This window comes from Arvicanthis niloticus, chromosome 2, assembly GCF_011762505.2.
Source record: "Arvicanthis niloticus isolate mArvNil1 chromosome 2, mArvNil1.pat.X, whole genome shotgun sequence".
NCBI lineage: Eukaryota > Metazoa > Chordata > Mammalia > Rodentia > Muridae > Arvicanthis > Arvicanthis niloticus.
The window spans coordinates 59,307,648-59,429,095 of record NC_047659.1 but is presented as its reverse complement, the minus strand read 5'-3'; the positions used below and the strand labels follow the sequence as shown (position 1 = coordinate 59,429,095).

The window sequence follows — 121,448 nt, the reverse complement described above, 5'->3', positions numbered from 1 at the left end:
GATGATTTCATATCTAATTTCCTTGAGATAGTCCATTACCTTTGTGTGTGTGTGTGTGTGTGTGTGTGTGTGTATGTATGTATGTATATATGTATGCGCGCGCGCGTGCTCTGTCTGCACATATGTCTAAATTCAAGAAGAGGGCATCAGAGCATCAGATCCCATTTCCCTTACTTCAGTAAGTATACAATAAATTTAACCTTTTCTTCATCCCACAACTCTCATACTCATCAGAAACTGTTCTCCCAATGTGAAACAACATTTTATGAAGCTTGCAGCAAAAGAATAAAAAAATGCAAGTAGTATACAGAAGCTTAAATTTGGGGATATGGGACAGTCAGGGATGATACTTTCTGAGTATATCGCAAGACCTGGAAAAATTAAGCAGTAAAAACTTTCAGGTAGAGGAAACTGCAGAATCCTAGAAAGAAAAGCTTTGAGTTTAGTGAAGGAAAAAGCATAGTAGTTGGGTGTAATGAACCAAACAAAAGTAACAGGCTGCAGAGAGCTGGAAAGATCAGATAAAGCATGTTTCATAAATTGGAGTGAAGTCGATTTTGTCCATAGCAATGGGAGAGATCATAGGACTAACTGGCCATGAAGCAGAGGAATGGCAGAATGCATTTTCCTTCTGGCATTTTCATGCATACTTAGTTTTAGTTAAATTCTCCTACCGTTCTCCCTATTTCCCTGTGCTGTGCCTGTGTACCCATCTTGCCTCCAGTGCTGCCCATCTCACATCATGTTTTATTGACCCACTCTGTTTTGAAGAGATCATTGCTATGTGGATAACTAATTACAGAGGGCAAGCCTCTGGAGAAGCCAGGGAACAAATGGGATATTCATGTGTTGGTATCAGGGTATGAATTGGTGGAAAAGAATAAGGGCTATAGAGAAGGGGCTGGGGAGAGCTACTGTCCCTATCTTTGATATTTTGAAAGTAACATGGGTAGGACTGGCTGATGAGAGTGATACGGAAGAAAAATTGGGATCAAGGATGATTATGAGGGATTTTGTGTGCATGAATTTTATGTGTGTGAATATTTTGCCTGTGTGTATGATATACACCACATAGATGCATGGTGTCTAGGAAGGCCAGGAAAGGGCATCAGATCCCTGGAGCTAGAGTTTGGCCTGTGAATTGCTATGTGGATGGGTGCTGGGAACCAAATTCTGTCCTTTTGAAAAGTAACAAGTGCTTTTTTTTCTGTTTTTTGATTTTTTTTTTTTTTTTTTTTTAAATCTGCTTGCTTCTGTCTCTCATTAAAGGCCACAACACCAGGCCATTTTTTTTCCCAAACAATTGTTCTTGACTGCTGAGCCATCTCTCTAGTGAGAAAGTATATGTGCACAGGTTTTGTTTATTTGTTTGTTTTTGATTTTACTTATTTTAAGTACATTGTAGTTGTCCTCAGACACACCAGAAGAGGGCATCGGATCCCATTATAAATGGTTGTGAACTATCATGTGGTTGCTAGGAATTGAACTCTCAGGACCTCTGGAAGAGCACAATTTTAAGACACAGTTTACACTCAAACTCAGTACACAGCTAGCAGTCTTCCTTCCTCTACCACACAAGTGTTGGGATTACTACATGTGCCATCATCATACCTGCCTCATATAAACAAGTGTTTTAAAGGTTTTTAAAAACATCTTTTTAAAGATTTAGTTTCTCTTATTTTATGTACATTGGTGTTTTGCCTGCATGCATGTCTATGTACAGGTGTACATTGGATCGCCTAGAACTGGAGTTACAGACACTTGTGAACTGTCATATGGGTTCTGGGAATTGAACCTGGGTCCTCTAGAAGGGCAGCCAGTGCTCTTAACTGTGCAACCATCTCTCCAGCCCCTAAAATTTTTGTTACCTTTTTTTTTTTTTGTGATCATCTATGTGCATGATGTATAATGTGGAATGCTTGCCACAGCACATGTGTGGAGGTTAAAGGACAACCTTATGTAGTGGTGTCCATCCACCTTTATATGGGTTTGGGGATGGGATTCAGGTCACCAGGCTTAGAGAGGTAATCAACTTTGTTTACCCACCAACTTGAGCTATCTCACCATTATTATTCATAAATATGTGTGTATATGAAGTACATTATATATATATGCATACATATATAATGAGCTATCTCACCATTACTATTCATACATATATATGTATGTGTGTGTAATTTTTTTTTTTTTTTGGACAGATCTCATTGTAACCCCAGCTGGTCTCCAATTTGAGACTCTCCTACATTAGCTGTCCTAAGTGCTGGGATTGCAGGTACCCAGGTGCAGGGAAACAACAGGAGGGAGTAAGAGACTAGCAAGTGAGTTTGGTATTGTTGAAGTCTGAGTCATTACTCATCCAACTAGAAGTACAGCATAGACAGCATCTGGAGCCTTAGAACAGGTTCGGGTTGAAAGTTCGTGACAGCCACTAATCTTTAAATATAGAAAGGTTTTAAGCAGTGTAATTTAGTAATTTAGGTACTGTGAAAGTGGAAACAAGGAAACAGGATGGGATTAAAAGACCAAATGGGTTTGGGATGCAATTCTAGTGGTACAGGCATAAGACATTGGATTCCATTCTCAGTGCTGCATAAAACAGAACAAAACAAAACAGCAGGGGTGGGTGGTGGGGGGCAGAATGTGAAGCATATTGGGGACTAACAAAGAAGACTTCACTATGAATCCCAAAGCATTAGTATCATTATCAAAACTTTGGAAAGTGTAGGCTTGGAATGGTGGGGATATAAGCCCCACTGAAATAGACTGTAGAGATATTATAAACTGAGAAGGTAAGATGCAGACTTTTCTTTCAAGAAGCTTTTGTTAAGAAACAGTGTGGAGGGCTGGCAAGATGGCTTAGCAGGTAGTCACTTGTTGCCAAACCTGACAAGTCTGGAGAAAACTCACTCCCCCAGTTATCCTCTGACCTCTGTACATGTTCTGTGGTATGTGTGTGTACCACTATTACCTCACAAAATTAAAACAACCCAAAAATCCACCTAGGGGGAAAATGTGGTAAAGGGATAGGATCCCAAGAACAAAGGGGAAAACTGTCTTTTAGCAGACTCTTATCTTGGCAGGTTATGCCAAGGATTCAGGCCATGCTAAGTCAAACTCCATCATTGAACTTCATCTCCAGCTCCAGAGAGATTTCATGAGGACAGGGAGTAAAGATACTATTTTAATGTGAAGAGGTTAAAATAATGCATTTATTGTTACACTGTTGAAAGAAGGTATTCTTTTTGCTAAGTTGAACTGTGACACTGGTTTGCAATTTATAAGCATTGGAAACGGAAGAGGATATAAAAAAGCATAGTGACACTAGAGAAAAAGCCTCAGGCATTATCTGATTGTCAGGTATTGTCAAAGTAATGTATTTCAAGTATGATGATCTGGGTAACAGACTGTTTTAATCTTCATTTTATTCTGGATTATTTTTCAGAAGTTTTTGAGTTACATCCTATTAAACATGCCTAAGAAAAGAAAAATGGAATCCTTGTTACCCCTTGGTGTAGCTGGTCTTTGCTCCTTTGTGGGTTCTTTTCTCACCCTTTATCCCCCCCCAGTTTCACCTCCTATCACTAGATAGGATAGAAAGAAGGAGAAAAAGATCCTGAATCTTAACTTCTTTTTTGTTTTTTCTTTGAACACTACTACTAACAAACCACAACCAACCCCTCTGAATGACCAACTATCACCAATATCAGGGCTCTAGCATTTATATACCCTCTGAAAAGTTCCTAGAATTCCAAACATCACACAATCACAGAAACTGTATGGAGCTGGCAAAACCATGCCTCTGCTAATGCCATAGGCAAACAGCCGCTGGGGAGAGTCAGAAGCAGCCTTATATTCCTACATCTAGAATTAAAATAAAAACACATTTTTATACTTTTTTATGATTTATTTATTTTATGTATATAAGTACACCATTGCTGTCTTCAGACACACCAGAAGAGGGCATCAGACCCCCATTACAAATGGTTGTGACCCACCATGTGGTTGCTGGGAGTTGAACTCAGGACCTCTGGAAGAGCAGTCAGTGCTCTTAATCGCTGAGCCATCTCTCCAGGCCCCACTTTTGTGGGGTTTTTTTTTTTTTTTTTTTTCTGAGACAAGGTTTCTCTGTGTAGTCCTGGCTGTCCTGGAACTCACTCTGTAGACCAGGCTGGCCTCGAACTCAGAAATCCGCCTGCCTCTGCCTCCCAAGTGCTGGGATGAAAGGCGTGCGCCACCACTGCTGTGTTTTTTAAAGAAACCAAAATCCCCAAATTGTCACTACATCTTGGGACAGTGATTATGCTTCTGCTAGTGCTCATCCAGCTAAAATTAGGTTTGACAATCCAGTAGTCTAATGTCCCTAGTGACCCTGAGGTATTCAGTACCTCTGGTTGGATGATGGAATGCTTTTTCCGTTTGGTACAGGCTGGCCAAGAGTCATGATGATTCACACAGGTTCTCAGTAGAAAAACTGGGCTGGAGGATGGGTCAGTGGGTGAAAGGACTTGCTGGGTGTGACTGACAACTTGAGCTCCATATATGTAAGCCAAGAAAGAACCAACACCTGAAAGTTGCCTGACTTGTCTGCCTTCCCCTTCCACCTTTCTCTCTCACTCTCAACACACGATAATAGTTTTCCTATTTAAGAAGGTAGGAAAAGTAAGAATGCTTAACTTGTGAAGTAGAGAAAATAAAGCTTTAAAATCTTAGAGAAATAAATGAAATTTGACTCATCTTAAGGAAACCTTATTTTATAGGTACAATATAGGGTAAAAATACCTCCAACTAATACCTTAAAATTATTCATATAGCTGAAGATTTTTTTAAAACCCTCTCCTTAGACTGCTCTATTGGCCATGCCTCCTCCTTCCTCCATGTGTGAGCCATAGCCCAGGCCATACCACTACTCAGGCATTCTGCCATGGTCTTGAGAATTTACTCCATTGACGCTTTCGCCAACGGATTGTTTTAAATAAAGTTTCACTCCTTAAAAAAATTTATACTCGAAACGGTTGCAATAAATGCCGCACTGAAGCCAGTAGTAAAAATGATCATATATGCTATGTCAGAGAAGGGATAAGACTAGATTCTAAAGAACAAAGGGTAGATTTTTGCTTTAACTAGCTGCCCAAGGCTAAAGTGTCAAAGTTAAATTAGTAACATTTGAAGTCAAGTCAAGGAAACAATGACAGGACTTGGAAATCACCCTGAACCAGAGACCTTCGCTTCAGGGAAGTGGCTCGTGGGATATCTTTTTGAAGGGCTCTTATGTAACAGAGCTGCTTTACAAATGAGAGATGGCCTGAAGCTGTAAGAGGAGAGCCCTATGGCAAAGCTACTGGGTCCACAGCTGTCTCAGCCTAATTAGGGCAAAATGTAGTGCCGTGATCTACGGAGAGTTGGCCAGCAGCTCGCCAGGGACAGGAGCTATTCTAGAAAGACTTTTCAGCCTGTTTTCTCAAATTGGGTGAGGTCAGGGCGCCCATCCCTTGTGTAGTCGTGGAGGTGCCTACGCCTCTCACCGCGGACACTCCCGGTGCTTGACTCCAATGGCGAGCACTATAAATCTAGGGATAGCAACCGCGCTCCTTCATCTACCGCAGCCCGTGACAGAACCCTCTCCTTAGGCTGCTCTACTGGCCGTGCCGCCTCCTTCCTCCATGTGTGAGCCATAGCCCAGGCCATACCACCACTCAGGCATTCTGCCATGGTCTGAGAATTTACTCCATTGACGCTTTCGCCAACGGATTGTTTTAAATAAAGTTTCATTCCTTAAAGGAAAAAAAAAAAAAATTGGGGGCTGCCCTACCTAATCCTCACACCAATGAATGAAGAGGCAAGGAAGGAAGCCGGAAAGGCCTACCGGTGATTGGCTATCGTAGACGCTTGTCAGGACTGTACCAGGCTAACTCGGAGGAGGCTGGTGAACTAAGAAAGGGCATCAGCTTGTTTTTTGAGCACTTCCGGTACATACGTAGAATTTTTTTTTTTTCTTAAAAGTTTCTCTTGGCTACACTACAAATTGGAAAGCGGACAAAGGAAGAGAAAGACCTCGCCTGCTCATTTCCTCGTTCCCAATCCTGCGCAGTTCGCCATACCCATCTCCCGACCATCAGCCAGACACGACGGCCAAACGAGCTCGCCCTCGTATCACTACGTGTTTGCGGCGCCGTGCCCCTGCAGCCAATCAGAAGACGAGGTCGCCGCGGTCGCTCGCGGTCGCGCGCACGTCCCAGAGCGGCGTGGGGGCGGGGGTTAGGGGGTGAATGGAAGAGTGAACGGGGGCGGGCTCGGAGGCGCGAGCCGCATGAATGAGAAGAACGTGCCCCGCGAGGGACGTCGCACGCGCCCGTGCCTGGGAGCCAATGGGAACGCCGTGAGGGCTACAGACCCTAGGCCGAGGGCAACGGCCGCGCGCCGGCACGGAGGCGAGCGTCGGCCGTCGGGAGCGCGCGGCGGCGGGGCGGGCGTGGAGCGTGCGGGGGCCGCGCGCTGCCTCTCAGAGGCCAGACGGCACTGCTGGGAGGCGGCGGCGACAACGACAGCGGTGACAACGACAGCGGCGGTGACGGGCGCCGCGCCGGGGGTGAGTACCGGGGACGCTGGCCCCTGCGGAACCGGAAGTGCCTGACTAGTGAGGTGGGAGGGGAGAGTGACCTCTAGGGAAGGGGGACTGCGGAGGGGAGGAGGTTAAGGCCCTACCCCTCCTCGGGCTGTATGGGCCCCGAAACGGACGGCCGCAGAGTCTAGAGAGCCACGGTCGCCAGGGCTTGGAACCGGTTGGTGCCGGGCTGCCCAGTTGCAGAGCCGCCGCCCCTCCGTCCCCGGCCCGCGGTTCTCTCAGCTCCGGCCGGCCCTGCGCTCCGTGGATTCCGTGTTTTCTGGGCCAGGGGTGGTCAGTTCTGCCCCCCGGTGATGACTTTCTTCGCTCCAGCTGGGAACTGTACTCCTTTCACCGCTCCGCGGTTCAGGCCCCTTACACTCCACTCCCCTGGTACTTATTTTGGCTAGAGCTTCGTCCTGTGGCTACCTGTTCTTTCTCCCATCCTTCTGCTGCTTCTCCCTACCCCCCCACTAGCCAGGTGCTCCATGCTTTTAGTACTTTGTACTTTTTACAAGTAGGACTTGAATGTATTTGACAATATTTTATCTAGAACCGTCTGTTCTTAGGGAGGTTTAAAGTTCCTTAACCAGTTGGCCAAATGAAACCACTAAAATGAGAAACAAGAAAGTGACTAAAGTTATTAGAAGTAGTCGTATAATCAGATACATGTTACATTGCAGACCATTTTTGCCCTCTTGGGTTTACTTCCTGGTTAATGGCATCTTGTCCAGGATAATCTTAGGTTAGATCTCCATCCTTTTATCCCAGTGTGAGTCTGCTTTGTATCAGACTGATCTCTCCCGGTGCTCATGAGCACACACAAATTCACCTAATGTTTGTAAGAATTCTATCATTAGGTACTTGAGCACCTATATTGATCTGTGATGATAATACTTTTTAAACTATTACTTGGATCTTTCCTTAATAGCATTATGCATTCTTCTATATGACATCTCTGTTTCTATATATTCAAGTTTACTGTTCTGGGCTATAAAGCTTGGTTATTGTAACAAATAATACATGTGCTGTCCATGGCACTGCTCCAAAGGACCTACTTATATCAAACCTTATGAAAGTCTTCAAACTACATATCTTGAATTGTTGGTTGTTTTGAGACAGGATCTCTGTACATAACCGTTGCTGTCCTGGAACTCACTTTGTAGACCAAGCTGGCCTCTAACTCAGATTTCTGTATGCCTATGCCTCCCAAATGCTGGGATTGAAGTCGAGGATCCCCACACCTGGTTCTGTATTGTTTGTTTTATACATACATATTTTCACTCCCAAGATTTTTCCCCCTCCGTCAGCATGTGTCATGCACATTCTTGTCCACTTTAGTGATACTGTTGTGGATACACCAGAGTGTGACTGATGAACCACACTCACCTTTCCGGTTTCGTCCCTTCTCTTTCTGCACCACATTCCTTTGATAAGAGTTGGTGTGTTGTTACTTATACCCAATAAATTGTCTTGTCCCTTCTGATATATATGCCAACATTTCAGATGATGGTCTCATGTATATTTCAATATGTGGGTCTATAATTGCATGGACTGCTGTCCCATGGCAGAATTAGGCTGTGTGGCGTTTATTCTGTGGTAAATGTGATCTGCAATAGTATAGGATTCACTTTACATAATATTGCCTTTTATCTTTGGAGCTTTGAGGGAAACATTTCCTTTAATAGTACTGTCTACAAACCAAGCAGTTTACTTGTTCCAATTGGTAAAGATATTTAGGCTTAAAGTCAGGAAACAGAAATAAGCATAAAATCAGGACTAAATAGGATCTGGTTTTTAGGACCATAAAAACTTAGTGCAGTCTTTGGACCTTCATTCTAATGTTGCTTACCTCCCTCCCTCCCAGCCTCCCATCCTTTTTTTTTTTTTTTTTTAAATTTTTAAAAATTTTTTTTCTTTTGAGACAAAGTCTCACTATGTAGCCCAGGTTGGCCTGGAAGCTGTGCATACCAGGGTGGCTTGGAGAGATCCACCTGCCTCTGCTTCTTGAGTGTGGAGATTAAAGGCGTTCACCACCATGACTGAGTGGTGACAGTAACAGGCTCCTTTGCCTTCTAAGTCTTAGGTAAGAAAAGAAGTGAAAAGTTCCAGAACACATTTGTATTTCATTGTCTGGATCTTTCGATGTTTTTGTTTTTTTGTTTTTTGTTTTTGTTTTTTTGTTTTTTGTTTTTTTGGTTTTTCGAGACAGGGTTTCTCTGTGTAGCTCCGGCTGTCTTGGAACTCACTCTGTAGACCAGGCTGGCCTCGAACTCAGAAATTCACCTACCTCTGCCTCCCAAGTGCTGGGACTAAAGGCGTGCGTCACCACCTCCCGGCTCTCTCGATGTTTTAATAGCTGCTATTGGTATCAACTAGTAGACAACTTGTGGGGAATAGCACTGCTTTCATTTGAAATTCTAACTTAAGCAGAAACCTTGGTCTGTAGATTCCAAGATATCATTAGGCATGTGGTGTGGTAGAAAGGGTCTATGTCAGCAATTATACTCTTGGGTTCAGAACCTGGCTACCCAAGTGATTCAGTGCAATGGCCCCAGGCATTCTCTAGCCTCCAATTTTATAAAATAGGATAAGGGACTTTGTCACCAGATAATGTGAGTAAAGTGCTTTGAGATCACCAGATGAAAAGCATCCTGTAAAATTAAGGTGCTCGTGTTGTTTTGTTACTGTGATCAACAGAAATAATTGCTACTCTAATCATATTGAATTAGGAGGAGTTTAGGTTACCTCTGAATAGGCCAGTGTTAGGAATGAAAAACTATTGAATTTGGAGGAAAAGGACCAACAATCCCTTTGTTGAACCTAGTTTCTCCTGAAATAGAGAATATTTCACCTTTTGGTGCAGGACAATTTTTTTTGCCTTGGATCCTTAGTAGATGATCCCAAAAGTCCAAAAATTGAATTTCTGCCTCTTTGGTGTTGTAGCTAAAAGCCGTAGGCATAGAAAGAGGCACACAAAAAAGGAAATGATAGTTACTGTCCTATTTTTAAGCTTCCTTGCTTTATTATAGGAATAAATAACCTCCTTGTCCAAAGAGAAAAATCTGTTTTAGCAGTGCCCTTTACTCCTGTGCCCTTGTTTGTTTTTAGATTTTTATATTCTTGCTATGTGTTGTTACTGTACTTCTGTCAAGAGAGATGGGTTTATAAGAGCTAGTTCTTGGATGACCTTAGGTCACATTAGACTAGGTTCTCCTTCTAAACAGAGTAGCCCTTAAAAAGGTGGAGGATTCTGAATGCCTTTCCACTCCATTTACAGTTCATTCTTACATGCATAGAAGTGATGTGGAAAATAGTCTTTCTTTCAAAAGACACTTTGTAGCAGTAGCCTGTGGGGTTTTAGCTTTGTCGTTCTTAAGAAATACCATGAAAGAATTTTTTTTGATAAACGTAATTTGGTTTTCTCCAGGTAAAGCACCATATCCCACTTGAACTTTGCATCCAGGAAGCCCAAGATTGAAGACAAAAGATCGGAGACATTGACTAACCTGGAAACAGGGACATCTTTGGAACTTTATCTACAGTAATCTTTGAAACTTTCATCAGGTGAAACCAACTTCATCTTACTCTGCTTATTGAAAAGGACATGGCTTCAAGGATTTTAAATTTCCTTTTAGTTTTTAATGAACTTTATGGGAAACAGAGCCCTTAAAAGGCTTGGGAATAACAAGAAGAGATTGAAAACAGGCAATACTGCTGTCTGTTTTTCTTCTCATTCAAGGAAAAGGATTTACAACTGAACCTGTAACAGCTGTTGTCCAACTTTGGCCATCAAGAGAGAACTAAATAAAATTAAATCACCATTGCCAGACGACCAGCCCTGGTGAAGTCAAGGTGTGAAAGTGGTGGCATTGAGAAGACTGCTGGAAAGGGACAAGGACTGCACTTAAGAAAATCAGCTTCTCTTTAAGCTGGAAGAGACCAAGTTCCTTCTTGGATTAAAATAGAAACCCAGGGCACACCTTTTAGGTGCTGCTCATATTTTTGTGGAAGTGTGGTGTTGTGGAAGGGCTCTTGTATTTCCTCAGAAGAGTTAAAGCTTCCTGCCCTCCCCACCCCCTAATACTTTATTCCTCCCTTTTGAAGACCTGCCTCCATCCATGAGCTATACCTTGATCTGCCTGACTCTGCATGTTTTCCACCTGCGACTGTTTGCATGCGTACAGCCTACTGTTTGTCTTCATGTTTTAAACTGTACAAGTTGTGTTTCTTAATCTCCTTTTCTGCTGTATTCTGGGGAGGTGGTTTTTAATCAGTTGAAATCACCTTTCCCCCTCCCATGTGCTTTCCTTCATTTGAGATCTTTTGACCTTCATTTTTATTTGGGAGGGGGAAGGGTGATAATTTTACATTTTCTGTTTTCCCCAGTTTCTTTCCTCTCTGTCTCCCTCATCCCATTTTCTTGTCTGTTCTGCCGCTGTGTGGGCCTGGGCTATGCGGCAGGGCACATCTTTCATCAGAGCTCCAACATGCCCGCAGAGTCTGGAAAGAGGTTCAAACCCAGCAAGTATGTACCGGTCTCAGCAGCCGCCATATTTCTAGTGGGAGCTACAACACTCTTCTTTGCCTTTACGTGAGTTTTCTCCAAAGTGGCATTTGACAGTGGTGGGGCCGGTCACACCATGGAAAGTGAAGATTATTTCTTCAGTTTCATTAGTTATTTGGAAGGTCAACTAGTTGCCTGGCCTTATTCTGTTGGTTTCCTCTACTCTACTTTGGAATCATAGATGTCTTCATGTTTTCCTATCTAGTTCCATCATAGGTGATACAAAACTAGGAAGGAAGTAGGAACACACAGAGAGGCTTCAAGAAATTGAAATGAAAAAGAGAACTAGAATTGACTTAAAATTTTTTTTGTTGTTGGGTTGGTTTTTTTTTTTTTTTTTTTTTTTTTTTTTAATTGATTGATTGGTGGGTTTTTCTTCTTGAGACAGGATCTCTTCAGAGCCCTGGCTGTCCTAGAACTTGCTATGTAGAACAGGCTGTCCATGAACTCACATGCCTCTGCCTCTCAAGTGCTGAGATCAAAGGCTTGCACCACCAGGCTGTTCTGACTTAAGTCTTTCAAATAGCAAACACATCTGGCATGTCTGAGACATAGGCTGGAATTGTGAAAGTTCAGTACCTCAGAGAGGAGGTGTTGTTGATAATGTTGTTATTGCCCCTGGTCTTTTTTGTTTTTGAGACACAGTATCACTATGTTACCGATGCTGACCTGGCATTCTATAAGTAGACCAGTTTGGCCTTAAGTTTGTGTTACTCTTCCCTCTGCCTTCTGAATTCTTGGATTGTATACATATTTTTACCTTTCTCTGCCAGAATTGGTTTTGAGAGTTGAGGATTTTGAGACAGAATGTTGCTATGTAGCCCAGGCTGGCCTTAAACTCATGATCCTCCTGCCTTAGCCTTCCAAACGCTGTGGGAATTAAGATATACTAATGAGACAGTGTTTGTTTTTAATGTTACCTGCATGCTTTTTCTATACTTGTAAGAGCTAAGGTCTGGAGAAGTAAATGCTCCTAGGAAAGAACAAGTTTTATTTGGGAAGAAAATACTAGGAGAGTCATTTGCATTAGTTCCCACTAAAAGGAGTGGGAGTTCTTGTACTCATTAATTCTAATGGGAGAAGTAGTCGGCATTCAAAGATACCTCACTTAGAGTCTAGGATCTTCAGCCTTCCTAGTTAGGAGCTTAAGACTTTGTTCATATTTTTTTTTTTTTTAAAGATTTATTTTATGTATATGAGTACACCATAGCTGTCTTCAGACATGGAAGAAGAGGGCATCAGATCCCATTACAGATGGTTGTGAGCCACCATGTGGTTGCTGGGAACTAAACTCAGGACCTCTGGAAGAGTAGTCAGTGCTCTTAACTTCTGAGCCATCTCTCCAGCCCCCCATGTTTGTTTTACTGAAGGAGATTGATTTTTTTTTCCTTCTGTTCCCAGTGTGGCCATCTAATTTTTTTCTATTAGTTTAAAATGAATCTATACCATCCTTCTGAGCTGTATACGGTTGAGTCATTGAATTAGTATTCCAGTTGCACCTCTTGGAGTGATCAGGGAACTAAGATCTTCATTCTTCATTCTCTTGTCACCTGTGTAACTCATATTCTGCCCTTGATATGTTAAATAGCAAAGGGAGGAGTGCTTCAGTGTCAACATGTTTTGATTTTTGCTATTTATATGTAAGCAAAATAAAAAACGTAAGAGGTATTTATCTCTTTTTGTATAGTAGTGTTGTGCTGGGTCAAGAGAGATGTATAACTGGATCAGGGTAATACCTTTAGATCTACCTGCTGGGAAAGTCTGTTTTCCTTTGGGAGTCAAGCTCTTGTAGTAGCTAAAGTATTCAGGCAGTAAGTGGTTTTTCTCTTCCAAACTGTTGTTGAGATTGAGCATGCAGAATCTGTATTTTAACTTGTTAATCTGGAACCACTGAAGTGCGTGGCTTGTTACACCAGTTTGCCCACAAAAGAATTGTCCTGACAGGCATTGTCTTACCGATAGTTGAAGCTGTTTCTACTACTTTTTCATTCTTTGCTTCCCTCCTGTGTCAGCTGCAGCAAAAAGTTTGTTTTTTGTTTTCGTGGTGCAGGGGATTGATTCTGGAGTTTTGTGCATGCTAGGTGACTATTTTTAACATAAAACTACATCCCTAGCCTAGGGAAAAAATGGACTATTTGTTTCTAATTCAAATTTAGGAGAGCCTAAAATCATAGGTGAAATTCTTCCATCGTTAGTTTCCACAGGATCAATGTCTGGGCTCCCTTTTCTTACCAAAGCCTCACGTGTCCAACTTGTAGAGCCAGTCATAAGCACTTTGTTGTTTTTACTTTATTGCTTTTTTTTTTTTTTTTTTGGTGCCCTCAGTGGACACCAAAAAAAAAAAAAAAAAAAAAAAGGTATTGGTATTGGATATCTTGACTGAAGTGTCTCCAAAATAAGCATCCTTCTGGGTTGAGGTACAAGGCTTTCAAGAATGGTTCTTCTGTGCGTTCCTCTCCTTTTGAGATGCAGTTCCTTGGAAAACACTGTTTAAATCTATACCATGGGAAAGAATTCATGGTTTCAAATGAAGAGATGAAGAAGGCTCTTTTTGAACCCACTTCTATGTGGGGCCATAAATCTGTAACTACTCTGTCACCCTCCTGTTCTTTTCACTAGGTTACGAGTCTTACATCAGTCTAGGTCCCAGGTGATAATTTCTTTGGGGCCTGGAGGACTGGGAGCACGAGGAAGAGTCTTTTCGGCTGGCAGACGTAATTAGTGGAGGCATGTAGGCTTCAACTAATTAGGAGCAATTTACCCTCCATGCTTCTTTGTTAAGTATGGAAAGCTATGAACAGAAATTACCAGTTAGGTCTGGTCATCAAAGAAATAATGATTCTGTTCTGCCCCAGAGAAGTCTGCTAAGAGTAGTTGAGGTTCTCCCTAGAGTTGGTCCTCCTTCTCATTGACTTCATTTATTCAGTACTAAAGCCAGGCAGGAGCTGCGAGCAACTTGTCTTAATTCATTTCTGTCTTCACTGTTAGGGTAGGAGAATATCTGCTTAAGTAAACCTGCATCTTCCTGGTTACATAATAGAATTTGCATCTGGGTTCTATCTGTGGTAGTTTAATACTTTTTTATTTGCTTTTTTGAGACGGGGGTTTCTCTGTGTAGTAGCACTGAGCAAGTCATGGAACTCACTGTATAGACTAGCCTGGCCTTGAACTCAGAGATCCACCTGCCTCTGCCTCCCAAGGGCCAGAATTAAAGATGTGCCACCATCTCTGGCTGCATCTTGTTGTTTTAAGATAGTCTCACTATGTAGCTTTGGTTAGCCTGGAACTCAGTATGTATACCAGGCTGACCTCAGATTCATAGAGATCTGCCTGCCTTTGGCTCATAAGTATTGGCATTAAAGTTGAGTGTCACTATGCTTGGCTTTTGAGGTCAGGAGACTGAGTTTGGTACTTTGTTAATGTTTTGGACCTCAGTTCTTTCTTTTTATCTATAAAGAAGTTAAACTGGAACACTTTATTTCAGCTGTGTGAACTTTTCTAGATGGCATCTTACATGGAATCTCAGTACATAAAACAAAAATCACAAATGCTAGGGTTCAAGTGAGATTTATACAAGTCCAGCTTTCCAGAGTGCCTAAGACCTTAGAGTTCCTGGCAGCATTATTGGGAATCACTAAATTGATCTCCTCTATAGTGTTCCCAAGTACTAAGTCTCAATTTTCCGTTTCTGAAGTTGAGGAGAAGAGGTAGGGAGATCTGTGTTTTCGGTAGAATAAAAGCAGGTGGTTTCTCCAGTGTCCAGTTTGTGGCCTAACTTGCTTCCTTTCAGATTCTGCCTTAGGTCTCTTCCAGTCTTTCTGTCTATAGAACTGGACAGCTTCTGTGGGTTTTCCTCCCCTCCCCTCCCCTCCCCTCCCCTCCCCTCCCCTCCCCTCCCCTCCCCTCCCCTCCCCTCCCCTCCCCTCCCCTCCCCTCCCCTCCCCTCCCCTCCCCTCCCCTCCCCTCTCCCCTCCTGTCCTTTCCCATGGAGGTGTTAGCATCTGATTTGAGTGGGAACAGCCTGGTGATCTGGGGCATTAATTGAAGCATGGTTGTTCCTTTCCTTCCGGTGTGGTTTTCCTTATCCAGGAATAAGTGCCCAGGTCCTACAGCTTACATGGTTCAGCTGCTGGAAATTATAGGGTATAGAAAAAGCAAGTGTAAAGAGAAACTTAGGAACTTCTCAGAGGACAAATTGTTTTCTAGAAGCTTTATGGAACAGTCCTTGATGAAATTCTAGGCTGGAAATGGGGCATTCATTCTAGCTTTTTCATCAAGAAACACTAAACAAATACTCAAGCACTTTGCTAGGCTTGGGTGGAATGCATGGGCATATTCTTTAGGCCTCAGCTTTAAGTGTCCCTGAATATCTAGTACCTCACATAGGGGAGATGGGATTAAGGATGAAAGAACTGGAGTGATAATTGATGATAGTGATGATTTTTCTTGTGTCTGGTGAATTCTTAGTATAATACAAGCTGATTTAAAAAGAATTCAAGTAGTGAATCGTGGCACGTGCCTTTAGTCTCAGTCCTTGGGAGGCAATCAGATGGATCTTTGAGTAAGAGAACAGCTTGGTCCATATAATGAGAACCTGTCTCAAACAAAGAACAGGACCTCCCTCTCCCCCACAAAAGAATTTTAGCATCTTTTCATACATGCTCCTTTATTTTCATGTGTGTAGTTCATAACTGATGTGACAAGTAGCAAGCTTAATAGCTTCCTGTGAATTGAGAAAGAATTAGAATCTAAAACTTCTTGATTGAGTTTTTCTTTCTAGGAATTTGACTTTTTTCTCTCTCTCTTTTAAATAGTAGGAAGTGTTAGAAGTGCTAGGGAACAGGATTTCAGGAGAGTGTCTACTGAAACCCCCACTTCCCCTTCTACTTGGCATTGAAAATAGGCATAATGAATGGGTAGGCAGAAGAACCTGTTCTACCTGGGGTGGTTTATGTCTGGGAATCCCATCAGTGACTCAGCTTGAGTTGCAGCCACTCCCTAAACATCTCAGGCTCTGTGATTATTACTTACAGAGCTAAGGACAAGTCCTAACTTCTCTCCTTAGGCTGGCTACATCTCTATCAAACGCAACCGATTCAAACAGGCCACTTGTGGTGGTCATCTTAGAATCTAGCAGAGTGCTAAAACATGGAAAGCTTTTCCTCAAGACAAGTAGAACATAGGGTGTGGCTGAAACAGGCTTTGCTCCTCACAGATTGTTGAGGTGGTTTTTTCCTTCAGCTGGAGTCCTTAAGGCTAGAAGCTGCACGTCTGAGTCTAGAAGACACTGTTAATGAAAGTGAATTATTTGAGTTACTTAACATTCTGGCATTGTGGGGACAGTCTTTATTTTAACAACAGACTCAATTTTACTGTTATGTATTTCACTGAAATGTACTGATAGAGGCTTAAAGGTAAAGTTTGGCAGGATACACAAGGAATTGGGTGATTGAATTATTTTGTTGGAAATGACACTGAAGAAAAGGTGGGAGCTAAAAGATCAAGAGTTGAGCCAGGTGTGGTGGCACAGCCTGTATGTAATACTATCACCCAGGAGGCTGAAGCAGCAGGAATATTAGCAGTTCCAAAGTTAGTGTGAGGGTATTCTAGTGTTCCAGGATGAAATAGGCCACACAAAGAGACCCTCTTTCAGAAAAACAAATGGGAGGGTGTGAGCAGGAAAATAATAAGAAAAAAGAAAGACCAGATTGGGCTCTGAGTTGAGGGGCTACAGTGACCAGTTCTAAGAACTTTAAATCACAAGCACCTCAGTGTTCTAAAGATTTAATTTTTTTTTCCTTCTAATTATCTTCCCAGGCTGTAGGAGTGAAATGAGTCACCCTTTCTCTTCTTCCTCAGGTGGAAATTGAAGGACAGCTAAGTACTAGGGAGGGGCTCTGACCTGGATGATTGGTTTTTAGTTTCTCTCATTCCCTCGTGAGAAACCTGGGAAGTAGGCTCTGCAGCTACTCTTCCTTCCTATGTTCTACTCCAACTCATGCCATGACATGAGAACATCTTTTCTGAGCAGAAGTGCTCACAGAGGAAGGGCCTTTCTGTGAATACTGTGGAACTGCGGCTAAAGGGATGTTTTCACTTTGACAGCCGTCTTTATTATTATGGTTCCCAATTCTATATAATCCAGTAAAGAGAAGCAATGAGTTTATTAATGTTTACTATCTGCAAAGCCTGACACATAAATAGTATTTAGTAGTATTTATACATTTTTAAATGGATGGCTGATTTTGAAAAAATGGATAGTAGTGACAGAGATTTGTGTCTCATTGGTTTATTTATATCTAATTAAGATGCCCACTACTTCTAAACTGTCCTGCACCACTGTTTACAGTTGTGTTTTTTGTTTTAAAGGGAATGGATCACCTTTTTGACTGTTGTTAAGTTGTATTTCAGATATCAGTGGTGTCTTATTATCCCAGGCCCATCTTTTCCTTCATTAAATTCTTCTTGTCTGAGTAAAAGGGACAAGGGCAGATGCTGTCCTTATTCTGGAGATTAAATTCTCAACCACACAAAGCAGATTAGGGTATTTAGCCGATGTCTCCATGTCTCCTAGTGAAGAGGAAGTTCTTTCTGAGCTGAGACAAGAGATAATACTGGTTCCTGGGAAAAAAGAGGACAGCCTCTCTATTCACAGTTAGGCTCTAAAAGAACCTGAAGTCAGACTTACATTAGCATTCCTTATTGTTTTTCTTGTCAGAAGTATCTAAAGCATGTCTCTTGATTTGAATGCTATGAATACTGGATATGTGTGACCCTCTCACCCAGCCTCCCATAGGATTTAGGATTTGTTTCGTCTGAAATTGTCTTAACTTTTCCTCTCATTCTTTGCTCCATTTTTAGATGTCAAGAGAAATCTAGTTTTTTGTTCTTTATTTTTTATGAAATGCTTTACAATTTACATGTCATTCTTGCATAGAGGCCAAGATGATCTGTATTATCCTAATTTTAGTATGTGCTGCCAAAGTGAACGTTTTTTTCTATGGCGCCTACATGGACCTTGAACTGGCAATTGTGCTTTCTGAATTCTAAGTATTGGTGTTACAGGTGTGCACTACTGTGCCTGACTTAATTTCTGTGTTCTGATACATATTCTTGTTTGTATTATTATTTTTGTCTTTTTGAGACATGGATTCTCTGTGTAGCCTAGGCTGTCCTAGAACTTACTCCATAGACCAGTCTGGCCTCAAACCCAGAGATCCACCTGCCTCAACCTTCTGAGTGCTGGAACTGAAGGTGTGTGCCACCATGCTCAGAATTATTTTTATTTTCAATTCTTAACCATTAGAATTAGTCTCTAGATAGGTGACAGTGGAGAAACCCAAAGTAGTTGAGACTGGTTCAAAACTATCTATAAAGATGGAAGGGCAGCTAGAGAGGCAGGTAGCATCTACATGCTTTGGGTATTAAGCAGGTCATTAATGAGAGATGGGTCCAGAAACGTTAAGTTGCTTCAGAGACAGAAGTGTAGTTGATATTCTCTAGTCAATCCCTAGTTCTTGATTCTGGTTTGTAAGGAGATAAGGATACATTGTAAGGCTGTGTAAAGATTCTGAAGAACCAGACTTTGATGCAGCGGGTTAATACAAGACTGTCTATTCTGATGTAAACTGAACAGTTTTATGGGAAACTGGGATACTGATGGATAGGAATGATAAAGGTAATCTGAGATGTCAGAGGTAAATCACCTAAGAATTACATATATGTAAGAAGGCTGAATCTCTATAGATTTGTGCTGGTGTCAAAGGAGTTTATTTTCTTTATTGTTTACAGGTGTCCAGGACTAAGCCTGTATGTGTCACCTGCAGTGCCCATTTACAATGCAATTATGTTTCTTTTTGTGCTGGCCAACTTCAGCATGGCCACCTTTATGGACCCAGGAATTTTCCCCCGAGGTAAGATCTTTCTGTACACTCATGTAAGCTCCCTGTTGTTATTAACAATAATTATTTGAGCAGATAACAATTAATTTTGGGTTTGTAGGATTCTTGGATACTGTTACTAGAATATATATCACAATATGTAGTTAATCTGGTTCTCTTTGGATCAGACCTTTATTATTTAAATTGTATTATTATTTAAGGTTTTTTTTTATAGTTTGATTGTATTTTTTCCCATCCCCCAGCTCCTCTAAGATTTTTTTTTTTTTTTTTTTGGTTTTTTCGAGACAGGGTTTCTCTGTGTAGTCCTGGCTGTCCTGGACTCACTCTGTAGACCAGGCTGGCCTCGAACTCAGACATCCACCTGCCTCTGCCTCCCAAGTGCTGGGATGAAAGGCGTGCGCCACCACTGCCCGGCTCCTCTAAGATCTTACCCCATCTCCCTACCCACCAAAATTCATGTCCTTTTCCTCTCAAAAACAAACAACAACAAAACAAACAAACAAAAAAGGAAAATCAAAACAAACTAACACATTTGCAGGCAAACTGGAGTCTGCTTTGTGTTGGTCTACTATTGCTCCTGGGCTTGATACCCAATGTCATTCCATTAGAGAAGCTGATTTTTTTCTTTCTCAACAGGTATCAATTAGTAAATAGCATCTTGAATAGGGGTTGCACTTCGGCCTGCTTCTTTGGGTCAAATCTTTGAGTTTTATTCAGAAATTTATTTAGATCTTGTATACCGAGTGGTGTTAGGTACAAACGAGAAAGTAAGTATAAGGGTCTCTTGAGAACATAGACACAGGTGTGGTTATTTGCTCATAGAAATTAATGAAGTACTGCTAAGAATGGGTGAGAGACTTAACCAAGTAGAGGATAGAAGGGCAGTTTCAGGCAAAGGAAGTATATACAGAAGCTTGTGCCCATGGAATGATGAAGTCATCAAGGCTGGAGTTGTATATAATGTAGTATATGGTAAGCCCAGAAAAGAAACCCCGACCCAGGTTGTAAAGGACTTCATTTGCTAAATTAAACAAGTAAACCTCTGGTAAATATATTATACTTCTTCCTTTCATACCAAAGATGTCTTAAATTTACAAATATAATTCTGCAGACAGTGTACAGGCTTTAGCAATAATATAAACTAGATGAAAATTTGAATTTAAGACTAGAATTACAGCTTTTTCAGAAGTAGATTCAATAGAATCATTTATGACAGCTTAATGGAGCAGAGCAGAGTGAAAAATAATCTGCTGCTACCCCACCCTGAACATGCTTGATCTTGTCTGAACTCAGAAGCTAAACAAGGTTAGGCCTGTGTAGCACTTAGGTGGGAGAGGATAGTTTTATTGTGGTAGTTTCAGGGTTTATAACATGGGAGAAATATTGCTGACTTTTATAAACTGAATGTTAAATAGGCTATATATTTGCTTTTATTTTTCCCATGCTAAGGATTGAACCCAGGCCTTCAAAAAGCACTATACTCTGAGACCTAGATAATGAATTTGAGGTATTCCTTGGTACAGTTAACCAGTGGGCAATTGAATAGTAGGAGTTAAATACTTTGTTTTAGGAATATGCAGCTATGGTATTTGAGACAGCAAGAGGAAGATTATCTAGAGAAAGAAGAGTCAGTTTAGGAAAGAGATGAGGTAAGATCTGGTCACTTCTGCCATTTTTATTATGAATATAGGAGAAATAGCCATTGAAGAGGGATTGAACAAGAAGGAAGAGAAAGAGAAAGCTAAGGAGAATTCATGAAGTAACGTACTTATTACTAATATAGTAACTCAAAATCGCCCTTTGTTTTGTTTACTAAGAACCGATTCCTTAAAAAATTATTTTTATTTTTAAACAGGTTCTCACTCTAGTCCAGGTTGGCCTTGAATTCTGCATTAGCCTCCTGAGTGCTCTAATTACAGGTGTGAAGCACTATACCTGGCTGAAAAATTTAACTTAATAGTAGTTTAAGTAGTGTATTTATATATATATAAGAAGAAGATAGACCTGAATTATAGTTGATTGCAGGCAGTGAATGGAAAATGCAAGCAGTCAGCAAGTATTAGATTTCTTTTTTTAAGAAGTAAGCAAAGTTGGTAGAAGATGGTAGAAGAATATTTTAAGGGAGAATCAAACTTTTTACAAGACAGAAGCATGAGGAGATTGAGCCAGAGAAGAATGTGAAGTCTAAATTGAAGAATAGGAAAAACTGAAAGTAATCTAGAGAAGTGGGATCCTCTCCAATGCATATAGGAAGTTCTGCTCATGGAAGGAGTAGGCCCTTCTTTGAGAAGGGGATGAGAATAAGAACTATCATGAGTAAAGAGACTATGTGCTAACAAAAAGCTATTACTAATGACGTCTACTTTCCTCGCAAGTATAAGATGATTTTCTAAGTGGACTTGGGTAGCAAATGAGATGAGGTTTTCCTGACCATCATTGTGCTCCGAAGCCTGCTTCAGTGTTACTGATCATTTGGGATTTCTGTGAGAGGTTTGTGGCCCAAAAACAAAGGAAGGATATTTTAGTGAGTTATTAATACTCATTCATCAGATATTCAGTAGCTTACTATATGGAAAGCTGTGATGACCATTTGTAATTTTTTTTTCTAATTTTTTGTTGTTGTTTGCTTGTTCGTTTTTTGAGACAGGGTGTCTTTGTAGCCCTGACTGTCCTGGAACTCACTCTGTAGCCCAAGCTGGCCTTGAACTCCACAGAAATCCACCTGCTTCTGCTTCTTGAATGCTGGGATTAAAAGTGTGCACCACTACTGCCTAGCTTTTAAAATGTTTTTAAGGTCATTACTTTCAAATAGCTAAGTTTAGAAGGGAGTGTGTGTGTGTGTGTGTGTGTGTGTGTGTGTGTGTGTGTGTGCATGTGCGCGTGTACATGTATGTGAGTTGAGTTTTATAGATGATAAAGTGGAAAATCAGAAATTTTAAAACACCATTTGCCGGGCGGTGGTGGCGCACGCCTTTAATCCCAGCACTTGGGAGGCAGAGGCAGGCGGATTTCTGAGTTCGAGACCAGCCTGGTCTACAGAGTGAGTTCCAGGATAGCCAGGGCTACACAGAGAAACCCTGTCTCGGAAAAAACAAAACAAAACAAAACAAAAAACAAACAAACAAACAAAAAAAAAAAACAAAAAACACCAAGCATTTGACTTTCCTGTTGAAAGGGTGTGTGTGAGATTTTGTGCCAAGATGATGGTACATGACATGTTGGTAGGACAGTTGTATGAGCCCAGGTTGAGGCCAGTCTAGGCAACAGAAGGAGATTCCTTATCTTTAGTTAATTATTATTATTATTATTATTATTATTTTTTATTTAATGTGGTTGTTTTGTGACAGGGTTTCTGTGTATCCCTTGCTGTCATGAAGCTCCCTCCATAGGCCAGGCCGATCTCATTTGCTGAGCTCCACATGCCTCTGACTCTTCAGTGCTGGGATTAAAGGCATGCACTGCACATTTAAAAAAATTTTTTTTAGCTTTTAGTCAAATTTTTGTTTGGGAATATTGCAGAGACAAATGCTACACGTAACTTCATAGTCCAGAGAGAACTTTTTTTTTTTTTTTTTTTTGGTTTTTCGAGACAGGGTTTCTCTGTGTAGCACTGTCCTGGAACTAACTCTGTAGACCAGGCTGGCCTCGAACTCAGAAATCCGCCTGCCTCTGCCTCCCAAGTACTGGGATTAAAGGCGTGCGCCACCACCGCCTGGCCAGAGAGAACTCTTATATTACATTAAAAGGACTTTTTGTTTTGTTTTCTTACATTGTTGAGGATTAGATGCAGGAACTTGTACGAGTTAGATAATAACTCTATCACAGAGCTATATCCCTGAAGATTTTACATATGAGCTGGACATGACTGATTGATTGCACACCTTTGGTCCCAACTTTTGAGAGACAGAGGCCAGCAGATTTATGTAGTTTTCAGGCTAGCCACGGCTATGTAGTAAGACCATATGTGAAAAACAGACCATAATTTTATATATGTCACTATTAGGCTTATTTATATAGGTATGTATCTATAGACATAGTAAGATGTCTATTTTCTTACAGTCTGGGGATTGAACACAAAATCTTGTGCATAGACAAGAGATCTGTATGCCTCTGGGATTAAAGGTGTTTGTCACTATGTCTGGCTGAAAACTTCAGTTTTAATGCCTGCATTATCACTTATTTTTTCTTCCCACATTTTTTCCAGATTAATTATAAAGATAAAAATTGCCTACTGCATATGAGGGGGGAAAGTAATATTCTTTGTTTCAAAATGGGATAATTCCTGGTAGTTGAAAGCAGGGCAGAGGCAAATTGGAGTTTGAGTAACAGCATAGGGGAAAAATAGAATTAAAAGAGTGGACCCTTTGGAGCAAGAAATTTGTTTGTTGGGTGGTGGGAAAGGTAATTATGTATTTTGATATGTAAATTATCTTTTAAGATAGATTCATAATATGTAAACCAAGGAAAGTCAGCATATGTATATCACTTTCTGAGCACCTTTCTTTTGAACCCTATTTCCCAATGCAGAATAAACTTCCTCATCTGTGTTCCAGTAGTCTATGTAGAGTTGATCTCACAGTATTCGTTAATAGTTCCCAGTCTCTCTTACTCATTAGATTGTGGATTTCTGCCATGTTTTTAAAATAATTTTTTATTTAAATATAAATTTTAATTAAATATTTAGTACAAGAGGGGTTGTATGGTGGCACATGCCTTTAATCATAGTAATCATAGCACTCATGGAGGCAGAGCCAGGGGTATCTCTCTGAGTTTGAGGCAGGCCTGGTCTATAAAGTGAGCCCAGAATAGCCGTAGCTACACAGAGAAATGTTACACAGAGAAACCATGTCTTGAAAAAAAACTTAACAAAAATTGGTTTTTATTTATTTAAATTTTGTGAGTGTATATTATGTTACTTATTTTGTATGTGTGTATATTGGGTGCATTTTATGTTGTACATATGGAGTCAGTTTTCTCTTTACACCTTGTGAGTCTCAGGAATCAAATTCAGGTTGTTAGTCATGGCAGATAATGCCTTTACTGGCTAAGCTATCTCACTAGCCCTAAATACATTTTTTGTTGAATTTTAATACATATATAGATAAAAACAAAAAGTAAGTAAAATATTAATGCATTTTTACAAGATCATCAATGTTCACTTATAGCCAGCATCACTGTGAAAGTAAGGGGAACTAGGGAAAGTTACCAGCATCCATTAACAGATTGCTCTTTTTTTTTTTTTTTTTTTTAAGATACTTTAAAAAAAAATGTTTAATGTATATTATGAGTACACTGTAGCTGTCTTTAGAGGGCATCAGATCCTGTTACAGATGGTTGTGAGCCACCATGTGGTTGCTGGGAATTGAATTCAGGACCTCTGGAAGAGCAGTCAATGCTCTTAACCACTGAGCCATCTCTCCAGTCCAGATTGCTCTTATTTTACTTTTATTTCTTTTAAGATTTATTTATTTGGTTAAGTAGTTAAGAACACAGGCTATTATTCTTAAAGAAGCCACAGGTTTTATTATCACTAACATGGTGGCTCATAAGTCTGTAACTCTAAGGGATCTGATGCTATCTTGTAGCTTCTGGGTACTCCATGCATGTGGTATATATACATACTTGTGGGTGAACACTTGTATATAAAAATAAATGTGAGTTCAATTCTGTGAACCCGTACTGAAAAGAGAACTGATTCCTGAGAGTTGTTCTCTGACCTCCCCACACATGTGCTCACACATATACACAGACTGATGATTAAATTTTAAAAAAATTAATTAAGAATATATATTCTTGCTATCCCTGATATGAGGGAAAAACTTCTGTTCTTAACCATGCATTATGATATGAGCTGTGGATTTGTAAAATATAACATTATTTCAAAGGTACTTAAGAAACTATGTTTTGGTGCTAGAAAGATAGCAGAGAACCTGAGTTGGATTCACAGCTCACAACTATCTATAACTCCAGCACCACCAGGGGATCCAATACCCTCTTCTGACATATACACAGACACACACACACACACATACACACGCACACTAAGAAGTTTTAAGGAGCTATGTTTTGAACATCCTATGTTCCTAGAAATAGTTTGGGCATAGTTGATTTTAAATTTCTCTCTTCTAGCCGAAGAAGATGAAGACAAAGAAGATGATTTCCGAGCTCCCCTTTACAAAACAGTGGAGATCAAAGGTATCCAGGTGCGAATGAAATGGTGTGCCACCTGCCGCTTTTACCGCCCTCCTAGATGCTCCCACTGCAGTGTTTGTGACAACTGTGTGGAGGTAAGAACACTGGATGGATGAGACTCTCTATCTTAACTTGTCTTTGTCCTTACTGTATGGTAGGTTCTTTTTTAATTAAAATATTTATTTTATTTATTTATATGAATGTTTTTGCCTACATCTATATCTGTGCACTGTGTACATTTGGAGACTAGAAATGGATCTCACAGACAGCTGTGAGCTTGTATGTGGGAAACTGAACCCGAGTCCTCTGGAAGGTCTCTCCAGCTCTCTCTTTAAAAATAAATTTTAAAAAGCTTTGTTTTTTATTTTTGTGTGTACCTACTACCTGAGGAGGCCAGAAGGTGGCGTTAGATCCCCTGGAACTGAAGTTATTATCGATGGTTGGATCTGAGCCACCATGTGGCTGCTGGGACCAGAACCCAGGTCTTAAAGAGCAATAAGAGCTCTTAAGCACTTGGCCATCTTGCACCCCCCAGAATAAATTTGTTTTTAAACAAAGATTTATTTTTTAATAAATAAATAATATATGTATTTGTGGGTATTTGCACATGAAGTGCTGGTGACAGAGGAGGCCGGGACCAGGAAGTTGTAAGCTGACTGATATAAGGGCTGTGAACCGATTTCAAATTCCTCTGCAAGAACAGCACACACCTTGATCACCGAGCAATCTCTGTAGTCCCTAAAGTAGATTCCTGAAGTACAGTCCTGCCAAGCTGCCTAATCTGCATGGCCCAGCTGAGTCAGATGGTATGTTGAGTGAAGCACATGAGAGCTAGAGCATGAACTCTGTTATTACACCAGGAAGCTTTAGCTCTAATAACAGCTTCCCTGCCCCCAAGATTCAGTTTTAGCCATCCATCCTGTGGTTACTTAGTGTACAAAAAGCATGGCTTTGTGTTTAGTTCCATTTTTGTAGTTATCCTTCTGTGTTGTTTTATTTTTATTCCCATAAATCTTGAATGTTTTCCCAACATTTGTCGTTTTGGTTGCATAGATTTTTTTTTTTTAAATCATATAGCCCTGACTGGCCTAGAACACATTATGTAGATCAGTCTGGCCTCAAACTTTTGTGGCCATCCTCCTGTGTCCCAGGTACTGGAGTTGTAGACCTGTAGCACCATGCCAAACTTTAGATCAACTTGAGAATTTTGCTTTTGGCCAACCTCCAGAAGGTCTTTCAGTTAACATAGAGCAAAGAGAAACTGCTTTGAATATTTTTAAATTTAAGTTTTTAAAACTTTTAAAATTTTTGTAGCTAAATGATCTAAAAGTAAAACTTTAAGTTATGTTATTTAGTTCCTCTTTTCAATAGAAGGGATTTAATGCTGCTTTTTTGGGTGGGGGTTATTTCTTCTTTGTTTTCTTTTTTATGTATGTGGGATAGTGGGGGTCGGGGGGTGGACAGGTGGATGTACATGTGTGCCTGGTACACATGTGAAGGTCAGAAGATAACTTGCACTGATTGGGTGTCTCCTATCATGTGAGTCCCAGGGATTGAACCCAGGTTGTCAGGCTTGGTGGCAGATACCTTTATCCAGTGAACCATCTGGCTAACTCTAGTGCTATGTTTTAAGAATGCCTTTTATTCTGTATCTTTTTTGCTCCTAGGAATTTGATCATCACTGCCCTTGGGTGAACAACTGTATTGGTCGCAGGAACTACAGATACTTCTTCCTTTTCCTCCTTTCCCTGACAGCCCACATCATGGGTGTGTTTGGCTTTGGCCTCCTTTATGTCCTCTATCACATAGAGGAACTCTCAGGGGTCCGCACTGCTGTCACGTATCCTTGAATGCCTTTAGCTTGTAGGAGGGGTGGGGGTCAAGTTCAATCCTGAGTCAGGAAAGATAAAGGGAAAGTGGTCACAATAGAACTGGGGAAAGCAAGATAACATTGTTCTCTTTTCCTTGACTACTTGGAATCAGAATGGCAGTGATGTGTGTGGCTGGCTTATTTTTCATCCCTGTAGCTGGCCTCACAGGATTTCATGTGGTGCTGGTGGCTAGGGGACGCACAACCAATGAACAGGTAAAAAGAACTGGCAGGAGACTGAACAGGGCATGTCTTAAGCCCTTACTAGTGAAGAACATAACATTTTCACAAATAGAATACCAGCAAATACTTATGTGATGATGTAGAGATTAACAGTAGTGGGGAAAGTGAATGAAGTAGGCCTCGGTCCTCAATAACTAGAATTAAAGCTGGGAATGGTGGTACAGGTCTGTAATCTTACTTAGGAAACAGAGGCAATAGGATTGATTTACTTGGACCCTGTCTCCAAAAAGGAAGAAAAATAACCTTAAGAAATGATCTTGTTCTAATTCTTTTAACAAATATTTAGTCTGTGAATTTATAGAAGCGAGTTGGAACAGACTTTAGGAAATACATAGTACTGCTTTGAGATTATTTTTGTGCTATAATAGTAGTTAACCTTAATTGCTAGTCTTATCTTGCAAGTCAGTCTATCTGTGGATTCTTTAGGTTCAATCAAATATAGATGGTATAGACTTAGAGGGAAAATCACATCAGTACTGAATATATACATCCTTTTTCTTAGCAGTGTTCCTTAATAATACAGTAATTCTTTTTTATATAATTTATTTATTTTATGTATATGAGTATACCATTGCTCTCTTCTTTATATAGCATACTGTATTAGGTATAGTATAATAGTATAATGATGGAGAGATGAATTAGTGTACATAGGCTATTTGCAGTTACTATACCCATTTATATAAGGGAATTCATCTGTGGATTTTAGTCAATATTCAGAAAGGTACTTAACCCCATTTTATACAGGAAACTGATATTGGGGTCGGTTTCCATGAGGTAGACTTAGAATTTGAACTGAGAACCCTGACTCCCTCTGTTCTTAATCATCAGTATCAATTTTTTACCTGAAAGAATAGGTGCACAATCATTTGCCTTTTGGCATAGTCTGACCTACCTGGTTCTTTCTATCTCCTAGGTTACAGGTAAATTCCGGGGAGGTGTGAATCCCTTCACCAATGGCTGTTGTAACAATGTTAGCCGTGTCCTCTGCAGTTCTCCAGCACCCAGGTACACCCACACCTGTGGACTAGTGTTCATTCTTGCTCAAACTTTTGTCTCCTTTGGGCTTGTTCTGAATAAGGGAAGTTTAATGGAAAATGGCTTTTTAGGAAGGGTTTGCTCTTAGAATGGTGAGTGCTACAAGGAAGAGACATTCTGATCTTTTGGTGAATCTTGAGTTCAGTTGATACTGTTTAGGTATAGCTAATGGCATTAGAGAACTGAGGATGTATACAATTTAACTCCAGAGTGCTAGATACCTGCCTGTAAAGGCCTACTCTTGCTGAAGATTTTCATTGAATTAAATCAGTTTAGCAGTAACTTTTACACTACTCTGATAGGATTGCTTTTTGATGCTTAAGATTAAATTGAGGGTCTTGTTCTTTTATCACTGAGCTATATACCTCAGCCCATGACTGCTTATTGTATATTCACAATGCTTCCTAGATGGTATGCAAGTAGAAATTTTGAATTAAATAGTAAGTGAAAGCCTTCTCACTCTTGCTACACAGGTATTTGGGGAGACCAAAGAAAGAGAAGACCATTGTAATCAGACCACCTTTCCTTCGACCAGAGGTGTCAGATGGGCAGATAACTGTGAAGATCATGGATAATGGCATCCAGGGAGAACTGAGGAGGACTAAGGTGAGAAATTAGGAAAGTAAAGCTAGGTAAACCCAGGGAATTTCACCCATGGCAGAGATAGACACTTGCATTAAATCTTTGTGTTAAATCTTTGCATTTAACATCTTTGTGTTAAAGTCACTTAAATACAGATATTTTCTTCATTAGATTTCAAGTTTAATGACAATAGACATTGAGCCATTTTCTTCCATGTCTTCATAAGATGTAACATTTTTCAGATGATAAACACTCAACTTTTTTTGTCCTTATTATTCCCAAACTGACTCTTGTCCCAGTATTTACATTATGCTGACTTAGTATTACCTTAATGCAGTTTCCCTATCTGATTTCCCTCCCTTAATTTATTAGTCTAAGGGAAGCCTAGAGATAACAGAGAGCCAGTCTGCAGATGCGGAACCTCCACCTCCTCCTAAGCCGGACCTGAGCAGATACACAGGGCTTCGAACACACCTCAGCCTGGCTACTAATGAGGGTAAGGGCTGCCTTGATCTGTGAGATCCTAGAGATAGAAGACAGGAATGAAGTACCATGTAAGCTGAGGAGAAAATGAGCAAGGGCTGGGAAGTAGTAGTTGAATTATGGCTGAGAACACCCAGTGGATGCTACTTGAGCGGTTTTCTTTTTTTTTTTTTTCCTTTTTAAAAAAAATATTTATTTATTTATTTTATGTATATGAGTACACCATTGCTTTCTTCAGACACACCAGAAAAGGGCATCAGATCATGGTTGTGAGCCACCATGTGGTTGCTGGGAATTGAACTCAGGACCTCTGGAAGAGCAGTCAGTGTTCTTAACCGCTGAGCCATCTCTCCAGCCCAAGCAGTTTTCTTTGAATAGCTAGAAAAGGAGGGATGCCAGTTAGCAATAGACAGTGATTTGGACTTTACAGAGAATTCCATTTTACAATCTTATGTTGTCTATGTGGATGGTATGTGTGTATGTTACACTGGTGGTGGCCTTGGGTGTGTAGATCAAAGGACAATCTCCAGAAATTGGTTGTTTCCTTCCACTTATGGACCCTGGGAATTGAACTCAGGTCTTTAGGCTTTTACTTGCATTTATTTTTTGAGAGTTTGCCTGAATCAGAGAATTTCTTAGTATGTTTGATGCATTTGCCCACTGTAAATTCTGAAACTAGTATAGATCTTTGCTCTTAAAAAAATAAAAAAATCATGCCTCTACCCCCTTCCCGGGCAATGATGGCTCATGCCTTTAGTGGATGGGTCACCAGGGAGGCAGATGCAGGCAGGCCTCTAAATTCAAGGTCAGCCTGGTCTACAAAGTTTCAGGATAGATGGGGTCACACAGAGAAACCCTATCTGGAAAAACAAACGGAAACAAAACAAAGAAACAAGCACTGTGTAGACCAGATTGTCATTGAACTCAAAGGAATTTGCTTGCCTCTGCCTCCTGAGTGCTGGGATTAAAGGTGTTCTACCGCCACTGGCCTTATCATTGGTTTTTAATTTTTATTAAATGTATATGGGTATTTGGCTTTCATGTGTATATCTGCTCAGCATTTGTCCTCCTGTTTCAGCCTTCTGAGTAGCTGAGACTATAGGCTTGTATCTAAGGACCTGGTCCAGCTGAGTCTTTAGACTACAGCAAAATCTTGCTCCCTAGACTTTGCTTTTATTAGGTATACTTGATTCTACCATGTCCTTTCCCTGTACTTTTAGAAACCCCATAAAGGTTAAAAGAATTAACATTACTAAAAGTAGTCTCTCTGGGTTTTCCCTCTGTAGATAGCAGTCTCTTGGGCAAGGACAGCCCCCCTACACCTACCATGTACAAGTATCGGCCAGGTTACAGCAGCAGTAGCACATCAGCCGCCATGCCTCATTCCTCCAGCGCCAAGGTACTGTGTACTCTAAGAAGTGGGGTCATAACCTATGCTAGTTCTAGAGGGAAGGAGGAAGGAACATAAAAGCCAAGGGCATTTACTGATTATTGGCATTAATGGAGTTGAATTTCCTTGTTGTGTTTTTTCATCAAAAAAGGAGCAATGACGCATACTAGATAAAACCACTAATTAGTGTCAAATCTGATTTGAGAAACGACTTCTGCCAAGTTACTTAGTTTCTGTAAGCCTCATTTCTCGCATCATAAAATGAGATATTTGTTCCAAGTCACAGCTTTTAGTTAAGGGCAAACCATATGATGTCCAAGTTTGAAATATATTACTGGCATGTAATTCTGTTCTTCAGTGGGTCTTTAGGCTCTGATATCTGGCAGCTATCAGAAGGATTGTTAAGATTGTTTTTACTCTTTTTCCACAGTTGAGTCGTGGAGACAGCTTGAAGGAGCCAACTTCAATTGCAGATAGCAGCCGCCATCCCAGCTACCGCTCAGAACCCAGCTTGGAGCCAGAGAGCTTCCGGTCTCCCACTTTCGGCAAAAGCTTTCATTTTGACCCATTATCCAGTGGCTCACGATCCTCCAGCCTCAAGTCAGCTCAGGGCACGGGCTTTGAGCTGGGCCAGTTGCAGTCCATTCGTTCAGAGGGCACCACCTCCACCTCCTATAAGAGCCTGGCCAATCAGACACGCAATGGAAGTCTATCTTATGACAGTCTACTTACTCCTTCAGACAGCCCTGATTTTGAGTCAGTACAGGCAGGGCCTGAGCCAGACCCACCTTTAGGCTACACCTCTCCCTTCCTGTCAGCCCGGCTGGCCCAGCAACGGGAAGCCGAGAGGCACCCACGTTTGCTGCCAACTGGCCCACCACACCGAGAGCCCTCACCAGTCCGTTATGACAATCTGTCTCGCCACATTGTGGCCTCCCTCCAGGAACGAGAGAAGCTGCTACGACAGTCGCCTCCACTTGCAGGCCGTGAGGAAGAACCAGGCTTGGGAGACTCAGGCATTCAGTCAACACCAGGCTCAGGCCACGCCCCCCGTACTAGTTCCTCCTCAGATGATTCCAAGAGATCACCCTTGAGCAAGACTCCACTGGGACGCCCAGCTGTCCCCCGTTTTGGCAAACCAGATGGGCTAAGAGGCCGGGGATTAGGGTCCCCTGAACCAGGCACAACTGCCCCCTATCTGGGCCGATCGATGTCCTATAGCAGCCAAAAAGCCCCATCTGGTGTCTCTGAGACAGAGGAAGTAGCATTGCAGCCATTACTGACACCCAAGTAAGTATTTGTTTTATCTCCCTTATCATTCAGCTTAATTAGCAGAAGACATCAGGCCTTTGGCTGTACATGACTTTAGTATAGGTAGACTCTGGGGATTCTGAGAACTCTTTTCACATATGATTGCCTTCATGAACAACTCCTCCTCAAGAGATTGGAGATTGATAATACTCCCTTAATACTGCCTTCCTAAAAGTTTTATTGGCCAGAAATTAAGTATACAAGAGCTGTGGTTAGCAATGGATTGGGGAGAAAGAGAAATCAGTCTTACTTTAAGCATATCAATAAAGTAAAAGGGACTGGACTGTTTGGGTAAGAAAATATGTGAAAAAGCTCACCCACCCCCATATTCGACCCTTTGTGTGTGTTTTGTGCGTGTTTTGTGCATCTTTCCCTGATGTCTGTTTCTTCTTTTTCCCCTAGAGATGAAGTACAGCTCAAGACCACCTACAGCAAATCCAATGGGCAGCCCAAGAGTATAGGCTCAGCTTCCCCTGGCCCAGGCCAGCCACCTCTCAGTAGCCCCACAAGGGGAGGAGTCAAGAAGGTGTCAGGGGTGGGTGGCACAACTTATGAGATTTCTGTGTGAATCTTGGCGCCTCCCTTCCCCCACACCTCTGCACCTACACCAAAGGGCCTCAGGTGGCCACCTTCCTTCCCTCAAGGGGCTCTCCTACTTTGCATGGACATTTTTTAAACCACCGATTCCAAGAGGATGAGGCTTGTTTTACAAAATGCCATGAGGTTAAGGAGAGTTGGGGCCCTGAGACTGGGGTGGCACCTCCCCCTCCTTTGATCTTTTAAGACCTTCCCTTCCTTGATCCCTGGACCAGACTCAGTGGACATTTGTGCAATTGCTCGCCCTGGAGGGAACCAGATCATTTTTAAACCAGAAATAATTTTTTTTATTATTGTTACGGATTCTATTTTTTTCCTCTTCTCCGTTACCAGGTGTGTGTGTACATATATATATATTATAAATATCAAAGAAATTATATATCTATCCTGGGATGGGAAAACAAGGGAGGGATATATAGATATATATATATATATATATAAGGAGGGGGATTTTATTCTTCCCTTTCCTTAGACCAGCAGGAAAAGAGAGACATTAAAGTCTTCCTTTTCTCCATGGTTCCCTCTCTTTTGTCCCAGTTACCGACTAAGGAAGTAGCGCCCTCTGCTGGTGCTAAGTGATTAGGAAAGAAACAGTCCATCTGGGGTTCTCAGTCAGATGAAAGAATTTGGAGAGGTTTTTAGGCTCCTTCACATCTAGTTTCCCCAGGAAAGGGGTCACAGTTCCATGACGGTGGTGGGAGATCAGGAAGAGAGCTTGGCCTAGTTTAAGAAACACCAGGCATCCCACCCTCCATTCTTGGGAGACAGGGATTATGGTGGGCTTCAATGAGCCCCAATGCTTCCCTATAATTTACAGAAAAAATCTTAAAATCCAAGGCCAGGAGAGAAGAATCCAAAAAGCAATATTTTTCATCATATGCCAAAAATGGGATAGCGAGAAGGAGTGGCAGGCCTAGGCCCCTCCAATTGTCCCTTGGGGTTTACCCCTTAGCCCACCTCAATATGGTGCTGGGTAGAGGGGGTAGTGGCTGGGTTGTAACCTTTAAACAGGGAAGACTCCAGCTTCTATACAGAGACCCTTTAATTTTTTTATTCTGATTAGCCATTTTAAACCAACAAGGAATAAAATAAATCCTGATCTAACCAGTTTCCCCTGACTTGTGTTTTGTCTGGTTAAGGCAGGGTGAATGGTCTTGCAGAGTCAAAAGGGAAACCTCATTCTCTGGTCCTGTTTTTATTCTGGCTATCAAAATTAAATGCCTTGCTGGGTGAGAAAAACCTAGCTTTTCATAACAAAAACATCCTGTGTGTTGAAATCTCTTGTGTTATTCCTTAATTTCCTCTTTAGAAAGTAAAGACAACTAAGCATGATGGTGTTTGCCTTTGATCCCAGAACTTGGTAGGTAGAGGTAGATGGGTCTCTCAAGCTTGGAGCCTAGTCTTCATAGCCAGCCAGGGTTGCAATAGTGTGATGTCTCAACCCAAACCAAAACTTTTTCAAAACAACCAAATCCAGCATTAAACTTCTTACCAGAGGTTCATTTAAAAAGCATGTAGGGAAAAAAAGTCTGAGAGGGAAGGAAAGGAAAAGATAAACTTGCCTAGTATACACAAGTCTTAGGGTTCAGGCTCCAGAAAAAGGTGCGGGCATAATGAGATAAATACTAGTTGGTTTTTCCTGCTAAAATATACTAGTAACTGGATGCCCAGTTCCCTGTGGTATATAAACACTGGTATAAACCTTATTTGGGCCAGTCTCCTGATGGAAGGTGAAGATCATCCAGGCACTTTGCTCTGAGCATAATCAAAGGATTTGTGTCTGTGGTAGGAAACACTAGCAAACTGTTGTTTTCAGACCATGTTCTCTATTCTCATTGTGATTTTCCAGCCTGCTAAGGAAATAATGTGATGACAAGATCCAAAATGTCTTGCATCTTAGTGCCTTCTCCTAAACTTTGACTCAAATAGAATGGCACTTGGCTCTTAAGTGGCAGCCATACTAGTCAGTCTGTGAAACACGCTTTAAAAAAACCCAAAACACTGAAGTCCTGGAATCAAATTACACAAAAGAAGGGGGAAAAAAAAAATGATAAAACAGCTTCTTGTAAAAAGGATATCCATGAAAATGCCAATTGGACTAAACCATAAAGCATGACCCTTCTCTAAAGTGTATTAGTCACATGCACAGCAGGGGCTGGCCTCTGTCCAGCTGTTGAATGCCCCCACAACAGGGTCCAAGTGCCTGGAAGACAGTTTTTATCAGCAGGTTCAGTATCACAGGAAAGCCCTCCTTGGCAAAGTCCAGCAGTCCTATTAGCGGAGGCTGCTGCTGCTGCTGGCTTGAGAGCTGCCCATACCTGGGTGGTCTGGACTGTGTCGGTTCTGGAGAAAACAAAGAAAAGAGTAACAACATTCAGAAACTAAAAGATAGATCTAGGTGGATGTGGTGGTGCATGCTTTAATCCCAGCACTCTGGAAGCAAGCAAACAGATCTCTGAGGTAGAAACCAGCCTGGTCTTCACAGTGAATTCCAGGCCAGCGAAGACTACATCTGGAAACCTTGTCACAAAACAACAAAAAAATCTAAATAAGACAAGACGAGCCTGCTAGCATAAACTAGTTATCTCAGTTACTTGGGGATGGAGGCAGAAGGACCACAGTCCAAGGCTGCCTAGACAACCTAGTGAAACAGTATCTTAAAAATTATCAATAAGGGGCTGCAGAGATGGCCGTGGCTATAAGCATGTACTGTCTTGTAGAAAACCTGAGTTTAGTTCCCAGCACCATCATAGGCCTGTGACTCCAGCTCCAGGGCTTAAGCCTTTAGGCCTCTGGACACTGCACTCATGTGGGGAAGCACATGTATTCATAAATACAAAAAAATAATAAAAAAAAATTACATAGGGAAAACTCAATGGGTTCCAACCACAACAGCCCCTACCTTCTTTTTCTTCTTTTCTTTCTTCTTCCTTTTCCGTTCAGGATCTTCCTCTTTTTTCTTTTTCTTCTTCTTGTGATCTGAGTCAGATGGTGTTTCTATGGGAAACATTAAGAGCCTATAACCTGTTGAGCTTAAGATCTACTACTATAAACTCTTAACGTTACTGGGAAATCTAACTTTAGAAATCCTAACTACTATTTTTCTCAAGTGTCCGGAATGGATACAGAGGTGCTACTAGAACACCTGTGCTAAGTCACTACCTTGCCCAAGAAATGTCACTACATGAATTCCTTCTTGGGGAAAATCTGGGAGTCCAGAGTAACTAAGCTTAACTGTAAAGGCCAGGCCATACTTGAGCCAGTGTCTGAGTAAGAGGTGCTCCTTACCTGGGGGAACAGGATCCTGGGTACGGCTCTGTTTGTGCTTATGCTTATTCTTCTTCTTGGGAGGCTGAATATGCATCAGACGACACTGCTCTGGCAACTGAGGGAACCAAAGGAAGGTCCAGGTGAGTAGAGAGAGAAAATCCTCTCTCCCATCATCTGTTCTCGGGAAATTATGAAGGAACAGACTTCAACAGAAAACTACCTCCAAGCCTTTCAGGCCATTTGCTTTCTTACTCCCCAAAAAGAGACTCACCGGGCCAGTGTGAAGGCGGAAACCAGACAGCATGGTCCCTGTGATTGGATTAAAAGAGCCACCAAGAATAGGAGGCTTCTCAATGAGGGAGCGGAGGCTGCTGTTGTCATGGGAGCCAGGGAGATCAATCATCCCTGGCAGGTCAGGCAGGAAGTTACTTAGCTTCTCCTTCACTTTCTTCCCACAGAACTTATTATAGGCCTGTTCCAGGTTGTAGTGTGTGATTAAATTGGTGCTGCCCGTCAGCTCTGTGCTGCCTAGAAAACAGTAATAATGAGATTATACCAAAAGCAGATAACTTTTTGTTAGTAACTCAGAAGGAAATTGAAAGAAAAAACAACCTTCAAATTTACTTTAATATATGTTTACTTTGTCTGCATGTTATGTATGTGTACCATGTGTGTCTGGTGCCTGTACAAGTCAGAAGAGGGGGTTGGATCCCCTAGAACTAGAGTTAAGGATGGCTGTGAGCTGCCCTAGGAACTGAATCTGGCTCTTCTGCAAGGGAGCCCATATCCTGTTGGGCCATCTCCAGCCCCATGAAGGACTATATTTTAATGTAAATGAGGAAATCTATTTAAGGAGAATTATTGTCTTAGTCACTGTCTGCTATGTAGAGACATGGCTACAGCAACTCATAATTATGAGAAGGCTTGCTTACAGTTTCAGAGGCTTAGTTCATTATCATGTTGGGTAGCATAGTGAAAGCATGGTGCTAGTGAAGGAGTTGAGAGCTATCCTCAGCTCAGAAAGAAATGGGCTTTTGAAACCTCAGAGCCTATCCCAAATGACCACATCTCCTAATCCTTCTAATCTTTTTAAAGGAATTCCACTCCTGGGTAATTAAACATTTAAATATATGAGTCTCTGGGGGCCATTCTTATTCAAGCCACCACAATTATAAACTTTTTTTTTTTAAATAAAATAAACAAAAGCCAGGCATATAGGCACATGCCTCTAACCCCAGCATTCAGTTGGGAGTCAGAGGCAGGTGGATCTCTGTGAGTTCAAGGCCAACCTTGCCTACAAAGCTAATTTCAGGACAGCTAAGGCTGTTAATCATACAAGTAAACACACACACACACACACACACACACACACACACACACACACACACACAACCAAACAGGAAAAACAAGCAAATTTTATAGGTTGAGCATCCGTAGGTCAAAAATTTGAAATGTGAAACTTAGTGAATTCTAGCACTCAAAAAGTTTCGTATTTTGGATTATTCCATACTTCATATTTCTGGATTCAGGATGTGCAACTGGTAAAAATCTTTGCAAATATTCTGAAATCTGAAAAACTGTAAAACTGGAAACATTTTAGATAAGTGTATTATAGACACTAAACCTGTAATAACACAATAGCCAGGTATAGTGGTGCACACCTGTAAGGTAATGCCAGGACTTAGAAGGTTGAGGCAAGGCAGCTGCATTTAAGGCTAGTTTGGGCTAACTAATGAGAGCCTGTCTCAAACACCCCACCTCAGTAACATATAATAAACAAACACAAAATTCTATACCATGGGCTAGAGGGATGGAAAGGTGATGGAGCAAACTAGGGCAGAGATAGAAACTGAAAAAAGGAAAAAGCTAATCAGATTAACTTACTTGACATTGTATCAAATACTGTTCTGCTTTTCATAAAATGTCTCAAACATCTCTGTGTGGATCAATATAACAGAACCTAGTTCAGTTACAGATACAATATATTCAATGGCTGACTTTTTTTTTTCAAAAGAATAGAAATATGCTAATAATATGGAGAAAATAAGAGAGTAGAAATATCTAACATACAACCTCACTCATTATTATGACAGCATACAGTAAAATGGCCTGTTTAGGATACTTACTTGGGAAAGTTCAAGTTCTGAACTGTGATGGCAGGGATGGTGTCTTATTCACATGACTGGTTAATGCTCAGGTTATACATTAAAATGTTTCTGACATAAACAAGCACTTTTCTTCTGGTCTAGGTCTTACTCTACACATTTCCCTCTCTTCACTGTGAAATAACTGAGAAGAAGGATGTGCAACAGTGTTGGAGCCTTAGTATCACCAAGGTTCTCCCAGCTCTGGGCACACCTTCTGTTTTATCTCATTTGTCCTGTTACTGCTGGTGCTCCTCCTTCCAGCTGGTTATGTTTACAGCTCAGTTGGGAAGGCACTTGTTGCTTTTCATATATATTTTTTTTCTTCCAGAAAGGTTTCTCTGTTTGACAGCCCTGGCTGTCTTATAACTTGCTTTGTTATAAAACAAATGCAGAGAGATATGTCTACCTCTCAAACACAGAGAGATATGTCTACCTCTGCCACCCCACCCAAGAGCTGGCACTAAAGGTGTGAGCCACCACAGCCAGTGCTTTTCCTAACTTGTAAGAAAGGAGTTCAAGCATATCAAAGTGGCGTATCCTAGTGATTCCAGCACTCAGAAGGAAGAGGCAGGAAAACAAGGAGCTCACACTCATCCTTGACTGCATGCATGAGTTTGAGGCCATCCTGTGTGACTGAGACTGCCTCAAAAAAAAAGAAAGAAAAAGAAATTAAGTAAGTAAATGATGCAGGATGCTCAGTGGATGACCCAGGTTCCATTCCCAACGCCCACAGGGCAGCTCACAGGCACATGCATATAAATCCAGTTAGATGGAATTTGATGTCTTCTCTGACCTTCCTGGATAACAGGCGCTCGTACGCACACATACACACAGTACATATATACACACATGCAGGAAAACATTCATATACATAAACACTAAAAAATAAATAGGGATTTCTATTTGAACTGTTGTTTCTCTGAAAATGATTTATAAACCTCTTAAAGAAGCCATGACTCTGCAAAACAAATTTTGAATTCCCAATTCTATGTCAATTCCATGCAGATTCTTTTTTTTCTTCCTTTCTTGAAGTTCTAAGTATTGCTCACTAAGTTCTAAGTATTATGGCCTCTCTATTCCAATTCTTGAAATTGACATTCTGTAGTTTTAGAAAGCAACACTGGAAACCAAAAAACAGTGGTACAGTGCTTAGGTGCTTATGTAGCCTGTGGAAGGCCTTGAGTGTGATTCTAAGCATGGGGGGTGGGAGTGGGGAAAATAAACCTCTACTTAAATTCCCATGGTACTTGAGTCTAGTAATTTAAAAAAATGATTTATTTAAATTTTTTTATTTTGATACAGAGTCTCTGTCTCTCTAAAGTCTTGAATAACTTGGAACTCACTATGTAGACCAAGTTAGCCTTGAATTCAGAGATCAACCTACCTCTGACTCTTGATTCATCCTGAAAGATTTATTTTCTATCTTATTTATGTGTATATGTGTGTGTTGTGTGGATGTATGCCACATATGATTTGATGGCCTATGGAGGCCAGCAGAGGGTATTGGGATCCCTGGAGCTGGAGTTACATACAGATAATTGTGAGGTTCCCATGTGGGTTATGGAAACCAAACTTGGTCCTCTGGACAACAGCCTTAACTTCATAACCTTAGAGCCATCTCTCCAGCCCCCACAGCCCTTTTTAAGGAAAGGCCTCATGTAGCCAACGATGTCCTTGGATTCCTGATCTTCCTGCCTATGCCTCTCAAGGGTTGGGATTACAGAAGTAAACCACCAAGCCTGGCTTGTCAAGTATGGAGATTAAATAGAGAGAGGTCTTTATGCATGCTAAGCATGTACTCTACCAACTAAACTACATCCCTAGCCTTCTTAACCATATTTTATTACAACTTAACTTTGGAGTCTAATCAGCCACTAATCTTCCATGCAAAATTTCTAATGTAGCCAGATGGATCTACTTATCTTCTGGGTAGAAAACAGCAACAAAACTGTAACACTATTTCCTTTGAGAAAACGACTTTCTAATTTTGTTTATAAATTCTTCAGGGTTCAGTTCAAATGACATCTTATTCTTGCTGTCGTTTTTGGCTAACACATTTTGAAAACTATCAGGTAGTTTTTAACATTGCTTCCTGTGTGAAGCATGATTATAAGTAAATAAGACTGACACCCACAAAAATACAAGCACAATCCTTAGACCATGTACCCTGAATCTCAAAAAATAAGCCACCTAAAGACCAGGCTTAATAATCTGTACTTCTTATAATCCCAACATACCTAGCACTGCCTCAGATACTCAGTATCTATCAAGTGAATTATAAATAAATAGTACAATTAGAGCAGGTAATTCAAAAAATAAATTGCTGGAAAAAGCTGGTCATGGTAGCACATACTTGAAGGCAGAGGCAAGTGGATCTCTGTGAGTTCAAGGCCAGCCTCGTCTACAATGAATTTGAGACAAGCCAGGGCTACATAGAGAGACTCTGTCTCAAAAATCCAATAAGAACGAAACAACTAAAATAAGGAAACTGCTGGACACTTATCGCTACAGCACAGTCAGTTCTTTGTGTTTCAGTTCTCAATTATAAAATACAGACAATACCTATCTATGTAAAAGGACTACGGTATTACATATTGTTACACACTGCACTGGTGTGAACTTCAAACTATTTTGCTAATAGATTAATTGGAATAACTTTTTAAAAGATTTATTTATTTTCTGTATGTGAGTATACAGTCCCTGTCTTCAGACACACCAGATCCTTCTGCCTTCACCTCTTTGTCCAGTGAGTCTTCAGCCCCTCAGACATTTCAACCCCCGCCCCACAACAGGTCTACTGATTTAGTTTCTTGTATCTAGTATCTCCTCTCTGCCCATTCACGGATAGCTTTGTTTATTCTTGAATGCTACCTACTCAGAGATGATTCTGTGAACGCGCCGCCCAATGCATGGCAGGCAAGAGTTCTACCACTGAGCCACGCCCCCCACTATTTCCCCCGAGTAACTTTATGAATGTAAGAACTGATTCAATTCTAATCCTTTCTTTGAACAGGTTAATCTTCGAGTCCCTGACAAGGAAGGCAACTTGTTACAAACCAACAGTTAACGTGACAGACTTTAAACTAAAATCTTAGCGTCTCCAGAAATGTTAAACCAGTTCTCCCGAGTTCTAAACAACGGCTCACGTTTTTATAGAGTCACAAACGGGGGTCAGAGAACCCGGATCACAGAACTTCTCGCTAGAGGTAGTCCCAGATATTCACACCCAACCCAAACCCACCCTAGAAAATCAAGTTATCTCTTAGGGATGTGAATCGCCAAAGGGCTTCTGACACTGTTGCCCACTGGCCACGCGTAGCCCTCCACACCTAGCGCGGCAGGCTGCTAGCCACAACTGTCACTTAAACTATTATCTGACGGGCTACTTTTGGCCCACTACTCACCTGGCAATTCCCGCATAAGGTAGAAGGGGCCGCTTCCAGCCGTCGACTTATCGGCTCCTGCGGGGGCCGAGGTCGCCGTCGACGGTGGGGCTGTGCCTGGACCACCTCCCGGAGGAGGAGGAGGTGGCGGTGGAGGTTTTCCAGGTCCGAAGCCTAGGGCGCTTGGTGGCGGTGGGGGGTCAGTTTGAGCTCCAAACAGCGCTGTGAAGTTCTCCATAGCACTCTCTGCTCCTGGTTACCCGGGATCTGGCGTTAATTACTTTCATTGGACAGTACTTTCACAGGGCACCACTCTCTTCGTTGAAGAGCTTCCCATCATTGGATACATTAAGCCCCGCCCACCATCTTCCGGTAACTTACTTCCGTCGCCTGAGAGACTGTTCAGGTAGCGTTTCGCAGACTAATAGCCAATAAAATGACTCAGGTAAAAAAGTGACAACTATGAGGACCAATAGACTATCTAACTCATTTTCTGATTTATTATAGCACCCAATAAGAGATCTACATCTGGGTCTGGAGGCGTTGCATCTGATATTTGGCCCAATAGAAGCCTTGCTGTTGGGGGCGGAGGACGACGATTTGGGGAGCGGGAGTGAGCCTGCGAGAGGGCAGGCAGGAAAGATGGCTGTGCTCGCGCCTCTGATTGCTTTGGTGTACTCGGTGCCGCGGCTTTCTCGATGGCTGGCCCGACCTTATTGCCTTCTCTCTGCCCTGCTTTCCATTGCTTTCCTCCTCGTGAGGAAACTGCCGCCGATTTGCAACGGTCTCCCCACGCAGCGCGAAGATGGCAACCCGTGTGACTTTGACTGGGTGAGCGCCCCCTGCCATACTAGCTCTCGACCTTGACCATCCCTTCCCTGCAGGTGCATGTGAAAATATGGGGGCAGGTTTCGGGATGTAGCGGCCTTACAGACTTTGAGTGGAGAGCCTAGGCCGTTATCTAGTCTTAACCTCCGTGTTTAAGATGGAGAAACAGATTCCAGGGTTTCCGCCATAGATGAACAGTATTTTACAGTGATTCCAAGATCCTTGGGCCGCCAGTGAAGAAGACAAGGCCAGTAGTAGAAATAGCATTTAAAAATTTTTTGTTTAATTTTTAACGAAGTGATCTCAGTGTAGTTAGACGCATTTCCCAAGGTAACACAGCGTTCAGAAAGTGCTGTCTAACCTTATTCAATTCTCTGATAGACCGGCAGACATAGGTCGCTGACTCAACAAAATAAATGACTTGGGTGGAAAATCGACTACTGTGGGCATAGTAACTGCGCACACTATCTTCCTGAGGTGGGATAGAAAAACAGAAAAGGTTATGAAAATACGAGGAAGGGGGAAGCCCCTCAATCATCTAAGAAGCAATATTTAAGAACAATTAACATTTGCCGTGAAGGTTGTGGACCTAGATCTGATATTTCTTTCCTATACAGATATTTATGCTAAAATAGCAATGACCAGGACTTAAAGCCTAAAGGTATTACTATAACCTTGGGTAGGCCTCACATGTTCTGGGACACTCAAACAAGATTACTAACTTTGTTTACATTAAAGATACAATACTGTTGCCAGACTTTGTGTTGTACCCTTTTAATCCCAGCACTCTGCAGACAGGCAGGTGGACTTCTGTACGATTGATGTAAGCCTGGTCTATATAGGACTTTCTAGATCCATCCTGACTAAATAGACCCTAACTCAAAACAAAAGAGCACACCAGATACCCTACTTATCTCTATTCCTGTGCTCCAGAGTCTTACTTTACAACTTGCAACTCTGCCAGGTGTGTCTTAGAACTGCCCTATGATTTCATTAGGCCCTCTGAAGATAACAGCCTCAAATCCCACCAGTACAGTATAGATGACTGTGGTAAAGAAAATGAAGTACCTATGTTTTTGAGTCTTTCTGAACTACTCTTTCTCCCTTAATCCACATACTTAAAACTATATTAAAATAGCTTAGGAATGGAAAGATGGTTCAGTGGTTAAGAACACATACTCATGCCAGGCAGTGGTGGCATGTGCCTTTAATCCCAACACTTGGGAGGCAGAGGCAGGTGGATCTCAGTGACTTTGAGGCCAGCCTAGTCTACAGAGCTTGTTCTAGGACAGCTAGGGCTACATAAAGGAAGAACCCTGTCTTGGGGGAGTAGAGGGAATAACACATAATCATTTCTCATAATCCAGATTTGTTCCTAGTGCTCACACCAGTAGGCTTTGGGCTGCCTGTAACTACAGATTTGGGGGGTCTTTTTCAGGCACCTGCACTCACTTGCACATACCAGCACACATGTATGTAATAAAAATAAAAGTAAATAATTGAATTAGGAAGACCTCAACTCTGAGGACTGGAGAGATGAGCTGGCTCAGTGGTTAAGAGCACTGGCTGCTCTTTGAGAGGAGTTGAGTGAGGTTCCTTGCACCCACATGGTGGCTCAGAACCATCCATCACTCCAGTTCCAGAGGATGCAGCAATGACCTCTGGTCTCTGTGAGTACTAGAAAAACAGTACATTTATATACATTCAGGTAAACCCCTAATATACATTTAATGTATTACACACATAAAATAAAAATACTCTTTAAAAACAAATACACACACACAACTCTTTATACTGGCTAGCTATGAAACTCGCCTTTAATGGAACTGTGAATTCCACTTTGGCCCGAGTGGTCTCCTAAAAAATTAGGGTAACTCCTCAGGTTGTACCAGCAAGAGTGGAACTGTGTCTGCCGTCCTCATTGGCCTGGAACTTGTTTTGTAGACCAAGCTAGGTTTGAGCTCTTGGTGTTTCTCATGTCTCTGTCCTCCAGAATGCAGGGTTCACAAGTGTGGTACCATGTGTGGACTGTGTATATCCTGAAGATAGAAAACACCATAAAATTTGAGACTCACTAAAAAGAAATAATAATAATAATATAACAATAACAGTGATTGTAAAAAGCACAGCATGGTAACACATACCTGTAATTTCAGCATTTGGGAGGTGGAGGTAAAAGGGTCACAAGTTTAAAGTAAACCAGCATAGGGAGTTGGGTGCCAGCTTGACCTCTGAAAGATTCGAGAAAACAATATAAAAGACAAAACATTGTAGCCGAAGCTATATAACAAGATCCTTTCTCAAATCAAATGACAAAAAGGGAAGGCCAGCATTGGAGAGGCTGAGGCAGGAGGAGCATTGTGAGTTTGAAAGAACTGTCTCCTGCCGGTTGTTCATTAACTCCCACATGTATGGTGTGGCACATGCACAAGAGTGCATTCACACATAGTAACTGCTGTGAAAGAAAGAACCAGTGGGTGGGCTGGAGAGATGGCTTAGTGGTTAAGAGCACTGACTGCTCTTCCAGAGGTCCTGAGTTCAATTCCACATGGTGGCTCACAACCATCTATAATGGGATCTGATGCCCCTCTTCTGGTGTGTCTGAAGACAGCTACAATTTACTCATGTGCATAAAATAAATAAATCTTAAAAAGAAAGAAAGAAAGAATGAACCAGTGGGACATGGTTTTGCATCCCAGTAATTCTGGTACTTTAGAGGCTGAGGCAGGAGAATTGCCTGGTCAAGACCGTGAGACCAAGTCTCAAGAAGGAGGGATGGTGGAAAAAGAAAAAAAGAAGAAAACCCCAAAGGTCATGGATGGATTTGTTGAAAGATAACAGCCATTTGCCAAGGGTAGACCCTTAGCCTAGGTCTTTTGACTTGTTGGTACCACTACCCCTTGCCAGCTCCCGTTGTCTTTGTTACAAACCCTAGCTGGATCTCCTGTTTTGCATTTCCTATCCCCCCACCCTCCGTCAGCCTCTTTGTTGTCTATTCTAGAGAGAAGTAGAGATCCTAATGTTCCTCAGTGCCATTGTGATGATGAAGAACCGCAGATCCAGTAAGTTTCCTGCTGTGTCCTGGCTGGGGACCGGGACTCATGCCCTGCTGAAGCTCCTTTTTCATGCTATTGGAGGAACATTGTATTTAGTAAACTGGTTCCACATTTTATGCCAGGGGCTAGTTTCACCTTGGGCTTCTATATCCTCTCCTTCCTGTTCCCATTTCAAAGTACCCCAGGAAGAGGGACAAAGAGTGGGAGCTTCAGCCTAGCCTGACTGTGGTATCTCTGTGTTCTAGTCACTGTGGAGCAACATGTAGGCAACATCTTCATGTTTAGTAAAGTGGCCAACGCAATTCTTTTCTTCCGATTGGATATTCGAATGGGCCTGCTATACCTCACACTCTGCATAGGTGAGAAAATGGCTTTTATTACGTTAAGGCTCTATTATGTAATAATTTGAAATAGTAAAGGTCTTTGGTAAAGAACCAAATCTTTTCTTTTTTTTTTTTTTTATTTTTTTCCCCGAGACAGGGTTTCTCTGTGTAGACCTGGCTATCCTGGAATTCACTCTGTAGACCAGGCTGGCCTCGAACTCAGAAATCCGCCTGCCTCTGCCTCCAAAGTGCTGGGATGAAAGGTGTGCGCCTCCACTGCCCAGCACGAACTAAATCTTGTACCTAATGAATTGTATGTGTAGCTCAAGTGGTGTTTACTTAGACAAGATTTTAAGAGGAATATGTGTATGTATGTATTTTTTCAGGAATTCTGAAATCCCTGAGTGAGTTTGCAAGTAAATCTGTAAAAGGCCTTTTATGTTTTCATCCCTATCATTTTTTTCTCTGTGTTCAGTGTTTCTGATGACCTGCAAGCCCCCTCTGTACATGGGTCCTGAGTATATCAAGTACTTCAATGATAAAACCATTGATGTGAGTATTCTACTTTCTGTTTCTTGGTTCCTGCTTTGAGGTTTTGTGTTCTTTATTCATAAAGACAGTACCTCAGAGTAGAAGTAAATAGCTGGGTTGGTGATGGGTAATGATTATCCTCATATTTGGGAGGCTGAGGGAGGATTGTTGTGTAGGGGGTTGGTCTGATGCTGCTTGTATTTGAACACTAAATTCTGTAACCCAGGATCTGGTTGTTCCAAGACTAGTGGATCCTCATGTATACCAGCCTTTGTTGTATAAACCTTGCTCACCAATTTAAAACTAGTGGTTAAATAAAACTAGTGACTAGTGTCAGAGTAGAGAGAGATGGAGTGTGGGCTACCAGACTTGGGGTCACAGATAGGGACCATGAGGAGAAGAAGCACGGAGGAGGCAAAGAGAGAGTGAACAGGTCTATGAGTCATGACCAGAAGTATGTGCCAGAGGGAAATGCCTCCCTAGGGTACCAGACTGCTGGAGAAGAAATAACTCAGAAAATTATTAAGCAAGTATTTGGGGAGCATAGTTGGGGTAGTAGCCAAACTAGCATTAGAGATTTAGATGAGGGGTGATCCCCCAGTAATTGTGCAGAGCCTAATAAATATACCATACTATTTATGTCTCATTTATTTGAAGCTAGATGGGGATAAGTTTAATTGTATTATTCTACATTGCTGCAAGGTTTTGTTTGTTTGTTTATTTTGGTTTTTTGAGATAGGGTTTCTCTGGGTAGTTCTGGCTATCCTGGAACTTCCTTCATAGACCAAGCTGGCCTCAAATCAGAGATCCTCTTGCCTCGGCCTACCAAATGCTAGGATTAAAGGCCTGCTTAGTGGGTTGCTGAAAGTTTGAGGAAGTGTAGGCTACATAATGAATTTTAGAGCAGTTCCAGCTCCATAGAAAACGTCTGACTGGGGAAAGACTGGGAGGCTGGTGAGAATGGGATTTGGCAAGTAAGGATATTTGCTGCACAAGCCCCTACAGCCTGAACACTAGAACCCATGTAAAAGGAGAATTTGTGAATCCACTGCACAGAGTTATTCTCTGGCCTCCACATGTGTACCATAGTTCACGAACGCGCGCATACACACACACGCATACACACACACACACACACACACACACACACAAATAAATAAATAAAAAATAAACTAAAAAAAAGTTCTTGTTGCCAAGCCCCAATCTTTAGGCTAGAAGGAGAAAACCAATTGTAAGTGGGCAATGGCACACATGCCTACACCCACACAATAAATACAATTAAATTAAAAAAAAAAAAAAAAACACTGGTGGCCATTACAGCTGGGAGATTTCGGGAGAAGGTCCATCTCTTGATTTATAATATGTTAAAAATGCTTATTTTAATCCTTCCTCCCCACCCCCCAAAAGTGACTTTTTTAGTAGAGTGCTTGCCTCACATGTGTGAGGCACTGGATTCAATCCCTGGTACCAGCAGGATTATCTGAAACCTGGAAATGTTGTTTGGGTACTTGTTCATGATGGGAAACGGGAAGCCCAGGATCGTCACGGGTCTGAACCTTCTCAGATGCCCAGGTGATTTAGCCTAGTCTCTCTTCCCTTTGTGTGGTAGGAGGAACTGGAGCGAGACAAGAAGGCCACTTGGATTGTGGAGTTCTTTGCCAACTGGTCCAATGATTGCCAATCCTTTGCTCCCATCTATGCTGACTTGTCCCTCAAGTGAGTATACATAGTGAGACATCTCAGAAGTGGCAATGCTGGAGCTCCCTTCTTTAGTCCTTAAATTTCGCATATCCAAAGCTGTTTCTCCCTCTCTTACCTAGGTATCTGTACTTTCACTTCCTTCATTTCATCCCTTTATTTTTCAGTATGTTAAATAGTATATTTTTTTTTTTGCAGGTACAACTGTTCAGGGCTAAGTTTTGGAAAGGTAGACGTTGGACGTTACACTGACGTTAGTACACGGTATGTAGACGCTTGGCTAAAGACCTGAGCGAGAATTACGTGGAGTGATGTAAGTAATGTATACAGGTGCACTATACAGAGACTCGTCTGACCCTGTAGGTACAAAGTGAGCACATCACCCCTCACCAAACAACTTCCTACCCTGATCCTATTCCAAGGTGGCAAGGAGGTAATTCGTCGGCCACAGATTGACAAGAAAGGGCGAGCTGTCTCTTGGACTTTTTCTGAGGTATGTGAAACATGGCAATGGTTTGGAGAAAGATACATACCCGTGAATGGGCTTTATACTTAGTCTGGGTTTAATCCTGAATTCTGAATTTTGACACTTGCCCACTGTTTTTGAGGCTATAGATTAGTTACAAGATACCACTTATTAAGTCAGCAGATTTATGTCACATGCTGCTAATACTGAGGAAAAATGATAAAGGCTTGGTCTATGAAGTGCCTGTATTCTGTAGGCAATTAGGTTCTTCATCGATAAATTACAGTTAATCAGAGGCAGTACCACCTGGCTCATAGGATTGCTTTACACATGTAGATACAATTATTGGCATGATAACTGGCCTCTAATGGATACTTAAGTGTCAGAGAAAAGGTAGGTAAGGGTAGATATCTGCCCTCTGGTGCCTCTGGTTTATAGACTGTGTTTAGCTAGGTACTTCCTACTCCTAAACTTTGAACTTTACCTCCCCGCCTAGCGGTTGATGTGTCTGTCCATCTCTTTGCATAGGAGAATGTGATTCGAGAATTCAACTTGAATGAGCTATACCAACGAGCCAAGAAGCTCTCAAAGGGTGGAGATGTGTCAGAAGAAAAGCCTGTGGACCCTGTGCCCACTCCTGTGCCCACTCCTGTGCCCGATGGGGAAAACAAGAAGGACAAATAGGATCCTGCATTGTGTTTGCTTCCTCTCCTGTCAATTTCAGGAACCCTTGAGGCCCAGTTCCAGCTGTAACCACAATCCTTGCCTGAGGCCTTTTGATTTCTCCTGTTAGGCTGTGCCTGGGTGGGGCACTGTGCCTGCTTCTGAGTTTTAAAGAAGCATCTTGGGAACCATGAAGCATTCTACTACAAAGGGCTGTTCTGCCCTGGCCAATTGTTTCTCGAAGGGAGTGATCTTAGGGATAGAGGTAGAAATGGTTTCCTCCAAGGTTGGGTTAATGTGTAAATTGCTATTCAACACTTGAATATTACCAGTCTGTGGTTTAGTTATTCCTCCTAGTGAGCTTGCAAAGCATAGACTAAATTAAACTCTAATGTTAGATGTCAGAGTATAAAGCACTTAGAATTTTTCCTCAAGGACCCTTTCTTCCTTTAGGCCTTTCTGTCTTGATCTGTGCATTAAGAAATTTAAGTTTGGGACTGAAGAAATGACTCATCAATTAAGAAAGAACATGGTGGCTGCTCTTCCAGAGGTCCTGAGTTCAATTCCCAGCAACCACATGATGGCTCATAACCATCTATAATGAAATCTGGTATCATCTTCTGGCATGCAGGCAGAATATTATACATAATAAGTAAATCTTGAAAGAAAGAGAAAGAAATTTAAGGGGTTGGAGAAATGGCTCAGTGATTAAGAGAACTGGTTGTTCTTCCAGAGGACCTAGGTTTGAATCCTAGCAGCCACCTAGAGGCTTAACCATCTGTAATAATAGTCTCAGGGGCTCCAGCGCCCTTGAACTTGGCTGGCACTGTATGCATGTGGTGCGCAAAGTCAGAACACCTTAAAGGGGTGTATGTGTTTATCATTTAAGTGTTACTGATCCTAATGAAAAGCCTTCAACCAGGATTTTCATCATTGGAAAGAGGATTGAATGACGACCCTGTGTTCTGGGAACTGAGAGGAAGGACATACAAACCTGAGAGGTTCCTTTATGTGGTGGGGCCTGAAGAAGAAAGCCCCGTGGCTGGACATCTGTTCTCTCCTCCAATCCCACAGCTTTCCATAATAAAGGGATTGTTATTTTGATTGCCTGGTGTTTTTCCTTTATTAGTGCGCAGCTGCAGGGGAACTGCTTTTTTATGTTGTTTTTAATCCTAAAACTGAATATTGAACTCAGGGACTCTAAAAGCTAAACACACCTCTAGACCTCAATTAGTTTCCTTTTTAAGGTTGTGGGTGAGGGTCTTTATCAGTTGGAGCGATGAACCGTAACTCACTATCCTCTTGATTTCACCGAAGTATCCGGGACTATAGGCGCCAGCTACTGGATTGTAAATGGCTGGGGTTCAAAATACACTTAACCGTTCCGTTTGATTTCACCACGTGGGGATGTGGATCAACAAAATCGGTGCAAATTAGCTAGTTTCTGTAGTCTATGAACAATCGCCGTGGAGATGGGGTGTAGACTTCACTTGGGATTGGTTTGAGGATCCCTGGGTAAGAAGTATAGTTACAGAAAGCTCCCGGCCAAAAGAGGCTTTAAAAACCCCTCCATCTCTGCCCAGTATGCTTTTCTGGGTCCGTAGTGCAGAGCCCCCCTGCTGTACAGGGTGGTTTGATCCAGATTTCCGCGCCGACTCAGTTCTGATAGGCAGAGAGGTTGTGCTTGAAGGTCCCGCCTCCAGATCACGTGTCCATCCCCTCCACCTCCCGCGCTTCCCTTTGCTGTGAGATTTGAACTTTCCAAGTGTGATTCGGGGATACTGGTTTGTCCCTCCGGGGTTGCGTCGCCACTTTATTCCACAAACGCTCCATCCCGAGGTCCTTGCCATGGCCCCTCTCGGAAGAAAGCGTAAGGCCGGGGCTGCGCCTATCGAGACGGTGGACAAGCGCGAGAAACTGGCGGAGGGCGCGACCGTGGTCATTGAACATTGGTAAGGGCCGGGGGAGTCGAGGAGGGCAGGGAAGAGTAGGCTCTGGCGGCTGGGACCAGAGACCCCATTTGCAGTCGCTTGTGTCTGCAGTACGAGCTGACGCGTCTACGGCCGCCATGCTGCTGCCCTGAGCCAGGCTCTGCAACTGGAGGCCCCAGAGCTACCTGTGCAAGTGAACCCGTCCAAACCGCGAAGGGGCAGCTTCGAGGTGACGCTGCTGCGCCCCGACAACAGCCGTGAGTGGATGGGGGGAGGGGCGAGACGCAACCGGGCCACCTGATAACCGAGGGGAGTACCACCATAATTTGCCTTTATCCGATCCTTTCCCAGGAGTTGAACTCTGGACTGGTATTAAGAAGGGCCCTCCACGAAAGCTCAAATTTCCTGAGCCCCAAGAGGTGGTTGAAGACTTGAAGAAGCACCTTTCGTAAAGAGGTTGTTGGCAAAGAGTCCTCATGTTGAGGTTTGCATCGTGACCAGGGGATGCATTCTGGGATAGACAGGGAAGGTCTCCTCGGGATTTTCGAAGAGGAGTTAAATTGTAGAATTCCTGGTGATAACATGCCTCCCCCCCACCCCCCAACACATCTAAGAGCATTTGTGCTCTCTGAGTTAGTTAAGTCTTGCCCTGAAGGTATAGGCAAGTTTTGTTTGCTAACTCAGTTTTCCACCTCTGGTGCTGCTTTAATTCCATGTGTCTATTGCAAATCTTAGGTGTTCAATAAAGTGTGGCTTGCCTCTAGTTAAGGCTTTTTCTCCCTGCCAGGCGGTGGTAGCACACGCCTTTAATCCCAGCACTTGGGAGGCAGAGGCAGGCGGATTTCTGAGTTCGAGGCCAGCCTGGTCTACAGAGTGAGTTCCGGGACAGCCAGGGCTACACAGAGAAACCCTGTCTCGAAAAACCAAAAAAAAAAAAAAAAAAAACAAAAAAAAAAAAAAAGTTTTTTCTCCCTTGTATTGGCTGTTCCTTCACTTTACCTGCACTTTTCTAGGTTAGTAATCCTGTGAGATAGGGTAGCATTAAACTCCCTCCCCTCCATACACACTTCTTAGTTACATGGATTTGATTTTGTCCCTAGTGTTTCATACAGTGCTTTGGCATGTTTTCTAAACATGCATGTTGAGTGATCGCTGACAGAAGGTGAAATCTATGAGCTCGAGCTGTGTGTGGCTAACCATAGGTTGGGTGGGGGGAATGTCTTGTGATTGAACCCTACTCTGATATTCCCTTCTCTGTTTGCAGCTTTCAGTTCCTGGAGATGTTGAAGCATTTATGACGGTGCATAGCCAAACTTAAGCTGTGTACCTGAAGCCATATAGTTTCTTCCTCACCAGAAGTGATGGTTCAGTTATGGGGCAGCCCTCTAGCAAGGCATTGTAAAAGTGTGTTCAGTTGTTTAATAAAAGCTCAAGTATCTGAGAATAAGGATCAAGTTTAAATTTTGTCTTAAAGAATGGATAGAACCAGCTTCGTGGGGTTGTTGGTCTTTGTATTTTTCATGGCACAAAGTAACTTGTGTCTGGAAATTGTAAGACCTATGGTAAAACGTGAAACACTTATAAAACATGAATGTTGCTGGGTTTGGTGGTGCATGCCTACAATCTCAGCACTTCGGAGGCTGACAGGAGGACTGGGAATTCATGGCCAATCTGGTCCACCAGAGGCCCTGCTTTAAAACAAAACCATACAAAGCAAATTTTTAAAACAACTACTTTTAATCTACTTCTCGGAAGTGGTTATGGAAATAACATCTTTTTGGCTTCTGTGGCAGCTTTTTCTTGACTTCCTATACCGGCAGTGAGTAAGCCCCATAGGCTGGGCTTAGTGGCATAAGCCTGTAACACTAACTACAGGAGGCTGAGGCAGAAGTCAAAGTTCAAGGCCAGCCTGGGCAATTTAGAGATCCTACTCATTTCAGTGTTCTACTTAACATGACTTCATTCCTTCTCAAACATTCTTTGAATACAACCACAAACAGTGTTTGAAGTTTTCCTGAATTTTCAGTGACTATAAGATGTCTCATGAACTGAGAGAGGCCTACTCAATAACTATTCTTATGACCAGAGTTGGGGACCACATAGTTTTGTCACTGAAAAATGGATTACAAGGAAATAGCTTTGTTCATAATTTTCAATCCATGGTATTGCTATTTATTTGACTTCTGCCTGGTGCACAAACCTAAGGGGAGATCAGTGCTAAGAGGAGAAGACATGCTTGCTTTTCTGCCAAGAGAGCCTTTTGTTGATGAACAGTTGTCACCCTCCTAGGAGCTCTAACCTGTCCTCTTGCCTCCACTATGTTAGTATATCTACCTCTGTTTCTGACTCCGAGGAAGGGTCAGGCCAGACAGAGGGAACACTAGTGGGCCCCAGCCTCCCTTCCATTGTCCAGTCTACCACATCAATCTCTTCATCTTCAGAACTGCCAGGAAATGGGTCCAGCAGTTCAGGGTTGGCAGACACTTCCCTGACTGCCTTGGGAACAGGACACAATACCTCATCCATGCCTAGGGACACTTCCAGCCCTGTCTCTGCCCAGTTTGGACATGGAGGAGAAAGGTCACTATAAGACCTCTGGGAAGGGTCAGAGGAGTCAAGGTGGAGAAGTTTTTCTCCCTGACCATCCAGTGGCTGGGAGCTGGTAATTTCAAGGTCTTGAGTCCAAGAGCCTCTTAGTGAAAGTGCCTCTCTACTCACCTCAGAGGGCATGACAAGGGGGCTTAGGGGCTCAATTGATTCTGTGTTCTCAGAGCGCACGACAAGAGGACTAAAGGGCTCAACTGGCTCTTTGTTCTCACCAACTGGTTCCTTTTCCAATCCTGTGAGGTCTCTGGGCCAGAGTTCCATGTCTGGCAAACACCATTCTTCCCCTTCAATCCAATTCTTTCCTGTTTCTGACAGGTGATAACTTGGGGTTCTGCAGCCTTCAGCCCCAGGACTCTCCAAAGATCCTACTGGTGGCTCAACATCTGAGCCACATAGCATAAAGTCCAAAATCTCTTCCAGTTCACTGGTGGCTGCAGCACTTGTGATCCGATACTGTTCAGCCTCACATGGCTGGCCAAGCAAGGTTGTGTCAAATGTGTAGGGCTCTCTGCAATCAATATTCAGCTCTGATTCCTTCTCAGTCAGCATTGGACTGGACCCAAACTCTGACTTCACCACAGAGTGCTCTGGGGAGTGGCTAGCAGAAAGCAGAATGTCTTGAAGCCTAGGGCTCTCAGGGGAGTCCTGACACAGTTGTATTCTAGCAGGTATTTCCTGCTCATTGACTGAGGACAAAAGAGTTCCAGGAGGCTCTTCTACATCTGAGGGTTCCAGGATTTGGGGGCTATCTTGAGTGTTTCTTAGGGGAGGCTCCTGTACCACCTCCCAGCAGGTACCATTGACAATCTTCCTAAGTTTCACTCTTCCAACCTGCCCCTCCTCTACAGAGTTGGAGGTAGGGGCTCTGAATTCAGGGCTCTGCTTCTTGTTCCCACCTGTCTTCCCAACATCAGCTGGGTCTGGAGTGCTCTGTAGAGGACTGACTTCCCCTGGCTTCTGCTTATCTATACCTTGTGCTGCTTTACTTACAGTTCTCTGCCTCCAAAGACGCCGGCCAGGGGCTGTGGGCATTGAGCTAGGACCACTTAACATGCTGGAAGGCTTAGATGTGTAGACATGGGGTGATGGCTTTGAGCGACTCAGCCTGATCTTTCTGGGCAACAGCTGTTCATCCACGGAAGGGTACAAGCTGGGAAGTGCTGTAGAAGCAGGGTTACTCTTGTTTTCCTTAGGCCCTTCTCTCTGGCTTGATGGAGATGAGCTTCTTTCTTGAGTCAGGCAAACTCTGGCTTTCTTCTTGAGTAGAGGAGTGTCTGACAAGCTTTCTGCATTTGGTAGGTTGCTCTTTTTGTGAGTCCCCTCTTCTTCTCCTAAGGACTTCAACCTCACTGCCCCAAGAGGACTAGGAGTCTGGCTGACAGGCAGTGGAGTTCGAGGGCGGCTCCTGGGTACCACCACTCTGGCAGAGATTGGTGCAGCACTTGGTGGTTGTAAGCACTCTCTGTTTAGTCTTCGGCCCTGTGGAGCCTTTACTAACTTCCCACCCTCTAGCTGGAGGGTTTCCAGCTCTGACACTCGGAGCTGACGGGCAGCAGACAGCACATCCTGGGCTTCTTCCTGAGATACTTCCATCTCTGACGTATACAGGAAGTCCACAAGCTTCCTTAGTGTCTGGATCTTTAGGCCTCCCAGTTCCAGCACCACCTTCCTACCCTGAACTGGCCTTTCCCGCTCCAAGCGTTCTGTGAAGAAGGGACTACAGGCAGACAGGATGCAGCAGTGTGCTGGGACAGCCTCACCTCAAAAAACAAAAATAAAAACACTTATTATGCTTTTTCTTTGGTTTGTTTTTAGTCCCAATAACAAAAATCACTAATTTGGAGATAAAACAACCACAGCTTGAAAAGAGTGTGGAAAATATGAATCAGTATCAGCTAACCAATGTGTTTAGGGCTTTAAAAACCTTGTCCACGGCTGGAGAGACAGCTTAGTGATTAAGAACACTGACTGTTCTCTCAGAGGTCCTGAGTCCAACTCCCAGCAACCACATGGTGGTTCACAACCATCTGTAATAGGATTTTATGTCCTCTCTCTCCTGGTATATCTGAAGACAGCTACAGTGTATTCATATAAATAAAACAAATCTAAAACAAAACAGCCCCCTCTCTAAAAAATAAAAAACCTTGTCCAAGTTACATTTGGTGGTGCATGTCTGTAACATCAGAAGTTAGTAAGTAGGAATATCAGGAATTCAGTCATTCTGAAGGCCAGTATGAGCTATATAAGGTATTGTTTTAGTTTAATTTTTTTCTTTTGGGTTTTTGAAACTGGGTTTCTCTCTGAAGTCCAGGCTGTTCTGGAACTCCCTCTGTAGACCAGGGTGGCCTCAAACTCACAGAGATCCACCTGTACTTGATTTTGCCTACAGATTGCTGGGATTAAGATGTGAGATTTTGTCTTCAAAAGACCCAAATAAACAAAAAAGCCTTCTTAAGTGCTTGACATATTTTGAACCTTTGCAACTATTCAATTAGGATATTATATTCATTTTAAAGACGTTCTACGCCCACAAGACTTTGCAATTTGGTTTTGTTTGCTTATATGCAGACAGGATCTGGCTATACATCCCAGACTGGGTTCAGATACATGAATCATTTGAGAAGAGTAATTAAGGTTATACACTACTACATCTGGCTCTAGTTCTTTTGTGTGTGTGCGTGCATATTCATGAAGGGGTGATATCTGCATGCTATAGCATGAACATGGAAGAGAACAAATTCAAATGTCAGTTCCTACCTTCCATCTTGACACAGGACCTCTTTGTTGTCCTCCCTAATGCCAGGCTAGCTGGTCTACAAGTTTCCCAGATGTAGGAAGCCGCGGTTAGCGGTGATACATCCGCCATTCCAAGATGGCGCGGACATCGTGTCCTCCCCACTAGTAAACAACTAACTGTGAAGGTGCAAAGGCAAAAGGCGGATATATCACCGCTAACCGCGGCTTCCTACACCCAGGATTCTCATGCCCCTGCCTTCCATCTAGGCAATGGAGCACTGAGACTGGAGATGTGCACAAGTGTACTGCTTTACTTGGGGTTTGAGGATTCAAACTCAGGTTCTCACACTTGCATGGTAAGTTTGTTACCCATAGAGCGATCTCCCTAACTCCTATAGTTTACATTAACTTAGTTATTTAGGATATGTGGAGGCTAGAAATTGACTTTGATTTTCTACATTATCCTTTGAGAGGGAGTTGCTCATTGCACCTGGACCTCAGCAACCTGGCTAGAGTAGCAGGCCAACAAACCCCAGGAGTCCGTCTGTCTCTATATCCCCAGCACTGGGATTATAGGAACATATATAGCAAGACACTCAGCTTTTTATATGGGTGTTGACAATCCAAACTTAAGATACTTGTGCTATTAAGGCAAGCACTTTACCAATTAAGCCTTTTCCCTAGCCCCTGTCTATTTGCATATATGTGTAAGCACAGTTGCATGTGTGCTATAAAATATACATACAGATCAAAGAACAAGTTGCATTTTTCCTCATTTTTCCTTGATGCAGGGTCTATCTCTTTCTACATGCTCCCTATGCCAGGATAGCTGTCCTTTGGGCTCCCAGGGTTCTCTCGTCTTCTGACTCATCTCTTTGTAGGGTTGCTGGGATTACAGACAGTTTCATTATGTGTTTGAGTATTAGGCCTTCAAGCTTAGGTCCTCATGCTTGCACACATAGGATATATATCCAGTGAGCCATCTCCCTACCATCTTATTTAGTTCTTTGGGGGCTGGGTACCATGTTATCTATTCTGGTTTAAAAATCCCTATGTAGTCAAGGATGACCTGAATTTCTGATCTTCCTGTTTCTACAGGCATGTACCACCCCACCTGGTTTAATCTGTGCTGGGGATTGAACCCAGGGATTCATAAAAACTAGGTTAACACTCTGTCAACTGAACTATATGCTCAACTTTTATTATTTTTAAAAGATGTATGTATTTATATTTTATGTGTATATTTATATTTCTGCTTGCATAGATGCCTGATGCTTAAGGAAGCCAGAAGAGGGCGCCAGATCTCTTGGAACTGGATAGCCTAGAAGTTGCCTTGTCATTGCTGGGAACTGAACTGTGGTCCTCTGTAAAACCAACACAAGTGCTTTTAACCAATGAGCCATTCCTCCAGCCAACACCACCCCTGCCACTTTTAGTTAATGTTTTGTTGTTTTGTTTGTTGAGATGGTCTAGGTATGCAAGATGACTGAGCACAGGAAGGTACTAGCAGCCAACCAAGCCTACAGACCTGAGTTCCATCCCTGAAGCCAACATGATGAAAGGAGAAAACTGACTCCTGCAAATTGTTTTGTGACCTTCACCTGTATGCCATGGTACACGTCCCAGTCCACAAAACAAACAATATATGTGTATGTGACAGAGCATGAGAACACACAGGAGCAGCATGCTTGAGTACAGCTCACTCTGTAGCCTGGGCTGTCCTTGTGATCCTTTACATCAACTTCCTAAGTCCTGCCTATCTTCAAGAGTTACTTTTTTTAAAATCCAGGTTTGAATTATAAATTGAGTATTCTGTCCACATGGATGCATATGTACCATGTGTGTGCCAGTTGCTAAGAGGACACTGGACCCCCTGAAACTGGACTTATGGGTGGTTATAAGCCAATATGTGGCTGCTGGTACAGAAACAACAAATACTTTTAGCCAGTGAGCCACATCTTTCCAGGACCATTCTAGTTTAATTTTAGGGGTTAAAAAATAGTAACAGTTTAACTTTTTAAAAAATGGTTTTATGTTTTGCCTACATATACATATACATATACATATACATATACATATACACCACATGTGTGAGTTACAGACAGTTGTAAGCGGAAATGTGGATTCTGGGAATCGAACCAGGAACCTCTGGAAGAGCAGTCAATACTCTGAACCATTAAGCTATCTTTTCAGCTTCCCAACAGTTTTACTCTTGAGAACAGTTTTAGAAGGGCTGGGCATATAGCTCATTTTGTAGAGTGCTTGCCTACAACACACAAAAACCACAGGATTGATCCCTAGCTCAGCATCAAATTAGGCATGGTGGTAAATTTAGGAGGCAGGAGAATTAGAAGTCCAAGGCCTTTTTCAGCTACATAGAGTTTGAGGAAAACCTAGGTTGCCTGAGACCCTATCTCAAAAAACAAAAAAACTTATCCTAAGCCAGGTGTGGTGGTAAAAGAAAGCCTTTAATTCCAGCCCTGGGGAGGCAGAGGCAAGTTTCAGATCCCTGAGTTTGAGGTCAGCCTGGCCTACATAGCAAGTTCTAGGTCACACAGGCTACACAGTGAGACCGTATCTCAACAAAATAACACCACCACCACCAAAACCTCATCCCCTCCCAAAAATAACTATCCTGTAAACAAAACGCTTTTGGTCAATGAATTTACAATATTTATAGCTAATAACATTCTTCTGGGTTTGCAGTTTACCTCTGGCCTTGAACTCATTTTACCTTGTTTGTTCTATAGTGATTATTCCGTTCAACCTCAGTTAATGTCTTACCCTCTGCCTGCAGAAGGGCATCACAAAACACACCACTCTGCTGCTGGTGATGAAGCTGAAGAAAAGCTACCCGGAGGAACCGGGGGTTCCTGTACAGGATTTTGGAACTGGCAGGAGAGCACATGTTGTATTTGGTTAATAAACCTTCTAGGTTTTCCTGGTTCAGATTCCTGTGGGGAGAGAACATATTTCAGAATTATGATCATACCTAACTTACATTTTAGTCTTTGAAATGGCAGAGAAGTTTTAAAAGCTAATGAATTGAAGAAACATTAGCTGAGAAGTTATGATGAGGATAATGTCAAGAAATACAATTATGACAGGGTGAGTCTTGGCTCTGTTCTAAAGTAGCCTAGCTGTATTAATATCATGCAGGTGACCTAACTTCCCAGAGACTCACTTTTCTCATACATGAAATGGAAGTAACAGTACTTACCTTGTAAGCCTTCTAAAAAATTTAAATAAGCTAGACATGGTGGAGCATGTCTAGAATTCCAGTTCTTAGGAGGCAGAAGTAGTGTGATCAGAAATTCAAGGACATCCATCCTCCTATAATTAACTAGTTCAAGGCCAGCCTATGCTATTTGAGACCCTGTCTCAAACACAGAAGAAAACAAATGAGGGAATGGTGGTATATAATTAAAGCAACCGAGAGGAAAAGACGGAACTGTGAGTTTGAAGCCAGCCAGCATGGGCTGCACAGGGAGACTGACTCAAAATAAAATTAAATGAGTCAATACGGGCAAAACTGTTTAGTACCACCGGTGTGTGCCTAGCACAAAATAACTGCCTTCCACAAATGTCTGCTATAGTTATTATTCAGTTTTTCTCATTCATATTAGCACCAAGACCCAACTCCTGTAGTGCCAACTACTTGCATTCTTCCTGAGTACCACATCCCAGTGTACTCTGAATTTCACACTTTCAAAGACTAGCTATAAAAGTGACTCTGGGAAGCCATATGCACATTACTCTCACTTATCACACTAACCAGCAGAGGGTGCACAATCAAGACAAGACAGGATTTGTAAGGTCTTGTATAGAAACAAGACCACAGTTGATTGACCAAAGTGAGCCAGACTGACCTCATCAATTTGTACAATTATGGACTTTGTGTCCCTGGTTAACTGCCTGGCTAACAGTGGAGCAAGGAGAGGTTAAGCAGTCGACTCTCCTCCACCCAAATAAAATGAATATTCTGACTTACACTTCTAGTTTGTGGGTGTGTGTATGTGCCATGACCACTTCCCCACCCCCACTTACCGTATAATTGTGTGTTCTTTTTCCACTACGGTTTTGTAGTTTTCTGTCAGGTAGCACTGAAGAGTCCAAATAGTTCACGTCAAAACTATCAGGAAAGAAAAGGGCAAATAAGTAAATTAAGGAAGAGAAGCATCAGCTGGGCCTGGTGACTCTATGTAATCTTAGCTGTTATCCAGAAAGCCAAGTATTATATGTTTCAGACCACATGGGCAATTTAGTGAGCTCCATTATCAAAATAGAATTTTAAAAGGACTGATGGTATACAGTTCAGGGATAGAGGTCTTGCCTGGCATGTGTGAAGCCTTATACCATGAAAAAGGATGGGGGTCGGGGTGAAAGGGCCTGGGTGGGAAAGATTACTAATTTTCATCCCAGCCATAGGAGATGTAGATGAGTGAGGCACATGTTGCAAGGGTGCCTGGAGGATTTCCAAAACATCAATGCCTAGCCTTGTCCTCAGACCCAACCTGGAATTGTTTTGCAATAGAATTTGTTCCTGTTGTCCTGTTTCCTCTGGTCTTCTTGTCCACTTGTTTTGTTTCCTCCTAATGTCCGGCCTCAAGGCCGAAAGGTTGGGCAAAGCAGCACAGGTAAGCCAACAGCCTCGGCTATCCCCTCCCAACCCAGAAACAAGAAAACGAGGGTTAGTGGAGAAAAGGGCGGCACAGAAGGCCCTGCAAAGCAGGTCACCCCCCTCCAGCCCCCCCCCCCCCCCCGTACGCCTTGGGCCCCCAGGCCCAACTCCTTTGAACAGGGATCTTCGGCGCGAGGGTTTCTGGGAATGGAGCAGCAAAGAGCTAGCGGAGGCCTGAAATCAGGGCTGGCCCTCACGTACTCCGCTGGCTTGGCTCACACGGGTTTTGTAGTTTCTCCTTGGCGCTCCCGGGCCACTGCGGGTCTCCAGCACCCACATGCACTGGGCAGTGATGACGACGAGGGTCTGAGGCCACGCGGCCCAGGCTACACACCGCGCGCTGCCGTCCTCGCGCTCCAGGCGTCGAGGGTCCCTGACTACTTCCTTCCTCTGCCTGCGGTACCTCCGCGCGCAAGAATACGTCATCCCCATTGGACGGACGCTCCCGGGAGAGCCAATCAGAGGAGGCGGGGCGCTTTGGCGGGAGGCGAAGTATCGAGGGAGTTGAGGCCGAGGGAAGATGTCCGGGCTGCAAGACGTAGGAGGCACGGGCCTGCATGGGAGGGATTCTTCTGGAATCTGTCTTGTCCTGGAGCACATGGAGGACAGGGCCAAGACTTCCGCTTAAGTAGAGAGGGCTTCGAAGCGGTTGAGGTACATTTTGTTGTTCTTCTTGAAGAGGCTGCAAATAACCTTTGTCCTGGCTAGGTTCTTCAAGATATTTTGGAGAAAAGACAAACATACGTTTTTTGCTTGCAGTATTGCTAATTAAGATAGGTATTTTCTAAGACTAGAGAGGTTCCAGAAAAGAAAAAAAAATCACTGGACTGGTTCTGACTGTCCCCCAGCCCCTCAACCCCCGTAGATTCAGTTCCAGTCCTGAATCTCAGAGAAGTGGTGACTCAAGTTCCAGAAACACTTATAGTGAACACTTGTAGCCTACAGACCATTTAGCTCAGTTTCTGACTAGAAACTTTTCAGGGATGGTACCTTTTTTTTTTTTTTTTTTTTTTTTTTTTTTTTTTTTTGGTTTTTCGAGACAGGGTTTCTCTGTGTAATCCTGGCTATCCTGGAACTCACTCTGTAGACCAGGCTGGCCTCGAACTCAGAAATCCGCCTGTCTCTGCCTCCCAAGTGCTGGGATTAAAGGCGTGCACCACCACCGCCTGGCTCAGGGATGGTACTAAAAACAATGATTTAGAAATTTAAAAAAAAAATTTTTTTTTTCAGACAGAGAATGAGTCTAGGAATGGTAGTACATGCCTTTAATCCTAGTTCTAGAAAGGCAGAGGCAGGCAGATTTCTGAGTTCCAGCCCACTGTGGTCTCTATAATGAGTTCTAGGACAGCCAGAGCTATGTAGAGAGAACCTGTCTCAAAACACCAAAACAAACAACCACAAAACCATCACTAGATGGGCGTGGTGCTGCACACTATTAGTCCCAGCAGAAGTAGAGGCAGATGTCTGTGGGTTCAGGCCCAGCCTGGTCTACAAAGCAAGTCCAGGACATCCAGGGCTCTGTTACATAGACAAACCCTGTCATGAAAAGCCAGATCAAAACGGTGGAATTTATTGAGCAGGTGCAGTTCTATTGTGGATTATTCTGTAGAAGTATAAGGAAAATATTTTATCCCCTTATTAATATAATTTTTTCAAGGCTAAATAGATCTTTATCAAGAAATAGATCTTGTTGGTTGGTTGGCTTGGATTGTTTTTTATGTTTCCTGTTTTTAATCAAGTACCATTTTGTGGTTGTAAAATTTATTTTTCTCTCTCTTGGTGTGTGTGTGTTTCAAGACATCATTTCTCTGCATAGTTCTGAATCTCCTGGAACTTACTTTGTAGACCAGGCTGGCCTCCAACTCAGATCCACCAACCTCTGCCTCCCAAGTGCTGAGACTAAAGGCATGTGCCACCATACACTGCTTGTGGTAGACCATCCTACCCAGGTCTTCAAAAATAACTACCTCTGGGTGCTTAGCCACCAGAGGGTAGAGAGGAATAAAAATACTTTGGTTTTTCTTTGTACAGATAGACAGTGTTTTGAAAGATGATTTTTTTAAAAAATTTCATTATGTCATTTATAGTTTCAGTCTATTTTAGACTAGAATCAATGCTGGGTATGCTGGCCTGCACTTCTCACAAGAACTGAGACAGAGGCCAGCTTGAGCTGTCTAAAAAAAGAAGGAGGAAAGAGAAATAAGAAGTAGGAGAAGGAAAATGAAAGGTGGAGGAGAAGATGAGGGGCTAGAGATGTATCTCAGTAGAGTGCTTACTTAGCATAAGTGAAGACCTGGGTTTACATTTCTAGTACCCAATAAGAAGTAGGTGAGGCACACACTGGTAATCCAAAACTCTGGAGGGGAAGCAGAGGGATTAGAACTCCAAGATCATCCTTAGCTACACTGGCAGTATGAGACCCAAATGGGCCAAGTGAGACAGTCTCAAAACCTGATGATGATGATGTTGATGATGATGATGATGGTTATGATTGATGAATTTGCCTGATAAGATGGTTTAGCAGGTAAAGATGCCTGTTGCTAAGCTTGCTGACCTGAGTTTTATCCCAGGGACCCACATGTTGGAAAGAGAGAACAGATTCTGGAAAGTTATCCTCTGACTTCTACTAGCACATAAATAAATAAATAAATAAATAAATAAATAAATAAATGTGATCAACTTAAAAAAACAAATAAATAAAACTAGATTGATTATAATGCATGGCACTCTACACTATGTCTTATCTGCTGATTTTAATTTCCCTCTTTTGTTGCTAATTATTGAAACACAGCCCTTTATACAGGCTGAGCATGTACTTTAATACACTGAGTTATTTAAATCTCAGCCTCAATCACATTTCTCTTTTTATTTTTTTAAACATAAAAGGAACTCATAATATTGCCTAGGACTTCCTCAAATTAGTAATTCTCTTGCCTCAGCTTCCCCAGTAGGTGTGGTTATAGGTATTCACCACTATGCCCAACTTCTCTTTTTTTTTTTGTTCTTACTGTGTAGACCAGGTTGGCCTAGACCTCACAGAGATCTGCCTGCCCCTGTCTTATAAGTGTTGCGATTACAGGCATGTACCACTATGCCCAGTTCCTATTTCTTTTTAGACATAACTTTTTTCCCCCCTAGCTCTTCCCTGGTCTTTCATCATTTTATGATATCTTGCCTTTTTGGTTATAGGTATGGAAGTTAAATTTTTTAATATTATTGAACATTGAATATAATGTTTTATGGATTAAAGACAAAGGAGAAACAAAAAAAAAAAAATAAAAGAGAAAACCAGCCATGTATGTTTAAAGTGTACTTCAATTTATTTATTTATTTATTTATTTATTTATTTAAGCCAGTATTTGACTATTTAGTTCTAGCTGGACTTTATATGATCTGGGCTAGGTATCCTGTTTCTGCTTCCCTAGAATTGATTGCTTGCCTCTAGAAGTTATCTTTGGCTTTTGAACTTGGTAGGGTTGAAGTCTAGATATAGAAGATATCCTGAGTAATGGGAGAAGATTCTTAAATAATGAGATAATTATTATTGTTATCTTCTGGACAATATATTTCCCTTTCTACTTTGGTTAAAAACTAGATCATATCAAACAAATGTAATGGTCTTTGGCCACTATAGAGTAAATATGAGTGTCTTCATGAAGGTAAACTAAATACAGGAGGGTAGGTAATGACGATATCAGCCTGATTAAGTGAGCAGAAATGGAATTCCAGGTTATATAGATAAAGAAAGGTCTGATTGGGCTGGAGAGATGGCTCACCAGTTAAGAGCACTGACTGCTCTTCCAGAGGTCCTGAGTTCAATTTCCAGCAACCACATGGTGGCTCACAACCATCTGTAAAGGGATCTGATGCCCTCTTCTGGTATGTCTGAAGACAGCTACAGTGTATTCATACACATTAAATAAGTAAATGAACCTTAAAAAAAAAAAAAAAGAAAAGAAAAGAAAGGTCTGTCTGTAGTTAATGGGTATAAATGTCGTATGTAAAATGTATAAATCTGGTACCTGGAAGAGAATAGGGAATCTGCCATCTGAGCTTTCATTTTCTCATCTGGAAAGTGGTGGTATTCTTTCCATAGTGCCATTTTAGAAGACAGAAGCACTAATGAGTTCAAAGTGGGCCGGGTGGTGGTGGCACACGCCTTTAATCCCAGCACTTGGGAGGCAGAGGCAGGCAGATTTCTGAGTTCGAGGCCAGCCTGGTCTACAGAGTGAGTTCCAGCACAGCCGGGGATACACAGAGAAACCCTATCTCGAAAAACAAAAAATGAGATGAGTTCAAAGTGTATTTTACTTGGCAGATGCTTCCTTGGTTGCATTACTTGCCAGTGCTGAGCCACTGAAAACTTTGAGGGGGTGTCAGGATAAACACTGGCCATATTAATCCTTTTACTAAAACTAAAGTGTAAAAATATATGTGTATCTGTCTCTGTGTGTATGCCATGCATGTGCAGGTGCCCACAGAGGCCAGTGTGGGTGTTTAGTTCTCTGGAGCTAGAGCAATAGGCAGTTGTGACTCATCAATTGTGGGTCTGTGAGCTGAGCTGTGGAAGAGCAAGAGCTTCTCGTAATACTGAGCTATCCTCCATAGCTCCCTTATTGTTGTTTGTTGGTTTGGTTGGTTGGTTTGGTCTGGTTTTGAACCCCGCTGTCCTGGAACTTGCTATGTATATCAGGCCACTTTGAGCCTACAGAGATATATGTGCCTCTGCCTCCACAGTGCTATCACTACACATTAGCCCCTTCTTTTTTGCTTTTTAAAATGATTTTATTATTTTTTTTATGTGTATGGTTGTTTTGTCTGATATATCTGTGTATTATATGTGTGTCTGGTGCCCTTGGAGGCCAGAGAGGGACTTAGATCCCCTTGGAGTTACAGATGGTTGTGATTCTGATCTTCCTGTTGAGATAATAATAGTATTTGCCACAACACCTGTTTTATGAGGTGTTAGGAATGGACCTCAAAGCTTCATTCATGCTAGGCAAACACTAGCAACAAACAGGTACATATCTAATTCACAATTCATTCTTTTTTTTAAAAGATTTATTTATTTTATGTATATGAAATATACTGTAGCTGTTTTCAGACACACCAGAAGAGGGCACCAGATCCCGTTACAGATGGTTGTGAGCCACTGTGTGGTTGCTGGGAGTTCAACTCAGGACCTTGGAGGAGCAGTCAGTACTCTTAACCGCTGAGCCATCTCTCCAGCCCCACAATTCATTCTTTAAAAATTTCTTTTGATGCTGAGTGGTGGTGGCACATGCCTGAAATCCCAGCGCTTGGGAAGCAGAGTCAGGTAGGTCTCTGAGTTCCAGACGAGCCTGGTCTACAGAACAAGTTCCAGGTCAGCTGTGCCTATACAGAGAAACCCTGCCTCAAAGAAAAACAGTTCTTTTGAGAAAGTCTCATATAGCTCAGTCTGATCTCAAGTGTACTATGAAGCCAAGGATGGTCTTGAGCTCCTGATCCTTCTGCCTCCTCCACCTTTGAAGTGCTAGGATTACAGGCATGTGCACTATAATGCCCATTATAATAATTTTAACAATCCATTTTTTCTTTGTTTTTTAAAAATATATTTTAATTAGTTTTGTATGTGTGTGTGTATGCACATGCCAGTGTGAGTATGTTGCAACCAAAGGACAACATGTGAGAGTCAGTTCTCTTCTTCTACCCTGTGGGGCCTGGGAATCAAAATCAGATTGCCAGGTATGATGACAAACACCTTATTCACTGAGCCATCTCATTTAAGAAATATTTATGTGTGTGTATGTGTGTGTGTGTGTGAAACATGCATTCATCACCCAAGGAAGTGAGTGCAACTTCAGATCCCCTGGAACTGTAGTTCTGAATGACTTTGAGCCATAGTGTATAGTCTGGAAATTGAATTCTGGTCCTCTGCAAGAGCAGACAGTGCTCTTAACTGATGAATGTCCCCAGGCCAACAGTTTATTCTTAATGAGTTTATACTATATGCTAGACATCTCTAGTAGACATTTATGTTGCCAGGTAATGTGGCCCATGTCTGTAATCCTGGTACTTTGTAGGTTGAAGCAGTAGGGTTACTAGAAGTTTAAGGCCATCTTGGGCTATATAGTAAGTTTCACACTGGTAGGAATTATAGAGCAAGGTCTGACTGAAAAGCAAAAGTGACTTTTATGTGTATTTTTTTTCTTACAACAGGTTTGTATGTGTGATATGTGATGCACAGGCACACAGGTTAGAGAAGGACATCCAGTGTTCTGCTCTATCACTCTCGGACTTACTTCTTTAAGCTGGGACCTGGGTTGGTGGCCAGCAAACAGAAGTGACCTTCTGGGTCCCCCCTTCTATCCATAGGCATGTATTTATGTCTGGCTTTTTACATTGGTGCTGTCATCTGATCCAGGTCCTCATGGTTGAGCAGCAAATGAGCAGTTATCCACTGAGCCATGTCTTCCAGTGAGAGATAGTTATTTCCATTTTTATAGTTAAGAAAACTGAGGTTCAGAGATTATATAATTTGGCCACAGTCTTGTAGTGGTGCAAATATCTGAACTAGTGTACTCGCAGAGGTATAGCTGGAAGCCAGCAGTTTGACTGCAGTCTCTTTTCTTAGCCAGTATATCACTATTATAGATTATAAAAGCTTTATGAAGATACATTTTACAGCAGCCAATAGGAACACACACCTATTATCCCAGCACTCAGGAGGCAGACACAGAGGGAATCTCTGTGAGGTCAAAGCCAGCCTGCCTGGTCTAGATATCAAGAGTTCTAGGCCAGTCAGGGCTTCAAAATGAGACCCTGTCTCAAAAAATAAATTAAAAATAAATTAAAAATAGGATTAGAAGAGGTCTCGGTGGGTAAAGCGCTTACCACCAAGAGAATGACTGAAGTTTAATCCCCTGGGCCCACATGGAGGAGGGAGAGAATCGATTCCTGAAAATTGTTCTCTGACCTGAATATGACTGCTGTGGTTTATGTGCACCCATGCACACACAAATAAATCTAATTAAAATATATAAGGAGAAACCTAATTCATTATCTTCATTTAGTAATTAGTGAATAACTGATACCAGTTTTACCAGGTGGTAATATACCTTCAACCCTATCACTCAGAAGTCACAGGCACAGGGTTTTTGAGTTTGAGGCCAGCCTGGGGTAGAGTGAGATTCTGTCCTAAACAAAACAAAACAAAACAACCTCCCCACTCAAGAGAAAACAAAACCCAACAATAAACACAACCTCTCCCCCTCCTAAACTTTAAAGGAATTCAGAGGAAAACCTATATAATGTTTTATTTAGGTAAAAAAAAAAAAGCCAGGTAATTTTGAGTTGACTAAAAATTAGCATTCTCTTAATAATTTTAACGATGACATTCTTAACTATTCTAAACTCTTTGTTTATTATATACTGCCTATTGTCCCAGGCAAACCCATATTGTTTTGATGGGAAGACAGTGCAACTCAACAGCTCAGTGGATTCTGCTTTCTTTTAGTTTAGAGCAGAGAGGTTAAGAAACTATTAACAAGTCTAAGCATTTATTTTCTTCATTAGTTTTTAATTCAATTAAACTAAAACAATGAAATTGAGAGTTTCTCTCAGATACTTTCTACCATCCCAGTAACACATAGTCCTATTTCTGGGATTTCTCCCTCCTCCTTTCCTGGCTTCCTTTGGCAAAAAGCTTTGGGGAAGAAAGCAGCAAACCAAACCGCAGCAGGTAAAGAAAGTAAGCGCTTTTCTGTTTTCCCACCCAGATAGGGAAAAGGAACAAGACCCTCATCAAAGGGAACTGAGGCTTAGGCGTGCCGTTCTAAAATGCTTTGTTATTTAGCACCTCCCACTTCCCCCCAACTCTGCAGTAATTCCTCAGAGATTGTATAGTCTCAGCTTTAAATATATATATATATATATATATATATATATATATATATATATATATATATATATTATATATATAAAACTTCCTCGTCTTTCTCTCGCCTTTTTTTTTTTTTTAATTTCCTATAATAAAGTTTCCTATTGGATAAGGTCAGCTCCCTGATTTATGCCTGGTTCCTATTGGAAGCTCGCAGGGGCTGACATCACTTAGGAAAGCTAGGGTAGGGCTGCCAGATCAGTTTGTCACCACCCAGGCTCCCTTGCCTTTGGCTGGGTGCAACTTCCATTTTAGGTGTTGGATCTGAGGGGAGAGAGAGAGAGGGAGAGAAAGAGAGAGAGAGAGAGAGAGAGAGAGAGAGAGAGAGAGAGAGAGAGAGAGAGAGAGAGAGAGAGAGAGAGAGAGAGAGAGAGAGAGAGAGAGACACAGACACGGAGGGAGAAGAGAAAGGCTGGGAAGATCGTGGAACGAGGAAGAGGAAGAGGCGGCGAATCTCGCTGGATTTGTCTTTCTCAGCACATTGGTGAAGCTTTGGGTTTGTTTCTTAAAGGACTGGCTTTAAAAGTCCACATTTGAGGTGTGTGCTTTTTAATTTTTTCCCCTCTTATTAAAATGTGTGTCTAACTAGTTGGGAAAGGGATAACTCAAGTGGAATTTTTTCTTGATGGTAACTGGAGGGACTTTTAAAAGGGGAGAAATCCTGTTAATGCTGACGGTGAATTTTAATCAATTATTTTTTTCTACTTTTAATACTTTGAAGGTTTCTTGGTATTTTATTTAATTAAGGAAAAAAGGTAAAACGTACAAGAGCTGGAAACAAACTTCTAGGTCTAGTCCCGGAAGCTGGTTAGAATTAGGGGCAGAAGTTGTGTAAATTACATTTTTGTGTGTACTTTTATATTATTATTATTTTTTCTGGATTTAGCTAACACTATTTTTTTTTTCAGAGCTCAAAAAGTTGTTTTTTGGGGGCATGCTGTGTGTGGGTTGGGAAAGGAATTGGTCCTGGTCGGAAGCTAGTCGTACAGATGGCTCTTACGGTGGTTCGGAACTTTTAGCCCTATCACCTTTGAATCTGTGGCAGAGGAAAGTTGCAGGAAGCTTTCGAGTTTCAATGGTATTGTTTTTTCCTTCTGAACGTGAACGGCCCAGAAGGATTTCTGCTCTGCAGTTCCTGGGTGGATCCCTCTTTCACTTTTCCAGGTGTGGTGGTGGGTGGGAGCCACTGTCGCCTGCCTAGGAGTCTCTTTGCTTTGCCTTGTGAAAACAAATGGATCCATGTTAACTGAGTTTCTCTCTCTCTCTCTCTCTCTCTCTCTCTCTCTCTCTCTCTCTCTCTCTCTCTCTCTCATTTTGTCCTAAAAGTCCTTTTAATGGCACACATTTGTGAAGGTGTTGTGTGTTAAACTTGCAGATATGATAATGTTCGGCCCTTTAAGGGATAAGGAAATTCTAATCATGCTTTATGTTGACTGGAGTGAAACGACAGATCACCCGAAAGTCTTTTTCAGTCCTTTTGGTCTCTGAAAGGTTTGTAGGTTGTGAATAGACAGGTGAAGAGAAACCACTTAATGAAAACTTGGAGTTTGCAAAGCACATTTGAGAAAGCATAAAGGGAATTTTATTTTTAAGCCACTGGAAAGATTACTTTTTAGAGGTGTCTTTTGTTTGTTTGTTTGCTTGGCGTCGTTAACTTACCATTAAGTCAGAACACTGTTAACGTGACTGGTTCATGTTTTATAATTGACCTTAAGATTTGCTTGGTTTTGCTTTTTGTATATACATTCTTGGAAATGTACAGATCCCAGATAATTATATAGCCAACTCATCAGTAGCTGAAAAATAGATACTTTAAAATGGGGATCAGAAAAAAAAATGGGGATCAGTATGGAAATTAGAGCTGGAATAGATATTGCTCTAATTGTATCGAGATGGGTCTTAATGTGTAAGCTCCTCATTACCTTTAACTGATAGGAATCTTAGTCTTCGGATTTCATAGTCCCTGCCCTCATTCTTTTTAGACTAGAACATTTCCTTGAATATTTTTCTACAGGGAAGACATTCCTTGCAAGATGGTTTTGTCCTTGTGCGGTTGTGGCTTCTAGAGGAAGCAAGTTTTGTTCCTCTTTTCCTTTCCATATAATTTAGGCAAGGATTACAGAAAAAAAAAATTGACATGTGGACTTCAGAATTAAAATAAGTAATTGAAAAGAAAGGAAAAAGACAATATATACAGTCTGTTGGGCTATAATTCTCATTTCCAATTTTTCAATTTTCCTTTGAAATGCTTTTCCGAGGAGATTTCTTAGACCCTCTTTGAAGGGTTGGTCTGTTGCTGCCAGAGTGTCGGTTTCTCACTCAGCCTTTAGGGGGAGGGATGAGAGTCTGAAGGAGGAGTACAAAGGCAGTTTGAAAATAGGTTCTGGATGACTGCTGGTAATCTGGGTCCGGCTTTGAAACTGGGCTTTGTGTAGCTGTGTTGTGCAGCATTAGGGTCCAGGACTATTTACAAACTAAGGCATTGTTTGGCCTGCCGTATGGTACAGAGCTTTTTGAGGTGTTAAGATGGAAGATTTTTGTCTTTTACTTCACCTTCCCTGGTTCTCTCAGGAATTATAGGAAAGGGTACAGATAAGTAAATCTTTATTTTGCTATTATTTTTATTTTCTGTGCTGCTTATTTTGGTTTTGGGGTGAAAATGATGACAAATGAGTATGAATTGCACAGATTTTCTTTCCTCATTTGCTTTATATGGAATTCAGTTAGTTTCTTTGTTATGTGAGTGAGGCAGTGGGTCTGTGTTTCAGGTGTGTGTGGTTGGTTAGAGTTCTAGTGCCTTTCTTAGGGTTCCAGTATGGACAGCCAGGGCTCAGCATGGTCCCAGCTGCTCTAAAATCGGGACTCTGGGAGATCTTAGAAAGGGGAAAGCTTCCTGTAATCACATGCCAGCCTTAGGTTTATCAAATAATTGTTCCTTAGACAGGATGCAGGCAGATAAATTCAGCTTAGATCTCTATCAATTGCAATAGCAAAATATTTAGCTGTGTATAATTTATTGCTTTCTATTGTGGTAGGTGACAGCCCTCTCTTAGTACCTTCTAGATCTTCCCATCCCCTACCCTCCCTGTCATTGTTTTATTTTACTGTGTGCTCAGCATTTTGCATAGACTACCTAATTTCTAATAACCATTTTTAAAAGAATTTGAAACAAAGAAGTCAGGATTTACTGAACATCTTATTATTTAAAGAGTGGCGATAAAGATTGACCCTGGTCTGATTGACTACAGAGTCAATGAATTTAACCAGGGGTACATTACCGTTAACCAGAGATTGGACATAACAGCTGGGACTAAAATAAATGAAGCCTTGTTTTAGGCAGGAACGTTTTGGTAGTTACTTTCAGGGACCAAGTTCGGCTATTATATGTAAAAGACCAGTTTCCTTATTGCAAGTGAAAGCTGAGTATGCTGGCATAGATAGCTTAGCTCTAAAAGCAGGGATCATATATACATGCCACTGCTGTCCCTTAGGCTCCTTTTCCCTTTTGCAGTGCTGGGGATTGAACTCAGGACCTCACATAGACTAGGCAAGTACTCTGCCACAGAGCTCATTACCAATCCTGCTTGCTTTTTGTTTATTTTGAGACAGGGTTTCTCCATGTAGCTCTGGTTTTCCAGGAACTCTGTAGACTAGGCTGGCCTTGAACTCAAAGAGATCCACCTGCCTCTGCCGCCCAAGTGCTGGGACTAATGTCATGCACCACCGTGTCTTGTTGCTCTATATTTTTAACTTCTAGGATTTGCCTCAACCATCATTTGCTTATTAGTGAAATTTTGTCTTCTAGAGAATTTTCAGTTCTTTGGGTTGAATGATACACTTTCTAGTGAGGAGCTTGAGGGAGGTAGTTGTAGTAAATGTGTTTATCATACTATATTAAAAATTATCTTTCACTCTAGACTGTGAACTGCTTGTGTGTAGATGCTATCTTTATCCCTTCATTACCTGTTGTAGTGTCTGCTACAAACTGAGGTGCTCAGTAAGTCTTGTTTAATTAAGGTACTTGATGGGAATTAGTGGGGCCTGAGAAGGCTTAAATGGAGACAGGAATCAGAACAACATGAATTAATTACATTCCCCTAGAATTTTGACACTTTCATTGTAACCTGTAGTTTAGATTTTTTTTACTTATTCCTTTCTATTTTTCTGTTTACATGTATTTCATTGTGTGAGGTGGGGAAGGGCAGGCACCTGCTCTTGCTAAGGCCAGGTGTGTGTAAGTCAGGACATAAGGGCATGGGAGAAAATTCTGTGGTTAGAACTCAAGGTCGATTGCTTGGTGTCAAATTCCTTTATCCTTGAAACATTTCACCAACCCTAATCATTTCTTTGGGGTGGGATCTCATGTAACTGAGGATCACCTTTAATTTCTGATCCCTTTTGGCCCTTCTTCTGAATGCTGGTACTATAGACACATGTCACCAGTAATAGCTTCTTTTAAACAGAGTTTCTGGAAATAATGGAAGATCTTTAAGGTTTAGCTTTTCTTGGCAATCAGTCTAAAGAAGAAGTAATGTGCATTTATTTTATAACTTAGACAGCTGTTGCCTTCAGTCTGTGAGGGCAGCCTATCCATTTTCTGGGGAAAAACACGGAGAGCAACATGGAAGAACGTTCTCACCCCTGCTTGGATCAGTGATTTATACACCACCAACAAAAACACAAAGATCTTGGGATGCTAGTTTTTGATTGTGAGTGCTTCAAAGAAAATGTGTTTGAAGTTTTTTTTCCCTTCCCTACAAGTCTCATTTTGAGACAGGGTGTTCTGTAACTTCTCTGATCTTCAACTCCTGATCTTGGATCTGCCTCCTGAGAGCTGGAATTCTAGGACTAGGCTACTGCACTTGATGTCATGTGTTCTTTTTTTTTTTTTGCTGGAGATTGTGTGTGTATGTGTGTGTGTGTGTGTGTGTACGTATGATTAGCACAGATAGCACACACACAACCATCTGTGTAACTCCAGTTCCAGGAAATATAAATGAGACCCTCTTCTGGCCTCTGTGGGCACCAGGTATGCATGGTACACATATGTGCATGTAGACAAAACACCCATGCACATAAAATAAAAATGAATAAATCCATGTTACATGAAGCTGAAATGGAATTGATTGACCTAAAAGATGTAGCTGTCTCCAAGCTTTCCAATAGAGCACCGAGAGAGCAGGAACACTGTCCTGCTTCGAATTAAAAGGGGAAGCTAAAATATAACTGATTTGTATTTAGTTGCGTAAGTATTTTTAATTATATTTTTGAGACAGAGTTTCAAGTAGCCCAGGCTGGTTTTGGCCTTGCCTAGGGCTTCCTAAATGCTGGACAAGCAGTCTGTCAATTGAGCTACCCCTAGTCTTTTTTTTTTTTTTTTTTTGTGGGGGGGGGGTTCTTTTTTGGAGCCTAGGCTGTCCTGGATTCTGTAGATCAGGCTAGCCCCCAAATTCAGAGAGATCCTCTTACCTTTACCTACTTTGTGTTGGGATTAAAGATAAGTACAACAACATCCTGCTTCCTCTAGTCATAAAGAGTTTTTTTTCAAGTGCTGATCAGTTCTAGGTAATCTGGTTAATGTTTTCAGGGACCTCATGATGGTGACAGTGGTGTTTAAAGTTTTTATTTTACTTCACACATGCAGGATTTTGCAAGAAAAATTTCAAGAATCACATTAAGTCTTTCTTACTCCCATTTACCCAGTCGCTTCTGTTTTGCCTCAGATGTTTTAACTACTGCATAGTATTTTTTAATTTACTCAACCAAAAAAGTAATTTCCTACTGAGCACTTCCCCCAGTGTTACAAGGCAAAGTAGGATAGCACAATTGATGCTTAAAAACATAGAAAGGAAAAACCTATATAAAAGAAAGTCCTACTGAAAAAAAGGTGCTGGAGCTGGACTGTTGGGTGTCAATCGTGCTCTGATTTATCCTGGGACAGACTGCTCAGGCGCTGTTTGTTCTGATCTTCTCTAAGATGGCAATAATTTTAACCATTTATTTATTTATTTATTTATTTTGGTTTTTCGAGACAGGGTTTCTCTGTATAGCCTTGGAAATTTTGACCATTTCTATGGGGATATATATCTCAGTGGGAGGGTGCTTGCCTAGCATGCTCTAGGCCCTAGGTTTGATCTCTTCTAATGCAGAAACAAACAAACAAAATGTATTAATTCTTAACTTTTTATATCGAATTGTCATTACAATTGGTTTTCTATTTAAAAATTCATAAAAAAGTATATACTTCATAGTAATACTTTGCGTTTGTTTGCCATAGAACACTGAATAAACATCATTTGTCTGTTGGACACGATTTCTTTTATAAAAAGTTGTTTTTTGAGACAAAGTTTCACTGTGTAGCAAACTTGCTTATATTCAAAATCTCCTGCCATAGCCTCCCAAGTGATAGGGTTACAGATCTGTGCAAGCCTCTCATGTTCTGTTAACTTTATGAGAAACATTTTATTTTCCTAGTGGGCAGCAACTTTTGGGGAGTTGTGGGGGTTGGGGCGGGAGGGGTTAATGAAGGAGACAAACAGGTAGCACTGCAAGAATAGGTTTATAATTTCCTCAAAGACTTGAGAAGAACTGCAGTTACTCCTGTCCTTTTGTGTCCAGCCTAAACAGAACTCTGGGTAAATGTAATTTGATCAGAGTGGCTTGAGAAGGGTTTTGATTGGGTTTGTTATCATCAACTTGAACCAGATTTTTGTTTTCTGGCTTTCACTATATACCTGTGGTTGACTTGGAATTTAGACCAGGCTGCCCTCAAACTTGTGAAGAGCCTTCTATCTCTTGCCCCACCCCCACCCCAGTTGCTTGAATTATAGTTATGTACCACCACCAGCCCCTCTTTTTTGGTCTCAATTAATTTTGAGCCAGATTCTTTGCATTAAGCTTATCTAACCAAGCGTTTGTAAGCTAGTGCTAGGTTATATGAATGGATGTACAGAAACAAAGGCAGGCTTTTGCTATTATTTTTACTGAAATGGGCTCTTTTTTTTTTTTCCAGGAAACACTTCACTTGCAGCCCGTATTTATAGACATTTGTAAAATTGTAACATGTAAAAATTTTGAGTTCATGAATGCTTCCTGTGAAAAGTGTGCTTCTAAGAAAAGTTTGCTTTCATATGAGGAAAAGCCAAGCTGGGCTTGGAGGATGTGTGCATATCTTAGATGCAGCCCTGTCTGGAAGGAAACTTGTAGGTTTCCTCTAGTCTAGCATTTTCCTTCTCTCCATCTTACCCCTCACCCTTCTAGATGGGGCCTTGCTATGTAGTTTCTTTATATGATGTAACCTATGTTACATCTGAATAGTATCTATTTGGTACCCTTTAGCCTTCTGTGGTAGCTCCTTTACCCAAATTGTTACATTTTCAGTCTAGATTCTTTACTGTTTGAGCTGATTTCGTCCTTGTTGGCTTGCTTTTCCATTCCTGTATTCTCACGCTTAAGTTGTTGGTCTTCTCAAGATTTTTATTTTTATTCTTAATCGGTTGTATTGATGCTAAAGACAAGTGTAAGGATACAGCTTGTTTTCTTTGTGTTAGACTGACATGAAGGTGCATCTAGTAATTCAACTAGTGCCCCTCCCCCCACCCTAGGGGTTTCTTTGTGTAACCCATGCTGTCTCAGGCTGACCTTGAATTCAGACATTCATTAGCCTCTGCCTCCCACATATTGGGATTAAAGGCGTGTACCATCACACCCAGCCCTCAGTTTTTATCTTTAATGTTTTCCAGATCTCATTTATCTTAATTAGTTATTCATAGCTCAGCTAATAGTAGAGCAAAAGAAATTTACTTTCCCCAGAATAAATGGCATTTGTATATGTGACCCATGTTTTTCTGTATTTAAATGGAGCAGCACATTTCTTACTGTTGAATGAGAAGATGTTGTTTGAAGAAGCTTATATTTTAGGAGACCAGATTTTATTCTGATGTTTGAGGACATAGACATTGTTATAGAAAGTAGGTCAACTTTTCAGTACCTTTATCAAAGCACCTGCAGTTCCCATTTCATTGCAAGTGAAGAAAATCTCATTGAATAAAGTAGCTGGTGTGTATATTCAGTCTACTTTTAAAATAGAGGAGTCTATTTTAAAAGGGAAATTGATGCCAATCTGATTTCTCTCCTGCTTCTTTGGAATGGGGGAATTCTGTAATCTTTCTGCTGTTCTTTCCTCTGCTAGCTTTGTAAACTAGGACACAGTTGGGCACTTGAGTGCCTACCCTGCTGAAGGTCAGGCAAAGGAGGAGGAGGAAGAGGAGGAGGAGGAGGAGGAGGAGGAGGAGGAGGAGGAGGAGGAGGAATGGCTATAGGTGTATAGAGGTCTCTAATCATTGATAGACCTAAGGATCACAGTTAGAAAAACAAAAAAGTATCGAACCTGGTATGGCACTAATCCGTATTTTGAGGAAGCTGAGACAGGAAGATTGGGAGTTTGAGACCAGCCTATGCTACATGGTGGACCTTGCCAAAAATATCAATAAATAGGACTGGACTGGTTAGATGGCTCAATTAGTAAGACACTTGCTGCCAAACTTGCTGGCTTCTGCATGTGTGCCTCATAGCATAGGTTCCCACACATATCCATGCATATGCAAAATTCCTGTAAAATAATAAAAAGGAGCTAGTCATGGTGCATGCTTGAGAAGTGGAGAATGGAGGGCCAGGAATTACTGTATCGTTGGTAAGTAGTGAGTCTGCGGTTAGCATGGGGACCGTAAGACCTTGTCTCAAAACAAGACATGCAACTAACTAAATAAAGAACTATTGAAATAAAAACAAAATGAAGTTGGTTTATTTTTCTAAATTAACTATATTCATTGAACATGAGAAACATCTTCACTTGTGTGGTAGTAAACGTGCAGTCCTAGCCCCAGAGGCTAATGCAGGGTGATAGGAGATGATGGTGCTACTAGCTGGGCCAGGATGATAGGAGATGATGGTGCTACTGGGCAAGAGCTCAGGACTTTTTCCCAAAAGCAAGACAGAAAAGACCAAAGTAAACAAAGAAAAAAAACAAACAAAAAATTGAGGGTTGAGGATGTAGCTCAGTAGTACTTTATGCCTGGCATAAAGAAGTTCCTGGATTTGATCACTACATGCACAAAAAGTGATATATGCTATGCTGTAGTGTATAATAATAAACTAAATTGACTTAATGAATATATAATTACATATGTTACAATATGGATTTCTGCTGAAAAAAAAAAAACAAAACATTAGTACATAGAATGGAAGCCATATGGGTCCAAGGGGCAAAATTTGTGTGTATGTATTTGTTGCTGTTTGCTGTCTGTTAATCTATCTATCTATCTATCTATCTATCTATCTATCTATCTATCTATCTATAAATAACAGGGTTTCATGAAGCCCCGGCTGGTTCATGAACTCCTAATCTTTCTGACTACATGTCTCAAATGTTGAGGATTATTATATGAGTGATCAAGGAGGGCTTATATGTAAGGTATATTTGGAAGAGAACAAAAAAAATGAGTGATTGTTATTCACAGGAGAGGACTAGAAAAGGCACAGACCTAGGCTAACTCCCTGGTCAAGAGTGATGGTGAGGGGGTGGGTATCAACAGAGACCTACCTACCTGTCTGGGCTGCTTTATACTGAAGGATAGAGTACTGGCACAGGAGCCTGCTTAGCACTACAGAGTACAAAGAAAAATAAATTGTCTTTAGATCTACGGAGACAACAGCTGTGACTAGCGTTTGGTGTGTTCCAACTAACTTGAGGCAACAGCTGTCCCAGCCTCTTTCTCCCATTGCAGAAACTCTATGAGAGTGATTTCCATAATAGCACATTCTATATGAGTTGATGACCCTTGTCTTGGAGAACCATAAGACAAGTGCAGTTAGAATAACTTTATATGCGTTTGTAAACATCAACGATTTTCTTATCTACATAGTTGCCTAGGAAAAGGAGAAATTGCAGCTCAAGTGTGGTACAGTTTTTTGTCTACATTTGTTGGTTTTGTTTGGTGCTTTGGATCCCCACTTACCTCCTGCCGCCGCCGCTGCTGCTCATTTCACCAAAAGCTCCTGGGGTTTTTTGTTTTGTTTTTTTAGGAGAGGATCTTTCTAGATCTATCTTCCTGGAACTCACTGTGTAGAGCAGTCTAGCCTGGAACTAACAGAAATCAACTGCCTCTGCTGTGATTTAAGGCATGGGCTACCATACCTGGATAGAAATTCCTCCTTCTTCCTTTTAATGTTGGGGTTTGAAGGTTTCAGGGATCCCCCTCCTGAGACTGGGGAATTACAGTTACTGTTACCATATCCATTTTTCTGTCTTTCATATCAGCGGTGATTATCCTTGTTAAGTAACCTTAGGGCTCTATTTTTTCTTTTCCAGATATGTAAGTTTAATTTATCAGGGATTATCAAAACACATACTGAATCACTTTGCTTGGTTAATTTTGATGGAGCTATTTGGTGATTTGATGTTCTTTGGCAACCCATATAGCAAAGTCAGATAATACCTGATTACCAGAGGACCTGTGTCACTCACATTTACTTTTTCTTTCAAGATTTCTGGTTTAGCAACGTTGCTAGAGATACTTAAGCTAGAGATACTGCTCCTCTACCCTAATATTAATGAGTGTATCTGTGTCCTCAAGCTTATATCATAGTACAGGTTAGCTAGTCTAGTTTTCCTTCTTGAGCCTCCCCGGGCTGGGTTTAACCTGTAGGAGCTACTATACCTTTCTATTAGAGGCTTTAGACCTGGTACTTGACCTGGTTACTCATTATTCTGCCCTCTAAATACAGTTATCTGGTTGTCATCCTGTGCTTAATACCATCTTTACTGGTTGACTAAGGAACACATCAATTCCCTTCTCCTAGCTGTAGCATTATGTGGGAAGTATTCTAGGTAATCACAGATATCTGCAAGGTTTCCAAGGTACTTTAACTAGTTGATGCTTATTTCTCCAGCATATGTAGATGGTGAAGTTGCTTGTGATTGTCAGGACTGTCAATATCATGCTGTTCTTTTTTTTTGCCTAAATCTTCACTTATACAATTTTCATAGAAATGCTTTTTGCCATAGCTCTTTAAGGACATTTTACTACTCATTTGGTCTCAAACTAGAAGTTAAAGTGACTTGCTTGGAAAAAATGTCAGCAGTAGCTCTTGCTGTTTCAATGTCTGGTTAGTCCTCATCTGTTACCAACTAGGCTAGAAATATCTAGGGTTCATGAATGTTAGAATGAAGAAGATTTTGGACTTGGCTTCTTTTACAGTAGAATATGGAACAAGTCTATAAAAATTTGGCATAGACCTTCATTCCTTGCAGTAAATTAAAACATTTACAATTTTGTTCCTTCTGCAGTGTAAATAGGCATGTACTCCAGCAAGCAGCTCACAAGTCTATAGGCAGTGGGCCTGGTACCAAGATAGTCTTTCTTCTAGGTGCTGAGTCTAAAAAAATTTAATATTTAAAGCTGAACTTGGTGACAAAGGTCTGTAATCCCAGCAATCAGGAGGATCACTGTGAGTTTGAGACCAGCAACAAGCAAATTAGGTGATGTACTGAGAGTTTGTCTAAGCAAATAAAATAAAACAAATGAACAAAGGATTTAACATTATGCTGCTACAGCTATCCTATACTTAAGTCCACGCTCTTAGAGTTTCTAATCCAGACAGAGTAATGATCTGAACTGCCTAGTGGGCAGTAAAACAGGCCCAAATGTATTTTCTAACTACTGCCCCTTTGTCAAAGGAATGTTGTGGTTAGATTGTCAGGAACAGACCACATGATTTCCTACAGGCTGTAAGAATCACTACATAGCATTTTTGAAAATATGAATTTCCAAATGATTGTGATCCCTTAGGGTTGAATTCTCATGTGGCTGGGTATTTAATTGAACTGAGCAGACTACTAACTGGCTTGTGGTGGTAGACATGAGGTGGGGGCTGGTTAATTTGAAATTATCCACTTGAGTGTTACCCAATATTGTTTTTGGATTCCATGTTAATACAGATTTGAAGGTTACTTCAATGTGTAGCATGGCGTGTAGCATGGCCTGTTAAGGGAAACCTTTAGACCATGTCTCTGTTTCCCCCTTGCAATTTTGAAATTGTGGAACAAATTCAAGAGAGGATGTTAACATTGAAACCCCAGCTGTACAATTTGTTTAAAACTCACAGGAAGGGCTAATTTACTTCCTGTCTGAAAGGGAAATGCTGGCTCCCTTAACTTCCTTCTTGGCTAACTCTGGTTAACTTGGACTATGGGTTGGGGGAGGAGCTGGTCCTCCCTCCCCCCCCACTCCCCTTTAGTGCTGTAGAACACCTCATGCATACTAGGCAAGTGTTTTATCCTGAACAATCAGGATGCTCTACCTGCAGTCTGTGTTACTGATCCCACTGGTTACCAAAGCCATAAGGAGCAGTTACGGTCATATTTATGTTTACTTTTGTGTCTCCGTTGCCTCTGGTGTACTTTGTTGTTGTTGGGGGAAGGGGAAGTCCTGTACTAAGGTTGTTTTTGCAGTTCAGGAATCCTTCCCATCCCTCAGACATTATTTTGCATTGAGCCTTATTTATATACACACCCCCTGTATTCTCTGAGCTTTGAAAATAGACTTGTAAGGAAGAAACTGAAACCCATTTGACACTGAAAGGTAGATTGTAGAGAGAATTAAATTGGACAGAGGGAATAGATGACAAAAATTTCTTATTTTTAAATTGAGCCAAGCAAGCATTCCAAGTGGGGCCAGTTGGCACTCTTCCTGCTATTTTAGTCCAGGCTTCTCCTTGCTACTGACGGTCAATTGTATTGACTGTTTGATGTGAGTTTGAACTGTGCTCTGAGAAGGAGGGGGAGGCAAAGTCGTGGAAACAGCTGGTGTCTTTATCAAACCCTCTCAATTATTCTTTGTAAAGATTATTCTGGAGCAAGGAGTGGCCCAGGAATTGGATCTGGATAATGGAGTAGCACTGGCTTCTCAGATAACTCTCAATGCTCTGTTGATGTCGGCTAGTTGGAATGTACCCTAACTTTATGAGACACATTCTTTTCTCCCCTCCTTCTGCTTTCCAAGTGCTCTGATGGCTTGATTTTTTGAGATGAAGTCTCAAGTAGTCCAGGCTAACTTTGAACTTTTGAATTCATCCTGTCTCTGCCTCCCAAGAAGATTGGGGTTATGGATGAGAGCCACCATTCTCTCTGATTCTTTGGCTTTGGAGCATGATTCGGGAAGATAGATGGCAAGACGGATTCATCCTCCTAAAGCCCTAAACCCTCCAGGGGTGTTCTCTTTAACTAAAGCCCTACCCCCTCCAGGGTGTTCTCTTTAACTAAAGCCCTACCCCCTTCAGGGTGTTCTCTTTAACTTCCCTTTGGCTGAGTTTTCCAAATAACGTTGGAAAGAGCCAGAGATATAGTTAGACTCAGGATCTCTGGTGGAGTTAAGTTAAACTGTAATTGGTTGACTGTACTAGTCTTCTTCTCTGGCTCATACTCCATTTCTCTTGACTGAACACTCCTTTTCTGTCTCACCTGTTTAGTTTGATTCGGATGTACCAGACACTTTTTCAGAGCAACAGCAGCAGCATGCATAGGAGCGTATTTAGTATTATTGTATATGTGTGGGGTCTTTTACAACCATTTTCATTTTATTTCAGAAAACTTACTTACATTTTAATTAAAAAAAAAAAAAAACACTTTGTATATCCATCTCATTGTGTACCAGGAACTTACTGATAAATTTTCAAATTTTGAACATTCTTGAGAAAAAGAGAATTAGTTAAATTTGGGGCTAGGTAGAAGACTGGAAACTTGCTTGTGTGCTTCAGTGACATGATTTGTAACGCCTAGACTCTGGGTTTCTATCAGCTTAGAAGAGCTGTTGTATATATTCTTGTCCTACTTCTCCATCTGCTTTTGCCAGGCCCACTTAAGGACTAAATGCTTTTAAATTGTGCTGCAGAGATCAAGATATAGACAGATATTCAAGATTTAGCTGATAATGTTTCCAGTGGCTTGGGGGTGGGGGTTAGGAGGAGGAAGGAGAGAAACAATGAGAAAGATGGCATTTACTAGTTCTTGGCTCAGAATGTTCTGGTTAGAACTCGTCTGAGCGATACTTATGTGCCTTGAATGGAATCTTGGGCAAAGGCTGCTACTTGTTTGGATCTCAGGAATCTCTGGTTGATGGAGTTTGACCTCTGTCTAAAGTTTTGCTTCTAGGGAAGCTGTCTTCTAATGGGCTGTGCAAGGTAATAGAAAAAACACAGTTTGGTCCATTCTTGGAGTCAGCCAGTGCTTTGCTTTGCTTTGCTTTTTTTTTTTTTTTTTTTTTTTTTTCCTTCCTTTAACTAGGCTGCAGGAAAAAGCTAAGGTTGCTGTCAGCCTCTTTGCTGCCTGGGCTACAATGCAATTCCTAGTGGCCTTCCTCCCGTTCTCTTGGGAAGTTAGGAACTTTGCCCTCAGAACTTGATAAACTGCCTTTCTGTAGGGTGGAGTCTGCTGCCTTTGTTTGTTCTCGGTGGGGCCAGCTTTAGGAATCAGTTCCACATGTAGGGAAGTTCGAAGAGTTTAAAAGCAGTAGAAATGGATGACATGTTCTACAGTGATCATCTTGGTGGCACTTTCTTGAGCGGTGGGTGCCACTTGTAGCTGTGCTGACTGGAATAGCAGCTTTAGCTTTAAAATCCCTATTTCAGTGTCTCAAGGTGAAAAAATTTGCCAAGTACATATTAAAAATCCTTCACCCTCCATCCCCAGACTCTTACTTAGGTCTGTGCACATAGTATCTTTCTGCTTATTCTTAAAGGCCTGAGCTTTGTCCTATGTAGTGTTGGCTTGAGGCTAAGAGGAGGGTTGTTTTCCTGAACACGATAAGCAACTGAGCAGGGCAAAGTAGGAGCTCTAACTGGTGATTGGTAGACAGGATGCCCTGGAATGTGGTTGGCCTGCAGCCCAGAATCCAGCACTTTGTATTTGTTTGTTTCTGGGAGACTGTGGTCTGGTGCTACTGTGACAGGAAGTGAGAAAGCTGGGAGTGGGGGAACAGAGAGGGGTGATGTCTTTGTGGTTCTCCTGTGAAATCTCTTTGTCCCTGGAGAGCAGCTCTGCTACAGAGCCCTACTGAGAAGAGAGCAGCCTTTGTGTGTCTAATGGGTCTCAGAGCATCTAGCTACTCTGAGGGATTAGAGGGTGTGAGATCTGACTGTGGCCTTTTACATCTTAGCACTTGAGTTATATAAATGGCCTTGATCTCTTAGCATTGAAGAGCTTTCTGAGTTTTGTGTATGCTTATTTATGAATCTAGGATTTAATTAAGAATGGAATGCTAGGAGGGCATAGATGTCTGATAATGTTGATGTACTGTGTTTGTTGCAGAAGTTGTTTGGGGTCTGAAAGGGACAAAGAAACTGGTAATCCTGGAACCCTTCTGTTTGGCACCTTGCTACCCACAGGAATACCCACCCTGTCCATTTCAGCATCCCCTTACTGCAGGTGGCCTAGGATAGCTGATAGTTCCCTGGGGTTGAAGTAGTGTACCCATGACAGTTTGTCCTCCTTCTGCTGCCCCCTTTTCTTTCTTGTTTTGTTTTTCCTGCTCTTTATTCCAGCTGTGAAATAGGCATCTTTTATCATGGTTGGTTGGGTGGCTGAGTCCTCAACTTCTTGCTAAGCTGGCTAGCCCCTAGCACACACAGAGACCGCCTTTGATTGTCCAGGAGGACAGCTGCCCTAGAGGCAGATTGCTAACATACCGCTAGAACAATCCCTTCCCTCTGTTCTGATGCTGGCCAGCATAGTCTTCTCTGCTTCTAGTTCCTTTTCTTTCCTATCCCAACCGTGATCTTTGCTTTTGACTTACTGAGATGTCATATTAAAAAACAAGAGGAATATTTTGATGAGATTTTCTTTCTTGAGGTGGGATGAGGGTGAAAGTGAGGGTTTTTTTTTTTTGTTTGTTTGTTTTTTTTTGTTTTTTTTGTTTTTTGTTTTTTGGTTTTTTTTTTGCTAGATTTCAAGATGAAGCTTGCCAATGGAAAAGTAGGTGATTGGTACAAAGTCGTCTCTGTTTTGTTTCTACTACTTTTTAGATTTGAGTACTTGTTCCTTATAAAAAGAAACTTAGTCAGATGCTGGGAGGTGGTGTAGCTCACGCCTTTAATCCTAGGACTTGGGAACCACAGGTAGGCAGATGTCTGTGAGTTCAAGGACAGCCAAGGCTGCAAGGAGAGACTCCCTCTCTTCCCTAAAAAACAAAAACAAAACAATAAAAAAGAAGCTTATTCCGAATTAGAATAGAGCCCTAGAATTGAGGAATGCTTTGCCTGGGTCCACTCCTTCTTGCCTGTGTCTACTGCACTTCCTTCTTCAAGTGTGTGTGTGTGTGTGTGTGTGTGTGTGTCTAGGAGCTCACTGTATATATAGCCCAGACTAGCCATGAAATTCTTTTGCTTCAGCCTACCTTGTATTTGGATTACAGGTATGTAGTACTATCATATCTTGCTTAAAAAATAACAACAAAAATCCCTTGTTTTGTGTGTGTGTGTGTGTGTGTGTGTGTGTGTGTGTACTTAGAATGACTCAGAACCACTGGAAGCATAGAAAGCTCATACACCCACTACTGTATGGGGAGAAGTGTTATGCCTTGAGTAGGACTACTAACCAGCTTGCTGCTTCTGTTGATGTTCACTTATCATAACAATGAACATCATAACAAAGAACCACTTGAGCCCACCTGGGGTTTTATGGAATTCGGGCATAGGCACTGAGAAGGTTCTACTGGTAATTTCTATGGGGAGATGCAGTACACTGCTTTAGGCCTGGGTTTTTACCTTTCATTCAGATGGGGAAAGCATCTCATTCTGTTACCTGTTAGTATAGTTAAAATAGAGTTTCATACTTTCTGTCACTGCTTTCCATAAATGCACTGTTGTCCATAAAGACAGTTGTCTCCTAAACCTCGCAGAAGGGGTATCTGTTGTGTCCTTATCAAGGCTTTGAAAAATTAGGGACTTGTGCATATGGCTCGGTTACATGATTCTACCTTTTCCAAGTTATTTTCAAATGATGAACAAAAGAGATGAGGACTACTGTAGATAGGAAGTAAAAGGACTGGTGAGAAGCTGTGTCTTTCAAACAAAGAATGTGAGTTCATGTCAGCTGGATGACCTCTCCTAAACCCAAAGGTTAAGCGCTTTTTTTTTTTTTGGTCACAGTTAATTTTAGAATTTTCCTTTTAATAAGAGTTGCACAGTATCATCAAATTCTGTTAGATTTTTGTCACTTTACTACCCTCCCTTTTTTCCTCCCTCCTTTTTCAGGAAGGAGAAAGGCATTTGGCCTTTCCCCTTCCTGGAGTCTGACACCTCCCCCACCCCTCCCTTTTATCTTAGTTTCCTTATCGGCTTCTCCCTAAGCCCTGCTTTTTCCTTATAAGGTTAGGCAAGGTCCCTTTGCTCAGGTTGCAGAGGGATCTAGAAGAGTAGCTATCTCAGTGTCAGCTTAAGAAAATTCATCGTCTGTCCCTGTGGAAGGCCTTGGAGAGAGGCACCTGGCTAATGGGGGAGGAGAGGGAGGTGGCCTGGCCTGGGAGATCAGAAGGACTTGTTAGACCAGTCTTGTGCATGTGTCATACAGCTCCAAAGAGAAGCAGGTTTTGTTTCTTTCCATGCTCTTTCAGTCCTGGGTTCCTTGATAGAGTCACACCTTTCTTTTGCTTCAAAGCCAGCCCAACTTTAGTCATGTTAATCTGCTAGGGTTTGGGGAGTTCCAAGGATATGTGGGAGGGGAAAATAGAACAAAAATAATATTCTATGTCGTTTCTGAACTTAGGCCATGATGAAGTGATTTTTGTCCCCTTCCTTTTGTGATATCTTTCAGTATGTGGTTTCCTCAAACTCCTAGACTCCAGTGATCTTCCTGCCTGTGGACCAGTTTTTGTTGTGGCACAAGACTTCTTAGTCAGCGTTGTACCCCTGAACTGTATTCCCCAGTCTCCACATACTTTTTTGAAGTTATAAATTTACAATAGGAGCTACAAATTCATCTTGTATGGTAACCAATATCTGTAGTTTTAGCATTCTGGAAGCTGAGATAGGAGGATGGCTTCAAGAGTTTGAGAACAGTTTGGACTATATAGGGTTACAGACCAGCTTAGCTTAGACTGCAGAGTGGAGACCCTGTCTCAAACAAACAAAATGAAAAAGAAGGCAAACATTAAATCCTGCAATGGATGTAATGCACACCTGTAATCTCATCAGTAGGTAGCTGAGGCAAGGAACAGCACTGAGTTCTAGCCTAGCTTAGTCTATATCACTAGGCTAAGCTTTGTTGTCTTGGCCATTTTACAGCCTATGTATTTGTGCCCTTCAGATGCCCCTGACCCAGAAACCCTTGTGGCCCTGGTTACCCAAAGCCTGGTCGTCTCTCAGGACCAAGGAGCCTTTTAATGCAGCACAGGTCCATGGCTCCAGAACACAGCCCCTAGAAAGCTCAAAGAGATGCTGCCATACCAGCCTGGGGAAAATGTAATCAAATTCCTAGTGGTTGGTTGGTTTGTTTTTGGGGGAGGGGAGAACAGGCTCACACAGTAACCCAGGCTGTCATGGAGCTCATGTAGCCCAGGCTGGCCTCACTTTTCAACTCCCAAGGGTCTCCCTGCCTTAGCCTCCTCAGTGCTTAAATTGCAGGTGTAAGCTACCCCAGAGGCACAAGGAAAACTTTTATGTATTATTTTTTCCTTTCACTTTTTTTTCCTGTCTTTTCAAAACAGGGTTTTGTTCCTCTGTGTTTGTGTTTCCCTGATTGGCCTGGAGCTCGCTTTCTCTACCAGGCTGACCTCAGACTCTCCTGTTTCTGCCTCCTGAATGTTGGGTTTAAAGGCCTATGTGGCACCACCCCTGGCTCTTTTTATTTATGTGTATGTATACATATGTATGTGTGTGTCCTAGGAAGCCAGGAGAAGGCATCAGATCCCTTGAAACTAGAGGTGTAGGTAGTTTTGAGCTACTTGACTTAGGGTGTCAGGAACTGAGCTTGGGTCCCTCTTAACTGCTGTGCCATCTCTCCAATCTCAATGTATTTAATTAAGTTAAAATTCAATTCCAAGCAACTACATGCTAGCTCACAACTATCTGTTATGGGATCCAATGCCCTCTTCTTCATATTCATTAAATAAATAAATGAATTAATTAATAAATGAATAAAAAGTTCCAGCTCCCAACCCATCCCTCACAAAAGTTCTACCTGCTGAAATTGAGACTAATTATGGAAATTTTCACTTCTCTGTTTAGATTCATATCCATACTAACCCCTGGAAGATCTATGTCTGACTGAGGCATAAGAATCACAAAAAGAAGCTCAATGCCAATAAGACCACCTATTAAAAGCAATGTCAAGGGCTGGGAATATTAACTCAGTAATACAGTGCTAAGTACAGTCGTAAGTCCCTAAGTTTAGTCCTCTATAACACACAAACCAAAAAAAATCCAAAGACAAAAGACTGTAGTATGTGCCTGTTGCTTAAGCCAGTTCTGGAGAAGCCTAGACAGCATGGTATAACAATAATAGTAATATTATATTATTAACAATTAATAAAAGTATTATTCATCTAAGGAGGACTCTTCTTACTGCATACTTTCATCTCAACTATGGAGTAACAAAATTTACTCTCTTGAAATAGCACAGTTTTTGCCTTTCCCTGAGGCTCCAATTTACTGAAAAGGCTGACCAATAGTGTCTTACTGTATCTACCCTAAGGCTCACTCAGGCAGTTAATGGGACCTCTGGTCTTATTATCTTCCTTTGCAGAAAGTAATATAACTGACTCCAGTGACAAAGGAAAAGAACTTAAACAATAAAAGCTTTTTTTAACTTAATTAAATACATTGAGATTGGAGAGATGGCACAGCAGTTAAGAGGGACCCAAGCTCAGTTCCTGACACCCTAAGTCAGTACTCTTAACTGCTGAGCCATCTTTTCAGCCCTGGTAGCTGGAACTTTGGACTCTGGTACAAGTACTCTCAATATGGAGTCTTAGAAAAACTTTTCTCAGAATATGTTTGAGATTTGGAACAGAATGGTAATTTTCTGTGTGTGTGTACTTGAACAGGAACATTGAACTGTGAGTTTTGGATACATTTTTCTTCTGGCTGAAATTATATAACACAGTGCTGAAGTGTTATAGGTTACTTGCTGTATGTTACCGTTACCGATTGGTATTCAGTGAGAGGCTGGGTGTTTTAAAAAAAATATTTTATATCTCAGAAGACATGGAAATGGAATTTGCTTTGAGGGAGAACATAACATTTGTGCCATTAGTTTTCATTTATAATGTATTAACAGGAAAAAAGGAGGAGACTTTGGGACTTTGAGTTATAGAAAGTTGTAATCTCTTCTCCAGAGCCTGAAGGTCAAAGCTTAGATAGCTCTTTGATTTAGGGGACATTGGGGTTTCTTCTCGCAAAGGTGTACTCAAGTACTCGCCCAAGTCTGGCCAAATATGGGTCTAGCTACATGAGCTTCATGGAAGTGTGTGTGTGTTTGTGTGTGTATATTTGTGTGTGTGTATTATTTGTAGTTATTAAATGAAGCTCTGAGTGGATGGTAATGGAAATTAAAACTTAAACAGGGTTACACAATTCCTCCCAGGTTTTCTAGATATTTTTTGACAGAACCAGTGATTGGATTTAAGATCTTTTGATATGAGTGGGATCCATCTGGTAAAGACTTATGGCTTGTTAAAAGTAAACACAACTATTCTCAGAAAATATAATCTTAGGAGAATAATAAGGTTAAACACCTCTTAATGATCCCTTTTTGTTGAAAGTGTCTGACAGTAGTAAGTGGTGAACTTGGAAAGGTATTAGACCAGACTTAGAGGACTTTTTTTGATGCTGGCCCAAGTCAGTCAGTGATTTGCAGATTGGTTTGTAGCAATTGGTAGGTATGTGGCAGGAAGAGGGTACTTCATCAAGTTACGAGACTTTCTGCTATGGCTTGTCATATGTTTTGCTTTTCTTTATTTTTGTACAATGTAGACAGATATTTCCCCATCCCTCTTTTCCTATAAAGGTTAAGAAGAAAGTTCTCAAAGAGCCTTGGGCCATTTTTTTTTTTTTTTTTTTTTTTTTTTAATTTGAGGAAAGGTTTTGCTAGGTAGCTCCAGGCTGGGCTCAAGCCTGTGGTTCTCTTGCTTCAGCCTCATAAGCACAGGGATTACAGACATTTGCCAGTATGCCCTGCTTGGACGTGTATTTGTACAGCATGGCATAGAAGAGAGTATAGGCTTAAGAAATATTCGAGACCTTCGTTTAAATTCTAAATTTGCTATGAACTGTTCGAACTTGGTTAATTTTTTCACCTATGAGTCTGTTTTAACATTTGTAGTAAAACTTAACTTCCTTATGGTTTCTGTGATTGCTAAGGCAATAAATATAAGCCATTCCATCGTTGGTGATGTTTTTCATGTTTCTTTGTCTGAGGTAACAAACTTGTAAGGCCCTGAAAAAGAAATAAGAATTAGTACTGGTACAGTGACTATAAGGTTACTAGAGAAACATGTCTGTCCCAGAAACACTGGTTTAGTTGGGACCTCCTAGTATGTAGAGCTCTAGTAGAGAAACCAGCTCATCTACTCTGAAGAATTCAATTGTGTTCTAGATCCGATTAATTTCATCTACTACTTCACAAAATAGTTTAGGCCTGAGATATTACCATGAAGTAATGTAATTGGAAGATTGAATCTAACTCTTGAAACAACTTAATACCTCACCTTGTAGAACACACTTTATCTCATTCAATCTTCACAGCAGCTCAGACTTAGAATGGCCTGTTGCTATTGACATCACACAGATGAGAATAACCACAACATAAGGCAGGACTGGGACCAATCTTGTGAATTATATCCTGTCTCACACAGCCACTGCTTCTCCCTTTTAAACAGAAAAATCCATTCATGCATAAAGACCTAGGAGTGTGACCGCTTTTTCTACTAAACTGTATTGTCCTCTTAAAGTCAGCTTTAAAAGAACTTAGAGTTTCTCCAGACCGTGCTTCGTGACATAGGTCCCTCAGTGTTTTTCCTAACTTTCCTTTAAACTGATTGTATCAAATTAAAGTTGTGGGGGCAAAAAGTGACCATTTATGGCATGATGACAAACACTGTCATCTGTGGCAGGGAGTGTTGTTTCTCTGTGCCCCATAGTAGTGGTCGCCTGGGCTTTTATTAGCAAGAAGATTACAGGGTGGAGGCTGCCACAGTGGTAACTGCAGTCAGTACAGGCCCTGTTTAAAATCAGTAACTGGAGGAGTCTCTCTTGAGCTGGATTCTCTTGATGTGGAAGGTTCATAGGTCACTGTACATAGATGAAGGCAAGTGTTTAAAATAAAAAAATAGAGATAAAAAGGTAACAATTCGAACAAGCCAGGAGTGGTGATAAATTTTTATACCCCAGTACTTGGGAAGTAGAGACAGGAGGATCAGGAATTCAAGGTCAGCTTCATCTTTATAGTGAGTTTGAGACTTGCCTAGGAGACTATCACAAACAAAAACACAAAAAAACCAACATATTAAAGAAAGACCTTTGAGTGGTCCTTTGGAATGTGGGGTAGGAGTATGAGAAAGTGGCACTGGGACATTGGGTGTTGAGCTGAGTGAGAACCGAGGTTGATAAATGATTGTGGGAGCCTAGGGCTGGATAGGACTCGTTTAGGGACAGTGCATCGTGTTCTCAGATTTAGTGACTGAACTGATTCAGTTTACTGGGCACCTGTTTATCAGTTTCCTCTGGGTACTCCTGCTTGCTTAATGCCAGATACATTTAAGGCAAACAAGCCCTAGCTTTTGTGTTTGGTGGGGCTCTGGGAAGCGTGGGAAAGGGAGCCCAGCCTAGGCTAGTCCCCACATGTCTTCCCCCCCATGACTATTGCATTGGTTTCTCAATGTCTTTGTGGGCATGCTGGGACTGGGCTTTGAGGTTTCTGCCTTAAGGGTGGGAAGGAGGGGGAAGGGCATTCCAACAACAAATTTCACCCCCAAATCAGTTGCCTATAACAGAGGATATGTGGGGCTTTACAAGTAGAGGAACTGCAGGTGACAGTGCAATCTGTGCTTTAATTAATCACACATCCAAAGCCTAGATATCTGAACACAGCAAAGTCTAAAGGATATTTGTTTTACTAAGCAACTCCAAGTTGTATCTTAAATAACCCCCTTTCATTTCTAATACTCCCCTTACCCTCTTATATGTATGTAATGGTGTAGTTTATTTTCTTCCCATTATCATTTTTCCTCCAAATATTTCTGCAGCTCTCTCCTTCCTGCTTGCTGCTTGCTGAGGTGGCTGGGATGCTTCCATGTCTTCCATTATCTGAATCTAGACTGGGCTATTCTCTGTGCTAAACCAATCAGTTACGGGCCTTCTCTTAACAGGTGTGTATGGAATATATATTTGTTAAGAATTAAAAATGATTTTAGGTGCCTTCTTTAGGTGTTTGGTGAGAAGTTAAGTGAATAAGAGACAGAAAAATTTCCTCCTAGCTTGCCATTCAGCAGTATACATTTTATCTATCTATCTACCTACCTACCTATCTATCTGTTTTTGAGACAGGGTTCTCTATGTAGTTCTGGCTGTCCGGGAACTTGCTCTGTAGACTAGGCTGGCCTTGAACTCATAGCGATCCATTTGCATCTGCCTCCCAAGTGCAGAGATTAAAGCTATGAGCTACCACACCTGGCCACAAAAACTTGAGACAAGATCTTGTTAAATTGCCCTGGCTGGCCACAAATTTATGTAGGCCAGCCACAGAAGTTGTGATTTTTCCACCTTCTGAGAGGGTGGGATTACAGGCCTGCGCCACAGATGGCTTGAGGCAAAGCCTTTTTAGACAGTGTCTGTGGTTCTGTCACTGTTGCTTCCATTAGCATGTTTTGCCTTCTGTCATGTAGTATAGTTTGGTGAGCTAGAAAGACCTCTTCATACATGTATGAAATATGGAGGCTTAGTTTTTTTTCTACTTGGGAAGTTCTTCTAGGTTTCTTTTTTCCTTCCTTCCTTCCTTCCTTCCTTCCTTCCTTCCTTCCTTCCTTCCTTCCTTTTTTAACTTTCAAGACAGGGCTCTCTGTATGTAGCCTGGCTGTCCTAGAACTCTCTCTGTAGACCAGGCTGGCCTCATTCACAGAGCTCCACCTGCCTCTGCCTCTCAAGTATTAGCATTAACGGCATGGCATGCACCACCACCACTCAGCTTATATCTCCATTTCTTAGCTGACATTTTAATTTAGTATAATTCATCACTACAGCTGCACTTATAATGTTCAGGTTTGGGAGAAGTTAAGAAAATTTGTGTTGTTCTATTATCTCTAGAAGTAGCTTGTCCCTGTACCAGGGAGTTAAAACTTTTATTAAGTTGATACCTGCAAATATTTCCAGAGAAAAAGAATCTCATTTTAATACCATGCTATGGTCTCCCTGTCCTGCCAGTAGTGGAGAGACTGGTCAAGCTGCCACCGTTTCTTTCAATATGAGTTCATAGTAGAATATTGAGGAGGCCAATAGGCAGAGGATCCTGCTGGAGCAGACATTGGTGATGGGTCCTAAGCTTGGTTGGTGGTGGCTTGCTTTCTGCACTGCAGTAAAAACACAGAGGGCATCTTTGGCACTGGGGATTAACAATTCCTCTGTCTTCTCTGACCTGTGATCTTTTCTCTTCTCTCTTACCCCCACCCCCAGTGTGAAGTGAGGGGATCTACTCCCTCCTTCCTACTCCCTCTGTGGTCCACCTTACTTTTTATCCTGCCCTGAGGCGGCTCCTCCCCTTACCTTCATGGACGACTCAGAGGTGGAGTCGACCGCCAGCATCTTGGCCTCTGTGAAAGAACAAGAGGCCCAGTTTGAGAAGCTGACCCGGGCGCTGGAGGAGGAGCGGCGCCATGTTTCGGCGCAACTGGAACGCGTCCGGGTCTCACCACAAGATGCCAACTCACTCATGGCCAACGGCACCCTCACCCGTCGGCATCAGGTAACCCTCTCTTCATCAGACCTGCAGGTAGGACGTTGCCATGGTCACAACCGAGGCCTACAGATCCTTAATGAGATGCTACTGGCCCTGGGCTGTCCAGTGCTTAGACTTCATGATGAACTGTTCTAGGGATATTATAAGTGCTGATTAAGAAATAAGGGATTTGTTACTGATATGAGTTGAGTGGACTTTAGAAATACTTTGTGACTTCCTGTTTTGCTAGAGTGGGTTTTCTAGACGGGGATACAGTTCTAGTTATTTCTAGTTAATGTTACTTTACTTTGGAGCTACACTCAGAGTCACTTCTGTTTTCTTTGAAATATCTTTTCTCAGGGTCAAAAATTAGGAAAATACATCTACTTAGTGGTTGGGGCAGTTGGCCATCTTGAGCTCCTGCTCCAGTTCAGTCTCATCCAGAGAATAATCTGTTCTCAGAAAGTGTTACAGTGTTCATAAATTGTATATTCCCTTTCCATATGTCCTTGTGTGCTTATTGTTGGGTGTAAATCATGTTTTGGAAGAAGGGGTCATTGTTACTTTTGCTGGTTAGAGCTGGAGGAGTATCATGCTATTATTTAACTCAGAAAACCACAGGAGCCAGTAGTGGTCTCTGGGTTGACTGACTTTGATGTGACTTGGGAGGGCAGTTTTTAGACATGAGAAGTATATTGTGTTCCTATGGTTTATGTCTGACTTTACTGTGACGTAATCTGAGGTTTTACCTTTGAGTGTGCACATGCACATGCTGGGCACTGCTTTAGTAGACTGACTCTGAAAAGATCTGAGTGGAATTAGAACAGGGCTCACACTCAGTTCTTTTAACTGATTATTTATTTGTTTTTATTTGTTTGTTTGTTTGCTTTGTAGTGCTAGGGATTGACCCCAGAGCCCTGAACATGCTAGGCAAATGCTTTACCATAGAGCTACATCCTAGACTATTTATTTACTGACCTATTTATGAGGAGCTGGGGATGGAATCCTGGGTCGTGTGCGTGCCACTACACAACATTTCCAGACCTTTGAGTTTTGAAGCTATTGGTATATAGCTCGGTTGACCTCAAACTTGTGATCCTCTTGCCTCTGCTTCCCTAGTGCTAGGGTTACAATCATACCCAGCTGCTTGCTTAATCCTTAAACTAGTAGACATAATTTGAAATAATCAGGAATTTAAAAGAGACCATGTTTGCAGTATTCAAGGAATTTTTCAGGAACTTGAGTATAGAGAGTGGGGATGATGTACACTGAAGGAAAGTGGGGGTGCTCAGACTTTAGATGGTGGGGAACCCCAGGATTTGGTGGTTTCTCTTGTTCTTTTATTTTTAACCTCTGCTCAGCAATGAAACCACACCCTTCCTTCTTCCTGAAAGCAATGTTTAACTTCCTCCCCCTGCAGCATTACATTGCACTCTATGTAAAGGGGGAATGGCTGGAGGAAGAATATCCCAAGGTTGTTGGATGTTGCTGTTCTATTGGGAGAGGAGCAAGAAATGCGCATTATTTGTTTGTTTGTTTGTTTGGTTGGTTGGCTTTTTGTTTGTTTTTGTTTTTTCCCCGAGACAGGGTTTTTCTGTGTAGCCCTGGCTGTCCTGGAACTCACTCTGTAGACCAGGCTGGCCTCGAATTCAGGAAATGTGCATTTATATGTACAGTCTCATTAGGTTATGTCTTGGTGCTAAAGATAGCAATTTAAGAACATTTGAGAATGTGTTTTGTGTCTGTAACTTGATAAAGATGTTAAGACTTTTATTGCGGGGCATTGCTGAGTACTTTTCTTCATATTTTTTGAAATGGAGAATGAACTCTCTTCTTTAAAAGGCTTCCTGGAATGGGAGTTTCCCATGGTACCACAGAGAGAAGATTCCTAGAACAATAAAAGAAGGCTTTTTTGAGAAAACCTCCCCACCCCAGCCCCCTCCAATGTAGCTTTACTAACTCACATTCTTAGGGCTTTTCAAAAAGTTTATGTACTTACCTGAATCTGTGCTATTTATTCAGCAAATGGCCTTTGAATGTTCCTCATGTGCTAAGCACTGCTCAAGATATTAGGGATACAGGAGCCTTGAAACCTCTGAACTCAAACCCTCTGTACTCGTGGAATTTACATTTTTATGTTCCAGAGACCCTGCCTGCCAGAATTCTAGACCTGATTCCAATTTAGAAGAAAGTGGTATCTTAAGATTAAGGAGTGTTGGAGTGTTACAGTTAGTTCTTATGTGAATACTGACACAAGGATTTCAGTTCACAAATACCTTCCCAAAAGCCCTTTCGTTTTTAAAAGAAAGATGTTGTGTTTGACAGAACAGAGGACAGCCAGAAAATTAATTGTCTTGTGGGCTGTGTTTCAGAACGGCCGGTTTGTGGGCGATGCTGACCTTGAGAGACAGAAATTTTCAGATTTGAAACTCAACGGACCCCAGGTAATTGTTTTGATTCAAGGTTTAGATGGCTTCATTCACATCTTTTTACCTCTCCAGTCTTTATGATCATATTGGTATGCTAGAGTGCTCATCGTAAATGTTTATTAGTTTTTTAATTTAAGAAATAAAAAAGGTGCTGTTCCAAATTATAGTTTTGTTGATTTTTTTTTTAAATCATTGGCTTTTCTTATGGTACTTGTGTCTCATTTGATCCTCTAGAAACTGCAGTTGTTTCAAGGGAGAGCATAATTCTACATTGTAGGAAAGCTGACCTAAAATCTGACTGGGGAGATGAATGAATCTGATGATAGCATAAAACCAGCCAAAAGATAACTTTTGCTGGGCTTGATGGGGCAAGTCTAATCTCAGTCTCATGAGAGGTTGAGGCAGGAGGATCAAAAGTTTCAAGGCCTACCTGGGAAATTACTGGAACCTTATCCCAAAGTAAAAGTAAGAAGAGGGTTCTAGATTTTTTCTCGGTGTTAGGTAGAGTGCTTGCCTGGCTACCAAAACAAAGCAAAAACCTCTTATTTTTATTATTTTTGAAATCCTTATCTTTATTGGGTAAGCTGTACTTTTTGAAGCATTGTTCCAATGTAGATGTAACAGTTAACACAGTTGACACAGTTCATATTCAAGTAGGTGGCCAGAATGGGAAGCTAAATATGCTGTCTCTGTCACTAGGATGTCAGCATGATTTTAGTTACCTTTTTAAAATTTGTTTGTTAGATGGCTAGTGCTAGGAAGTTTTATTTACTGTCCTTTTACATAAGTTATTTTTTAAGCAGGTATCTCTTTGTGTGGTCCTGGCTGGCCTGGAATTTGCTGTGTATATTAGGGTAGCCTTCAATTTGCAGGTCTGAATGCCTTTGGCTCTCGAGTGCCAGGATTAAAAGTGTGCAGTACCATGCCCTGCCTTTTTTATACAAGTTTTAAAGATAAAAACCATTTTTTTTCCCCTAAACCCCCCTGAGGACAATGGGAGATGCATGAAGATTTCTTGTCTCTAGAGGCACCAATGTTTCTTACTAGGATGGATTGTTACTACATAGGTTTAGTTGTTGTTTCACTCTTTTCTCTCTCATAGGATCACAACCACCTTCTGTACAGCACTATCCCCAGGATGCAGGAGCCAGGACAGATTGTGGAAACCTACACTGAGGAGGATCCTGAAGGAGCCATGTCTGTTGTTTCTGTGGAAACCTCAGATGATGGGACCACTAGGCGCACTGAGACCACAGTAAGCTGAGATTTTCATGTCTTAGAGTGATAGGTCCTCTGCGGTCTTTGGGTAGAGAAGCTAATGAGTTAAGTGAGCAAAGGCCACTGATTGCCAGAAAGAATGTGATCACTGGGCAAACAGACAAGGTAAAGGAAGTTCAGGAAGTGGGAAAAGTATGACAGTTAAAGTAGCTTACAGTTACAGTAGTTACAGTTACAGAGGATGCTAATGATTGGATAGGTAGTGTTCTCCATTGAGGGCTTCTGTAGGATGGAGAAAAGGTACGGATGATACACACTTCTGTATAAAGACCTAGGGTAGGGTTTCTTTCTTTTCTTAGAGTACTACGGAATTTAAACTTAGATTCATTATTTCCTGCAATAATTGGTTTCCCTTTTCTTATTCTTAACTGAAGGTCAAGAAAGTTGTGAAGACAATGACAACCCGGACAGTACAGCCCATCCCCATGGGGCCAGATGGGCTGCCTGTGGATGCTTCAGCAGTCTCCAATAACTATATCCAGACCTTGGGTCGTGATTTCCGCAAGAATGGCAATGGGGGCCCTGGTCCCTATGTGGGGCAGGCAGGCACTGCAACTCTTCCTAGGAACTTTCACTATCCTCCAGATGGTTATGGCCGACATTATGAAGATGGTTATCCAGGTGGCAGTGACAACTATGGCAGTCTGTCCCGGGTGACCCGAATTGAGGAGCGGTATAGACCCAGCATGGAAGGCTACCGGGCACCCAGTAGACAAGATGTCTATGGGCCCCAGCCCCAGGTTCGAGTAGGTGGGAGCAGTGTGGATCTGCATCGTTTTCACCCAGAGCCTTATGGGCTAGAGGATGACCAGCGCAGCATGGGCTATGATGACTTAGATTATGGCATGATGTCTGATTATGGTACTGCTCGTCGGACAGGAACACCCTCAGACCCTCGACGACGCCTCAGGTGGGCAAGAATAGGGGAAGAGGCTTTTTACCCAGATGGGGAAGAGGTAGCTTTAGGGACACTTGAAATTTGTGAGCAGTTGGACTCCTTTCTTTCCCTTTTTTTTCATGGAACAACAAATGATGTTTTTCCATCTTTCTTATAATTATACTAAGATTATAAGATATACTTATACTCTTTAATATAATTTTGTTTGTTTGTTTGTTTTTGTTTATGTTTTGAGACAAAGTCTTAGTACCTCAGGCTGTTCACCAATCTGGCTAAATAGTAGAGGGATGACTTTAAACTCCTAATCCTTCCAAATTCTGGGATTATAGGTGTGCCACCACATTTGTGAGAACGTGATTTGTAGCCAGATCACTTGGCTTGTAATTCTACAGGCGGAGCAGGATCATTGCAGTGAGTGCAAAGCTGGTTTGGGCTATTGTGTTGGCCATTTCTAAACAAAACTCAAAAGAAAATAGTGATTAGTGGTGGTTACTGTACTATAGCTTAAGAAATAGAGTTGGTTGCTATGCAGTAATTTCTGCCTAAGATGGGTCTCCCTTTTGATGGTAGAGAAGAGAGCACCACAAAGAGTCTGAGCCCAGGGGCCTAGGAGTGTTCATACTGTTGTTACTGAGAACCTTGTTAGCTATTGTTTTTGTTGCTAGAACACAGATTTTGTTTCAGAACTGTCCTTTCAGTAGTTCAAATCCTGATGTTTATAAATTTATAAATAATCACTTTTGAGCCCACAGAAACCCTAACATTTTGTATTTAGTTAGGGTTTTATGAAGGTAGTGAGTGGGGAGTGGTCCTCCTAGACTGGTACATTAGTAATCTTCCAAAAGGCACTAAGCACCTGTCTATTCTGAGGTTGTTTACTCCTAGAGGTGCTCTTTGGTGGCATGAAGATGTCATGATTACTGTTTGGATGAGTAGTTGCCTTGGGAGAATATTTTATGATGGGATTGGCAGGTCCTCCCTCCCTTCCTTTCTTCCCGCCTTTTGTTATTGAGACAGCTCTGGCTGGTAGGCCTTTTCGAAAGAACCCATTTAAGGCTTTGTGTGCTATTTTTTAGTACCTTTGTCATGTCTCTTGTTGGGTTTTCATATTTTTAAAATGTTATTTTAAAAATTCTTAACTTCTGGGTGTGCACAAAAAAACCATGTTTGGTCTTGGATTGCAAACATTACTTTAAAATCAGGGTGTATATTTTTCAAGTTAAGATGTAAGGGAAGGCTTGATAGTGAGGGTGCCCTGGAAGCTGTTACTCAATCTTTGTATGTAGGTTCATGACCTTCCAAAGCAAAGGTCTTGGCACTTTCCAAATGTATATTAGTATTGGCTAACCATAAACTGAATTAGTCTGAGACAGGAGAGTAGAGGCCCTATTATCTAAGCCTGAGTCACTGACACTCTTCAGATGGCAAATTCAACTCCCATGTGACTCACCTTTTATTCCTAAAGGGCCACCAGATCTTAGCTGGTGTAAGCTAGCTAGGGTAGGTAGATAGCAGCAATCATTGGAACAGTCTGCCCAAGGAGTGGGGCTGAAGTACAAGTCTGCTTGCTCTGACTTCCTCATTAGCCAAGAGAGATTAGACACAGGTGGGTGTGGATGACCAGACCATTCTCTGCTGTCCTTTGAAGTGGCAGCCACATAGAGAGGGTTTGGGGCTTGGTTCTTGGGTTTATTCCAGAGTGATATTGAGTTTGGAATCCTGCTTGACTAGCAAGATTCTTGACTAGAAGAATTCTGCTTCCTGTTTCGGCCTTCAAGAATAATGCAAGGTCAGACTTTCACAGTGAAGCAGTGATTACTGGCAAAAGCACTGAACTTGAAAACCCTGGTTCTAGTTGTGCCTCTGCCATTATCCATATAGCCTTAAGCAAGTTATTTGATCATTTGTACAGTTTATTATTTGTAAAAGAAAAGAATCTTGATCTACTGCCTATGAAAGAAGGAAGTATAAAGATAGATTTCCTTGAGTGACCGAAACAAAATCTGACAGTGGAATTATTTTTGTAGTTGTTTGTCTTAAACAAGAGAAGTAAAACATGCTCAGCACACAGCCTGAAACATGGTTCTCTCTTGAACAGTTTGTTGTGTCCTTGGGGCTTTCTTACATGCATCCTGTTTTCTCATTAAAAGGAAATATTTTTTACGTATAGTGTTTAGCAAACATTTTAAGTTTAAAGGTGCTTTTGACTATCATTTCTCTGCCCTGCTTGGTTTTTCAAGACCAGGGCTGTATAGCCCTGGCTGTTCTGGAACTTTCTCTGTAGACCAGACTGGCCTTGAACTCATAGAGATCCCCCTGCCTCTGCCTCCCAAGTGCTGAGATTAAAGGCATGCGCCACCACCACCTAGCCTAATTTATTTTTTTTATCAAAATGATTTGTTCCACTGAATCCTTTATTGTTGAATGGTCAGTGTTGATACATGTTAGGATGGCTAAATTTTCATTGTTTTGGTGACAGTGGGAGTGGTTTTATGGAATAAGCAACAGTCCCACACAGTGGGAGCCCCAGGGCCAGATGAGCTCACAGATAATAGGGCTCCTCCTTTGTACTTATAAATAACAGTGTGACCGGCTCACCCTCTAGTGGGTATTGGTGGTACTGAAACAGGAAAAGTTGCTTTTCATTTGACATCTTTCAGTTTCTTCTGATACAAGAGCTACTTTCCAATGTATGTTGGTGTGTAGGTGCCATTTTGGCAGAGTTAGAAGTGTAGAAGTTGAAGGATGGAACTCTTCTTAGAACGTACCTGTCTGACTGAATAACATATAAGGCCTTGGGGTCAACTGTGACAATTAATGTTCAAGTTTATACCTCAGTAGAACTAAAGCTAAGTCCTAAACAGTATAGCCAGAAGTCGTCTACTTTTCTTGATCGGTGCCTCTTTTTTAATTTCCAAAGTAGGGCAATCTTAATAGTTTTGTTCTACTAGCTGTTTCCTGTGTGCAGATTCCTTGTTTGTTCTCTTTGTGATTAACATCTCCAAATACTTGTTTTTCTCAATCAGCAGACTTCATGGATTACTTTTATATTATTAAAATTGGGTTCAGGGAGAGGGTTCAGTTGGTGAAATGCTTTCTGTACAACACAAGGACCAGAATTTGGGCTCTAGTACCTACATAGCAAGCTAAGCTCTGTGGTGGCTTACACTTACGATCCCAGCACTGGGGAAGCAGAGATAAGAGGATCCTTGGGTTTGCATGACAGTCAATCTAGCTTATCAGCAAGCTTCAGATATGGGAAGAAATTCTGTCTCAAAAAGTAATGTATAGGGACATTGAAAAGACTTGCACTCACACATAAAATTATTAAAAATTGACCATACAGAGGAGATACATGATCCCTGTGTAGTGTTATGATCCTACCTTGAAGATGATGGGTAATAGGGATGTCTACAAAGCCAGATTTAACTGCTTGGTTCTTTGTTCTTTCAAAATTGCAGGAGCTATGAAGACATGATTGGCGAAGAGGTGCCACCTGATCAGTACTACTGGGCTCCTTTAGCTCAGCATGAGCGGGGAAGTTTAGCAAGCTTGGATAGTCTGCGCAAGGGAATGCCCCCACCTCCAAACTGGAGACAGCCTGAGCTGCCAGAGGTGATTGCCATGCTAGGGTTCCGCTTGGATGCTGTTAAGTCCAATGCAGCTGCATACCTGCAGCACTTATGCTACCGCAATGACAAGGTGAAGACTGATGTACGGAAGCTCAAGGGTATCCCGATACTGGTAGGATTGTTAGACCATCCCAAAAAGGAAGTGCACCTCGGAGCCTGTGGAGCTCTCAAGAATATTTCTTTTGGACGTGACCAAGATAACAAGATTGCCATAAAAAACTGTGATGGTGTTCCTGCCCTGGTCCGATTGCTCCGAAAGGCTCGTGATATGGACCTGACTGAAGTGATTACTGGTGAGTGCTAGGTTAGGGGTTACTGTTAATCCATAGAGAGGTATGAATCTAGAAGTTTCTAGCCTACTACCTTTTAATTAATTTATTAAATAATTTTTTTTTTGAGTCAGGGTCTTACTATGTAGCTCTGGCTGGCCTAGAACTCACTATGTTGAGCAGGTTGGACTTGAACTTGAAATAATCTACCTGCTTCGGCCTCCCAAGTACTGTGATAAAAAGCATGTACTACCATGCCTGGCCAGTCCAGTACCTTTTGATTATAGGTTCCGAGGTTGAGTGGCCTTGGGTCAAATCTGCTTTACAGATTTGATTGGATGACACATGACAAACACAGTAGTCTCTAACACATTGTGTGTACCTGCATGTTTTCTCGTTTTTTTGAGATAGGGTCTTTCTCTACGTAGGCAAGATGTTCTAGAACTTACTTTGTAGAGTATGCTGTCCTCTCACAGAGATCCACTTGCCTCTGCCTCTTGAATTCTAGGATTAATGAGTGGGCCACAATGTCAGACACAGTCTATTATTTTTGACCAACTATAGTAGTAGAGAAACTTGTTTTCCAAAGTCAGAAGCTGGGTGGCAACTGCCATTTATCCACAACTGTAATCTGCTTTAAATGTGTGCCTTTCTTGACTCAACCTCCCTGTTCCATTTAGAAATTTGAGTTTATGGCCATTTATTTGGAATAAGTTTTCAGATTATACATGGTGATCCATTTTGTGGGGGCATAATCACCATTCCAGAAAGAAAAATAAATATTTTTTTTAATTGGCAGGATATTTATGCCCCCAGAGGACACTCTCCATTGTTGCAGTTGCTTTTGGCTATTAGTTAGGTAGAGCATGCTCTTGGCATCCAGTGAATAAACTGGTTAATTGGAAGGCATCTAACAATAGACAGGGAAACTTCCCACAACAAAGAATTATGTGAACCAAAGTGACTGTGTTGCTGAGGTAAAGAAACTAGTATAGATTGTTTCGTAAAGCTCTATTTTATGACTGTGTGCCTGTATTAAACTACAGTATAAAATATATGTTACCATGGGTCAGAAGCCCGACTAGCACAACATGGAGTCATAGACTCTGCAATGGATGTATCTGTGGTCATTGAGGATGACTAAGAAGGAATAGAACAGGGCTGCCTCTGATACCCTTCAGACATACTGTCTTGGGTGCTAGAGAGCTCTCTGATGACTTGTCCCTGTCAGGAACCCTGTGGAATCTTTCATCCCATGATTCAATCAAAATGGAGATTGTGGACCATGCGCTACACGCCTTGACAGATGAAGTTATCATTCCACATTCTGGTTGGGAGAGAGAACCTAATGAAGACTGTAAACCACGGCATATTGAATGGGAGTCAGTGCTCACCAACACAGCTGGCTGCCTTAGGTAAGTGGATGTTTTCAAGACTATAAAGTTTCAGTTTTTGCTGGGGTTGGTAGTGCAGGTCTGTAAACCTATCAGACCCTGTCTCAAAAAAGGAAGTGGTTTGGCAGCAGATACACTGGAGCTTACTGTTAAAGTGCTTCCCTAGGTACAGTCTTCAGTACCCACACACATGTGCATGCATCCCAATTGGAATTTTATGGAGTTTTGTTTTTTTAAATTAGAAGTTGAGTTTTTGTTTGTTTGCTTCTTTTATTTATGATTATTTTGTGGTACTGAAGACCAAATTCGGGACATTGCATGTGCTAGGCAACCTTTACTCTATCTTGTGTGTACTTGACCTCAGCCTACCTGCCTGTGCTACTGTCTTGTGTGTACCATGTTTACCTGCTTGTGTGTTTACTCCCTCCCTTCCTCCTGTTCACTTTTATTTCTCTTTGATTTTGTTCATCTCATTGCGTAAATGCCTGTTTAAAACCTCCCACATACAAGGTTCTTACCTAGTTGTGGACTTGTGTGTCTTACTTAGTTCCTGTCCTGGTTATCTGTATTTCAATTAGACACTTTTGTCATTGTCTATATTTGTACTGCTATATAACAAATGCCTTCTGGCTAGATTTACTGATGTTGGTATGCCCTCCCCACAAGCCCCCTCTTTTGTGGTGCTGGGTATTAAACCCTTATAAGCTTGGGTAAGCTGTTTACCACTTAGCCTGAAAGAGGGTCTCAGATACTCTGGGACTGCAGCCATTGTGTGGGTGCTGAGGGTTGAACCCAAGTCCATAGAAGAGCATTCAGTGCTAGTACTCTTGACACTGACTGCTTGTTCCAGTTCCTGGTATACATTTTTTTCAATCTGACTTTACAAGCTTGAGAAAGCTTATAAAACAGTCAATTTCCAACTGCAATACCTTACTTTTAATAAGTATTAGCTGTTTATTGTACTGAATAAAAAAGGTTTTAAGGAAGCTACAGATGTAAATGAAGAACGATATCTAAGGGGGGACTTCAGGGATTTGAGTCATCTTCAGAACTTTGTGTTTCCCCTTAGAAACGTAAGCTCAGAGAGAAGTGAAGCCCGGCGGAAACTTCGGGAATGTGATGGCTTAGTTGATGCCCTCATTTTCATCGTTCAGGCAGAAATTGGGCAGAAGGATTCAGACAGTAAGGTAGGTGAATTTTGTTCACAAGGTACCTGTGGTTCAGACCTACGACTTCAGGCTATCAGATGATATAAAATATTTATCATGCCAGGCTCCTCTCCTTAAAATGAGCATTTAGTTTAGACAAAGAGAAGTGTGTGTGTGTGTGTGTGTGTGTGTGTGTGTGTGTGTGTGTGTGTGTGTATGTGTGTGTATGTGTACAGAGAAAAAGCCAGGAAAACATTTGTTCCTTCTTTGTTACTCAGGTACTTTTCACGTTATTCTTTTGAGACAAGGTCTCACCTTGAATCTGGAGATTGTGTGCTTTGGCTAGGCTGGCAGCAAATACACTTTATCACACTGTTCCTATAGCAATGGATTTATAGGCGCATTCAAGATCATGCCAGACTTGTTGTACAGCAAGTGCTGTTAATGACTAAGCCATCCCTTCAGCTCCAAAGATAGTTTTCTTTAGGTGTGTGTGTCCCATATATAGTTAAGCTGCTTAGTAGCCTTCCAGATTATATATAAGATTTATTTATTTTATGTGAGTACACTGTGTCGCTCTCACACCAGAAGAAGGCATTGGATTCTTTTACAGATGGTTGTGAGTCACCATGTGGCTGCTGGGAATTGAACTCAAGACCTATGGAAGAGCAGTTGGTGCTCTTAACTGCTGAGCCATCTCTCCAGCCCCTATATATTTTCTTAGTAGGAAAAACAGTGACCTAAGTGTTGGGTCACCAACTAGTTGCAGAAGCCATTATATGTCTATAATTGGACTTCCTGTTAGCATGAAGATAACAAGGAATTTGAGGGTCTTGAGGTACTGACAAGGTGACCTGAGAGAAGATGGATGAGCCATGCATTTAGGATTGATATTTTAATACTCAAATTAGGGAGACTTAGATTTTCTTGGAAATCATCACAAGCATTCTCTTTTCCAACTGAACCTTTTGTTTTATGTCCCTAAGCTTGTGGAGAATTGTGTTTGCCTCCTTCGGAACTTATCATATCAAGTTCATCGTGAAATCCCACAGGCAGAGCGTTACCAGGAGGCACTTCCTACTGTGGCTAACAGTACTGGGCCACATGCTGCCAGTTGCTTTGGGGCCAAGAAGGGCAAAGGTGAGTCTTACTTAGTTCCTGTACTTTAATATGGGTCAAGAGGAACACTTAGGTTTGTAAGTACTTAATAAATAGTGTGGAAGTCTCCCTAGTAGAGATGTGTCCTTTTGCTCTGCTGCTGCTCCCTTGTCTTGTATGCTTTGATGGTGGCAGTGGTGGTGGCGGTGGTGGTGGTGGTGGTGTGAGGATGGTGACAATTGTTAGTGTATTGGCATCTGGGGCAGTGAAGGACAAGAACTCAGCTAAGCCGGGACCTTCCTCCCTGTTCCTCCTCCTTCTCTGCTTTCTTGTGTACTTGCCCATGATCCTGTTGACATCTTTCTCCTGCATTTTCTTCTTTCATTTCTCTCCTCGCTTTCCACCTTGGTGATGCACTGGAAGATGAGTGGTTCTCTAGAGGTAAGTGCAATCTTTTAAGGCGCTTGTCTCCTAACTTGCATGGTTTGATTCTTACCTTTCTTAATATCTCTTTGTCTAACCCTTTTCCCATGGATGCATGTAGGAAAACTTAGTTGAGGAAAAACATTGGAATAAGTTTAAATCTTCTGGGTTGTGGTTTTGACATGCTGTTTCTGAACAGCAGTCCCTGCTATCAGAACTCAGTTAACCACGCAGGAGTGGTCATCCTTTTGTACAGTCTGCTGCCTGTTTTGGTCCTCCTTGTTTCTGTATCATCCCTGTTGGGATAGTTATGTGTGGGGTTTCCCTTCTTTGCCTCTTATGATGCTGCATCTCTGATCTGAAGATTCTGACTGAAGGATAAAAAACTGTCAGGTTGAATCTTTCCTTTTTTAAAAAATTCTTTACCCAGTTCTCTCCATCCTTTCTCCACTTTCATAGGGAAAAAGCCTACAGAGGATCCAGCAAATGATACAGTGGATTTCCCTAAAAGAACTAGTCCTGCTCGAGGTAAACTACCCTCCTTATTCTCCATCTCCAGAGACTTTGGATATGGTAACATGTTCTGTGTACTATGTTAACATTTCTCTCTGACTTAATAGATTTGAAGTGACAGTGAAAGTGTTGAGAAAATTCACAGTGTTTAGTCTAGAGCCAGAAACTAAGGTGCATGCCTACAACTTAGTACTTGGGTAGCTGAGGCAGGAGAATTGTTGCAGTTCAAAGGTACGTTGGGATACAGAGAAGGGAGAGCATGCCTCAAAAATGAAAGACAGAGACTTAGCTATCTGAATGGCCACTGCAGTTGTTTTGGATCTGGAACCTTACTGTTAGAAGAAATGTCATGAGTTTTCTCATGACTTGATAGGGAAGTTGAGGGGCCTAATAATGGAGAAGCAGCACTGCAGGCAGCCAGAGCCTGGTTTGTAGGCATTAACTAGTACTTTCTGTCTTGCCCTTTCTTATGCAGGCTATGAACTCCTATTTCAGCCAGAAGTGGTGCGAATATACATTTCACTCCTTAAGGAGAGCAAGACACCTGCCATCCTAGAAGCCTCAGCTGGAGCTATCCAGAACTTGTGTGCTGGGCGCTGGACAGTGAGTATCTCCAAGAAAATGGATTTGGAGATGGGGAGTGTAGATAACTAGTTTGCTACCATTTGTAACCTTTTCACCACTTCCCATGCACTTCCTAGTATGGCAGATACATCCGCTCTGCTCTTCGTCAAGAGAAGGCTCTCTCTGCCATAGCTGATCTCCTGACCAGTGAACATGAGCGAGTAGTGAAAGCTGCATCTGGGGCACTGAGAAATCTGGCTGTGGATGCTCGGAACAAAGAGTTAATTGGTAAGGCTTTGAACCAGTGCCTAGCGCAGTGCTTGGATTTCAGCAAATCTTTAATTATTTGTTGACATCACTGAAGAGGAGGATCCTATAATCTTCTATAGTTTATGTTTCTGAGTGTTGAAGGTTCGTGGTTTGCTGGATCGTTTTGTTTTGTTTTGTTTTTTTTTTTTTTTTTTTTTTTTTTTTTTTTTTTTTTTCCCCGAGACAGGGTTTTCTGTGTAGCCCTGGCTGTCCTGGAACTCACTCTGTAGACAAGGCTGGCCTCAAACTCAGAAATCCCCTGCCTCTGCCTCCTAAGTGCTGGGATTAAAGGCATGTGCTACCACTGTCCGGCTAGTGGATCTTAAAAAACTAAAAAGTGATGATTCTTCCAAAACATAACCACTATTATTTGTTGAATATCTGCTCTCTCTATCTCTAGGCATTGTTAAGAATTTTTCTTTTAGCCGGGCGGTGGTGGCACACGCCTTTAATCCCAGCACTTGGGAGGCAGAAGTAGGCGGATTTCTGAGGCCAGCCTGGTCTACAGAATGAGTTCCAGGTCAGCCAAGGCTACACAGAGAAACCCTGTCTTGAAAAAACAACAACAACAACAACAACAAAAAAGAATTTTTCTTTTTTCTTTTCTTTTTCTTTTTTTTTTTTTTTTAATTTTTATTTTCCCAGAATTAAACTAGTTACTTAGTGGCAGAACTCAAGTTGTTAATTTTTTTAAGTTCATAAAGAATGGTATGCTCGAGATTATCATAAGATAGTACTGAATGCACTGTTTTCATTAGTGTGTCTGAAGAGACCAGACAGTATACTTGATATCCAGAATCACATTGTCTCTGTGCACTTGAGGAAATGGATGAAGGGCAGTAAGTTTATGGCTGTCTCATGTTCTTTGCCCCTTTGAGATAATCTTATAATGGAGTTGATCTGTATGGCTAGAACGCACACTTGGTCTGATCACTACTGTCAAGTGTATTGTGAGGCTCCTCCTGACCTTTTGTTTTACTGCTATAGGCAAACATGCTATTCCTAACTTGGTAAAGAATCTGCCAGGAGGTCAACAGAACTCCTCCTGGAATTTCTCTGAAGACACCGTGGTCTCTATATTGAACACCATCAATGAAGTTATTGCTGAGAACTTGGAAGCTGCCAAAAAGCTTCGAGAGACCCAGGGTATTGAAAAGCTGGTGTTGATCAACAAATCAGGGTGAGCTTTTACTTAGTCACAGCTAGAAGAATTTGAGTATGAAAGAAGAGAGTTTTTAGAAAAGCACTTTCCTCTTCCACTCTGAAATTACTTCCCCTTTCTGTGACATGTGGGGAGGTCTTGATCTATTTTCATTCTTAATGTTGGTCTATAAATTGGCGTGGACTGTTACATCAAACTATTTATGTCAGTGTTTCAGACAGAGTATAGGATTTGACGAGATTTGACTTCACCCATTTTTGTATCCTTGTGCTGTTACAGCAGTAGTTCAACCTGTGGGCTTCAAGTTATGAAGTAGCAATAAATATAAATTTATGTTTGGGGTCACCATAACATGAGGAACTGTATGCAGCATTAGGAAGGTTGAGAAGAGCCACTTTGTTAGAGAGTATAGGTTTAGAGATTCCCTAGTCTGAACACTACATTTTGTATGGTGTTACTTTCCTTCATAGGAATCGCTCAGAAAAGGAAGTCCGGGCAGCAGCTCTTGTCTTGCAGACGATCTGGGGCTATAAGGAGCTTCGGAAGCCACTGGAAAAAGAAGGATGGAAGAAATCAGACTTCCAGGTGCAGTAACTCTTGACTGAAGCTTTGGCTTTTCTTCTCTTTTGCTCCTTGGCTAGTGCCTCCTGTTTCACCATCAAACTAACTCCAAGTCTTTCCCAAGATAGTGAAGACTTGACACACTACTTTTTAATATAGTGGTGCCCACAGTTTATTTTTGTTAAAGTAGTTCTATTCTCTCAATGTTGAACAAACAGTAGATGTTGCTGGTAGTGGATAGTGATAATGTATGGTTATTGTGAGCTTGCTTCCTATCTACTCAAACCCTTCCGTGTGCTTACCATTCTCTGATTCTTCTACCTCTGTCCCCCGAGTACTAGCATTATGTGCCACTGCCACTGTCTAGACTCAGATTCTTTTCTGAGGAGTTATTGTTGTCAATAGGCACCTAACATCTATGCCCTATAGGAAGACTGTGTGAGGGCTAGGATAGGTGAGCATGGAGAAGGAAACCCATGTGCTTTAAGGGCTTCTGAAGTGGGAGGTGCTTGGTTAGGAGGAGGGGCAGAAAGAAATGGGTATCTTCAGGTTTCTATGACACTGGGTTTTACGTTTGTCTCCAGGTGAATTTAAACAATGCTTCTAGAAGCCAGAGCAGCCATTCATATGATGATAGCACTCTCCCCCTCATTGACCGGAACCAAAAATCAGGTATTGTAACCTAGGGGTGCAGCCTTCTCTGTTTAGTGCTCCTGGCATTCTTCAATGGCTTATTAACTAAGAAACAAGATATGTATTTATTTCTAAATAATCTGAGTAGAGGAGTAATGCTTTGCATCAGGATCATAATGTGTAAGAGAATAGGCTTGAATTTAGAAATCAAACAAAGCAGTAAGGGGTGTGGTGGTGCACACTTGGAATCCCAGCCAGCACTCTGAGGTGGCAGAAGGAGGATCAGTAGTAGTAGGTCAAGGCCAGCCTTGGCTACGTGATGCCCTGTCTCAAGGGAAAACAAAACCAAAATCAAGGTAGTTAGTAACCTGAGTGTGGCTCCTTTAATTTGCCTGTGAATTTCAAGTTACTGGAGAGTGAATCAGTTTTCTATTTAATCTCTTCTCTCTTAAATTTCTATTCTACTGATTAATGTGCTTGGTTAATTATTAGTGCTTTTGTAGTTGGAAAAAGTAAAAACTACTGACAATCAGAAAGTCTATTATTTCTAGTCCCTAGGGAAAAACACCACTGTTATAGCTCTGTGTGTGTATGATTGTGTTTGTGTGGTGCTGGGGACTGAATCCAGGGCTTTTCAGACAAGGTTTCTTGGTCCCTTAGACAGCCCTTTTTAAGCCACTTTATCATAGATGCCAGGCACTATCTATGGAACACATCAGACGGAGAAATTATGGCATCTGTCCTCAGAGGAGCTCTCAGGCAGTTGAAACACAGAGAATTCAGCCGCTGATTTTTTGTATTTGTAGTTCTTTGAGTATGTAGTCTTTTTTTTTTGTTTGTTTTTTGTTTTTTGTTTTTTGTTTTGTTTTTCGAGACAGGGTTTCTCTATGTAGCCCTGGCTGTCCTGGAACTCACTTTGTAGACCTGGCTGGCCTCAAACTCAGAAATCCACCTGCCTCTGCCTCCCAAGTGCTGGGATTAAAGGCGTGCACCACCACTGTCCAGTGATGAATTATATATTTAGTATTTTATATTTTTTTCTCTTTCACTAAAGTATGTACTGTAACCTTTCTTATCTTAAGGTTTTTGGCTTTTGATTCACCCATGGCTTATGTACCAGTGGCATAAAAGCAGCACTTGCTGCTGGCAGCCCAACATAGATGAGAACAGTGACACTGTTCTGAACAAGTGTTTTTACTCCCATGTACTCTACAGTTAAAAAACCACCTCCACTTAGGAGCATCCTGGATGAAGCTATAAACATTAATACTTTATTATATTTCTACCCCTAAGTACACATCATTTAGATGTGTAGTGCTAAGGACAAAATGTGAAGCTCTTGTGCTGTGTAGGGAGCCACTGTGGCTGTCTTGAGGCAGACTGCTGACTGGTATTACTAATTAGACTAGCTGTCTTTTTATAGAGTACTATTTTACTTTATGAGGCAGCTGACACACAAGTGATCATTATTTCAACATGGTTATTTGGCAAGCATTTCCTCAAAAATAAACACAGAAACGTTATCACTTTGGTGGAAAAAAAAACTGACAGTATTTGCTACCTGAGTAAAAAATATAATTTTGGTTGAGTGTGGTGAGTCATCCCAGCACTTGGAAGGCTAAGGCAGAAAGAATGCCCTTCATTTAAAGCCAGCATGGGCTACATAGGGGGTTCTAGGCCAGCCTGAACTTTAGAATAAGACCCTGCCCCCAGAAAAAAACCTCAACAAACCCCAAAATCCCAAAGAAGAAAAGTACAACTGGGAAAAATCATACCCATGTTACTGAACTTAGTAACTTCCCAGTACTTAAAAGGCTTTTTCTAGGGTGGCTCAGCAAGTAAATTCAGCCTGACAACCTGAGTTCCATTGATGAGAGAGAACTGACCCCTGAAAGTTGTCCTCAGACCACTGGACTGCTGTGGACAGACACATGGATTCATTCATTCTCTCTCTCTCTCTCTCTCTCTCTCTCTCTCTCTCTCTCTCTCTCTCTCTCTTTCTCTCTCTCCCCCACATGCACATTTATGCCTGCGCACACACACAGTGTAATGATACATTATTTTTAAAGCTTTTATAATGTAAGTGTTGATATAAGTGTATTTTTAAAATACACATGCATAATAAATGTTAATTTTTATAATATTTGCATAGTTCTGTAAACAGTTATCTTGCCGGGAGACAGTGCCATAATATTTCAAAAATCTGTATGAGTAAATGTTATTCAAGGGCAAGACAGACTAACCTGCCTATTTTTTGTGGGTTTCTTTAGGCAAGGTCTTACCATAGTTTGCTGGATCAGGAACTTGTGTGACTCCATGCCTCTGCCTTCTCAGTGCTAAAATTATGAGACTATGCTCTACTTCTGTCTCTTCTATTAAAAGTGGTATATAAAAATGTTTAACAGTGCTCCCCACCTTGCGTTTGTGTTTTCTTTAAAATTTATTATTGTATATGATGTGTGTTGTGGGCACACATACTGTGACCTTCAAGTGGAGGTTCTTGTAGTTATACCTGGCCTCACACTCAGGCTGCCAGCTTGTGCAGCAAGTGCTTGAGCTGATTAGCCACCTTACCAGCCCACACACAGTGCTTTTAAAATTGAAGGTGTTTATGATTATGCAAAAAAATTTATTTTGATGTGGAATAGATATTTATATTTCTGAATATAGTAATACCTGCTCATTCCATGCCAATGAAAGTCATTTGCATCTTCATTTATTTCATATGTTTGTGATTGAGGACTCAGGCAAATGCTTTATTTACTATTGAACTCAGGCCAATGTTTTATCTACTAATGAATTACATCTTTAGCCTAGATCCTTATAATTTTTGAGACTAAAGGGACTTTGAGATGTAATGGCCCATACTATTAAAAATTTTTTCCCTTCTTTATTCTTTGTTTATTTTATCTGGGGGTGAAGGTACATATGTGGAGGTCAGAGGAAAACTTGCAGGGCTCAGTTTCTTCCACAGGTTGTTTCCAGGGATGAGAAATGTTTCTCTGAACCGTTTCTTGTGTTTGGGTGTTTATAGGAAAGGGATCAGAGTTCTGTGAGGGCTTTCCTAGAACTTTAGGTTGTGATTAGTCTTGGCACATAGTATGTGCTGAGTAAAGCTTTATTGAATAAAGGCAAGGGAAGATGGCATGCCAGAAAGAAAATGTCTACTTTATATAGATTTTGCTGTATTAGATTTTGACTTGGATAACTTTCTAATTCCATATAGATAAGAAACCTGACCGGGAAGAAATTCCAATGAGCAATATGGGGTCAAACACAAAATCATTAGGTAGGTGATGAATTCCTGTGTAATGTCGCAGAATAGTGTTTAATGGGGTGAGTAGGCTTCTCTCTCTCTCTCTCTCTCTCTCTCTCTCTCTCTCTCTCTCTCTCTCTCCCTCCCTCCCTCCCTCCTTCTTCTTCTTCTCTCTCTCTCTCTCTCTCTCTCTCTCTCTCTCTCCAGGGTCTCAGGTTACATAGACAGGTCTTGAACTCAGTACAGTTGAGTCTGATCTTGAACTCCTGATCCTCCTGCCTCTACTTCCCAGTGCTAATATTATAGATGTGCCCCACCATACCTGGCTTTTTTTGTTTTTCCCTGTAGCTTTTAACCCCATAAACAACCTTACCATTTACCATCCCAGAAGTATAGTGATTGATTATCTCCATCTGAAAGGATATCTGAAAATATAATAAAATTTGATCCGTCTACTCTTTTCTATGTTTTCACATGATGATGTGGATGGGACAACCTTGAACTTTAAAATTTTTTGTTTTAAGAAAAAAATTTTTTTTAACTTTTTATTTTTTGAAACAGATCTTTCTGTGTATTCCTGAAAGTTGCTTTGTAGATCAGACTGGCCTTAAACTCACAGGGTTATTTCTGCTTCTGCCTCCCCTGTGCTGGGACACTACCATGTCTAGCCAGTTTATTTTATTTTGTATGTATGAGTGTTTTGCCTGAGTGTACGGTTGTTTACCAGGTGGCTCATGGTCTCAAACATCAGAATCCATAGAGCTGAAGTTAGGGATAGTTGTGAACCACCAAGTAAGTGATGGGAGTCAAACCCAGGCCCTCTGTAAGAGCAATGGGTGTGCTTAACTGCTGAGCTATTGTCACCCCAGCCCCCTGACCTTGAATTCTTGATAGATCCTCTTCTCACATATGTTCTCACAAAATCTTTATGTGGCATATAATTAGCCCCCCTCTCTTCTTTTTCTCTACTCTCTACTGGTCTTTTTTTAAAGCAGGATCTCATAGCCCAGGTTAGCTGAGGATGACCTTGAATTCTTGTGCCTCCTTCCTACTTGCTATTCTATCTCACCATTCTACTTTATTTGTTATTATTATATCTCAGACTGAGCTTGAACACACTCTGTAGCTGAGGATGACCTTGAACATCTGTGGATCTTCCTCCCTTAACCTCCAGTTGTTGCAGTTGTAGGTTTACAAGAAGATGCTCAACACATTAAATAACTCAACACATGAGTTACTTAAAAATCTTGGGTATATGAAGCTTTCTGTGGGAATGTCCTTCCCCTTTGCTCTTCTAAATTCTTTTCATTCCCAAAGGCTAAACTCAAGCTGTGTTTTTTGCTTTATCGGTTCCTTCCAATTGTAGCAGATTTCTCTGTCTTCTCTTAATTTCAGGGCTTTATATAAGCAGGCCAGGTCTCTTTAGTATCATCCACCATAGGATACACTGTTGTTTCTCATTGTTGTTGCTTTGTTGTTTTTGCAGTAGTGGGAATTGAATCTAGGCTAACCACTCTACCACTGAAGTATATCCCCAGTACTGGGTATTTCTCATACATCATCTTCCCCGTTATATTCAAGTTGTATGTAAGTCTTAAAAAGCATCAGTGTTTAATGTCTTGTTGGAGCATCTGAAACAGCTCATTTCTCAATCGAAGTGCCTAATTCATATGCATTGTATACCAGGAGGAATGTCTTATTTCTGTGTGCTTTTTTCTCTAGATAACAACTATTCCACACTGAATGAGAGAGGAGACCACAACAGAACACTGGACCGATCTGGGGATCTGGGTGACATGGAGCCATTGAAGGGAGCACCCTTGATGGTAAATCCTTGTTGTATACTGCTGTGTGTATGAAGCTAATAGTATTTTGAAACTGTATGATATATAAAATAGGGGAAAAAAGAAAAGAGAAAAAGAAATCTTTTTTTGGTAGGTGTTTTCAGGAAAAAGTAGAGGCTGTGATGCATCGTGACGTTTCTTGGGATTTTTTTCATTGATTGTGTTGTATGTTTTTTGCAAGCGTTGCTGATGTCACTGATACTAACGAACTGCTCTCTAGTACACCACCCTGCTCTTGCACTTACCTGTTTAGGATGTTTGCCCTGTACTCTTAACAGTGTCTGTTTACGTTACAATTGTTGAGATTTTCCTTCGATCTGGCACACACTTAGAGACTCTTACCTTGGCTCTCTTACTAACAAATTGCATGTGTTCACAGCAGGACGAGGGGCAGGAATCTTTGGAGGAAGAGTTGGATGTGTTGGTTTTGGATGATGAGGGGAACCAAGTGTCTTACTCCCCCATGGTATGTCCTCCAGTCACCCCTAAGATGGTCCTGAGGAAGGAGGTTCCTGTGTGCCTACTCTTTGCCAATCATGCTGATCTGATCAGGCCTGAGATACTTGTGTGAGCCACATGGTACCTAAGGGTTCTGCTTCTGTGATCATGACCTCTTCAAAGGCTGGGATGCAGTGGATGATCTGGTTCTCTGTTGTGTGCTGCTTTCCTGCCTCCAGATTTCCTCAGCTGTGTTTGTCCCACCCCCACCCTCATCCTCCTATTCTCGGCCTTATTAACAACCTTCTCTTTTTTTCCTACAGCAGAAGATTTAGCACCACTCTACCTGCTCCATATGGGCTTATAATATATTACTTTTATTTTTTGGTGGTGAGATGGACTGATGATTTTTTTCCTTTCTTCGCTGGACTATTGTGCCAACTGCCAGGCTGACTCCTACCCTTGTAGCCCAAAGTGGCTGCCTTCATCCGTGAATTATCAACATCTTCCACTGAAGTTTAATTGTTCTATCCTCCCAGCCCCTACTTCCAGTTTTCCCCTAAGAAACCTGACTCATTTATTTGCATATCTTGAGAAACTGCTGCAGATTAGTTCTTTTTGCCAGCCTTCCCTGGAACTCTTGGCCTTGCATAGAGGGAGGGAGAGTGGAACTCTCTACTGGAAGCAATGGGAAGAACTGAAAATTACACGCTGTCTGTTCAGCATTCAGCATTCTGACAAACTGATGACTTTTATTCAAGACTATTTTTTTCTGGTGTGGGGGGAACTTTTAATTTTGTTTTGGATGGGGAAGTGTGAGTTCTTCCCTTATCCAGTGGCTATTTTTGAAGCCAAGAAGGCTGGAAACATTGGCACATTCCACCTGGCAAGGGCCCTCAAGGAAGTGAAGTATCCCCAACCTCAGAATGAGAACTCTTGTTCCTCCTGTCCAAGGCAGGGACCACAAAGGACCTACAGACTCCATCTCTTCTGTCAGCTTCAGGACAACCTTGGGGTGCTGTCCTTAACCCTCCTCTCCTACCCTGTGATAAATCTGCTAACTTGACCTGGCCGTTTGCAAGATGCTTTGTAAAAAAGAGAATGCCATGGAACCCTTGGTTGAGAAGAAACAGAAAGATTGTCTATTAAGAAGATGAACCTCTAGGAGGAACTAGAAGGAATGTACATGAAGTGGTTAGTCTGAAACTGGCAGGAAGCTTCAAAGCTGGCTTTCCCAGCCTCCCCCACCCCATCTCTCTTCTTCCTTTATAAGCTTGTCCTCTCTCGCCTCCCCTTCCCTGGATTTGCTGGCCAACTACAAGACTTGTACATAACTCCTCCCCCTTTGCCCTTCTAGGGTGGGAGTTGCCCTGGCTTTGCCTCTTCTTTGTGCCTTTGGCCTGGGGTGCATCTCCTCCCTCTCTTCCAGGTGCCTTTCTTTGCCTCTGCAGTCTCATTTCTCATGATTTTGCGAGTTAGATTTTGTTATTTTCTTACCCACTGTTGACCCCCAGTAGCTGAAGGAAAGGAGTGGTAACCTAGGGAACTTCAAGTCCCCACTGGGGGTTGTTAAAGCCTCTGAGGTAGCCTCAGCAGCTCCTGCTCAACAGTGTCCAGTTGGGATTGGTAAAAGTCCATCCTGATAAGTCTCAAAGTGTGGCCATTAGGAGGGAGCATTGTGACTCCAACTTCCTAGTTGTCCCCAGTTCCCGTCATCTCTGAAAGGCTACAGGGAACCAGGCCTTGCCTCCGTTACACCCTTACTGTTGTAGTTAATGTTACAGCTTGGGCTAGAGAAGCAGCTACTATGTGGGCTCAATTAAAAAAAAAAAAAAAAAAACAACACTTTTCCTTATTTGTTTTCTTTCCTTAATCTAAAAGCTCTATTCAATGCAACTGGAATTCTTTATCCCTCTTCTCCTGTTCCTTAATACATTGAGGCTATGGGGTAGGAGAAAAGTGCACAGCCCACTAACCCCTTTTCTTATGTATTACAATCCCCCCGCCCCTTAACCTTTTGCTTCCCTCCCATTTCTTCCTAGTCCCAATTACCTTTTCTGGCAAAAAGGAGTTTGTGCTCCCTGTGACCCTCAGAGTACACTGCACAGGGGAGCCTCCCCACCCTTCTCTATCTGCCTCTGGTTTTGGTTTCTCTTGCCCTCCTCTGCTCTTCCTGGTGCTCTTTCTTCTCGGTGGGGTGTGGGTAATAGAATAGCCATGGGCTTTGGGGACCTTTAACTGTTTTTTGTTTGTTTGTTTTGGTTTTTCTCTTTCATTTATAAAAACACTAAACATTCAATTTCAGCAAACCAAAAATCCTACCTTCCCACCGAATACTACTAAGGGGCATGTCTTCTGCTCTGTATCTTTTCTCTCTTTCTTTCTCTTGTTAATGCTTTTAAAAACAAATGAGTTTTTTATATAAATAAAAGTTTTTAAAGTGTGTGTGTGGGAGGTCTATGTGTCGTTTCTTCACTTCCAGCTGCACTTCTTCCCTCCTTTCCTTCTTAGGCACTTTGGTGCCGGTGTTGTTTTTCTTTGCAAGCAGCCAGAAGGAGGTTGTCTCAGGATGGGCTTACTCTAGCTTTGGTCCCGACTCTTATCGAGGAACATTCTTTGGAACACCTCCCCACCCCAGAGTCTTAAAAGTATCTAATGAATGGCTGAAGTAGAGCATGGGAACATATGCTATTAGAGTTAGAAAGTGAGGAGTGCAGACTGGCTTCCCCATTCTCTGGGGTTCTCACACATCATTTGACAAAATCAACCCTGAGCAAAGCCCCCTAATACATGGCTGTTTTGAACACAACACATCAAATCTAGATTAGAAGCTAGCAGACCCAACAGCTACCTTAGTAAATGTGAAAGATTTCAAAGTCTTCTACACGTGAGCACTAATCACAGATCATGGCAATGCTTCTCAGGTCCTGTGGACTTGGTTGGGTTGTTTGATAGAACATCCTGCCAAATTGTATATGGTTAACAGAAACCAGATCACTGGGGGTTATCTTTACTCCAGATACCAAAGACTCGGACTCATGGGAAAATACTTTTTCAGGGCCCATATGTTCTGTTGTATAATTTAAAAATCTCCAGAGAATTTGTGTAAAATGCTTATTATATAGTGACATCTTCAGTTACTATATTATAAAATTATTTGGCTGTTCTCAGTGATAGTCCAGGATCACTACATTATACAAAATGTAAGTAAGAACTTTTGGGGGGCTAGTGAGACCAGGCAACTCCAGCAGTATTATAGCTGTGTAGATTAAGGCTAGATTTGCACTTGCACCTGTAGTCTTAGATCTGAAAAATAAAATACAAAGCCAAAAATGTCAGCATTTGCTCTACTGCAAAGGTTTTCTTTTTATGGAGAAAACCCTGGCCGTTGGTTTGCAACCTTTCCTCACTGGTGTTGAGTCATACGGAAACCCTGCTGCAGGCCGACCTTAAGTTCATGATCCTCCTGCTTGTCTTCTCAGTGCTGGGATTATAGGTGCCGATTACCATGTTCAGCTACAGACATAGTTTTCAAAGGTCTAGATCATGCCAGTCCTGGGTGCACACTGTTAATCCCAGCACTCATGTGACAGACACCAGCCTGGGCTACATAGCAAGACTTTGTCTCAGTCAGTCAGTGAATCAGTTATTCATGCTCATACCTAAAATGGAATGTTGAACTGACTGATCTATAAATGCTGAATATGGTTTGTTTGGTTTTTAAAGACAAGGCCTCACTTGTGGCAATCCTTCCCAGGTGCTGAGATTATAGGTCTGTGCCACCATGCCTGATTTTCTGGAAAGTTTCTTGGCAGACTTGATAGTACTTTAGAGCCAGCCCTCCTGATACTTCTCACGCATACTAACATTAAGAAACTTTTAGAATTTGTTCCTTCTTAGTGGCTCTTTTCAGGTTTTGTTTTGATTTTTTTTTTTCCTGTTTTTTTTTTCCCATTTTTATTTTGTATCTATGGGTGTTTTGTGTGCATGAATGCCTTGCATCACACATGTTGGACATGTGTACAATGTCCAAAGAGACCAGACGAGAGTGTTGTATCTTCTGGAACTGGAGTTACAGTAGGTGGTTGTAAGCTGTCATGTGGGTGCTCAGAGTAGAACTCAGGTCCTCTGGAAAAGCAGCCGGAGCTCTTAACTGCTCACTCATTTCTCCAGCCTCCTTTCAAAGGTTTGTTTTTTTTTTTTTTTCCTTTGTGTATGTTTGTGTGAGTGTGTGCCAGTTGTGTGGTTGCTCTTGGGAGCCTCTGAGAGCTGAGTCATAGGAATTATGGGCTGCTTAAGTGTGGGTATTCAGACAGAATTTGGATCCTCTAAACTGAGAGTAGTGCTTTTAACTGTTAGGCTGTCTCTCTGTCCCACTTAGTGCTTTTTAAGCATTGTAGAATTTGAAGATCTACTTTTATGAGACCTGAGTAAGTAGATAAGAATTACCTGTATTGTTGGTTGACATTATAGATTCCCAAACTGGATGTTGTGAGACATGCCTGTAATCGTAGCATTTGGGAAGCTGAGGCAGGAGGATTGCTACAAGTTTGATGCCATCCTGGGCTACACTGCCAGATTATTATCTCAAAAAATAAAAAGACCAACCTTTCCCATAGCCCCTTCTTGGGATGGGCCTATATCTTTGAGGTAGATCAACTGCCTATGGCACAAGATCATAGTACTATATCAATACCACAATAAATTCCTGCATTTCACTTTGAAAATTGATTCATAAGTTGGTTTCAGGAATCTACACCTTGTAAAGTGACATAGGTTCTGTGGTTGATATAGGTGGCTGTCTAACCCTGATCTAGGACACTTGCTTGTTTTCTTTGTGGAACCCAGAGTGACTGGCTAACTCTCAGCAGTGGTAGTGAGTATGGGTAATAAGATTAATTCATAAAAGGGAACAGCCAAGCAAGTGCCGAGGCTGAACCTGTGGCATCTAAGTACTAGTGCTTCCCTATTCTGCTAATCATCTAGGCAATTACCAGGCTGACCCTGAATGTGGTGCCTTAAGGCAGAAAGAATGTCCTGGATTACGAAGTAATGAACTACTTATGGCTACAGAGGGTACTTTAACTAGGGAGCAAATGGTTCCATTGTCCAAAGCTGAAGAGGTCTGGTGTGGGAATGAATCATTCCAGAGCGAGGGCCTAGCTCAAGAAAACAAACATGGAAGAAAGAAGGTACTGCCTAAAGCACACTTTTTGAGTTTTCTGCTACCTGTCCCCTAAAACATTGATTCTTCAGCTGTTCCAGCCAGGATTACTGGCAGACAGAAAGATGGGGGGGGGGGGGCAGGGGGGGAGGAGGTGCAGACTGGAGAAGTGAGTTCATTACTGTTAAGGGTCTGTCTGCATCATTATAACAATATTTTGAGTTTTTGTGTAGTGTGCAGTGACCAGGGTCAAAAGCTAGGAGTAAAGTGTGTTGAGTTTCGCCCATGCTCCTATGACTGGAGGAATACAAAGCATTTTTGTAAGCATGTGACAACTAGTCCTTCTAGTACCTGCATGTATTATACCTGTCTTACTGTCATTCCCTGATTATCATCTTTAGTGCTGACAGACAAACAGTCCAATGCTGTAATGTGCCCCAGGA

At 41.7% G+C, this 121,448-nt stretch overlaps 6 protein-coding genes across 21 annotated transcripts; 4 read left to right on the top strand and 2 right to left on the bottom strand.

The window, feature by feature from the left end:
- The first annotated feature begins 6,414 nt into the window (after positions 1-6,414).
- Zdhhc5 (zDHHC palmitoyltransferase 5) lies at positions 6,415-33,882 on the top strand. The gene is made up of 12 exons (XM_034495901.2): positions 6,415-6,586; positions 10,032-11,195; positions 18,960-19,081; positions 25,199-25,356; positions 26,929-27,101; positions 27,245-27,347; positions 28,288-28,379; positions 28,883-29,015; positions 29,364-29,487; positions 30,761-30,873; positions 31,295-32,154; positions 32,578-33,882. The coding sequence occupies exons 2-12, from the start codon at positions 11,092-11,094 to the stop codon at positions 32,741-32,743; spliced, it is 2,148 nt and encodes a 715-aa protein (XP_034351792.1). The 5' UTR covers positions 6,415-6,586; positions 10,032-11,091; the 3' UTR covers positions 32,744-33,882.
- On the bottom strand, positions 33,797-41,810 carry Med19 (mediator complex subunit 19). Its single transcript, XM_034495904.2, has 5 exons — positions 41,594-41,810; positions 36,314-36,570; positions 36,061-36,157; positions 35,675-35,769; positions 33,797-35,115 (listed from the first exon to the last, which is right to left on the bottom strand). The coding sequence occupies exons 1-5, from the start codon at positions 41,808-41,810 to the stop codon at positions 35,047-35,049; spliced, it is 735 nt and encodes a 244-aa protein (XP_034351795.1). The 3' UTR covers positions 33,797-35,046.
- A 30-nt stretch (positions 41,811-41,840) lies between these two features.
- Tmx2 (thioredoxin related transmembrane protein 2) lies at positions 41,841-50,241 on the top strand. Its single transcript, XM_076928980.1, has 9 exons — positions 41,841-41,978; positions 42,080-42,403; positions 45,402-45,462; positions 45,702-45,815; positions 46,255-46,331; positions 47,920-48,026; positions 48,207-48,272; positions 48,372-48,501; positions 49,003-50,241. Exons 2-9 carry the CDS (start codon positions 42,215-42,217, stop codon positions 49,156-49,158), a joined length of 900 nt encoding a protein of 299 aa, XP_076785095.1. The 5' UTR covers positions 41,841-41,978; positions 42,080-42,214; the 3' UTR covers positions 49,159-50,241.
- A 600-nt stretch (positions 50,242-50,841) lies between these two features.
- Positions 50,842-52,518, top strand: Selenoh (selenoprotein H). The gene is made up of 4 exons (XM_034495897.2): positions 50,842-51,089; positions 51,180-51,325; positions 51,420-51,552; positions 52,333-52,518. Exons 1-3 carry the CDS (start codon positions 50,986-50,988, stop codon positions 51,518-51,520), a joined length of 351 nt encoding a protein of 116 aa, XP_034351788.1. The 5' UTR covers positions 50,842-50,985; the 3' UTR covers positions 51,521-51,552; positions 52,333-52,518.
- Positions 52,519-53,260: 742 nt separating this feature from the next.
- On the bottom strand, positions 53,261-59,461 carry Btbd18 (BTB domain containing 18). The gene is made up of 2 exons (XM_034495896.2): positions 59,196-59,461; positions 53,261-55,435 (listed from the first exon to the last, which is right to left on the bottom strand). Exons 1-2 carry the CDS (start codon positions 59,380-59,382, stop codon positions 53,385-53,387), a joined length of 2,238 nt encoding a protein of 745 aa, XP_034351787.2. The 5' UTR covers positions 59,383-59,461; the 3' UTR covers positions 53,261-53,384.
- Positions 59,462-69,210: 9,749 nt separating this feature from the next.
- Positions 69,211-118,286, top strand: Ctnnd1 (catenin delta 1). 16 transcript variants are annotated; one of them, XM_034495878.2, is made up of 21 exons: positions 69,211-69,551; positions 92,308-92,430; positions 93,731-94,019; positions 96,365-96,436; positions 97,524-97,676; positions 98,074-98,609; positions 102,059-102,522; positions 103,730-103,913; positions 104,962-105,079; positions 106,027-106,180; positions 106,562-106,579; positions 107,021-107,089; positions 107,550-107,677; positions 107,776-107,926; positions 108,935-109,127; positions 109,580-109,694; positions 110,255-110,342; positions 113,530-113,592; positions 115,282-115,385; positions 115,783-115,869; positions 116,165-118,286. In XM_034495878.2, the coding sequence occupies exons 3-21, from the start codon at positions 93,825-93,827 to the stop codon at positions 116,174-116,176; spliced, it is 2,904 nt and encodes a 967-aa protein (XP_034351769.1). In that variant the 5' UTR covers positions 69,211-69,551; positions 92,308-92,430; positions 93,731-93,824; the 3' UTR covers positions 116,177-118,286. The 16 variants fall into 16 exon arrangements, with proteins under 16 accessions (XP_034351769.1, XP_076785087.1, XP_076785086.1 ...); XM_076928972.1 differs by lacking the exon at positions 92,308-92,430 and having other exon boundaries at positions 115,786-115,869; positions 116,168-118,286; XM_076928971.1 differs by lacking the exon at positions 92,308-92,430 and having other exon boundaries at positions 115,786-115,869.
- Positions 118,287-121,448: the final 3,162 nt, after the last annotated feature.

Coding starts and splice junctions, on each gene's coding strand:
- Zdhhc5 (XM_034495901.2), top strand. CDS start 11,092: ATGCCCGCAGAGTCTGGAAAGAGGTTCAAACCCAGCAAGTATGTACCG. Junction 25,357..26,928: donor TTTGTGACAACTGTGTGGAG/GTAAGAACACTG, acceptor TTTTGCTCCTAG/GAATTTGATCATCACTGCCC. Junction 28,380..28,882: donor TGCAGTTCTCCAGCACCCAG/GTACACCCACAC, acceptor CTTGCTACACAG/GTATTTGGGGAGACCAAAGA.
- Med19 (XM_034495904.2), bottom strand. CDS start 41,810: ATGGAGAACTTCACAGCGCTGTTTGGAGCTCAAACTGACCCCCCACCG. Junction 35,770..36,060: donor CCAGGATCCTGTTCCCCCAG/GTAAGGAGCACC, acceptor TGTTTCCCATAG/AAACACCATCTGACTCAGAT. Junction 35,116..35,674: donor AAGAAAAGAAGAAAAAGAAG/GTAGGGGCTGTT, acceptor TGTTTTCTCCAG/AACCGACACAGTCCAGACCA.
- Tmx2 (XM_076928980.1), top strand. CDS start 42,215: ATGGCTGTGCTCGCGCCTCTGATTGCTTTGGTGTACTCGGTGCCGCGG. Junction 45,816..46,254: donor ATACCTCACACTCTGCATAG/GTGAGAAAATGG, acceptor CTCTGTGTTCAG/TGTTTCTGATGACCTGCAAG. Junction 46,332..47,919: donor TCAATGATAAAACCATTGAT/GTGAGTATTCTA, acceptor TTTGTGTGGTAG/GAGGAACTGGAGCGAGACAA.
- Btbd18 (XM_034495896.2), bottom strand. CDS start 59,382: ATGTTCTCTCCCCACAGGAATCTGAACCAGGAAAACCTAGAAGGTTTA. Junction 55,436..59,195: donor TGCCCTTCTGCAGGCAGAGG/GTAAGACATTAA, acceptor TTGTTTTTTGAG/GTGAGGCTGTCCCAGCACAC.
- Ctnnd1 (XM_034495879.2), top strand. CDS start 93,825: ATGGACGACTCAGAGGTGGAGTCGACCGCCAGCATCTTGGCCTCTGTG. Junction 94,020..96,364: donor CCCTCACCCGTCGGCATCAG/GTAACCCTCTCT, acceptor GCTGTGTTTCAG/AACGGCCGGTTTGTGGGCGA. Junction 102,523..103,729: donor CCTGACTGAAGTGATTACTG/GTGAGTGCTAGG, acceptor TGTCCCTGTCAG/GAACCCTGTGGAATCTTTCA.